The sequence below is a fragment of the Rhododendron vialii genome, chromosome 9a (genome assembly GCF_030253575.1).
Source record: "Rhododendron vialii isolate Sample 1 chromosome 9a, ASM3025357v1".
In the NCBI taxonomy this organism is placed as follows: Eukaryota; Viridiplantae; Streptophyta; class Magnoliopsida; order Ericales; family Ericaceae; genus Rhododendron; species Rhododendron vialii.
In genome coordinates, this window is record NC_080565.1 from 13,068,226 (window position 1) to 13,212,404 (window position 144,179).

The 144,179-nt window shown below is 38.5% G+C and overlaps 7 protein-coding genes and 1 long non-coding RNA gene across 14 annotated transcripts in view; 3 read left to right on the forward strand and 5 right to left on the reverse strand.

The window, feature by feature from the left end:
* LOC131300574 (dihydroorotate dehydrogenase (quinone), mitochondrial) overlaps positions 1 to 5,947 on the reverse strand; it is a 23,984-nt gene extending 18,037 nt beyond the window's left edge. The window contains exons 1-7 of the mRNA XM_058326480.1: positions 5,634 to 5,947; positions 4,590 to 4,672; positions 3,574 to 3,897; positions 3,140 to 3,395; positions 1,789 to 1,869; positions 1,596 to 1,703; positions 1,485 to 1,514 (exon numbers count right to left, since the gene is read on the reverse strand). Coding sequence (XP_058182463.1) covers positions 1,485 to 1,514; positions 1,596 to 1,703; positions 1,789 to 1,869; positions 3,140 to 3,395; positions 3,574 to 3,897; positions 4,590 to 4,672; positions 5,634 to 5,795 — 1,044 coding nt within the window. The 5' untranslated portion in view covers positions 5,796 to 5,947. The remainder of the gene's footprint in view (positions 1 to 1,484; positions 1,515 to 1,595; positions 1,704 to 1,788; positions 1,870 to 3,139; positions 3,396 to 3,573; positions 3,898 to 4,589; positions 4,673 to 5,633) is intronic.
* Positions 5,948 to 8,928: 2,981 nt separating this feature from the next.
* Positions 8,929 to 44,518, reverse strand: LOC131300572 (guanine nucleotide exchange factor SPIKE 1). 4 transcript variants are annotated; one of them, XM_058326477.1, is made up of 33 exons: positions 44,381 to 44,518; positions 44,097 to 44,197; positions 43,895 to 44,000; positions 42,997 to 43,083; positions 39,255 to 39,417; positions 39,018 to 39,145; positions 38,706 to 38,818; positions 38,514 to 38,569; positions 38,311 to 38,408; positions 38,037 to 38,174; positions 37,091 to 37,402; positions 35,961 to 36,248; positions 35,362 to 35,529; positions 35,077 to 35,268; positions 34,931 to 34,974; positions 34,405 to 34,474; positions 33,792 to 33,953; positions 33,282 to 33,389; positions 32,616 to 32,653; positions 28,022 to 28,166; positions 26,465 to 26,591; positions 24,876 to 25,069; positions 24,117 to 24,247; positions 22,648 to 22,723; positions 22,185 to 22,295; positions 14,884 to 15,066; positions 14,102 to 14,251; positions 13,703 to 13,876; positions 13,117 to 13,464; positions 12,657 to 12,989; positions 12,130 to 12,315; positions 10,124 to 11,098; positions 8,929 to 9,419 (listed from the first exon to the last, which is right to left on the reverse strand). In XM_058326477.1, the coding sequence occupies exons 3-33, from the start codon at positions 43,898 to 43,900 to the stop codon at positions 9,165 to 9,167; spliced, it is 5,559 nt and encodes a 1,852-aa protein (XP_058182460.1). In that variant the 5' UTR covers positions 43,901 to 44,000; positions 44,097 to 44,197; positions 44,381 to 44,518; the 3' UTR covers positions 8,929 to 9,164. The 4 variants fall into 4 exon arrangements, with proteins under 4 accessions (XP_058182460.1, XP_058182462.1, XP_058182459.1 ...); XM_058326479.1 differs by having other exon boundaries at positions 43,903 to 44,000; positions 44,360 to 44,506; XM_058326476.1 differs by having other exon boundaries at positions 44,360 to 44,506.
* Positions 44,519 to 64,960: 20,442 nt separating this feature from the next.
* On the forward strand, positions 64,961 to 66,015 carry LOC131299630 (uncharacterized). Its single transcript, XM_058325214.1, has 3 exons — positions 64,961 to 65,026; positions 65,274 to 65,372; positions 65,452 to 66,015. Exons 1-3 carry the CDS (start codon positions 64,961 to 64,963, stop codon positions 66,013 to 66,015), a joined length of 729 nt encoding a protein of 242 aa, XP_058181197.1.
* A 2,264-nt stretch (positions 66,016 to 68,279) lies between these two features.
* Positions 68,280 to 73,492, reverse strand: LOC131300575 (uncharacterized). 3 transcript variants are annotated; one of them, XM_058326483.1, is made up of 4 exons: positions 72,607 to 73,444; positions 71,605 to 72,046; positions 69,353 to 69,392; positions 68,280 to 68,355 (listed from the first exon to the last, which is right to left on the reverse strand). In XM_058326483.1, the coding sequence occupies exons 1-3, from the start codon at positions 73,337 to 73,339 to the stop codon at positions 69,377 to 69,379; spliced, it is 1,191 nt and encodes a 396-aa protein (XP_058182466.1). In that variant the 5' UTR covers positions 73,340 to 73,444; the 3' UTR covers positions 68,280 to 68,355; positions 69,353 to 69,376. The 3 variants fall into 3 exon arrangements, with proteins under 3 accessions (XP_058182466.1, XP_058182465.1, XP_058182467.1); XM_058326482.1 differs by lacking the exon at positions 68,280 to 68,355 and having other exon boundaries at positions 69,104 to 69,392; positions 72,607 to 73,448; XM_058326484.1 differs by lacking the exons at positions 68,280 to 68,355; positions 69,353 to 69,392 and adding an exon at positions 70,314 to 70,353 and having other exon boundaries at positions 72,607 to 73,492.
* Positions 73,493 to 76,488: 2,996 nt separating this feature from the next.
* Positions 76,489 to 94,617, forward strand: LOC131300576 (prefoldin subunit 5). Of its 2 annotated transcripts, none has more exons than XM_058326486.1 (5): positions 76,489 to 76,534; positions 86,975 to 87,196; positions 87,283 to 87,386; positions 89,705 to 89,782; positions 94,213 to 94,617. In XM_058326486.1, exons 2-5 carry the CDS (start codon positions 86,995 to 86,997, stop codon positions 94,294 to 94,296), a joined length of 468 nt encoding a protein of 155 aa, XP_058182469.1. In that variant the 5' UTR covers positions 76,489 to 76,534; positions 86,975 to 86,994; the 3' UTR covers positions 94,297 to 94,617. The 2 variants fall into 2 exon arrangements, with proteins under 2 accessions (XP_058182469.1, XP_058182468.1); XM_058326485.1 differs by lacking the exon at positions 76,489 to 76,534 and adding an exon at positions 85,937 to 85,966 and having other exon boundaries at positions 86,943 to 87,196.
* On the reverse strand, positions 78,746 to 79,252 carry LOC131299631 (uncharacterized). Its single transcript, XM_058325215.1, has one exon. It carries the CDS (start codon positions 79,250 to 79,252, stop codon positions 78,746 to 78,748), a length of 507 nt encoding a protein of 168 aa, XP_058181198.1.
* Positions 94,618 to 98,313: 3,696 nt separating the features above from the next.
* LOC131300577 (uncharacterized) lies at positions 98,314 to 99,409 on the reverse strand. The gene is made up of 3 exons (XM_058326487.1): positions 99,268 to 99,409; positions 98,887 to 99,174; positions 98,314 to 98,813 (listed from the first exon to the last, which is right to left on the reverse strand). Exons 2-3 carry the CDS (start codon positions 99,145 to 99,147, stop codon positions 98,367 to 98,369), a joined length of 708 nt encoding a protein of 235 aa, XP_058182470.1. The 5' UTR covers positions 99,148 to 99,174; positions 99,268 to 99,409; the 3' UTR covers positions 98,314 to 98,366.
* Positions 99,410 to 120,265: 20,856 nt separating this feature from the next.
* LOC131300578 (uncharacterized) lies at positions 120,266 to 123,739 on the forward strand. Its single transcript, XR_009191000.1, has 5 exons — positions 120,266 to 120,560; positions 120,639 to 120,761; positions 121,074 to 121,193; positions 123,201 to 123,366; positions 123,459 to 123,739. It is a non-coding gene; the product is annotated as an uncharacterized LOC131300578 (long non-coding RNA).
* The last annotated feature ends 20,440 nt before the right edge of the window (positions 123,740 to 144,179 follow it).

A 144,179-nucleotide genomic window follows, 5' to 3' on the forward strand; every position in this document is an offset into this window, starting at 1 on the left:
TGTAGCAGGCGGATGTAGGCCGCCGTTACGTCGTCCGTGGCCGGAGATAGCCCGAAACTGGCAGGGATTTAGATGGACATGTGCCTCTCGGGGAACGGTGGAAGGATCGTGTTTCCACTGGTGTCTTTGGCCCCTGAAACAGTAACATCTGGTAGATCTCCGCCCATGATGATTGAATTTATGATTGTGTTTGAAAGAGGAAGTTGGTTTTGAAGAGGGTTTGAATAAGAAGTTCTGAGGTTTCACGTCAGGTTCACCAATTGTGTGGCCCGTGATCCTTGATCCGATTTCCTCCTCCGTTGGTTCGTTGATCTCCTAGCCTTCTCGTTCTAGCTTGCACAATGAACGCATGTCTAAGACCTGGCTGGGGGTTGCCCGGCAAGGCCCTCCGGCAAGAGGATGAGAATGTGCAAAGAGCAAAGCAAAAGACTAGGGTCTAGGTATTTAGTGGTTTGTACCTCTTAGGGTTGTCGTCCTTTAGTATTTATAGAGTCCCTTTGCCTTGATCTCCAAGTACGAGCACGTGCCTTGCACGAGCTAAGTGGTGTCATCGTGACGTCACCGAATAGATCTGGTAACCGTTTTGGTGTGAGCTGGCACATTCCATGTGCGCTCATGATTATCCTTTGGCGTAACCGTTTCTACACGTGGAGAAGCACGCGTTACTATAGTTGGCCGAGCCCATTAAGCGACTTGTGAGGAGAACACGCCGACGGGACTTCCTCCCTGAAGGTGGCCAAACCTGAGTTACCTTGTCGCCGAGCTCAGGCTGAATACAATGTTGACGGATGGTCCTCGGCTTAGAGCCGAGCCCAGGTTCAAGCACGGCCACAGATAGATTTGGTCTTTGTTATTCAAGACAGATGCGGACAATCATGTTCAGCCTGCTACACAAATAACCAAGTCAAATATGCCAGACTTAGGCTCACCGATAGGACCAGGATATCCTGGGGCATGAGGGGCTTGGAGCCTGGACAATACACGTGGCCAGACAGAGGATGGGCCACCTTTTGCTACACGCTAAGTTGCACTCTAACTAGCTTGATGTGACGTCTCTACAAAACCTTATTACTTGGTATTTAGGCAAGGACCATGAAAAATTCCTCTCTAGCCTGTAGTGCCACACAAAGATTTCGGTTACCTCAGCAACCCAACCTTTACTCCAGTTCAAATCTTATACAGAAACAAGTCTAATGGTTTAATAACTTTTTGCAGATGGGATGTAGAAGGCTAATTTCGTGGTTTGTAGTGTTTGCCAAAATGTCAAATTTCCACAGGACAATCTTCAATCTTTTTCCATCAATCTTATATGGTAATCATATCAATGCAACACCAGATGCCAAGATCCCAGGATATGCCTGAAAGAGGGCTTTTAAAATATTAAACCATTCAGGTGCAGTAATGACATAAAACAAGAATGCACACACTAAACACTAAGAAAGCCTAAATTTCTGAGTGAAAGAAATTATGATGGAAATAGTTACCAATCCATCCACACGGAGAGCAAGAGCAACCTACAAACCCAATAAATGAACCATAAGAACGCCAGATGTGAGCGTAGGATTGGGAAAAAAAAAAAGAGCACTTTTTAATACCGCTGCTATATCTTCAAGGTCCTGCTTAGACAGGTCTGGAGCAATTTTGACAAGTAATGGAGGTGGGCCTTCGTCACCCCACTGCATTTCATCACGAGCAGCTTGAACCTTAACAAATGAACCAGTTAGGACTGCTTCTATTTCCCTTTGCACTGGTCAATGACAAAATAAAGGTTATGCTAGATCTCCAAACCTTCTTAACAATGTCCTTTAATTGTTTCCTTCCCTGAAGCTGGCGCAGCCCAGGGGTATTAGGTGATGAAACGTTGATTACCTACAAAGATCCAAAATGTATGCCTACTAAGATTGGAATAACAGTTTCTTCAACTTGAAGAACTACATATGATAACTGCAACATATACGGTGCAGGATATGCATATCCATGGAAAAATGTACCATTAAACAGAAAGTTAAACTCCTGGAAAAATCATATTCCGCAAAAAGACAATCCCATCCTGTGGGAACTGTGTTAGTTCATTCCGCAAATAATGTATATCAAACCTTTAACCCTTTATTTCATGCAGCTTCTAGAATGCCAAAAGTGGACGGATAGGCAAAAATAGGCAAGACAAATCTGATGAAATACTTGAATCAAAGACCTCCTAGAATTAAGTGTCAAACAAGAGCTAGAAATGTTGGGAAATAAATCAATACTTATTTTTGAAGAGGGGATAAATCAATTAACATATGCATATGAGTTTTTAAAGTCACATTACTCCATGAAACGTGTTTATTAACTAAGGGGGTAAATCAATTACTCCATGAAACGTGTTTTCAAAGTCACATTTCTCCATAAAACGTGTTAATTAACTCTACTGGTTTGCAGTCAGAAATTTGAATCTCAATACCATCCCCAGGGGCTATTTTCCAACATCTTAGATCCACGGAAGAGGAAGGAACTTTAATCTCCAATTTCACAAGTATTTAATATTCGTAGAAAATTAGACTAATTAGTTTTTTTCCAAATATCAACCAGGAAAAAAATCAGAAGGGTTTCCCTGATATTTCATACTTATTTAATCAACCAAAACATCAATCATCATAGAAACTTTGATCATGTTGATAAAGTAAGGGAACTATAGAAATTGTGAAGAATGAGGGATCTTCAATGCACATAGGAAGAACACAGTTGACAAAAGAAAACAGGCCAGAATAAAGTAACAATGCAACAAGCATATACCCCAGCCTATATTACTCAATTTATCCCTAATGAGTTGCCTTGCTAAAGCTCACCTAACATGATAAGAACAGTGGGATTCAAAACTAGCACAACCTCCCATCAGGGAAAAAGAAATAAGCAAAGAAGCGGCACCACCCCATACAAGTCACCTCTACCATACAGAATGTATTCTTTATGCATTCAATGATGATCTTCTAACAAGACAATTCAACAACTATCCCCAAGTACAGTACATATGGATTCAAGTGTCAAAATCATTGTAGCAACCACCGGATCCAAGTACGAATGTATTAATGACTCTCAAAACAGAATAAACAGAATAAACAATTAAAACTTTGAAGCAGAAGCAGAAGCAGCACTATACCAAATAATCAGCATATTGGGATAATGTATGAACTCCTTGTACATAATCTGCAGCTGCATCTTCACTTGTCTTATTCTTTCCAAGGTTCACCCCGAGAATTCCAGGACCAGCTTTCCCTCCGTGTTTGACTTCTTCATTGGAAGCAGATGACGTGCTTGAAGTTTCATCCAACTTCCTCTTCCCGTGCTGGGCACCCAAACGCTTTGCAACCACAACAATTCCTTCACTATTGAAACCATACCTATTGATTATAGCACTGCAAATAAAACAAAAAACAAAGATAAGAGAGCTCTTACAAATCAGAAACATCTTGACAACTGCAGTGGACCTATTTTAAAGAGAAAATTGCATCAGACTCTCCCATTTCGTTAGTTGCGTGAGACTCAGTTGTGCAGAAAACTAGATAAAATAAGAGGCAACATACATTTTCTTACCCTTCCTGCCGCAATCGGAAGATACGGGGCTTTGGATTACCCTCCTGTGGAATAGGAGTAACAGAGCCAGCTTCCACAAAGCCAAAACCTAACCCAAGCAAGCCTTCAACAGCCTCGGCATTTTTATCAAAACCAGCAGCAAGACCTATAGGGTTTGAGAACCTCCTTCCCCAAACTTCAAGCCCTAAAATTGATGGATCTGGCCTCTTCTCCTTAGGAACCCATCCACGAGCAGCAGCAGAAACAGCTAGTTGGTGAGCAACCTCAGGATCTAAAAGGGCAAAAAGTGGATTCACAAGTTTTGTTGCCGAGAATAGCCAACCACTGCAGTCGATTTAACACAGCATATGTTAGTCACAAAGGTTTACAGCACGTCATATTTATGGTCCGAAATTTCAATTCAAGTCAAACTTCAATGACTTCTAACCTCGTGCAGAAAATAAGTTCAATGACAGTAAATGCACACATGTAACTAGGTCTATACTTACATTCAACCGAAACAATAATGTCAACCCAGCCTTCTTCAATTGCACCCTGTCAGACTACATAAGCCCTATGATGCAGTATCCAGCTTTATGTGGGGGTATGGGGGCAGTGCCCTCGGCCTACCAGCCTCAGCACTTCGCCTTCATAAAAGGCTCATACAGTAACTCTAACTCCAAAGTGTGCATTAAAAAAAAAGAAAGATACCCTACATGTGAAACATTAGATGACAAGACCAACAAAAAAGAAAGGGAACGTGAGGCAATCGTCTTGTTTGAGTCTTTGACACGTTGAGAGGACTCCAGAAAACACGATGTGCTAATCACTGTTCCCTAATGGAAACTGGTTGCAAAAGGTGTCACCACCACATTTGAGTGCACGTCTGAGCATCTATTGATGTTTTCTTGTGATTTTTGGGCCTTGAAATGGTGTTATGAAACACAAAATGAAACAGAAGCCAACACCAAGAAACCAAAAACATGCAAGTAAAGATGGAAAAATGACAATAGCCTTCAGCAGTCCAAATGAAATACCAGAAAGTTGCTTCATCCACAGTACTTGCATAAGCTCCTCCAGCAATGACCAGGCCTATTGTGGCGGCTGTGAAGAATCTCCCCTGCAGTCCACAATTACCGGAGACTCTTTAACATCAGATAAGCATTACACAAGTTTCAGTTAAAGATCATAGATCAAATCAGCACGAGTACAAGAAAAGAAAACAGAAAGGAAAAACCAGAATATTTCAATTTGCATTACAACTAATGTGAACTTAAGACTGGTACCCACATTAACAGCTCAAAATGCAGACCTTAAATTTTTGTAAAGTACCGCTTCTTGAACACTTGTCAGTCTAAATGTAATAACTCCTAATAAACAAAAACTTATTCTAAGGCACTGGCATTGCAACCTAATATTTAACTTCACCCCCATATCCCAAAAAAAACTCATACAGATGCGCATGTAAAACCATAACAGGACTGTTTTTCTCTGCATCTAAGCATGCGGAATTCAAGAAAATGCCAATAGAATTCAGATTTCTCTTCCTGTTGGCCGGCACATCTTAAAAACTTAACTTGAGTCTCACCTCTCCTTAATATGACGACCATTTTTTGTCAGATATATTTCTTTTATCATCAGAAATTCCATTCAAGATCATCAGAAATTCCATTCAAGCGGCCCTAACAAGAGTCGTCACAAACGTCCCCTTTTTTTGCTGTCTCACCTTTGACTGACACTAACTGCATTTGCTTACGGCCTGCCTAGTGCGTTGATAAAGCATGAGGCTCACGTACCCACAAATAAGAACACACACACACTCTTACGAATACAGAATATGAAGTGGGAGCAAAATTGACTCAATTTAAATAAAAAGAGTATAAAAATTTCCTTCTGTACATAATAATGCCCATCTTTTCACTCCTCACTTCCCATGAATCTTTCTCTAAAAATCCCCAACCCCCTTCCCATGTACTCCCTTAGAAGGCTCAACACATTTCTAAATCTATCTTGAAGTATAATATACTACAATCATATATCTGAGTAAGAGAGAGAGAGAGAGAGAGAGAGAGAGAGAGTACTTTCTTCGACGATTGGGGAACTCCGGGTGCGGCAGAGGAAGAAGAAGAAGACGACGACGGCGTAGAGTAATGTCTCGGAGCTCCAACACGGAGAGCACCAGAAGGTTTCAGCTTCCGATGCAAGCAATCCCTCATGAATTTGAGTGTAACCCTTGTACTCATTTCGCTATTTTTCTCCAACCCTTTTCAGCTATGATGAACCCCAAAAGAAATTATTCCACCGACTTAAATACTCAACTCAATAGTTGCACGAACTAATCCTGAGACCTAGAGAAAACAGTCCGACACACCGCGTCTGGATTTGGAGAGAGAGTGTTTTTACGTAGCTTTTTTCTGAGAGAAAAGAACTCCCGCCGTAACCTGGCCCGAATCAGGGAATCATCCAATCCAGCCCGGTTCAAGATCCGGGTCCGATTCTTTTTCCTAGGTCGGTATGTTTCTTTTTTTTAATAAGTACTACTTTTTTGTAATTTTCAAATTTAAAAATAATGGACTTATTGAAGTCTAAAAAAATTCAATATGGATCTTGTTTGATACTGTAGATCTCGATGAGATCTTTTAAACGGTACAAAAAGAATAAAAAAATTATTTTTGTAAATACATTTATTTTTAAGTTTAAAAATTAAAAATAAGTACTTATTTTTTAAGTAGGATTAGTGGAATGGGGCCTACCATATTGGTATTGTTTCGGATTTATCACTAATTAGTGGGGTACTATTATTTTTTCACATCAACAAAACCCCATAAAAATATACATTTATCAAAATAAGTATTGCCTACGTCCGATAACTTAAAATTAGTACTTCATTCGTCTCTTTCTTAAGTGTCCAATTTTTTATGGAGACATCATTATTACACTTTAAGGGTCTGTTTGGTTCATGGAATAGAATTGACAATGGAATGGAATTGAGATTGGAATATCATTTCCTTTCCTAAGTTTGGTTGTACTTTGGAATAGTCATTCTCATCTACAATGGAATGGTGTGGCAATAGCAATTTTTTTGAGTGGCAATATTAATTTTCGGTGTGGCAAAGAAATGGAATGACAATTCCTTCGTTTTTTTAATGGAATGACAACTCATTTACTAAGGTGAATTGTGATTTCATTTGAAATGATCATTATATCATTTAATAGTGAACTAAACATGGGAATAAGTAATCCATGGAATGACCATTTCATCCCAACGCTGATTCCATCGAACCAAACATACCCTAAAAGTTATAAATTTTTGCAATTACTAGACATTATTATTACACTTTTACGAACTAACTTTTCCAATATAATCTTCTTTTAAAAATAAAATGAAAAATGTTCTTACTTTTGTCCACTAGTTTTACAAAATAGACATTTATTAGAGAATATCTCAAAATGGAATATTGAACTCTTAAAAAAGAACGAAGGGAATACAACTATTTATTGTCAAATTTTAAAAATATATATATTAACAACTTATCAGATATCAATGAGTTCTTTTAATTTATAAAAAAATTAAAATATTTTCTTGAAAAGAATGTGTTATTTTTAAGTTCTCATTTTGTGGAGATAAACATTATGGGACAAAGGTAGAAGCAAATTCAAATATAACCAAATATTATCAAGCATCGGCCTATACCGATACATTAGCGGAAATGAATTGCAATGGTATAGTATTGGATTTCCAAATAAACAAACCAGACATTACACTACACCAGTTAAAATTTCTCTGATGGTAGTAGGACTGATAAATGAACCAAACAATTTGAGCTCGGCTCAACTTTTGGCTCATTCAAACTCGTTCGAACAAAGTATATGCTAAGCTCAGTCACTTTTTTATTGTTTGTTTATAAAATTCAAGCAAAACATGAGCATATGGATGTTTTGCTTGACGTGCTTGTGAACAGGGGATCATTATGTAAATATTGCAGAGATCACAGTTATTAATAAATATCTCAAATATATGATATCTTCCCTTCCAATTACATATTTCCACTAATCACCAATACATTTCTAATACTTCTGCATCTACGTTAGAAGCTTCCTAGGTGAGATGTAAAAATTTAAGGCTTCATCGAACCCTGTAAAAATGTTCCATGGAACAATTCATGGCAGTGCATTACGACAATTGTTGACTCAAGTTCTTTTCACTTCTCATAGTGTACATGAAAAGTATAATGCATTAAGTGTGTGGAAAACTAAAATTGTTTTTTTTAGTGTTGAGAAGTATAGTGAACGGCTGAACAATCTATACATTTATGCAGGGGCTTAGCTTGTTTCCCCAACGTTTGTCATTTTGGAGTGTCGCGAGTTAAAGCTTGGGCATGGTAGCTCAAAATTTCATGAGCTTAAAACTCGAGAATCTATGAGCCAAGCCAAGCTTAACACGATCACCAAACATCAAATGTAAACCAAATTTGAACAATTAGTCTTCAAAAATTCTCAAGCTCGAGCCAAACTTGAACAATGTAACAAGAAGTTGAGCTAAACCTGAGCAATACTGTCTTTGACTCGGTTGGCTTGATTAGCACCCCCAGATGTTAGCTTGATAAAAATGGAAAAGTTACTCTTTGTCCCAATTGTCTGAAGGAACCTATCAACCTATAACCACTTGGTTGCGCAATGATTTTGTTAATAACTTACTATTAGCCTGGTTCAAAAAAAACTTACTATTGGCCTATTAGGTAAGAAATAGTGAGAATTTCTATTAAAAAATGGTAAGTAATATTGCGGCTAGGGTTTGTGTACCTCGAAGAACAGTGAAGGTTTATCAATACCTATGCTCTAAAGTGATGAATTATCCAAAAATTCTCAGAAAGATAGCTCAAGGAAAAAGAAGTGGAGTAATAAAAATTGCTCATATAGACTTACAGAGATGTCGGATTGAGTCGTGGGAGAAAACTTACTTATTTTGAACACATATTATTCTTGATGGGTCTGTAAGATGAACAAATTAGATTATCATTGTAGATCCGGATGAGCCAACAAAAAAAGTGAGATTTGGAGTAGCCAAAACATGCAAAATGCAAGTTCTGAGAACAAATGTCTCAGCAAGAAAGTACAGTTATTACAGAACATAATCTCATGCCTATATCAATCAATCGAATGTCCAAGACTAAAAATAAAAAAACCTAACAATTCTGCACACCAAACTAGAAAATAGTCTCACCTTGAGACGGCAAATATGATCCAAACTTGTCAAACAACAGCCAAAAGCCAGTTTCCCCCCACAATAATGGCAAATATACAGCCAAATGCAACAGATACCACCCTTTTTCCTTTTCTTTTCTTTTTTTTTTTTTTTGAAGGGGGGGGCGGGGGGGGGGGGGTTGTTTGTGGGGGAGGAATCGAAAGATATTGGGAAGAACAGTGGGAACTAAAACACAGAATGAGGGACCAAACATAACAACTAAGTATTTAACGAACATATGAACACACCCACCGTTTGTGCAACACCCACCTTCAAGTTCTCCCCAACAATAAAAGGAGATATCAAAATAACAAAAGCATAATACAAAATAGACATTGGAAGAACAATATAAAGGCTTTTGACCATGTCAGAGCTCGGAGAGAATGGCAGGAATGTAGTGAGATAGCTCTGCGGTGAGTGATTGAAACCCGTTGACAAGCTGGGTGTGGAATTCCTGGTCTTCTTCCCCAATAAGCCTAAAGTGCACCCTTATGGCACGTTTGCACACTGCCATAAATTCAAGAAGTGCGGCTATGAGTTGCTGCAGCTCCTGAGAACGCAACCTTGTCGCCGGCTCACCGGACAGGAAAGCTGTGCACACACTCAAGACTCCACTGTTGACCTACAAATGTGATCATGTGGAATATCCAAAACATGTGAAACACATCTAAAACAGAAATACAACAGAAACAATTCATATAGAAAGGATCTTCTGATGAGGCAACAATTAGATCAGCTATGCGTTTAACAAAACTTGCCAACGTATTTTTTGCAGCTTCTGGTCTTGGCTTATGCCTAAAAAGGACTTAAACTGATTACCCAGCAAGGATGCATTGAGGTCCCACTCATAACAAATTTAGCTTCACCAAATATCAATTTTCGTTTCAATTTGTTGTTGCGGTCAGCTAAGAAAAGGAAACATTGGAAAGGATAGCATAACGTCGCTGGAACTTAATAGAACATGCCACCACAAGAATGAGGGAATGTATGACTATGTGTTTGTTGATATTATAATAGGCGCTGAAAGAACTCAATGTTTCAGCCTGTTCGCTAGAAGTTTGACACGTTGCGATCCGTTTTGATTTGCATCGATGGAGATAATAGAATTTCAGGATTCCGGATTTTTGCTAGTGTCTCCAAGGAAACAAAAATGTACTGGAAGTTTCGACAGAATGAAACGAAATTTTGTTCCTTGAGCTTCACATAAGCTAACACCAAACAGGGTTTTAAATTGTAATCACTCTGAAATCTGAATATATGAGACAATAGAAGAGATGGTGAATAGAGAAACTGATCAAAGAGATTAAAGTCAATACTACTACTCACTTGAACTGCAACAGAGCCTTGAAGTATTCTCTGAAGACTCTGGAGACGTGGGAGTTGGTCACCTTCTGAGCTACGAGGCTCTTCAAGCTCATTTCGTAATGCAGCCGTCCGAGTTTCAATCATTCCAATAGCATTTTCCACCGGAGAAAACTCAAGAGATTCAGATTTAGTTACAAATAGTCGATTCACTAAGGCAGGGAAAGACCCCTCAGTCTGCAAAACTGTTCGCCGCTTCCATTGATCTTCCAACCCACCTTGGGTCTTTCCATTTTTGGTAAATGGAGTATCAAACAAGAAACGGTCAAAGACACGTGCACGGACGCTTCCAGTGGAGAGGGAAAATATTCTCTCCCTTCTGCTTCCTAAATCTTCATCTTCCATGACTGGATCAACAGCAGTTATTTGGAGGTAGCAAACTCCGGGTTGCAATTCATCTGCTTTGACTTGTCTAGAATCTGGAATTATATGCAAAGTGTGATTTGCGTCCATCCTTGACTCATATATATGACTAAGTTTCTCCATTATGTCCCCTAACCTTACATCCCGTGGCTCTCGATATACATATTCCTTTCTATCTAGTTTTCCAAACCTTTCACCGTAGAATCCCACCCTATAATACGTGGCATCTGTGAATGGTATGGGGCTTGATTCCTGTTCAAGTATTGATTCATATATATTGGTTAGCATTGTGTGCGATTTTGCTAGCTGCCCGTATGCCCTCCTGCTCTTGTAAACTGGAATAACAAGTTCGAGAATACTCGCACAAAAATGGTAAAGTTCCGCTTGAGAGAAAAGCTTATTTGCAAGCTGCAAGTATTTTACAGCAGAGTCGACTGTGAGTTTTGAAGCACCATATCCTTCTACCTCGGCAGCCGAGGCTTCAGACGTAATTTCACTGTTTACCATAGGGCATATTTTACGTAAAGCAGATACATGATCACTGCTCCAGACACCATCATTTCTGCTTACAAGGGCCTACATAGAGTACAGATATAACATAAGAAACACGCCATGAAAGTGCCAATGTGGAGTATATGTAGTCTTCTTGCTACCATACAAATTAATAATGGTTTTCGAAAAAAGAGAAAAAAAGAAACACTGAGGCTATGATTGGATCAAGGATTTGGGCAGGGTAATGGAAAAGGGCAAAGTTGCAGGATCTTTGGCTGCGAGCTATCACATTTAATAACTTTTTCTATTTCCTTTTCCTGCTACTCATCCAATCCCTGATCCAAATACAGCCAGAACAAATTTGAAGGAATCAATATCATTCTTTTGTTAATTCCCCAACATCGTGGTATCTATTTAACAAGTATTAAAGACAACTAAAAGATGACAAAATGCCCACACATAAGGATTGAAATAACAATTAATTTAATTAGCTTATTAACATGTTGAGGCAGTGAGATTTTGGAATGTATTAACTGACATGATCTTAACAATTATGAGCTCAGCTTAACTGGCATAGGTTAATCACGCTATTTAAAAAAACAGAGTTCAACCTAACTGTCATTTATGGTAGTATATTTTCATAATATCAACGTCATCCACTAAAAGTTTGAATCAACAACATTCAAGTGAGAGCCAGGGAAAACATGGTCTAGACAGAGATCTACTTGCCAAGTTTGGACAGAAACGGACTTTAAGTGTCTGGCAGCACTCTATAAATAAATTAACAAAGAGTAGTTCCACAAAAGCAAATATGATGAAAGAAAGAATGAAAGAAGGAAAAAATGAAAAGACTGAACAGTTGGACTTAGTTCTCAAAGTAAGACCAAGCTGAGAACGAGAAGAAATCGAAGCTATATCTTCCTCGTTTGCTCGTTTCATATGGTATTCTGTTTTACCTAAAATTAATGCATATAAGTGAGGCAGGATTGTAAAATGGAATCCTTCCATCTTTTGCAAGAAAGAGCATCTGCGATTTCTTTGGAATGCAACAACCGTCAACATTTGGAACATTCTTTTTAAGACATTCAAATCAAGTGCATATAACCACAAGCTACCTGCATCACGACACCGGCAACAGCAACGGCACATTGTGCAGCTTCAGCCCAAGATTGCATCTCCTGATGGGCATCACATAGATGCAAAAGCCACATTATGTGAAGATCTGGGACTGGAGCAAATGCCATTGCCAGTTTATAGAAGCTCTCTGCAGCTGCATATCTATCCATGTTCATCACAGGTGTCTGAAAGAAAATGCATACATCACAATCTACGTGAAACGTATTTACCTTTAGCGCCCGTTTGTTTGATTGGACTAATGGTGAAAAAATATATAGCCCTGTCGGATTTGTAATCTTATCGGGATAATAGTAGTTAACTTATAGAACAACATCGCCCAACCTATTGTATACACTATGTTGGTGGGAATCAAACCTTGCAAGCATATTTAACGCTAGCGCAAGCACTCCAACCAAATGTAGGATATGTGATCTCTTGGATTAATAATTTAATCTGATGCCTTAATCCGGACAAACAAACGGGCCTATTGTATGACATTGCTATGTTGAAGCATGTAGTAATTTACCACAAGGGCGTGTTCCAGGCTCGCGTCCAGAGCCATAAGGAGATTGCCAGAGAGATATTTCACCTCTGACCATGACCACTGGTCCTCTGCTGACCTTTCTGATTTTGCAACAAGTGCATTTTCAGGAAGTCCACACTCCCTTAACAGCATATGGATCTTAGATTCATCTGCCATTTCCTCCAAAGACTTACGGAGACGCCGAGCTTCACCACTTTCTTCAAGTGTCCCATCAGACTTCATCTGAGTCACTTGCACATCAGACAACAACTCTGACAATGTAATAGTCAGCATCACTCTTAACCTTGCTGTCTGCATAAAGTGAGAGAACGAGCTCTGCAAAAGAGAAAAGAGATGGAAGGAAGCAACTATTGTCAACAACCCAAAAATTGGACAAGATGGTTGGATTTAGAGTGTTTCATTTGAAATAGATGGGGCCAATTGAATATTAATAAGTTTTTACCCGGACAAGTATCTGTAGTCCAATAACAGCCCTTTTTCTAATGTTATCGTTTCTGAAAACTGCAAGCCGGAGAAGATGGAAAGCAATTTGTTTTAAGAAACGATCATTTTCCCTTGCCATTAGTGTTGCTCCATGAAGATTGAATACGCTGTTGAACACGGGAAACAAAGCTTTCAAAAACTCCAAGGGCTGACTTCGTGAGAAGAAGCTCGTAAATATGGATGTGATGCAATCAAGTTTTCCATAATCAGTAGCAATGCTATGAGATGCTGCTGTTGTCGAAAACTTCTCGGTTATTTCCAAAACCTGAAGACTGACAGCAGCACTCAAGTTTTCTTCCCAGAGTTCCTGCAGATCATGTAAACGTTATCAGACGCCCGTTACTAGCTAGAAAACACTCTACAGAATAAACCTAGACGAAGGGATGTTTTACATTTTCTACTTTTTCCCCTCTCTTATTACTCTTCTTTCCTCAAAGGGAGAGAATCGTTTTGATAATTATACAAAGAATGGTGAAAAAGCCATTGCGGTATCCCATCACTAGCTCTGGTATTCATTCAATAGCAAAATCCAGAGAACATTATACCAGTTTTTGCCTCAATATAGGGTGCAATGATTCTCTTAGTGCTTGGGAAGAAGCTCCAATCCTTGACGATTGTGCTTGGGCAAGAGCTTCTCTTAAGGAATATGGCTGGCTAGGAGAGCTGAGCTGGGAATTGACTCTCTGCCACAAGTAACCATTCTCAGGGGTTCCTGAAGGCTGCATTGAAATTTAAAAACACTCATTCAAGTCCATAAAGATTCCGGCTACTGTGGATGCATAAGAGGAAATGACTTCCTATGAATTAACAGAATATATTGGAATCAGAATCGGTCAATTGAATAAGAAATATAAGAAGGATGAGCTTCCCCTCAACTGGTGGATACCAATAACAAATCGCCACAAGCTAATACCTTAAAACTTAAACAATAAACAGAGACTTACTCTGACTTCTTGCCGTGAAGCCTCGGTCAGATAGTGGTTAATTGCAGGAGAAAGTCTATCAGAGTACTTAGGGGACGTGGGTCCAGTTCCATCCCCAACTGGGCTGCGGGAACTACTTCCCACAGCCATGCTATCAGCTTGTTTTCTGTGCTGCATAATATGTGATATGAAACGTTAGTGATATAAAAAAAATTGACCAACCGCGACGATGACATAGAATGCAAGGCTCTCAAAACAATGTTTACATGGACAGAATATATAGAAGCATACATCATGGAATATCTTTTCATAGCAAAGGAATCTAGTGAAATGTATATGGCATGGAATAGCATAGCATGTGTATTTGTAAAAAAATGGAGACCATACATCATACCACAGGCAATATATGTAATACCAATGCGGTCATCAGTTGTGAGTTTATTTTTATCATTTTATTGTCAGGACAGCAGCTTGATCTCGTAGGTGTTACCCTCTCAACAATTTACTAAAAAATTAGGTTCTTCCTGAAAATGATATGAAGACATGCTCTTCCAACAAAATAAAAGTTAGTTACCATTATCTGGCGTAGGGGATTCTGCCACAATAAACCCCCACATGATATGGTTGAAAACAAAAAATTAATAGTCACATGAACAGGGTCACAGACTCAGAGCAAATCATACGGTACTTCCAAAAGATTTCCCTAGATATTAAGGGACAGATGCAATAGCCAATGTCTGAATCACAGTCAACGAACCCAGTCAAGTCGTCAAATGTAAATAAAAATCCAAGTACATGAGAACCTCAAATAGAATAAGGCACTCCTCCAAGAGCTTGAAAAACAATCTGGTTCGAGCAATGCTTTGCTGCCAAGCCTTCACAAGCGATGTGTCATCCAGATTGCGGACAATTTGCAAAACAACTATTAAGACTTCACGCTTTTCAATGGCATTCAGGTTATAGAAGACGGGCATTTCATCTAGAATCTGCAAAGAAAGAAAGATGAAGTCATTACAATAGGAGGAGCAAGTAATACACACACCAAAGAACCAATTACTTGTCATTAAGATTATAACTAAAGCCACGGAAACTAACTTTGACAGAGGCCTGCATTTTTCAGCTAGGACTAACTGTGATGTTCGTGTCCATCTAGTTATTGGCATTTTTCAATTCCCAGGTTCTGAAACAAAGCACTTCGTCTGTGGGCATTATATGTGCAAATACTACGGGCACAGAAGCAAGTTTTCTCGTTCTGGAAGGTTATGCCTTGCAATCTCAAACTGGAGCACTTCAAAGGGCAGCCTTGATGATCTCAACGTCATACAAGAAGAGTCGAAGACCATATCTTACTAACATCACTTGTAATCTAAATTTCTATGCTATACACGGAATCAGGTATGCATGTCAGATGCAAGTATGTGTCTAAGTGTCAGCGTCATTTAATTTCCCTCTTAGGGACACGGGTTATGCCAAAATGTTGTGTTTCCTCTATGTTCTGGGACAAATGATGCTAACAAGGCGTCTGCATTTCATGCATAATATAGGAGTTCTGGCATTGTTCAAGTGTGTTCATCTTTCTTTGGCATACTTAGTGATGTTTAAAATTTACAGGTAAACTGTGTTATTTTTCTTATTGGGCTTGGTCTCTCATCCCCTGGGAATCCCGTTGATTTTGATTTGAAGAGATTGGAGGGCGACAAGTGGACACAGGAGTTTTTTGGGTTTGCCTCTTTCCTTCGGTTGACTCCTTGTCCCCATTCTCATGCTTCCTTTTATTTTTTATTATTTGTTGGTGATCCGAAAAAAGAAAAACAGATCGCATCCATTAATCAAACAAACACAACCATAAAATTCCATCAGTTGATACAGTGTTGAAGACTATTTGGTCAAGAAACTAAAGCACCTGAGGGATAGAGACCTTTTACGGTAATCAGCAGTGATATTATCACCTAAAGCTATTGGGAAAAGCAATCTACACTTCTACCCCCACAAAAAGGGTCATGCTTAGTGTCATGTTGTTCATGATACAGTAGGTTTGAGGGTGTTGTTGTCATTTTAGTGTCCTTAATATTTGCAGGGTTCTTTTAAGTCTATAGATTGGTGTCTTGAGTCCTCATTAGTCAGTTTTTGATGTATTGATTCAAGAATATTGAGAATTTTTGCTCCTTGTATCTCTCTTATGAAATCTATCCTTGTTTTGGTTTGCATCATTTGGTATCAAAGCTTCTAACTAGATCCTAACCCTTCATCACACCGGAAATCTCGCTGGAAACCTAAACATCGCCAGAAAAACTAGTCGGATCCCTAAAACGGTGCCGGAAAACCTCGCCGGAGCCGCAATCCATTTCGAAATCAAAAGATCTACCCAACCCAAAACCCAAAACCTCAATTTCGACCCATAAAATTCATAAATCAACCACTTTCGGAGCTGATTTCCCCATTTCGAACCCCAAAACCCTCAACATACACTATTCTATGCTTGTGTTTACATTTGGAGCCTGACCCATCCCTTTTCAAACCATCATTGAACATTTCGAGGCCAGATCCCTGTTTCGGACCTGAAACAGGGGATTTCGATGACACCCACCACGTTTTGGACCATTTTACACTCGATTCAGCCATTTCGGAGCTTGATTCAGCCATTTCGCACCTCAGAACAGTGACCCATATCTGTGAACTACCCCTACGGTTTTCAAATCACTCGAATAAGGCTCGAACAGCTTTTGGTTGAACTCGAAATAGCTGATTGGTCCTCTTTCGGCACTCGAAACTGCAGTAAGGGTCTCCAATCTACTCTTTTGGCACTCGAATCTGAGTTTTAGGTTTGATTTCAGTCAGGGTTTGTCTCGTTTGTTGCGATTTGCTGCAACTAGTGTTGATTTCTGTTGTTTTCTCGCGATTTGAGGCTGTTTGGGTACTGAGTTAACTGGGTTCAATCGATTTTGGTTGAGTTGGCTGAGTTTGGCTATAAAATCATTGAGTTGACTGAGTTGATTGGGTGTTGCTTATTTGGGGTTGATTTGCTTGTTTGGAGTTGATTGTTGGTATTGTAATGGCTTATAGCGATAGGGAAAGAAGAGGAGGCAGAGGTAGAGGATTTGAGGCGAACAATGGTGATGGCTTTGAGTATGAAAATGCAAAACAAATCGGAATGAGATTAAAGAGTTGAGTGAACAAATTGCTACCTTCTATGACAAGGTGTGGCATTTGCAACATCCGACCGAAAGTATGGATTCTATTCCATCGGAGAATTGTTTTGATGCTCCACATTGGCGTGGAGCAAATTTGGTTAGATTTGAATACACAGATGAATGAGGTTGATAATAAACTTCCCAAGTATTGTGGAAGCTCACAAGAGTTCGCTGATTGGTTGAACACCATTGAGAGTGTTTCCAAGTACAATTATGCTACCGAAGAAAAGAAGGTGAAATTGACAACTACTTGCTTTAAGGGAAGAGCTTCGGATTGGTGGACACAACTCAATGTTAGTCAACAAAAGACAGGCAAAGGAAAGATTAGAGATTGGAATAAAATGAAGCAGCTTAAGGAGTAATTCTAGCCTTACCAGAATCATCCAAATACCGATTCCTTGACTAGTTTTGGTAAGAGTAAGTCTTTTGGGGCTGAACCAATTAAAAAGCAGCCTTTCATTGGCACCTTCAAGGCTCGAAATCTATCACCTAGAGGCATATTTGAATGCTCCAAGTCTGGAGAACCATATCTCGACTTGGAAGTTGGCAAAAAGACTTGTGAGCATGTTCTTGATGCTTTCTTTGTTAAGGAGGTGGAAGAACCATGTTATGATGATGATTATGAGTATAATACCATTCCTATTTTTTATAAATACCCACGTGAAGAACTTGAAGGTGTTCTTGATGGCAATCGTGTCATTAAGATTAAAGATGATTTTGAAGATTTGTCTATCTTTGATGAGTCTTCAAAAGAAGACTTTGGAGGTGGCATTGAACACGCTCTCATGTTTGACGAGTATCCAAATGAGGATATTGATAGTGACAATGAAGTAAGAATTAGAGGACATTGGTGGGAGTACTGAAGAACTAGAAATGCCTATTCTTGTGAGCAATGAGCCTTCCTTTTTACAATGGGAAGATAGAGAACAAGTACAAGAAGAAGGACATGGAGTTGATGTTGCATTGTGTGTGCTACCAAAGACGAGTGAGATTGCTTTTGATGTCGTGCCGCTTTTAGAGAACTTTATAAAGCCAAAATTTGATGATTGTCCTTGGTTCAAGATGTTCACGTTTGTGGTGTTGTGGTGCCTAAACAAGTTTCTAAGGGGTTTTTTGGCTAAATAAGCCAATTGGCTTCTTCTTTTTTTTATCCTTATTCAATTTTTTTTTGCATTTGTTAGCTTTTCGTCGATTTCTTGTGGATTATTGTGTCATCATGACGAGAGGAATATAAAAAGTTAAAAAATACGATCAAAACCCCAATTTTTGAATAAAGACAAAAATAAGCCAATTTAATCTTCTTTATTCAAAAAAATTTAAGTTTAGACCATAATTTTTTACTTTTCCGATTTCTCTCGTTGAGTCAAACCAATAATCCAAAAAAAATTAACACGAAACTAACAAATGCGGAATTTTTTTGAATAAGGACAAAAAAAAATAAGCCAATTAGCTTATTTAGCCAAAAAGCCCCTAAGTGGCCAAAAGAGGGTGAAGACTACTTGAGGTGGCTTGAAGATACTTTGGGTATGGTTTTTACTAACGCAAGCCTTAGATATGAAGTGAAGTTGGAGTTTTTGCATTACATGTTTGATGATTCGTGGTGTGGTTGGGTACAAGTGTCATGGGCTATTTTTATGACGTGATTCTGCACAAGAGACATGATAAGTGGGCGGTCAATTTGCACATAAGGATAGACTCGGTAGATGTACACGAACGAAAGCTCATACTAAAGATGGGTTATTGCATGAGTGTGACGTGGATATAGGAAATGTAGCCACATGCCTATTTCAGAGTTGCATAATAAATACTTCTATAGTTCTATGTTTTCTTCATTTAGTTGTCTTCTGTCCAGTTGTCGACTGGAGGACAAGAGGACAAGTTTGACGCAAACCAAGTCAAGGGAAAGATTCATGAAAGAGATAAATCCCAAAATGCGATACAAGGAGCAAAAGTTCTCTATATTCTTTTATCAATACATCAAAAAAACTAACTAATGAGGGCACAAGACACCTATTTATAGACTCACAACCCTACACACACTAAAGCTACTAAAATGACGACAATACCCCTAAATCCTACTGCATCATACACCCCCTCTAAAGAAAACAACTTGTCCTCAAGTTGGACAACATGACTCAAGACAACTAAATCAAGAAAAACATAGAACTTTAAAAGTATTTATTATGCAGCTTCAGATTCGGCATGCGGCTGCATCTCCATGAACATCACCCTCGTGCAATAACCCATCTTCAATACAAGTTTTTGTTTGTGTACATCCACCGCGTCCATACTTATGTGCCAAGAAACCACCCATTTGTCTTGCCTATTATGGAGTAACACGTCAAAGTAATAGGCCATGACTCTTGTTCCCAACGCACACCAAGAATCAGAATCATCTAACACGAAGTGCCAAAAGTCCATCTTCAATTCATACCCAAGGCTTGCTCGAGTGAAAACCATGCCCAAAGAATCTTCAAGCACCAAGTAGTTTACACCCTCTTTTGGCAACTTTGGAACTTGTTTGGGCACCACCACAACACAAACTTGTGCATCTTGCATCTCTTGCTCCATCAATAACTTGGAAGACAGGTGTTGGAAGTAATCATCAATCTCAAGGTCATACCTTCCATCTACATCATGGCTTGCCTCCAAAACTTGCCCACTATCTTCCAAAGGTGTCAAGAAAGGCTCATTGATCGGTAGAATAAGTCCTTTCTCTTTATCCTCACCCACAATATCCTCAAGTCTTTCTTCATCATCATGAATATCCTCACTTGGATACTCATCATAGATGGGAGCGTCTTCCACGTCAATATCCCCCTTTGAAGACTCGTCAAACATGAGAACTCTTTCAAATTCACCTCCAATGGCTTCATTTGGAGACTCATCAAAGATGGAGAAATCTCCAAACTCATCTTCAATTTCAAAGATGCAATCATCTTTAAGAACACCTTCAAGGTCTTCACTAGGATATTGATCAAAAATAGAAAAATCATCGAAATAACCGAGTTCTGTCCCCCCTTCAAACTCATCAGGATTGAGGGTCACATCCTCCTCAAACTCGTTTGGATTAAACTTTCCATAAGATTCAACAAGGCCAACATCAATGTTGCACTCTTCCTTGTAGTTAAAACTGGACTTAAATTGACAATGAGAATTATCAATACCTCCACGAGGTAGTAAACGATGCACCTTTGTAATCAAGGTAGCAACTTGTCTTTTCAACATCAACAATTGCACCTTATCATTCAAGGTAGCAATTTGTGTACTCAACTCTTTAATCTCATTCCTACAACGATTTTGGTTGCCAAAGTTATCAATTCCATCACCATTATTCACCATGAATGCTCTACTTCCACCCTCCTTGCTTACTCTACCTCCATGACCCATTTTCAACAGTCAAACACAATCAAACTCAATGAAATTCAGCCACAAACAGACCCAGTTAACTCAGTACCCAGTCAACTCAGCAAACACACCCAAACTTGAGCAAAATCAACCCAATCACAAAATCAAACAGAACCTACCCCCTTCTATAACAAATCTGAGTCCAATATCAAAGAAAAATCAAGTAGCAACAACCAAAATGAGCAAAATCACCTGATTTACGGTCTGAAATCAGTTGAATCGGGTCAAATCGGGTCTCAAAACGAGCTATTAGGTCCCGAATCAGATCAAATCAAGTCGAAACACGCAGATCTGGTTGCGAAAGGGCTCGAATTAGTCTGAACAGACTTCACAATAGCTCAAAATGGTTGGAAACACAGATTTGAAGTCTAGATCTAGGATCTTGTACTCGAATCCTGCAGGTTATGGCTTGAATCTCTGATAAGGGTTTCGAAATAGGGTTTTGCAGGCGATGAGGTTTGAAATGGGTCGAATAAGTAAGATTAGGGTTCAAAATGGGTCGATTCAGTAGAAACAGGGTTCGTACTGGTTCGATTGAGGGTTCTTTGGTCAAATGGTGTTCGATCTGAGTGATTCAAGGGTCGAAAACAGCTGGGTTTTGCATACCCAGGTTTGAAAACAGCTGGATTTTGGTTTTAGGGGTGATTTCAAGTTCAGTTGGTCTATTTCAGGGTTTAAATGGTTTCAAAATAGGCAGATCTGACGTTTAGGATTAGGTTAGGGTTCCAGCGAGTTTCCGGCTAGATCTCCGGCGACTCTTGGGTTTCCGGCAAGAGCTCCGGTAAGACGAAGGGCTAGGATTGAGCTAGAAGCTCTGATACCAAATGATGCAAACCAAATCAAGGGAAAGATTCATGAAAGAGATAAATCTCAAAATGGGATACAAGGAGCAAAAGCTCTCTATACTCTTTTTATCAATACATCAAAAAAACTAACTAATGAGGGCACAAGACAACTATTTATAGACTCAAAACCCTACACACACTAAAGATACTAAAATGACGACAATACCCCTAAATCCTACTGCATCACTTTGAGTCTATAAATAGGTGTCTAGAGTCCTCATTAGTTAGTTTTTATGTATTGATTAATGAATATTGAGTGTTTTTTATCCTTGTATCCCTTTTAGGGATTTCTCTCTCTTATGAAATCTATCCTTGTGTTGGTTTGCATCAGTTCAGAACCTAGTCCCTACTAGTCTAGCAAAGCGAAGGTTTTGCGGATGCAGATGGCCTCACAAACCTATAGTAACACCATTATCCTAATATATGGAGAAAGAAGGTACGATCCATTGAGCTTAAGTACTTAGGACTTGGAAGTAAAATTTGTTGAGTATTCTATTACCTATCCTATAGTATCCATTATATCAGTTAAAACTGTTGAATCTGGTACAGGAATTAGAGACATAAAAATTAAAATGATACAAAAATCTTTACAAGGACAGGTTCAATGAGAACAGAATATAATCATAGATCAGAACTGCTAAATTTGGAGAACATTTGCACCTGGCCAACTAGTGGGAAATATAGCTGAGCTATATACAGTTTATCTTCCGGTTTTTGGTATCGAGCATCAAACTCGTGCTTGCACAGAAGAAAGACCAAGATTCTAGCTGCCTATGAGTAACAAAACAAAAGCAATATGAGAAAATAATATCCAAAAAGCCAAAGTTGAGACAAACCACGATCCCTCTGTTCCCTTTTGTTAGCCAAAAGTTTATTTTTGTGAACATATTTTCAAATTCTTTTACACTGATTAAAAATATCTTTTAAACGGTGCAAAAAAAAAAATTTAAATTAGCCATGATAGTACACTTTTTTTCCGACAAAATGCACGTTTTTCTTAAGGGGACCAACAAAAGGGAACAGCAGGTGTACGATCCATGCTGTAAAAAAGTGATGATATCCCACCAACTATACTAATAAAGCGAACATTTGGAGTGAAGATATGCTCAAGTACTGCACTCACTTTCGCGCGCTGAGACAAGTCATCATGATCCCAAGTAAGGAAAAGCTCTTGTATTAAGACAGATGAAAGGTAGTTCCTGGAATGTGTAAACAAATTAGATATGAAAGATTCATGCATCACTTGAAGTCAATCATAGATAAGGAAGATCACATTTTTTAAGATCACACTGCTAGTCACACCAAACGAAAAAGTGAAAAACAAAAGCAGAAACCATATTATGGGAAATTGGGAATAAGGGTGGTCAATTAACAACTGATGTGGCATGATCAAATAGCAACACGAATTAATGAGGATACTACCTCGACTTAACCTTGCTGAGGCTCTTACTAGGCAAGAAGAAATCCATGGTTGATCCCTCTTCCCCTTTCAACTAATTTGAAAACCAATATCAGACTCATTCACAAACAAAACAAACTCTTTCCAACCTTGCTGGACAATCTTCCCACGATACCCACTCATTGCCTTGAGTGGGGGGCAGAAGCAGAAGAAAGAACCCAAAATATGGTTAAAACATTTCATGCACCTGATAACAAAGCATCCAAAACACTTTTTCCACCAGGAATCTCAAGATAAATTACAGCACACAAAAACTGTCTACTTGGTCCATGTCCTAACCAAATTCTGTGTCAGTTGATCGAGTTACTTCCATGTTCCAATGATATATGAGCTATGATGCACCGACACGGACACGGACACCGAAACCGACACCGGGACACGGGAATTCTAAAAAAATGGGGACATGGACACGGCGGGGGGACACGCCACGTGTATATTTATTTATTTATTTATATATAAATAAATAAATAATTATAGTTTAGCACCCAGAAATTTAAAAAAAAATAATTTGGCCCCAAATTTTTTTTAAAAAAAATTACAGTTTGACCCCCAATTTTTTTTAAAATTACAGTTTGGCCCCCAAATTTTTAAAAAAAATTGCAGTTTGGCCCCTACTGTGTCCCCATTGGTGTCCCCGCCGTGTTCCCAGCCGTGTCCCCCTCAAAATTTAATATTAAAATATGGGACACGCCACGTGGCGTGTCCCGTACGTATCTCCAAGGTGTCCCGCGGTGTCCCCGTGTCCCCGTGTCCTGACACTGCGATTCTTCGACTTCTAGAGGTGTCGGTGCTTCATAGTATATGAGACTCAGTTGTACTGTTATCCTCCAAAAGATAGTACACTACATGATGAACAAACTTCTTCTAGAATGCAGGGATTTGAAGTTATCGAACTGGCATGTAGACGGGGTCTGGAGTGGTTTGCATGACAACTATAAACTCCAATCAAGATAGGAGTAGTTCTCAGATAACCATGACAAATTCTTAATACCTTATACTCGAAATGTCTGTGGTCTTGCAAGGCCAAAGGTTCTATCTTGTAGTCATATACTCTTTGGCACATGGGACCAACAGTTCAAATAGAGCAAGGAAAAGGTGGGAAGCTCCAGGTTTGAAAGAGAGCAGTAAAATACCTATCTGATGGATCTCGTCCAGGCATTTCCACAAACAGATCATGATCGCATAAGATCTGGAGAAATGTTAGCTTGCAGTCGTGCAGAACAGGTTGACATACCCCTGAGAACTTATCTAAGTACAAAGATACCTGCAGGAGGAAATTATTATACTCAAGCCCATGCCAACAAAAACAAAATCATGAAAAACCTTGAAAGACTTGACTCCAAAATAAAACCACAAAGGGAAAAACAAAACAAGCTCAACAAATCATACGGGCATCACTGAATTTCAAGGTGCAAGAATTGGATATAAAAGAAATAGGTAGATGTGTGTTTAGAACAGTATTGATAAGAATGATAAGGGTAACCATAGAGTAAGGTGGTTCAATCACATACGATGAAGACATGGTAAGGAAGAGTGATAGTATGGCAACAATAGGAGGAAATTACACTGTTAAAGGCATCCAACTCAAAACCAATTGGCAATTAGTAGAGAGGACACCCAGGGTCATATACTAGTTTTGGAGGAGATAATTAACCGACATGGGACAAGCTCCAACAATCCCCCGCACGTGCGACCCCCGACTCGCATGTGGAGAAGCAAACAAACGATCCATAACACTTGGATCGCAACAAAATTTGTTAATTTAGCTTAACATGTCCCTTGACAGAGCAGAATGGTGAATAATGATTTGTGTAACCTATCCCAATTGTTGTAGACACAAGGCTTGGTTTGATATGTGTAACGGTGTAAATGACAGCAAAGAAAAAGCCTACCAATTCAAAAACTTGGCGAGGCTCGATAACAGACAAAAGATCGTAGCAAAAGAATGCCAAGCTGCTATTCAAACGCTTAGCCAAGCTCAATCCCTTCTTGCAACGCTCATGTACTTCTGTTAGAAGGCAATCATACAATTGCATTATGCATCTGAAAACACCTTCTTTCAACTGCATTGGTGGAACATCTTCACCTGTTGCAGAAAATGATAAAAACTTTTAAAAATAGTGTCCCTAGCGCCAATAGGACAGACACATACAAGTGAAACTAAAGCTATTCACAGATTATGAAAGGAAAAGAGCATAAGTACTTTAATGATCAAGTTACCATATAAACACTAAAACTGTAGCCACAAATTTTGAGATCTTGATCCCCCAAAAAGGTTGATATGTTTAATTCCAAACACCAAACATAGCATACCAAACCAAGCTAATCATCTTTCTGACTCAATATATTACCTAGCATATTTCCCAACAGAAAAACTCAAATTTTGTGATGTAAATTCTAGAAAGGGTGAAGTTTATATGTACCTTAACATATTCTGGTCCCGAAGGGAACCACCCAACACTGTAGGTCAAATTATTGGTATAAATAAACTTAAATACAAGTCTCATTAACTTACTCAAAAAGTAAAAGCACGTCAACGGCTTCTAATATTTGGAACTGACAAGGCTACAGCCATGCTATTAGGTTATTCGGCCCGAGCATGAGGTGTATACAATGCTTCCTGGAATGTGAATCAATCAGGTATGTGGAATGGAAGTGGGAACATGACATGCCAAGTGCTCTAAAATGCGGTGCGAAAGGTTTACATGTGTGAGGATTACGGTATTTAAAGTTGAGATACATCTGAAACAAAGTGGTAAGATTTTGATACATATGAAGTCACCCTTCTTTGTATGTTGCAGTATGGTGCTTCCAGAATCAAACTATCTTTGGTGCTCAATAATACCCAAGAGAAAAGAGTTACCGGTACAGAAAGTGTTGTTAACCTTCCATAGTCAAGAAGTTGGAATGTGAGGAGGGAAGCCCCATAATTGCAATTAAACCTTCTTCAATATTCTTACTAACTTGTGAAATAAACTCAAGGATCAAATCTCCAAATAGCTAAATGGGCGGTTTGTGAAACAATATTTCTTCTTAAAGTGGTAGAATCACTCCATATACAGAAAATCAACATTTTTTCTTAAAGTGGTAGAATCAATTCATATACAGAAAATCATAGAACATTCCACATCCCACTTCAAAAGGCTGAAGGAATGGCAAAGAGAAATAAGATGTTTTACTCTCGATGATAAGATGTATAATCCTGGTTTCTTTATATTTGAGTAGTATAAACTATAAAGATCTTCGCCTTGGTTTGAATTCTTTGTGATCCATTGATCAAATTTCCCGGATATATCCCACTTTCATTGTTTAACCAAATAAACCTCAACCATATATTATGGACTTCAATAGTTCCTGAATTTGTCAAATATTTCCTGTAAGTATTCCAAATTAAGTCACAGAATGTCTTCCAGTGAAAAACAGAAAGAGAATGTTTCTGTTCAATTCAAGTCATCGGACCTTTTTCAAAACTAACACTTACCAAGAGGAATGTTGTGATAGAACAGCCGAATTTGCTCCAAAGCCATTGATTTCACAACTAATTCGAGGAAAAACCAAGCCATTGCCAAGACATCATCGTATACAGGCCCTACCCGATAACCTTTGGCCTACAAGATAAAGTCCTATCATTAATACAATTATCTCTATTGAAAGAAAACACCAATGTGATTAACAGAGCAGCTAGTTTCAACAAATCAAAGGTGCACGACACCCAAATACATTGTATATTACACCAAACACAACCCAAATACAAACGAATTATCTTAATCTTATTAATATCATATCATAACTGGTAAAAAAAATGACTCCAGTTGTTGGATTGAAGTCAAAACACTTATACTGGATGTTGATTCTGATTGTGATACTGAGAACAAGAGTCAATATACAAGTTGCTATGCTAGTACTTCTACTGAAACAACGTGTTTCAGCCTGATTTTTTTTTTTGATCCAGGCTAGGAACCAAGCATAGTCAACTAAATATTCTGAAGGAGAGTATAATCTATGATATTTCAGCTATTTTCATTAGTTGTCATGGGTTAGTTTGGTAATTTCAGAACTTTTTGAAAATATGATGCAGCATTTTGGGGTCACACAATGGTTGTTACGTGGGTCAGATTAAGCTTGGGGTTTTATAGTCTGATCTGGTGTTGTACACGTTCTAGAAGTCAAAAAGTTTAGCATTTTTCACACAAGAATCCCTTGGGAAACAGAATTCCTAGGATCACTCAAAATTCAAGTAAAGAAATATACAAATTTCTTTGACTGAACCTAGAATCCCCAAGGCAATATTCCCAACAGGGGAAACACCAGGCTCCACCACCACTGCACTTGCACTGGTATAACCAACCGCTACAAAGACAGACCACATAATTCCACCTACCCGTAAACAGTACCAATTGCCCGTCAGTGAATGCAAGTCCCGCAGGCTGCGAGTGGAAAAAACAAGCCATCCTCACCATTACTACCACTCAGAGACATAATGTTTACCACTGTTCTCAGATTCCGTGATTTTGAGAGCCACTCACCAGGGCTCACCACTGATGTTTCCTAAACAGTAAACAGATTTTCAAGTGGCAAAAGGACTTAATTTTAGCTTATTCTGTGGACTGGCCAAATGCTATCCATGCCAAAAAGGAGTTGCAATGTTCAAGTCCAGGCTGGAACACGAGTGGCTGTGTCTATGTATGAAACCAAAAAGATTAATAAATTATAGAGTGATGCCTTTTTACAGAAAAATGAACCAAATTCTAACAAAAGGAATATGCAACCAAAGAATGGTTTTATATGTTTCAGGATGGCTCCTTAACATTGTCATAATGTCATGGTATGGCAAAGAAAAACAACCAGTATAGCATTATGATGCAATGAATCGATGTCCTTGTGATTGATGGCACTAGCAACCGAATAAAAACATCAGCATCACCACTTGAACCAAAAGCAGAAAGAAACACCATTGATAAGTCAAAGGAAGCCCACAGAAAATCCTACTTAGAGGATAACAAAGACATTAGCTTAAAGAAAACACAATAAGTCATACCTTACTGCGAGCCAAACTGCCCCACACAGTGGATAAACCAGGATAAACTGGTGGTTGACGACCTCCAAAATCATCAAAAGCATAATCAACATAGTTCACGAGAAAACGATTCCTTTCAGCTTCATCAACCGACTCCTGCTGCACCCTGCCGATTAGATCTCCACATATATCAGTCAGTAGATGCTGAAGAAATCAACAACAAAAAGCCATGGAGCTCAATATATGATATCACTGTCTAAATATAAAAGACACTCATTGGCTAAGTAAATATTGAGCTCCCGTCCAGAACTAATCTCTCCAAACCTCTAGATAACGGCTTCCAATGAGTCAGGCGTACACATTTGTGTGTTGTTAAAGCATCCATCGCAAAGCCAATAATCAATGGTTGGAGAATCTGCTCAGGCAGCCAAGCTTATATACAAATTTTGAAGATCATAATTAACCGATGGGATAAGCTCCGACAATCCCTACCTATGATGCACTGACACTCCTAGAGGTCGCCGTATCGGCGTGTCTGGACACGGGGACACGGCTAGAAACATTTCTGATAGGTGCTGAAAAACACCCATTTACTCCCTCTAATTTAAGCCTTGTTTATCCGTTTACCTTGTTACTTGACGCGTTTTAGTGTTTTATGGTGTTTGCAGGCCTCAAAGACTGATGGGTACGAAAACGTGCAAATTGGGTTGAGTAATAAGAAGATTAAAAGAAGCTTGGGGTCATAATGCAGATTGTCTAAAAGTTGCATGATTAATCTATTATTATCCAAAGTCCACAGGGCCTTAATGTAATTCATGGCTTAAAACCCTACATTACAAAGTATGATACTACTGACATGAGGCGGCAGTTCTTGGACGTGGGGCTCTCGACTGGATCAGTGGATTTTCTAGCATTCCGACCATGACTTCATCAATCCATACCTCTACGGTTCCCATTCCCATGGCCGGCTAAACTCCTTGTCTAGGGGGAAGATGAAACTTCGCGCCAAGTAACCTCTTTTATGCATGGGTTTTGGTTTGTTTTTTGGATTGATTGTAAAACTCAGAGTCCTTTTCGTTTCGATTGAATGAATTGATTTTAATTCTTTCTATCGATTGAGTATTTGTATTTTAGATTTCAAATACCTAGTTTTGCAATGGTTTTCACTGATTGTGGTTGGAGTTCTGAGATAGATTATGCTCGTAAGACGGATCGTGCCGTTTAGTGGCCAGATCGTGCTACTGAGAGACGGTCCGTACTATGGGATAGTCTATGCCTTTTAACAACCCGATTATTTTCTTGACAATTATCGTTAGGATTTGCAAGCCCTAGCGATAATCCCTTTTGATTCGAATAAATAAACCTAACCTATGCATATTGTTGTTACGCGGTCAGAGTGGATTCCAAACCCTAGATATTTTCCTCCATCGTTTTCAAACTTTTTAATTCATAGTTTTAATTTAATTAGGTTATTCCAAACAAACCAAATCAATCAACTCTTTTCTTTCCGAACTAATCTGCAAACTAATCGAATTTGTCGTAACTTAGCCATTCAGTCCCCATTGGAACGATACTCGGTCTTAACCATTATTCTACGGAGTAGTAGTTAATTCTTGATTTTTATAAATTTATTTTTGACGCGGAACGACGCGGTCGACATGCCACATGGCGGTCCAATAATTTAATTTAATTTTGGGAAATTTTTAAAAATGGTCCCTCTAGTTTGCACGAGTTCTCATTTTCGTCCCTCTACTATTAATTGTATCAATTTTAACCCTATAGTTTTCATTCCATCTCAATTTCGTCCTTCTCCCTGACGCCGTCCATGAAACAAACGGAATTGAAGGGCAAAATTGTCATTTTCTCTCACAGAGGGACCAAATTGAAATTTTATGCAAACCAGAGGGATTATTTTTAAAATTTTACATTTTACTTTCGTTTTTTGCAAATAAAATAAAAAAGACCATAAGTAATGTATTTGACAATTGAATTATTTTTTATTGGGTAATCAAACTATATTGAAAATTTTATATTTCATTACACATTACAAAAATATTAGAAAATGCATAAATCAACCCCTTAGCTTATGTCTTTGTATCATGTTCTTATAATCTTCTTATTTTTTCACCCAATAAAAAAAATGTTTAAAATTCGTGTTTATTTGTTATATGAGTGATCTTATGAGTAAGTCCCAAAATAAATACACTTATACCCATATTTTAATGTATTTGATCTCTTAATATTTAATAGTGTTTCATTGCTTAATTAAACACAATTACAAGATTTCTAAATACTACTGAACAACTTTTTCTTTTTAATCATGTGACAAAAAAAATAACGATAGTGAAAATTCAATTGAAAAAAAAAATACAAGACCAAGACAATTAACATAAGGGTTGTTTTTCGAATTTTCTCATATTTTTTGTGATGTATATAATAAAAACTTTACAAAATTTCAACATATTTTTTATTATTCAATATAAAATGAGATGAGAAATATATTATATATGATGTATTTTAAATTTATTTACAAAAACAAAAGTAAAAAACAAAATTATAGAAATAGTCCCTCTAGTTTGCATGAAATCTCAATTTAGTCCCTCTGTGAGGAGAAATGACAATTTTGTCCTCCAATTCCGTTTGTTTCATTAACACCGTAAGTGAGAGGGACGAAATTGAGACAGAATGCAAATTATAGGACTAAAAGTAACACAATTGATACTGGAGGGACGAAAATGAAAATTCATGCAAACTAGAGGGACCATTTATAAAAATTTCCCTTTAATTTTTGGAGTGGGACACGACTGGGGACACGGGGTGACACAGGTGAGACACCGATGGGGACACGGCGGGCGTGCATCAACAATTTTTTTAAAACTTTTTTGGGGGTAAATATGTTATTGCTTAATCTTTTGGGTTAAAACGTATTTAAAACTATTTTAAAACATATATCAACAATTAAAATTTCAAAACCCTAAATCGATAGCTCCTCTCCTCTCTTTTAACGATTGACAACCCTCTCTCCTCTCTCACGATTGACAGCGCCCCCCCCCCCCCCCCCCCCCCCGCCCCCCCCTTCCCTTATATGTATATATGTGTGTGTATTTGATGTATGCATAGACACGGATATAGATGTCTCGTTTTGTTTGAATGGTATTGGAACTATGGATGTTTCGTTTTGTCCACATTTTGTAATTTAAAATTAGAAAAAACATATACATAAATATACAACATGTAAATAAATAAATATACACGTGGCGTGACCCCCGTCAGGTCCGTATCCCCATTTTTTTAGAATCTCCGTGTCCCCGTGTCCGTGTCTATGCATCATAGCTCCTTACACGTGTGACGACTGACTCGCACGTTGAGGGGTAAACAATAGATCCATAACTTATGGATCACAACAGGAAAAAGTGCAGGTATGACACAAACAACAAGAAAATTGTAAGAGAGTCTTGCTCAAAAGCCTCTAAAAGTCTAGCTCTAGTACCATGGTAAAGAATCCACCCCATAACCAATTGGCAACGAATGGAGAGGCCGTCCAAGCTCATATACTAGTTTCGGAGGTTATGAATGACAGATTTGGATTAGCTCGAACGTGCATGAACCAGCAAAGTCCCTATTTACCACCGTTTCCTCATCCCATGTTTTCTCAACTAGTCAAGCTCCATGGGCCATGGCCATGGGAACTGCCATGATATATTTCTCCATGGCCATACAAAACTAGCAAGAGACTGTAAATCTTCCTCCTACAACTTCAAATCAAACCCCAAAAAATCCATTCGATATTAACCGATTAAAAACTCAAAAGGGAGGGAGGAAAGGATCTTGTGAAGTGGCAAGGAGAGATAGCTTAAAACCTTTGACAGTAGCGGAAGGGAAGAAACATTGGAAGAATGGTGAACTTGGTTTAAGACTAACAAAGAAGAGACCAAACCAAAGCTAGAGAGAGAATGTAGCAAATCTATCTTGTTCTGGTATATCCGTTTCATATATGGCTTGGGCGGGTCAAAAAAAAAATCCCTCTTCTAGAGCCATAGAGGAGAACCCACTCCATCTTTCTGTGGCAAAACTTCATCTCTACTATCTCCACTTTGATCGCTGATTCAGAATACGAATGTAACACCCCCAGGCACTTGCCACACAGGCAACCATACCCATGTAACACTGGCAGTGTCCTAGTCAATTCATTCCTTGGTGTGGGCATCAGATCTAACAGGTATGACACCACACAAGCAATGGGAAAACGCCACACAAGCAACTTTCCCAAGACAACGCACCTGTAAGTTCAACTAGCTCATATACCTATATCTCTTTTAGTTAACTATACCATGGGATAAAGCATAATTGCAATGAGTAAGAACACATTAAAACCATCTACTAAACAGACATTAAAATAACCTATCAATCACCCCACATCTCAAAATATAAGCAGCACCACAACTGAAATATGGATCATATTGGATTGAAAGAGACGATATTCCCAGCTGCAAGATTATTCCATTCCGCATAAGATGCCTCATTTTGTACAGACAAACACTAGAACTTCTGTCTATGGCTTGATTACATATAGCACCTAAAAGTCGAAATCATAACCATAACAATAGAAGCATACCTTGTCAAAATGTTAACCATGGCTCTAAACGCAGCTACCTAAAAGAGAAAAGGAAGAGAAATTAAACAGCACTGCTTTGGAAGAAACGCATGCTTTCTGAATTCAAAATAAAGCATTAACTTGTAAACATCTACAATTAAATGCTAAACATCACGGCGCCAGGATTTCGAACAGGTGGGTGGGGGGGGGGGGGGCGCGGGGTTGATGTGGTGGGGGGATGAAGAGATAATTTTTCATTCAAAAGAATACACTCCTTATATTAATATATTTCTTTGTGTTCTAGTATTATACACTATCATCTTTAGACAGCCCACGGCAATAGTAAAATGTGAATTTATTAGACATTTTTCTTCAATAATGAAACAAACATGTACATACTTCTTGTCCACATAAGTAATTCAGAAAATTTCGTAAGGTGATGTAATATGACTTAAATCTTAACCTAGATTAAACCATAAATTCAAAAGTACTAAAATTCAAATTTATACCAAATAATTTAGACATATACCGAATTTTAAATTTTGAAAAATGGGTTGGGCCGGGGCCCCTGCCGGCCCCACTACAGCTCCACCGCTGCGCCTGAGTCATTTCAACTGAAGCACACATGACCAAATTTGAACAATAACACAAACCGCATGTCAAAATGATGCAAAATTGTTAGAGAACCTGAAGAGTTTCTCCACCATTGCCTATAAGATGGAGAAGCATATTCAAGATTGGCTGAAGAAACTGAAGCAGAGCAGTGGAATCAACATTCTTCAAACTGTTGATTGCCTGCAAGAAAAAAGTTCAAACTGTAGATTGGAGGAAAGCAAACAAAACCTGGAGGATATCCTTAACAAGTTGGTACTTATTTTTTCAAATTAGTACTTATTTTTTGAATTAGAGGTGATGTATTGTGCAAGAATGACCTATATCTCGTAAAGCGGGAAATAAGAATCTTAGCGGAACGGGGCCGAAGTGGGTATTGGTATTTCAGACCTTGCCAACTTTTCAAAGAGCATCATTTTAAATAAAGTTACAAATGCTAGTACAGCATCTCAGGCATATTCAGAAAATACAACCACAGATATGAAAAAAGACATGAGAAGCAAAACGCATTACCTAAAGATACATAGAATAATATTGACAAAAGAGAGGAAAGGAAAAAGTGGAGAAGCTAGAAAATAAAAGCACCTCTAAAAGTTCAGACCCCCAGGGAGGACTTGTGCGAAGAGTGTGCCTGTCGTACTCAAGAAAAAAATCTCTAATGCGCTCACTAATGGGATATAATGAAGAGCACAGTCGTAACCGCAATCTGAAGACATTCTGTCCATCCTCCAAGTAATCCAGCCTCTCCTGCACAATAAGTCAGAAGCCACGATGGCCGAGTCAGCCCAGGGAGAAAAATATAGGCAACTGTCAAACTAATGCGGACAGTACTATAACACATTTAGCTCTATGTGCTTGAAAACAATTCAATGTCTAAAACATTTTTCATGCCTAGCAATTAACCCGGGAAATATGGAGAGGGAAATGTTTGCTTTTGAATTATTGAGACAGTTGAAAATTGGAGATAGAAGGAATCCATCCATGAACTTGGTGTAAACTAACTTATGTGCTTCTTTTCCATAGATATGGTGCATCAACCCACCAGACATGACGTCAAGATTTTGTGAGACATCTACCGGAACTTCCAAACATTGAATCATACAAGATGTGAAATTCACTCAAAATGAAGACATAATTCCAGAAAATTGAGATTGGAAACTACCATATAAACTACAATGAACAAATGCTGTCAATATACCTTGCCAGTTTCCTGAAGATAATGTGGAACCAGCTCTTTCATAATTGGTAAAGAAATTTCAGATCTCAATCTGTACAAATCACAAGAATTGCGAGTTATTAGTTCACGATGCTAATACAAACCATAACAAAAATTGCCACTAACGCCCTTATGAGAAAAATAAAAGGGGGAACAGATTGATATGAAAGAAGTTTAAGTCTGATTGGCCCTTTGTGACTTCCCACCTAGTTCGCCCCTATTACGTGGTATACAAGCGATGTATTAGCCTATTCGGAGGAAAATGGAGGAAACATCAGCTCAGGTCCAGGTTATTCAGGCTGGGACCTCCATATCAGACGAAGCAAACCCGAGCTGAGAGATATGTCAGTACCTTAGGTGATGGTCAAAACGTGGTCAAGAAGGAAGTTAGCTCAAACAAGGGAACTAATTCCTATTAATTGCGGGTTAAGGAACTAGGTGAACAATGCATAATTGAATCTGTAGAGGGCAGGAGTGTTAATGCCTAATTGGGGGTGCAAAAACATACTGGGCATGCGTGGACAATGGCAGCGCTGCATAACCAATTACCACCTGCAAGAGTGAACACGATTGCCATTTAAAAAGATAACAATATGAGTAGAACTTTAACGCACACGAGAACACACAAAAAGGAAAAAACACAATAGGACTTGCTGGCTTTGGAGCTTCCAGTTTTGTTTGAAGGTCAACATGATAGAAAGTGAATAAAAGGTGATGCAACGGTGTCCAAATAGCAGGGAGGGAGACTTTAATTTCATCATGGTAGCAAGCAACCCTAGCCCCAACAGCAACTTGTGTCTGAGCCCATTTTTGAAGCAACACACCTGGTTCCCTTGGATGCATTGCCTAGTCAATAATGTATCATAAATCAAATTTCAGATTGAGAGAAGAGAAAACAATAATACAATGAAAAAGAACTAAAAAGAACCACCAATCTACCTCCAAAGGCTGCCTGCGAACATCTGCATCATCCTTTCTGTGTTCAATCCGTATGAACAAATTCCTTTTCCTACTCAAAGTAACTGTCAATGGATACACATAAAGGCAATGAAAAAGCTGCAAGAAAGGCTCATTTCTTGACATCGTCCGGAAGTCGAAAGCCTGGAACTGCATATGTACAACAATAAAACATTTTAGTTAAAGTGGGCAACATACCAATAACAAAGCCACCACTCCCTTGGTGCGATAAAGCATCCAGATTAAGAATTATGGACACAGTCCTATCTCAAATTAACAACAGTTCAGGGTACATTTTTAACTTAGAAGCACATGCTTGATCATTTTACCTCAGGTAGTTGCACTTTCAAATAAAAATTTAGAACATATCATTGGACAGTTATGATTCTTTCCTTATTTTTGTTGTTCTTCCTCCACGATATGGGCCGAAATTTCCAGACCAATAGAAGCTTCAATTGCTAAGTTAAAAAAGGCTTATGAAAGAAGGGGAAACAAGCAAATCATATGCTACACGAATGTCAGTTTTCTCACACCAGATGTGCTGCAAGTAGAACAAATTATGAGAAATGTGCACAACTTACATCATCAGCGCTGATATCTGGATTCGATTGAGCATTCAATCCATTTCGATGGATTTCCTTTCCGTCAAATGAGTTCCACTTGGAATCACCTGTACGAGACCCATCAGAACCATTACTAGGGCATTTTGTAAAGGGGCCATCAGCTGTTCGGTCACCAGTGTCAACAGAATCATTGGTAACACTGCCACTTTCTGAAATATTTTCAAAGTCAACAGGTCCAGCTTGGAGCTTTTCAATTTCCAATCGTAAGACTCCTTTCACTGGTTTATGCACCTTGCGTTTGGGATCCTAAACATTAGGGGGAAAATCAGGGAGGAAATCTAGTGTTAGGTAGAATGAAAAACCTGGAAAGTCATTCACAGCTGCAACTAATTACTATGCACAGCAGTGTAGCATCTTCTATCTCAAAGAAAAAAGGTGCTCCACATGCTGTATGCAATCCTCCAACCAAAATTCACTATCAGCAAAAGAATACTTAATTTATTCAGTTCCCTTGTTTTTGAGTATATCTTCCAGTTTGAAGAACCAGACCATGAACCTTTCACTTCTGTTTTCTGTATTTCTCTACTTTTTTTTCTCTCTCTTTTTTCCTTTTTGGTGGTTGTTGCAGCCATGTGCAGATTGCAAGACAAGTCAACTTGATTAATGCTCTAGTTCCACAAAAAGTAGCACTCAGAAAGAACTAAAGAACGAAGGACCAATATTGTAAGGCCATTTAAATAACAAAACCAGTACACCATGCATCTTCCATTGATAGACAAAAAGGGGATCTTATCCTACAAATGAGAACTTTTCGATCGGCATTTAATGCTTCTTCTTCCTGGATGTACCAGATATAAAATGTTTAAGGTCTCTTTTTCATTCACAAAATTAGCACTTAAAAGGAAGCAAACAACTAATCAGCTTAATATGCATTAAAAACTGATGGAGGATTGCAACTATCAAATGAGACCAAGAATGTCATCCCCAAGTTGATAAAAACTTAGTAAACAATCAGGCAAACAACAGTAGATTTGTAGTTAACCAACAAAGAAAAAGAGTAAACAAAGGAAAACTTATGTCAAATGGTTGCATCTACAGCTCTAAACTAATATGGACCCCAACATACAAGACTGGATATTTAGCCACACCTGGAGTGAGTCCTCTGTATAGCCTTCTTTAACTTTGTTCAAGTTTGATATTTCAACAACAACAGAGCTTCCACTTGAGTAACCTGCCTTCCCGTCCAAGGTGATCTTCGCACTTGATTTAGAGACACCTTCTTGGGAAGTTGACCCAGAGATGCTAGGAGCCAGAGGACTACTGGGAGAAGCTGACCCACCAGAAGCCACAGCAATGTTGTTGTCAAACAGTGGAACAATTGCCCAGGCAAAAGACTCTCTATAAGGCATGATTCGAGACCACACTTGAAGTTTCTGCTTTTCTCTCTCGGTTAAGTGAACCTGTTGAGTTAAACAGAATTCAGTCATCAACCGAAAGAAATAAGAGAGAACTTATATCAAGGAAAAAGACACAGCCCAACAAAATGCAACTCAGAGGAATATGTTTCACACAACTTTGGACACAACATGTACGGCAATCTTCATTTTAGTTATTGATACACTTCATTATTAAGAGATACAATCAAAGCCGCAGCAACTGACAAGGATCCAAAGTTAACAAAAAGAGAATGACACCTTACCTAAATTGAAAACTGGTAATGGAAGCATTTTTTTTGTCCAACTTATGAGGTTTATTTACCCAAATACTAGCTTCTTATGGGGGCTTCAAGGGCACAGCAGGTCCCTTTTGGTTGTAAACTGACGCAAATTTCGGTCTTCATCTTATGCACACAGATAACTGGTGAAAAGTATGCTAAAATTGGTCATCATCATTTTCACCTGTGGACAGTATTCTCATCTCATTCAATGATGAGGCCAACAGGAGCAGTTCAAAAGTTTATTTAGGATGAAAAACAGGAATATCAACAAACAGCTAAGATCGAAATTGGAAGCACATAAGCGCCTAACCTCAAAGATGACATAAAATTTAGAGCAAACAATCATAACTTATATTTGAAGATGTTTTGGGACTTACTGGCTCTTTACGTGAATAGACTGAGGGAGCAACTCCACCTTCTTCAGAGGCAGGCTTCTCCAACTGAATCAGCAGAGAAACTGATGCTGATGGAGCATCCAAATAGAAAATACCACGTGACTCACCGGAACTATTGGCCTGGCATGGTGACAACAGAACCAGTAAAGTGCTTATTTTTCTGTTTCGCCTTAAGATAGAGAACCCAGCATATCACAAAAAGCATTTAGAGAGAAAATGTGTGAAGATTGTGCATCACCGAAAAGCTATAGCTTACATCCTGCATTTCAGATGGTAATATTCGGAAGATGAAATCCTCTGATAATTTCTCTCTTCTCTCCCGATTGTATAAACAAATTGTCCCATAAAACGGCTCTACAAAAAAAAATAAGTATGTCAGAGATTGAAACAAATAGGAAATGAATTTAGGGAATGAGGAGCTAATCAATAGCACACCACTACCCAATGGTTAAAGCTTACCAACTAGTCCTGCTTGAAAAGATAAGGATAAGACTTTCACGGAGATCTTCAATCCACTGAGACAAAAACATAAAAAAAATGCAAGCATAGGCATATGAGAGAGAGAGAGAGAGAGAGAGTAAATACGAATTAAAAAAATAAAAACAGCGCAATAATTTTACAAATTTCATAATCTACGATAACTGGCCAAACCTGCCATACTGAGCAATATGAGCTTCTGGAATTCTTTGCCCAAATATCATTGACCTTTCATTTTCCCAATCAAAAACAGGTTCATAAGCAGGGAGAGGAGATTCACCCAGATGCTGTAAAATACAACTATTTAGCTCTTCTTTACTAGAAAAGAGCCACATAAAAACCAAATGAAATATGAATTCACAACATACAAAATAGACTGGTACCACATGCTTTAGGTTCGATCAAATTGGTGAAGTAAGACAAACCACAATTAAAGAGAAAGAACTTATGATGCATACATATCCTAGAAACATGATCCCAGTATACCTTTGAAACTTTTGAATGCAGTGATTCAGAGATGGTAGCATCTGTAAACTGCCTCCCTGAGGTGCTGGGGATGTCATCATCAGTAGCATCATCAATCTTAGTCTGCCTGGCACTGGCAAGATGAATTTCTACAGATAGACCAGAAAAGTATCTGAATGAGCATATATAATATTTTTATTAATAGGTACATATCTGGTGGAAAATTATTTTCTTTACCAGCATTTGTTTCTTTCCTACCTGTTTCAATATCAGTATCAGGCCCCTCAAATATCTGATTCTGAAATGAAATGGGGCTAATGCTATCATAGCGTCCATATTTGTTTTCATCCTTTACCCAGTCAGTCCTGTAGCATTGAACAAGTTCGTTCAGATGTGGCCACTGCTCCAAATTTTCATCAAGCTGCAGAAAAATCCATAAAGAATATAGTTGGGCAAAAAGTTAATGAAAACATTATTGAGTTTATTTACTACTGCGTAATGAAGTGTACAATCATGACGAAATCATTTAGTAAATAAGGAGTTCAGATAATGCAAAGGGAAGCAACTGCAAAGAATAACACAAGTAGGAGCTTCTAAGTTACTTTCTCTCCGTGCTGCAAGCTCTACAATACATGAGTGTTTGTAGGTGAATTCAAAGGGGACCACAATAAATCAGGCGGGAATATTAACTTTCCGTAATCTGCTTCAAATTGTCTATGTTAGGGCTGGAGACAAAATTTCGTCTCCGTCTGAACGATGTAAAATTGTGTACCAAAAGACCGACTTGCTTTTTGTCTTCAATTTTCTTTACTGGCAACAAAAAGTGTTTTTTGTTGTTTCCGTCCAAAGATTATTAAATTTTCGAAGTTTCCAAAAAATAACCAAAAAGTATGCAAAATTGGATTTTCTCGTTTTGCAAAAACATGTTACGGTAACGGAATAACATGCAAGTGGATGGTAGCAAACTTAAGTTGCTCAGATCATGGTTCCACTCCTCTTTATAACAAAAAGTTACTCTTTTGTCACTCAAAAGAGGCTACATTACGTCACTCCAAAGACTCCAAACAAAGCTCTGCATCTTATCTTTCCAAGACCAACATTATCAGATCCTATCTCTCCAAAACGGCAAAACCATAGTCTCTATTGCATCTTTTTCGTTTTTCCTACCTTGTCTAAGACTGCCCCATGCCATCTAACTCCCCTCTCCCAAGACCCCATGCAACTCAAATAAACCAAACAAAATATCAAACCCCATGCCAAATCATTGATTACTAGATTGGCCTTCTATTTTTGTTGATGGGTTGTTTCTAGTATCAAACCCATGCCATACTAAATTATAAACAGGGAGGGTAAGGAAATATGAGCGAGAGAGAGAGAGATTTTGCAGGTTGTGTAATGTGGTTAGCTTTGTAGGTGCGTGAGAAACTTCACCCAATAAGTTTTTATGTGGGAATAACTAGAAACAAAAGGTATATTATTCAGTCACTAAACATGGTTCCAAATTGTGTTTTCCCAATTTTTTGTCAAACTATTTGCCTATACCATGCATTAACGGAAAACATAAACACAAAAATCATCAGAACTATATCTTTGTTTCCTGTAAACAGAAAATTTACTCTATCACCAAAGGATACCAAACACTTTTAAGTTTAATAGTGTCCTTGTAAATATGTCGACTTTGTTCAGTAGGATGGTAGCACAAACAATCATTTATTTCTTCTACAAGAAAAATACGCAAGAGAAGAAGATAGAAAATAGACAAAAAAAAAAAAAGTGCCACCAGAGCACCAACCAAGTACAAATAGACAAGAAAAAGAAGAAAAAGATGGAAAATGACAGAAAGAATGAATAATAGAAAATAAAGAGAAAAGAGTATCCCAAGCCACAAAAACAAGCTTTCCTCTTCCTCCCACCACATATATTGCGATTTTTACAATTTCAGTGTTTTTTATCAACCTCAAAAAAGTGTCTTCCTCAGTTAATGGAAACCATACAATGTTCTCTAAACCATCAAACTTCTCCCTAATCCACTCTGAAATTTCTTCTTGTGCTCCCTTTACAAGAAAAACAACGGCTATTCCGTTTTCAATCGCTACTCATGCGTCCTCGCCACAACTCTGGTTGTTGCTTCTTACCTGACCTCTTATTAGCCCTTTGCTTCAAGCCCCTAGTTATCTTTGTAAGATCCGGTCCCTCCTCAACCTACTTCCTCTGCTCTGAACATCTTTCCACACCAAAGCAACCTCTTCTCACTATGTGAACTTCTACAACCTGCCCCTTTCAACCCTCAAGCTACAACAACACTAAAATACTTACAGTTCTTACCAAATTTTGATCCACAGTAACAACAAATTTTTTGGTTTATATTTTTTCCTGTATGCAAATAATCCATTTATGATTTATCCATTATATCAGTGTGTTTAATTAATAACTGATAAGCCTTTTCCACAATTCTTCAATTATTTTGTGTGTTCCAGAGTTTTACTGAACGTGTCCAAAAAGTTTCTTCATTCAATATTAGCCTACAAAATAAACTACGACATGGAGATCCCTTATCCGTATTCTAGTCCATGTTAACCGTTGATGTCATGAGTAGGAAAGTCGATCCTTGATAGGGTCCGTAGGGTTACCTGGATCGCAGATCGGTGCGTTGCGCGGAACAGTTGTGGCACGGTATAGTGGGGGTAGGCTTCTTCAGATCACTTGTTCGGGACGAAATTAGTTCGTTCCGAAAGCTTGGCAAATTTTTTGGATTGACTTAGTACTAGTAGCATCTATGATCTATATATGATATTGTACTTATCAAATCAGCAATGGGATTACTTTTTTTTGAACAGCAAGCAATGGGATTACTTTATGAGGTCTTTTTTGCTACAAGACAATGTACTTATCATTTGTGTACCATTTTTATAGTTGGATCGTCAGAATCTCTGTAACAGATTGCCACAGATTGCCACCAATCCCCGATTAGGATCGTTCAATTAGGATCGTTCAATCTGGATCGCAGTTCGTAACCGGTAAAGCAAATTGTGGTAACCCTCGTAGTGAAAAGGAGGTAGGTCGGTGCACGACTGCACGGTTTTCAAATGAAACCCAATTTCTTCTTATTGAAAGTGCTCGAGTTGGTTTTGGTGATTCTAAAGTTTAGGATTCCAATGTGTGTGTAAACAATATTGATGATGATGGAGGAGGGTTTTTTGTGGGAGGTTAGTGAGGAAGGCAGAAAAAACCATTTGGTTAGCAGGGATAGCATAGGAGGGGAAGGATGCGATGCAATTCTTCGTGTGTAGTTGATAGAGGAGTTATCAATCCCCATAAAAATCCATCTATCACATCCTAGGGCATTTTCCTAGTAAGTCCCTCATATTGTGTTGAAGCATGAGTGGCATTCAATTTTGTGAGCATGTATGAACGGGTAAGGCGTCATTTGCTTATTTGATTCCTTGACTATAATGTTTGCCATGTGCTCCAAATGATTTTCTCGCAAGTGTGATTTCCCCAATGTCGACTTTCTCTTCTTGAAATATCTGCTTCTTCGGAAATCTTAATGGTTGTAAAGTTATTGAACTTTTGTTATTTATTCCTGATGTTGTTTCTTTGAGTGAGGAGGTTGTTTACAAAAGTTTGTCTTTCGTTGTTTCTTCTTGATTTTTTTCTTTTGAGTCCTTCAAATTAAAATCAATGGTCATACACAGAAATGAGTTGTCAACAATTACCGTTGGGGCCCATAAACCAGATATAGTAAAACAACAAACTTCTGAGAAAGTATCAAAACTGCCAATTTACAAAAAAGTTAGTAAAATTTATTGTTGTATACAAAGACTTTGGGAAATAATCACTGACAACTATGCATAAGAAATTCAGATGACAAATGCATTACCAAGCTTGACTCAACCCAAAAATGCAGAACATATAACCTAATCATTCTTTATACAGAAGAGAATAAGAAAAAACAAAGACGTGATATGGACCAATACTGATAAATTGAAACTTAACTCACCAATGGGTTCAAGTTCAGATTAGCAGCAAACGAGCGATGAGGTATTTTCTGAAAACGATTCCCATTGGGGGATGAATTTTCCATGGCCTGAAACCAAGGTTCAAGATCAAGAAAAATCTCTATACCGCAAATGCAAATCAGAAACAATCATCCCATTTGTTCACAAAGGCTATGAACTCACACACCCTCAGAAGTCAAACCACATTAGCATACTCACTCATCACATAAATTCCAGAATAGCAAACAAATGATGGGTCAATATGTGTTGAATAGCTTGATATACATTGTTAGGCTCATTTCCTAACAGCTTAAGCTTTTGGGACAATTGCTAACTTAACATGGTATCAGAACTCCAGTTGCGATAGGTCTTAGCGTCAAGTCTCTATGTTTGCATTTGGATTCTCGTTTGCATTATGTTTATCCCCTTTTGCATTCTTTCCCAGTATGTATAGATGTTTGCACCTCCACGTGCATGACATGGTTGCACGCTTGCACGTGAGAGTGTTGAATAGCTTCATATACATTGTTCAGCCCATTTCCTAACAGCTTAAGCTTTTAGAACAATTGGTATCTTAAAGAGTCTCCTTTTATGGTTCTTCGGTAGTATCTCGGCATGTACAGGGACAATCATTTCCGCAGCTATAAATCGTGGAGGGACTCGTGATGAGTAACTTAAAATCCGCTTAAAAAGAATTTAACCATATCAAAGTCACTGAATACCGGTTACTACAACAAGAAAAAACAAGCTACAAGTTAAAAAAAATTGCAAAATGATCACTATATAAAGGTAGCATTCTCTATGAAATTGCCTACATAATGTTTTACTAAAACACATTGCAAAAATCTGAAATGGAAACAAACAAGAAGAAGATAAGAGGAAATGTGAATACATACATACATACATACCAACTGAGCAAGAAAATGATATAATGGGAATGCGGCTTCACCTGCTCCACTATGAGCTCTTAAATCATCGGATCTGCAAATCCTCAATCTCTTTCTAGCTGCAGGCCCTCCAGTGAACGATTAAAAAATACCCAATTGAGCACTACTTATACGTACACGCATACGTATATACGCAGAGAGAGAGAGAGAGAGACCAGTGTCTGAAATTAGGAAAACCCAACTGGGATCTGGGTTGACTGAGAGTGCGGGGTTTTCTCCGTACCGAAATTTCGCAAAAAAGACTCAATGTATGCGCCTGTCAGTCGAGATGGACACACAAGTGAACTCCATATATGTATATACACACATACAGAGATAAAAAGCATGTAATTATATAATGTGTATAGGGGTGAGTGGAGTACAGATGAACACACTGCCAATGAAAAGAACAGAAAAGGGAGAGAAAATGTAACCCTACTTCAAAGTCAAGTAAGCTTACCCGTGCTGAGCAATCAAATTGGAGGCGAAAAATAGGAGAGAGAGAGAGAGATGCAAGTATGCGTATGGATTTGAGTATGCGTAGATTTGGAAAAAAGGTTGCGACCCCTAGATGCGTGGGTGGGGGTGGGGGTGGGGGTGGGGGGTGTTCGGTTTGGTGAGGCTGTCGCGACACTGTGCACAATTTTAGGGATCAATGGGAAGTGCTTGATGACTAAATTTGACTTCTGTCTATTCGAGGGGAACTCCTAAATGCACGCCAAAAGGGTCTTATAGCAGCGGTCAATTTGGGTGAGTTCAACTACTCTCTAAACGGTATTTTGGTATTTTAGCCCAAAGATACTTACTAGGGCTGTTACGAACCCGATCGGACCGAAAAAAATTGACCGATCGGTTTGGTTTTCAGTCGGTCCAGGGGCATTTTTTTGGTGGTTCAAGGTGGACCGAACGGAACCTAGGTCGGTTCGGTCTCGGTTTTCTAAAAATCTATACAGACCGAACCGACTGAACTGATGTAGGACCGAACCGACCGAATAATATATATATATATATATATATAGACACACATAAATCATTTTAATCTTTTGGCTCTTACTGTTTTGAATTGTTAACTTCAAACAAAATTTTGAATTACACCGGCAATAATTACAAAATCAAACAATATTTTGAATTGTTAACTTCTGGCTTTTACTGTTTTTTTTTTTTTGAATTTCATTGCTTGATTTATTTACTTTTTTGCACGATTTTTCAATCGATTGCTCTCTCTGTTGTAAATTACTTTAACTCCTCCAAGTTGTATACACTAGTGTAGAAGATATTTCCAATCGATTGCGGAAAAAAAAATAGGTGGAAGAATACTTGTAAAAGTTGTAATTGTTTGAGCATACTTGTTGTATTTTTTGTTTCAATTGGTGTTTGAAAAAAAAAAAAAGGTACAATGGCCCAAATATGGGTGAAAAAATGGCCCAAACATGGGTGAAAAAATGGCCCAAACATGGGTGATTGACTTAAGGTTGAAAATTGTCCAAATATAGGTGAGAAACATGTGAAAATGGCCCAAATATGGGTGAAAAAATGGCCCAAACATGGCTCGTAGTCTATTGTTAGTTTTTAAAAATGGCCCAACTAAGGCCCATTTCGGGTGGACCAAACTCCCTAAAATCCCCGACCGAACCGAACTCACCTCGAACCGAACTGAACCAAAATTAATATCGATTGGGATCGGTCCCCGAATTATATACCCCAAACCCGATCGAGGTGCGGCAAATCCACCCCGAACCGACCGAATGACACCCCTAATACTTTCTATTCAGAACAACTAAACCCATTTTTTCTTACTTTTTATTGTCTAAATGATATTTTTGATAATTTTTTTATGGAAACAAGTGGTATTTTGATATCTATAAGAAGACAAAAAAGCATAGCGTAACTCACCTTTCTTCGGTGGCACTGTAATGGTTAAATTCCAAAATTTGAGGTACACGAAGCTAGCCCACCGTTTAAAATTTGAAGGTTTGACACGGACAAAGCTACCTGTCAAATGAGACGACCAATCTCATTTGAACTCATAATTTTAGGGGTTGCTATTCCCGGCCCACAATTTTCTCCATAGAGCCCACTTTCTTCACATAACTCACCTCCCATATTTTAAAATATAATTTTCTCCACCCAACCCATTAAATTCACCAAATCTTCCCATTGTACTCCTCCCTTCTCAAAACACTCCATAGCCACCACGACCACAGCTACGAACACCGCCGCACCATCGCCACTCCCTCCCCTCCTCTCTTTAAGGTTATTCGCTCTCTCTCTCTCTCTCTCTCTCTCTCTCTCTCTCTCTCTCACTGTACAGTTCAAAATCGAAAACCGAAACCCAAAAAAGTTCGAAACCTTCACAAAAAAGTTGGAAAATCGAAACCCAAAAATTGAAAACAAAATCCACCTAATCAATTCAAAATCGAAAATCAAAACCCAAAAAAGTCCAACAATTGGAAAGAAGAACTCAGACAACGATGACCAACTTTTAGTATCTAAATGTTGATAATATGGCCATAAATTGACATTTCTATACTGAACAAGTATACGTATTCGGTGTTTAGATGTCGAATTCAATACAAAGAGCTTGATAAAGATTTACGGCAAGTAATTGTTGAAATTTCTTATGTTTTTTGGTAACCAAAAACCAAATTACTTGCATATTTTCGGTATGAAAATGTCGAAATTATGAGAAAATTCAATGAGAGCTTGAAGAAGAATTACGGCAAGTAATTGTCGAAATTTGTTAAGAATTTTCGATAAGCAAAAACCGAATTAGTTGCATGTTTTCGGTATGCAAATGTCAAAAAAAAATACAGTTTGTCGGACCTGGAAATTTGAAATTCTGGATTGAAAATTTTGTGTTCAATCGGGGAAACTTACCTATTAATGTGAGTTCGGCTCCCAAGGTACAATGTTTGTCATAACACCTTTCTCCTCAACCATTGTACTATTGCCGATAGGATTTGATACCATTTCCATTTCAAAATCAAAACCTATAAATGGGTCAATTTATTTTCATTTTCAATGGAAGGAGAAGAACCTTCCATTGATACAACAACGAATCCTTACTTCTCCATTGAGATGAACAAATGAGAAGCTTGAGAGATGAAGAGTGAGAGGGAGGAGCCGAGAGATATGACAATGAAAGAGCCGACTGGTTCGGTTGTTTTTGAATGTAATGAGGGGGAAGTGACGAAGAAGATGATGATGGATTGTGTGTAAAAAGTTAGAAGGTCAATTAGATTCTTTTGCATTGGGGGTCATGCTGTAATTAGTTGAGAAATTTTAGCGGGCTGCATGGAGAAAATTGTGGCTACGAATAGCGGCTCCTAATTTTAATATCCTGATTCGTTTAAAGACTCTATAGGAGCTATCAAATTCTTTATAGGGAAAATTTAAAAAAATCCCTTGAATTTTTAGAATTTAACAAAAAAATACATAAACTTTAACTAATGACAAAAAGACCCATGAACTTCCTATTCCGCTAACAATTAAGCTCTCATCGTCCAATTTCGTCAATATATAACAGATGGACCTAATAGAATGCGTTAACCTTCCCTTTTTTTTACTTTCAAAAATTACTTTTAACTCACTTTTTTAAAATAATAAATAAATATGCAATAAAGTTTTTCCTCTTACTATTTATCAAAAATTAATTTAATCCCATTTTTGACTATTTACAAAAATAAATTTTAATTACCCACACACAACCCCCCCCCCAAACCTTTCTTTTTTGTTCGCTTTTTACTTTCTTTTTTGTTCACTTTTTACTTTTAAAAATTACTTTTAACTCTTTCTTTTTTTAGTAGTAAAATAATGCAATAAAGTTCTTTTTTTACTATTTATCAAAAATTACTTTTACCCCACTTTTTACTATTTACAAAAATAACTTTAGCCTCTATTTCACTCTCTCTCTCTCTCTCTCTCTCTCTCTCTCTCTCTCTCTCTCTCTCTCTCTCTCTTTCTCTCTCTCTCTCTCTCTCTCTCTTTCTCTCTCTCTCTCTCTCTCTCTCTCTCTCTCTCTCTCTCTCTCTCTCCACATGATTTAAGGTTTGGATTTTGAGGCAATCTGAAATTCTCTATCGGTTGGTTGTGGGGTTGATTGGTGGCATGGGGTCGAATTTCTTAAAAAAAAAAAAGAGGAGAAAGAGAGGGAAAGATAAAATTTGAAAGTAAAAAAAAATGGTGTTAAAGTGATTTTCCTAAATAGTTAAAAAAAACTGGGGGTGAAAGTAATTTTTAGAAAATATTAAGAAAAAATATTTTATTGCATATTTATTTGTTACTACTAAAAAAGAAAGAGTTAAAAGTAATTCTTGGAAGTAAAAAGTAAAAAATAAAATGAAGGTTAAAAAAGAGGTTAAAAGTAGTTTCGAAATTCTGAAATTGAGGCTAGGACTTCGCAATTGATTGTAAGGTGGATTGGTGGTGTGGGGTCTAATTTTTTTTTTTTAAAAAGGAGAGAGAGTGGGAAAGGTAAAATTTGAAAGTAAAAAAAAGGGGAGGTTTAAAGTTATTTTTGTAAATAGTTAAAAATGGGGTTGAAGTAATTTTTAATAAATAAAAAAAGAATTTTATTGCATATTTATTTATTTATTTATTAATCAAAGAATAATGAGTTAAAAAAATTTTGAAAGTAAAAAAAAAAGGAGGAAGGTTAAAGTCTTCAGGTTGCTCCATCCATTTATAAATTGACGGAATTGGACAGTGGGGGCCTTATTGTTAATGGAATGGTAAGTTCAGGTGTCTTTTGTCATTAGTTAAAGTCCAGGTATTTTTTTTGTAAAGTTTCTTAAACTTCAGGGATTTTTTTTGAAATTTGCAATTAGGCCCCCACCATTCAATTCCGTAAATTTGTAATGGATGAAGCTAACGAAAAAGGTTAACCTTACTCTTTTTTTTGACTTCCAAAAATTACTTTTAACTCTTTCTTTTTTAAGTAACAAATAAATATGCAATAAAGTTTTTTTTACTATTTATCAAAAAATTATTTTAACCCCATTTTTTACTATTTACAAAAATAACTTTAACCTCCCTTTTTTTTTTTACTTTCAAATTTTACCTTTCCCACTCTCTCTAACTCCCTTTCTTTTTTTTAGAAATTCGACTCCACACCACCAATCAACCGCACAAGCCACAACCAACTGCCAAAGTCCTAGACCTAATTTCGAAATTATTTTTAACCTTTTTTTTAACCTTCATTTTATTTTTTACTTACTTCCAAAAATTATTTTTAACTCTTTCTTTTTTAGTAATAAATATACAATAAAGTTTTTTTCTTACTATTTCCTAAAAATTATTTTCACCCGCATTTTTTTAACTATTTACGAAAATCACTTTAACCCCCTTTTTTTTTACTTTCAAATTTTATCCTTCCCTCTCTTTCTCCCTCTTCTTTTTTTAGAAATTTGAGCGCACACCATCAATCAACCTCACAACCAACCGATAGGAAATTTCGAATTGCCCTCAAATCTAAACCCTAAATCACGTGAGAGAGAGAGAGAGAGAGAGAGAGAGAGAGAGAGAGAGAGAGAGAGAGAGAGAGAGAGAGAGGTATAATTTGAAAGTAAAAAATAGAGGTTAAAGTTATTTTATAAATAGGAAAAACTAGAGTAAAGGTAATTTTTGATAAATATTATAAAAAAAACTTTATTGCGAATATTTTTATTACTAAAAAAGAAATAGTTAAAAGTATTTTTTAAAAAGTAAAAAGTAATAAAAAAAAGGTTAAAAGAAGTAATTTTTGTAAATAATAAAAATGGGGTTAAAGTAAGGGAAATGATTTTGCCACTCCCAAAAATACACTTGCAGGGAGTGGCGTTAACAAAAAAGGGAGTGACAAAATCAGCAGCCTAAAGTAAATGTTGATAAATGGTAAGGAAAAAAACTTTATTGCATATTTATTTATTACTTAAAAATGAAAGAGTTAAAAGTGATTTTTGGAAGTAAAAAAAAAAATGGCTTCTATTAGCTCCATCTGTTACAAATTGACGGAATTGGATGGCGGGGTCTAATTGTTAACAGAATGGTAAGTTTATGTGTCTTTTTGTCATTAGTTAAAGTTTAAGTATTTTTTGTCAAATTCTTGAAAGTTCGGGGACTTTTTTGAAATTTTACCTTTGCCATTATTATTATTATTATTATTATTATTATTTTACAGAAATTTGTACATTTGCCACCTTCCCGGAAATCATTTCTCGACTGCGTAAAAGTTTCTCACCAGTCACCACTACCAAAAGTCGTCCAAAGTCCCCTCTCTCTCTCTCTCTCTCTCTCTCTCTCTCTCACACACACACACAATAGCGATCCTGTAATAAGTAAGTGTTCCTGCTTCAATTATACAACTTTAATCCAATCACTGCTTCATTGCCGTCGAAAAAACAATATTTTATGTGTATTCCTTCCAATCACCAATCTCTTCAATGACGTGTTTCTTTCCCTCTCCTTAATTTTTGAGAACCCTAGTCCCTGGCTGATTTTGTAGAAATTTTGGATCAAGTTCAAATATTTAAATGCTATTAGGTGCATAGATCGCTCATGTATATAAACTAATCACCCACGCATATTATCTAACAAGTACTTCTAGCTCTTCAACGCTGCTTCTATAATATTAACTAGTACATTATACCACATGAATGCATACATTCTATAAATTTGATCGTTTATAGCAAGGAATCTCTATAAAGTTTCTTTATTATCGTAGTTGTCTTCATTCTCATTGTTTGTGTTCGGTTTCTTGATATTTTGCAATGCATTCTACGTGTTGGTGATGATCGAGACGAAGAAACTCGGCATAGAAACTCAACAGTCCTTATTATATGACACTTTTTATAGAAGCTCTACTACGACTGTCACGACCCAAAATCATAGGTTAAAAATCCGTGACTGGCTAGTGATTGATTTAAGAATCACTTCAGGCCTATACTAACTTATACTAACTCATGTCCGTAAAATCCTTTTATGAAATACCAGTTTAATGAATTGATAAATAAGAGCATAAAAATACATACAGAGTTGTCTAACGTGCAATCGAAATGCATAATCACCTAACGATGCTAAATTACAATATTGTGGCCCACAACTACGGCACCACCAAATAACAACTTTTAATTATTACAATGCCGAATAATGTTATTTATTTCAACAACAGCACAACAATCACCAAATATTAACCACACGCGATAACTACATAGCCAGCTTTATCCCTGTGTCTTGAAATAGTTTCATAAACACAAAACAGTTTTAGTATGTGTCACGAAATATATACCAAGGTTTAGGGGTGTTATCGGTTCAGGGTCGGTCGGTTCGGTCCAACGGTGTTAAAGATCGATCGGGTTCGGGGAGAAAAATGCCAAGACCGATCCCAACCGGAATTACGATCGGTTCAATTTAGTTCGGGGTGGATTCGGTCCGGTTGGAAAATTTGGTTTGACCGAATTGGGCCTAATTGGGCCAAAGATAAAAATTTGAAAATGGGCCAATTAAAAAAAAATGATAGCCAAAATAAGCCCATTCCACCCGTTTTTTTGATAAAGGTATTTCTTTGGTAGTGGGCCAATTTCACCTTTTTTTTTTTAATGGCAAAGGAAGATTTTTGGCCTACATGGCCCAATCTACTGAGAAGTCTTCCACAAATACAAAAAATAGTAAATTATAAGACGCCCTTGTTTTTTAGGCTCGATTTGAAACAAACTCTGAAATATTTTTTCGAACCTGGATGGCTCGAGTATATTGCGTAATGGAATTTTCTACCCCAAAAGCCAAATTGAACTGTTCTCCTCTCTCTCTCTCGATCGATCAAGCATTTCTCTCTCGTACCGGAAAAACACCGACATACCAGCACCACCACCACCACCAACAAACGCCGGAATAGCACCACCAACAACCACCACTGACGTGGCTCAACCGCGCCACCTGCTCTTCCTCCTACCAATTCCACCTCAAGTACGATGGTGGTTCCAACGTTCCATCTTAACGACTCCGGTGGTACACCAACGACGAATCGTGGTTGAAAGGCTGCGTTTCAGATAGTCAACAGCCCCTGCGATTCAGACGTGTTCCGCTTCCATCTCATCGTCCGTCCACTTTCCGTTGAATCACCGCGGCCATCTTTGCCGGCATCGGACGCTGAGCCTCTGATACTACTGAAGAAACACAGTTTCCGATGGAAGATTGGGATCAGAGAGGTTATTGACTGAAGGATTAACGAGATGGTACAAGATCAAAAAAAACAAAATGGTACGCGTGTTTTGATTCCAATTTTCTTTTAGAATGGGACAAATTCGCAATGCGGTCAATTCTGAGTCACAAGTGGACAAATTTCATTTGATTTTGATTACTTTATTTGTTTTTATTTAATTTTTGTTTATGAGAGTATTTTTTATGAGAACTGTGTATTTTTACGAAAATTTTGTATTGTTCACGAGAACTGTGTATTTTCTATGAGAATTGTGTATTTTCTATTAGAATTGTGTATTTTTTAGGGTTAAATACCGGAACACCCCTCGAACTATACCTCTTTGTCTCGCTCACCCCCTCTAAGAATTTCGCCTACATACAGACCCTTCAGTAAAGTTTTTTTGTCTCGTACACCCTTTCCGTTAGGATTCTGTCCAAAACTATTAACATTTTCACCTAAATTCTGTTAGAGGTGGTAAAATGTTCCAATATTGCCCCTACTTTACTTTTTGGCCCACTTTGGTGGAGACCACCACCCACGCAACCCTTTCCTCTCACTGCATCTCCTGTATCTCTCTCTCTCTCCACAATTGAAAAACCCATCTTCTGAATCAATTAATCAAACCTCAAACCAAACCCACAAATTGAAACTGGCACAAATTGGAAACCAAGATTCCACAAAATCAATATCTCTGTCCATAGACCACCAATTGAAAATAAGGAACCGGTTGCACAAACCCACAAACCAAAAATTGAAAACTAAAGGTAAAACCCATAAACCCGAAACCATAAATGATTTTTCCACCGTCATTGAGTTGTCTGTTTCCACAAATCGTAGAAGAATAAGAGGAGAGAGAGATGGGGTACCGGTAACCTTTCTTACCGTTGCCGGAACCAAACGACGGCAACTACGCCGACAACACACAGATCTGCTGTTGTAAAGCCGAGGTTGGAGCGAGTCTCCTGGTTCTGCTATTTGGTGGTTCCTCCTCCACCGTCGTCATCTTTGGCCCCACCCCACCCTCTTCATCCTCCAAACCCTCCCCCTTCGTAGCGCCCTAGAACGAGGACCAGTTATAGTGACTAGGGGCGATCAAGGTCGAACCCGAGAGAGAGAGAGAGAGAGAGAGATGGTGGTGGTCGCCGGAATAGGTGCCGGAAATGTTTCTCTGTTAGATGTTATACAGAGAGAGATGAAGTGTTGAAATGAGAATATGTAGGTCTGTGGTGATATATATATGCAAGGGCTATTTGGTCTTTTCATTACTTCTGTCCAATGACGTTACCCCCTCCACATGGAAACTTTGCTCAAGGGATCTGGCCGTAGGAAAAATTCTATTAGGGGGTGAGTGAGACAAACAGGAATAATTCGAGGGGTGTCTTGGTATTTAACCCATTTTTTTATGAGAACTGTCTACGAGAATTATGTATTTTTTTTATAAAAACTGTGTATTGTCCATGAGGCTGTCGGCTGAACACAAAACAATTCTCATTTGAACTTCATAATTTGTTGGTAGATATTGAAGATTCAGATCTGTAAGTTGTAAATCATAGAAGAGAAACAATTCGGTGTTGAACTAGAGAAGGCAAAACCTCGTAAGCAAGACAAAAATAAATAAAAATAAGGTGAAATTACACGGACACCCCCTCATCTATCTGGTTTGGACACGGACACCCCATAACCTTTAAAAAAGTCTATACACTCCCCCTCATCTACTGAAAAGGAAAAAAAAACCTCAACGCTGTTAACGGAATGAATGAAATGTCAAATATACCCTTGGTGAAATTACACGGACACCCTCTCATCTATCTGGTTTGGACACGGACACCCCCTAACCTTTAAAAACGCCCATACACACCCCTTCATCTACTGAAAATGAAAAAAAACCTCAATGCCGTTAACAGAATGAACGAAATGTCAAATATACCCTTTGTTATGAAATGGAGCAACAAGCATACGCTACACTTCACTTGATCAGAAATTTCTCTCCACCCTACTCGATCATGGCGCCTCTGTCTCTCTTCCTCTCCCTCTTCAACTTGCATTGTAGATCATGGCTAACCCTAGATCGTGAAGAAAACCTAAGTTTCGAAGAACATCGGACTGTGTAAACTATAGAAAAGCTATAGATCGTGGCCAACCCTAGATCGTGGCAAACCCTATTTTGGAAGGTATGTTTTATATGTAAAAAAAAATCCTAGATTTTCTTATTAAATGGCGCAAATGTAGATGTATATGTTCATATTATATGATATATGAATACATTAAGGTTTTTGTTTGGGAATAGTAGGGTTTTTTGAAAGATGTTGCACAGTGATGACTTCGATAACCTTTAAAAATTGGGGCTTTTGTTATTTTGCATTGCTTGTCATCCATTTTGCATTTGAAATCCTCAAGGGGGCTTTTTCTCCACAACGGCAGTAGGAATTAACCCAGTTTTGGGTTTGGTTGGAGTTGTTGCTCTAACTGCAGCTATTAAATCTGTTGTTGATGTGGCTATGGTGGCTACTATAGCTATTGTTACCACTTGCCACCTTCCATGGCTGCCGTAGGAGAGAGAGAGAGAGAGAGAGAGAGAGAGAGTGAGAGAGGGAATCTCTGATATAATGTGAGAATGAGGAATGAGGTATGAAAGGCAACTGGGTATATGTTGCCGTTAAAGGGCATTTTTGTCCAAAATTTGGCAAAAGTATTGACATGTGCCTTGCAACAAACGATACTCAAACGGAAGTGTGCTCCTTGGGTAATGGTAGAAGATGAAGGGGTGTGTATGGACGTTTTTAAAGGTTAGGGAGTGTTCGTGTCTAAACCGAATATATTAGGGGGTGTTCGTGTAATTTCACCCAAAAATAATACGTGTAGAATTTTTTATGAGAACTGTGTATTTTTTTATGAGAATTGTGTATTTTTCTATGAGAATTGTGTATTTTCTATGAGAACTGTGTATTTTAGTGTGTGGTGAAACTATGTGAACTGTGTATTTTCTATGAAAACTGTGTCCAATTCTCATAGACATAGTTCTCATAGCCAGTTTACATAGACAATTTTCATAGCCAGTCTCATAGACAATTCTCATAGACAGTTCTCATAAGACAATTCTCATAGAAACAGTTCTCATAGGGATAATTCTCATAGAAACAATTCTCATAGAAAATTCTCATAGCAAAGAGTATTTTTTTAAACTTACATAATTTCACATTCAATATGGATCTTATTCAGTAGATTTCGTCAAGTAAGTTCCAAAAATGTAATTTTTAAAAAAATTGAATATCTGCAACAAAAGATGACTTTTTAAATTTAAACAATGTTTTAATGGTGCACCAATGCTCATAGAGCATTGGATAATTTTCCTATACTAAATGCTCTCTAACTCCGTGCAATGATGCATGTTTTGGCCCGTGAGGGTTATTTTTGTCCACAATGATGTGTCGGGACTATAGCGGGTAAAGAATATTTTGGGCAGGACTAAATTAAGTCCGAACTTAATTTTTGGGGCCGGCCTAAAAATTTCCCAATACAAAAAAGCCTTCATTCCAGTGGCCTATTGGCCCAATCTTTGTGTTTTTTTTTTATCCGCACTCAATCAGCCAATCTCTTTGTTCATAGTCACAATCACACTCAGAATTAAAAAAAAAAACTTCTTGGAACCAACTGCTTAACCCTCACAACACAGTAGCAGTAGCATACTAGCATCAAAAATTCAATATTACACCCAAAATCCCAACTTAAAACCATCTTCTTGAAACCAAATTTCAAAAAACAGTAGCAACCATCACAAAAACACAGAATACCAACAATCCATCAGAAAACAACACCACCATACTTCAAGTTAAAGTCTACCAAGTTCAAAACACTAATGCCAAGAGAACCCTGTGGAATCCCAGTCATTGTCATAACAGAATACTACCAAAGAAAAAGAAACACTCCTAATTAAGACCAGCAACATATGGGACCTCAATCACCAACAGAATATAGAACCAACAGAATGCGGAACCATCACCAACAGAATGCAAAAAAATGCAGAATATAGAATATTAGAACCATCCCAGCTTGAAAATTGCACCACCATACTTCAAAATACTATGCCAACAATCTAGCCCTCCTTTTGAACATAAAAAACAGTAAACACTAAGAAAAATGAAATAGTAAAAAAAATTACAACAAATAGAAATAGATATGTGTATGTGATTAGGATTTATCTCAACCCTGAAAAAATAATTGCACCATGCTACCAACTCCGTAATCCTTATCAGTTGATTCCAAGATAACTACAAACATAAGAAGAAAAAAACAAAGAAAAACAAACAAATATGACATTCAACATAAAAGATATTTAAGAACCATAACATAAAGAAATCAAGAACTAAAAAGAGTAATACCCAAATCTAATTGCTCCAACTCATCAAGTTGTTCTTTTATATTGATTTTAGTTGGTTTCCTTATTTATTGTTGCGTGTAAATAAGAGCTTTCACGGTCTTTGGGGAGAGAGAACTTCGATAGGGATTAATCACACGTCCACTAGTGCTAAAAGCGAATTCGGAGGCGACCGTGGACACAGAGATAGCTAGCACATCTCATGTCATTTGAGAGACAATTGGATACTTAGAGGAGTCTTGTCGAAAAAAAAGGAAATTTTAATTATTAAATTAAAACCATTTGGGAGTGAATAAGAATTGACCTCCAAAACAATCACATGATGTTTGGTTGAAATATGGGTGGACCTCAAATTCACGTTGGTGGGAAACAAAAGAATATACATGGGTTTATAGTTTAATGGTGGACCCATTAAACATGTATTCTTGTTATGGAAATTGTTTGGAAATTTTAAGTGTAAAACTTATTATTTCTAAAGGTAAAGTGATTTTCCCAATGGGTGTAACTTTTCATGGTAATTGCAAGCAATTACCTGATGGGTTGCCGAAGTGGTGTGTCTCTTTTTCACATCCGTTCGCCATTAACCATTGTATCCCAATTGATTGGGTGTCTCCGATCAGTCACCTCCTTTCTATGAAAGGTCACCATATGCACTATAAATGGGGCTGATTTGCATTCTTTTTGGACACCGGAAAAATTACAGAGCACATACATTGAATTCATATTGAGTCTGAGAGAGAGTACTGCACAAGTTTGCGTTCGCCCGTTGAACAGATTGTAGTGCTACTTCCGTTCTTCAAAAATCGGGTAATCCTGGGAGGCAAACGTTCAAGAGACCCAAGAGCACCGGTGTGAGGGACAAATTTGCTTTAAGGATATAGTATTATTCATAAAAATACTAGCCTCGATTGCCAATTTTCGGACGCCTGGAATTGGTCCAGTAAGTTTCTAATCTTGTTTATTTTGGTATGTTGCATATCTCCAGTGATAAACGAATCCCGATTCCAACAAGTCTAACTTCCACCAACGCAATACATCAAATTTGTCAGTATCATCCTCACTAGCTTCCGCAAGATACTTTTCCCATCCCGATTTGCATGCCATGTTGGTTTCCTTTTGCATATGCATCTTAAATTGAGATTTCAAATATTTATGATTACCAATCTCCATTTCAACTCCATCCAAATCTACTTTGTTCAATGATCCCCCAAACTGTTGGCTACGCACATTCAAGCTTCCAAATAAAACGGGTAATTTCATGTGTTATCTTATCTGTCAACTTACCAACCGTTGTCTTATCATAGCCCAAAGTATTTTGAAAGCAATATTCAAAGAACCAAATTTTGAATCGAGGATAAGAACAACCGCAAACATCAACATTTGATTAATCTTATCAAAATCTCCCCAATACTTGTCAAACTTCTCACACATACCAAGTGCCAAATCATGCAAATCACTATCATCGGTTGTACACAACTTCACAATATCTTGTTGAATCAACACCATTTCGTCAAAAAAAAAACATTGCAAGTGACATACAAAGAACTCAAAAATTTCAAAGTTGCAAGGTAAAACACTCGAAGAAACTTTACGTACAATTTGATCTTTTCCCAATCACTTGAAGTTGGAGGCCCAACATTTTCCTTCTGCCATCTCCCTTTCCTTTTCTCTCTTCTCAATTTCAATTCTCCTACCCATACCCTAAAAACCATCAACATCATCAAATTCCTCATCAATCTCCTCCTCTCTTACATTTAATTTGAAGGATGGGTCATTACATAATCGATCAAAAGCCTTTTGATAAGTTAGAGCCCTCTCCAACATAAAATACGTATAGTTCCAACGAGTAGACACATCCAAATAAGGTTTAAGCCTACATGTAATGCCCTCATTTTCAATACATGACCAAAACTCCACCATTCTAGAAGGGGAAGGCCTCACATATCTCACAATATTTCACACTCTTCCAATTGGGACATCAATCTCTTGCAAGCCCTCACGTACAATTAGATTTAAGATATGTGTCGAACATCTCAACATGCAAGAACTCGTGATTTAAAATATTGGTCTTCCTATCTTTGGTCTTTCTCTCCAAGTAAGCAATCAAAAGATTATTCGATGATGCATTATCAATCGTAACAGTTAGAAACTTATCAATCTCCCAATCCAACAAGCATTGTTCAACCATTCTAACTAGAGTATCACCCTTGTGATTAGGAACAACACAAAAATTCAAAATTTTCTTTTGATATTTCTAATTCTCATCTATAAAATGTCCCGTAAGACACGTGTAATTCAAATTTTGGACCAAAGTCCAAGTGTCCGTTGTAAAACACTACCTTGATGCTTAAGTATTTGTTTTCTCCTCCCCATAAACAAGCATGCATTGCTTGGCCATCACAAGCCTACCAAGAGGATTCCACATTGGTTGAACTTCGATAAAATGTTTGAATCCTTCACCCTCAACAAATGACAATGATAACTCATCAATTATTATCATCTTCGCTAGTGCGCTTTTACATGCGTCAGCACTAAAGATCACAGGCACAAGATTTGCACTTGTTTCACTATTGTGTTTCTTTTTTTGAAAACTAAGGACCTTGTTCATTTTGGTTTTTGGATTTTAGATTTTGAGTTGAGAGAGATAGAGAGAGAAATGAGAGTAATAATTGAGAGAAAATTTATTGGAGACCGTGCGCTGAGAGAGAATCCAAAAAGTAAAAACTAAACCTAACAAGGTCAAGGAGGTTTTTCCTAGAACCCGTATATCTCTTGCTCGGGGGATATTTGAAACACTGATACTGTAGATGATGAGTCAGTGATTTTGTACCATTGTTCTACGAATGACATGCAAAATCCTTCCCACACCAATTACATGCGGCCCTAGGTTTCGGATGATCTTCTGGTATAATAAACTGAAAATGCTTCCAGTAAGGAGCCCTCATATTACTAATACTACCAACAACTTTTTTAGACTCAACCTTATTTTCAGGCACTTCATCATTTATTTCAGCATTTTGAGGAAAATCGAACTCAACAACATCATCCATAATGTCATCATCATCAATAACATCCATCTAAAACAAATAAAACTTAAAGTCAACATAATCACCTCATTCTCATGCAAAAAGTAAGGCAGTAAGCTACTAAGCCGTATGTAAATCGTATTCTAACATAATCTAATTTTTAGGCCAGTATATGAACCTAGTAAATCGTATTCTACAAAAATTAGAGTTTAGATTGAATATCTCATGCTCACGGTCAGCCCCACAATCAGACATTTCGTCGGCGTCGTCAATGAGCTTCTAGCTATATCTTCAATATATCAATGTTGAATAGATCTCTTAGTTAGGGGTCAAAGCTTAATATCTCAGAAAATCAACATACCTACATCATATATGAAATTTAGTCGTACAACTTACAGCGAACCAAGTGTGAAATATATCTACAGGTACTGCCCATAAAAAATAAAATAGTAAAACCGAGAGATCGATAGGCGTGATCTGTGCATTTTGTGGTGGGCTATTTACAAAAACAATGAACAATAGAGAGAGAGACCAGTGGACTGGTGGGCGTTTTCCCGTAGTTATGGATCTGGTTTCTTCTTCTTCTTCTTCTATGATCGTCGTTTCTCTTCTCTCTCTCCTCTCTATCATTGAAAGAGTAGGGTAAGAGGGTTTGTGAGTTATGGTTGCAGGAATGAGAGACAGAGAGGGTAATAGGGTTTGAGTTGTGTGGACGGTGTAGATTACACACAAAACAAATCTACAGTAAAGATTACACCCAATTATATAAATATAAGTAATATATAGTCGGTTCGGTTCGAGGTACTTCTGTTCGGGGTGATTCGGTTTGGTCAAAGTGGTTCGGTCCTGTCGGTTCGGTTTAGCCCAGTCGGTCCAAAGTTTTACAAACCGAGACAAAACCGAAATCGGTTCGGTCCACCCCGAACCCAATTTTTTTTTCCCACCACCCCGATCGAAGACCAAACCAAACGGTCAGTTTTTTCGGTCTTTTTTGGTCTGGTCAGGTTTGTAACACCCCTACCAAGGTTACATATTTCACATGGGAATAATCTACTTTTCAAACATGATATTATCTCAACAAAAAATAATCAGTAATTAAATGCAAGTTTTCAGGCTCGAAACTGCAAACTGTAAATATCGAATTAACATCTTTATCGGGTGGAGCACCAACATCTGTTTGGGAGAGTGACTCCGCTTTTTGGGAAATGATATCAAGTCCATAGGATACCTGATTATATCCCTCATCACTTTGGGTGCCAAATCATCACCCAGATTTTACGATACAATAAATCATTTCATTCTCTTTCTTTAAAATCCATCATATGCTCATCTTTGAAATATCATCTTCTCAAATTATGCTCATTATGCATTATGACACTTCTGTACAAGACGTCTATTTTCATATATCCATCCTTTTATATCGATACATTTAATAAACACAATTGTAAAATATTAAATAAAATTTATGTAATCGATATATTTAATAAATACAATTGTAAAACATGATATAAAATTTATGTAACCAAGGTATATTTGTACCCAAGCTACTACTCGTATGAATTTTAATTGTTTACGTCGGAACCTGTTAGATGACTTTTGGGTTTTGTTTTGAGACTGTAAATAAAATTTGGGTCTTGTTTTGAGACTACAAATAATTCTATTTAGTTACTCTTGGTTATTGTATTTTAGGAAGTGCATTTTCAAGAAATGAGTGTTGTTGGCGCTAACATATGAGATAAAATATTGGTCCTACAATCAATTGCTTCAATAGCAGTTTCTCACGAGTTTACTTTTTTGTTACAGGTGTGAGCTCTTTTACTAATTGGGAGGAACAGAAGAATTTAGAGAATGATCTACCAAAGAAAGGTTAATTGAATGGTTTACTTTGTCTTCTTGTAGAGGTTTTTTTTTTTAGCGGTTGATGAATATTGGTTGCCAAGTCCAAAATCTGGATAATTTATTGCAGTCTAATGAACCAACTATGAGCAGTCTAATGTTTGTAGCCCCTAAAGTTGCAAGAGCAAGAATTAAGAAACGATAGGGAATTGCTTGATTTCTATGACTCTACCGATGAAGGTGTAAGAATTGAGGGTCCCAATCTATAACAATACTTTTTAGACTGTAGTAACCATTTTTCTTCCATTTCTACTGAGGATATTAAAAATAGAAATGGAATTACTTTGGAGGGACTTAAAGATGCAGTGGTGTCAGTGAAATTTCAAGTGTACACCATCATGAAACTGATAAAAGAACACTTAACAAGTTTATTCAATAAGAAGCAGAGGCTTTGCCAAGTAGCTGTAACCAATGTGGTTTAGCTTGATATGAGATGATTCTCTAGTTAATAATAACAATTCTTCTACAACCACAAACAACACACACATTCACGTGGGTATTTGTTTGTGTAATGAGTTTGTGGTTGTAGACTTTTTCGTAAAAATTCCATCAATAATGATCATTTCATTGAATATTAGAGAGATGTGCAGTTTTTTGAACAAGAGATTTGTCAGCAACTAGGTGTAGCAGAGGAAACCAGACATCCTAATGATCCAAGAGTCAAAACTGGATCATCTAGAACATTTTCAAGCTCGCAAACTTTGATCTGAAAAATAATTCAGTGGATGATGTCAAGAGAAGTCTAAGATGTTAGAAAACTCAAGGTGGCTAAGATAAAGGATTTTTAGAATCTGTATATGGTTCTTGTTTGCAGACTTTGATCTGATCACTCTTCTATCCTTCTTGGTTTGGGTTGTCTTTTGATTGAGTCTGTTGTGTCTTTGCTTTTCCTTTGATGGTTGTTACCCAAAAAGACAACCTAGAGGGGGGGGGGGGGGGGGGGGGGGGGTGTGAATATGGTTGTAAAAGAAATTACCAATTTAAAAATTATTATCTAACAATATATTCAAGATAATATGAGCAAGTAAAAGAAAGAGTTAGAGAGATAGAACCCGATTATAGTGGTTCAGCTCGGATTTGTCCACGGTCCGGCCTAGTCCACTTCTTCTCAAGCAACTACTTGAAGGTTCCACTAATCTTCAAAAAGATTACAAGTAGTAAGTCTTGCGGGTGCTTACAACAACCTTATCCCCTAGCTTTCCCAAGGAGCTAGTGCAACCGCAAGAGTTTTCTCCGAAAACCTCTCCAAAACAACAACACCCAAATTCAAACCCGAATTTGGTCTTCTAAGCTTTCAAGTGTTTGACTCAAACACTCGCTTAGGAATTACAAGTATGTGAAGAGAGTATGAAAATTATCGCTCACGACTTGTACAAAATTTCTCTCAAGAAAAATATGAAAGTGGAAGAACAAGGAGAATTTAGGCTTTGATCTTTGGATAATTTTCTCTTGGAATGATATGGAATGATATCGCTTGAATTGGTACTCATCAATGAGCTCTTGAAGCCTTATATAGTCATCCAATCTCCTACTAGCCCGTTTGTAGAGTGATAGACCCGTCGGAAGTTGATTTAGGAAAAATATAGCCGTTGAGATTTTACTGATCTGCGGAAATCTGCAGAAATGTACTACCGGTCGTCCGGTCGGTCGACCGGGAGGTCGTCCGCTCTCTCAACCGGTCTGCCATCCAGTGAAGTTCGGTTGACAACCTCTTTTGTTCAGACAGCCAGCTTGTCAGCCAGTTCGTCAACCTGTAGCTCAAAAATTCATCTAAAAAATTCCGTTAAAGCATGTATTGAGCTTACTAAGTCTTTGTAGATCTTAAACTTTGAATTCAAGAGACTTTAAGCAATTTTACAAGGTTGAGAAATTAGTCCGAAATAACTTGGTGATAACTATAAAAACATCATCAAAATAATTAATCTGATTTTTCGACAATCATCAAAATAAATATATAATTGTAATACATATAATTTTCCAACAAATTAATATGCATACATTTTTCCAACAGTTGTCATGGGCAGGTTTGGAGTCTTTGGCTGTTAGTTTAGTGTCTTTTTCTTTGGTTTTTTGTTTTCTGGTGTGTCTATGTCTGTTTTTGGTTTTATGTCTTGGGCAGGTTGGGGTCTTTGTTTCCTGGTGTTAGGGTGGTGTGTGATTGGGTTTGGCTTTGCTCGGTCTAGTGCTTTTTTGGTTTGTCTTATTTGGTGTGTCTATTAGGTATGTTTTCTTGGCTTTTCTGTGGGGAGGGTCTGTTTTGGGAGTAGTTAGTCTTTGTTGGTGCAAGATCTGGTCTTGGGGTCGTGGGGTCTTGTGTGCATTGAGTATAATGCTAGTTCTGTGGTATTATACTGGTTGGGGATATAGATGACGGGTAGTCCTTCTGCCTTGATACAACACCACTCTCAATTACCTTTTAGAATAGCAATGAAGATGTAAAGTTGCAATGTGCAAGTTTTTGTCCTTTCTTCTTCTGATTTTCTACTGCAATGCTTGGTTTTGGGATAACTAATGCTGGAGTGGTGTGTCTAATTAAAATTACCCATGGTATTACTTGTGCTTCATGGATTGGTGCCACTACAGCTTGTTTTGGTATGACCTTAGTTAACTAGTTCAGATGCCACTCTTGTTTCCTGCCATCTGATCACGATCTTGGTAAAGCTTGGTCTTGAGTCTTAATTGCTATATTGCAAATACTGGTGGGCGGTTTGTCAAGAATGTGGTCTAGGAGGATGGTTTTGGAATTTGTAGCTGGGTTGTTGTGGATAGATGGCTCATTCCTCAACCATGGGGGATGATCAAGATGTTTTCTGCTGACTTTGAATGAGATCCTTGTTGGGTTTTTTTTTTTTTTTGTCTTTTTTCAAATGGTAGCTTGCCAGGAAGAGTTGTTTGTGTTCAAGACCTTTTACGAAGACTCATAGCTCTGGTGTCTTTTTTACAGAGAGAGAGAGAGTCGAAAAAGTTTTTACCAAGCGAAAAACTTCGTTGTGATGTAACAAAAATAAGAAACTCAATATTCCAACTAAATAGTTAGAAATTTGGAAAAAGTTAAATCAATATTACGGAGTACATGTTTATGGAAAAAGTAAATACAGCTACGAAAAAGGGCCGCTTCTATTCGGAGCCCAATTCTTGCTACATCCAGCCGATTAAATTTTTTATCATTTATGGACAAAAATGCCCTCGTGCAATTTGACCTTTACACCCCTAGGACCACATGTTATTTGACCATTGTACTCCCTAAAATTATTACATACAACCACAAGGGTTTCCCTCCCCATTTTGTATGCCTCCCTCCTTCTCTCTCTCCATTTTGTACACTTCCTTTCTCCTCCCTCCCCATTTAAACTCCTCCATTTTCATCAACTCCCACCACTACCAGCCACCTTCCACCACCAGCCACCTCCCACCAGTAGGCACCAGAAGCCACCCTGCCGGTCTTTCTCCCCTCCTCTTCCTCCTAAACTGTCAATGGAAACCTCAACTACTTCCTCTCCCTCCATTGATAAACAAAAGATAGTTGACCCATCATTACACTACGATGTGGAGTTGGAAGATCACACAATGGAAGTTGAGAAACAAGTTGCTAGCACAGATGTTGTAGTTAAGGAGCAAAAACCGCAGCAAGAGGTAAACCCGCCCTCCATTTTTAATTTCAGTTCTACCTTGACACATTCGGACACATAGTGTCGAAACTTCACTAATTTTTCGGACTCTAATGTTTGGATTATGTACAACTTTTCGGATACTAATATCTGAATATTGTCAACATTTTCGAAAACTTGTATGCGAATTTGGTGTCAGTTTTCAGATTTTAATATTCAAATGAAACTGCAGAGAATCCTGTGCTTACTTGTTTTGTCTTTGAGTGTTCCAGGGTTACACTTCAACGCTTGGTAGTTATGTAGGGCCATCAACTATACCTACTTCCACTCGTCCTCCATACAATTATACAGAGCATTTCACAACGGAGGAGGTGAGTGTTTTGTGATGGAGCATTTGTCATGTGCAATCTTATATTATGGGTTATGAATATTTTTTTTATGCGTGTGTAGGTTTTTTCATTTGATAAAGCGTTGGTAGATTGGATAAGATGCACTGGTAAACGACGCGGGTTTGTCATTGTGATTAAGGGCTCGGAGAAATGTATTAAGAATCGCACACCTATGATGAGGTTTTCATGTGAAAGAAGCGGTAAGTATAGGCCGTTTGTGAAGAAGGTTGATGGGAAGGAGGTCGTTGTGAAGCAGCGAGTGCGGTCCACGGGCATCAAGAAATGTGAATGCCCATTTGAATTGAAAGCTGTAAAGGGCAATGATGGTTTGACTGCCTCTGTCCACAATGACACTCACAACCATCCTCCAACGGTGTACTTGGAGGGCCATTCGTATGCCAGGAGGTTATCGCCAGAGCTGACTGCCACGGTGGTTGTTTTGTCAGTCTCTTTGGTGAAACCCAGAGAAATCCTAACCCATTTGAAGGTTCAAGATTCTCAGAACGTAACGACAATCAAAACCGTGTACAATGTACGACAAAAGTACCAAGTGATAGAGAAAGCTAGGAGATCTCAAATGCAACATTTGTTGGGTCGGCTAGAAAAATACAAGTACGTTCATTGAACCTGTGCAATATTAGTTGGGTTGGGTCACGATGAAGAGGATTGGATAAATATTAGAAAGATATTGATCATGGAAATGGATTAATATTTTTCCTTTACAAGGGGACGTGCGACAAAAAAGAATTGGCAATAGAGTTGCGCCATAGATTGAACTACTTTGGATGTCCCGCTCCAAAGGATAGGTGGATGATCATGCCAGAAATGGGTCACCTCATAGCATTCGTTTTTCATGTCGTGCTCATCTTCTTATCCAATGATCAATGTCTTACATTCCTCTCTCTACGATATCCGCCCTTCCCCCTGAGAGTTGAAGTTTGATTGCGCTCGGACACATTAAGGGCGACCACTTTTGCACGGTATATTTGCGATTGAATTCCCCCATCCCACCTATTGCAAGGAATTGGTATATAAATCACTACCCATTCACAGATGGATGGGAAACACAGTATTCAAACAAGATCGAAGAGTTTAAAAACATAGTAGGGAACGATGTGGCAAAGACAGAGATAATCGAACTAGCCTAGGTTGGAAGGACTCGTATGTAAAATTTTAGTTCCTAGAATCTTATTGTAATATATGAAATTTATGCAAATATATGCAAACCCATTCGCGGATAGTGTTCTATGGCCATAAAATTTACGTTCTGGTGCCCAACATAGCATTTATATTTTCACGGTATCCAATTATCACAAACATGCTAATAGTCATCCATAATAAAACAAAAGTCATAGTCCACCATGGAAGGTAGTCCATAAACCATGGCCATAAATTGTCCAAAATATATACAACAATACAACTCCATATACATCAGTGCATCAGACTCTCGCTCATTCTTCCGTACATCAGCATGTGCCTCATCCTCCCGTACATCAACATGTGCCTCATCCTCCTCTACCTCCCCATGTGGCTCAACCACCACATCCTCCTCACCCCCAACCTCTTGCCATCCTCTCCCTCGTCCTCGTCCTCTGCCTCGTCCCCCTTCCAAAGTTAAAGTGTGCCCAGCCGTCCTCTTCCTTGCAGAAACGGTAAGAGGAACTAGTGTCATTTCCTTACATTGCAAACAATAAGTTAGAACACATGAATTAAAGGTAGGAGAATCGGATACTAATTTTTGAATAAAGATACATATATCGGATTCTAATAACCGAAATAGAGGGGGAAAATGGACTCTAATGTTCGAATGGGGTAACATATTTCGGATATTAAAATCCAAATGAGGCAAAAAAATTCGGATAATAAATTCCGAATGAGCTAACAAATTCAACTCCTGTAATATTCGAATAGGGACCAATCGGATATTAAAATCCGAATGAGTCAATAAATTTCAGATATTAAAATCCGAATAGGGGGTAAATAATCAAACTTTAATATCCTAAATTGTGAAAAACAATTTGACTCTAACGTTCGATTAAATTCGAAATACACAAAATATATACACGAAATAGCAGTACACCCGTGGGTTTCTTACAAAAAAATCGACGGACACGTTTAGATACAGATTATACAGCCAAAGATTCCCAAATAATAGATTTAGAATCAGATCCACTAAAAGTGACAAAGAAAGAAAGTAATCTGAAATAGATTAAAAATAAGCGGTAACTAGCACTGGCAGAACCCAATCTGGCAAGAGAGGTGCAAGAAGAGCGACGAGAAAAATCTAGCAAATTTCACACAAGATATCATTTTGACAGTGGTTTTACCTGAAAGATCGATGTTGAAACAAGTTCTTTGGAATCAGAGATGTTGAAACTTTTTTAGTGCCAATTAAAGAGTGAGAAGGGGGACTGAAGGTAGCAATCGTTGGTGTGTTGGGAGTGGTGATTGGTGACTGGTGAGAGGGAGTGGGTTAGGTGTGGTGGCGGTAATGGTGGCTGGTGGCAGTAAGGGCGAAGGAGGCTGGTGGCTGTAATGGCAGAGAGAAGAAGAAACGGGGGGAAAGAGATGGTCTGGGGTCGAGAGAGAGGGGGCCAGTGGAGAGAAAAACGGGGGGAGAGAGGAGTTTGGGGATTTGTTGGGTTGTAGGTATAGAAGACAAAATGGGGAGTTCAGGGATATTTTTTGGGTTGTATGTAGCAAATCCTTATAAGGTGGTAGGTTATAGATAGCAATCAGCAGCAAGTAGCAAGAACAGGGCTGCGAATAGCAACGGCTAAATGCAGGTAGAGTTGGCTTGACGAGGAGGAGGAGGAGGAGGAGGAGGAGGAGGAGAGAGAGAGAGAGAGAGAGAGAGAGAGAGAGAGAGAGAGAGAGAGAGAGAGAGAGAGAGAGTGAGTGAGTGAGTTCATACTACCCGCAGTATGCATTTTCTCCACCATAGGCAAAATGCCTTCTACTTGTTATTTAGCTTTGAGTAAACAAGGCTCACAAACCATAATCCCTGAAAAAGGAGGGAAAATAAATGAGAAATAAGAAGTCAAAGATTTCTCTTCAACGAAGCACTAGAGGATTAAATCCATCTTATTTCCCAAAAAGGTTTCGGAATCCATCTCACATTCTTCTTGTTTCGTGAAATTCACAGTTTTACCAGATCCAAGACATCGCCTTTAAGGGTGGAGGAAGCTGTCAAAGTGTTCATCAACATTGTTAGTTGCTAAAGAGTGGACTCATCAATTTGGATAGAGGGGAGACGATATCCATTTTGCTAATCCAAACGTCTTCATAGAAAACCTCTAAAGTTTCATTCAAGTCCATCTTTATGAAAACCTCTAGTGGTTATTTCCAGTACAAAGCACCTCTTTTCCATTCATATGAGAAATCCAATCGTCAATTCTTGAAGGGCTCGAAGCTTTTCTCAAGATTATTTAACCAGTCAGTTCTTACATATTTATACAAATATGGCTGTGTTTGAATTTTGGTTTGCAGGGAAAAAATTCTTAAATATTTATACAAATATGGCCATGTTTGAATTTTGGTTTGCAGGGAAAAAAAAAGACAGATCTAGATTGTGGAGTTACACTAATCCACTGTATTCCTACTGTTGCTGCTGCTGCAACACTGCCAGAGAGAGAGAGAGAGAGAGAGAGTTTCTTTAAGAAAAAGAGTCAGAAAAGTTCTTGCCATGCGAAACTAACTTTGTTGCGATGTAGTAACAAAAATAAGAAACTCAATATTCCAACTGAATTTGGGAAATTTGAAAAAAGTTAAATCAATATTACATGTCCAGAACAAGTAAATACAGCTACAAAAAAAGGTTCCTGCATATAGCTAAATACAGGTAGAGTCGACTTGACAAGAAGAGAGAGAGAGAGAGAGAGAGAGAGAGAGAGAGAGAGAGATGAGTTCATACTACCAGCAGTATACATTTTCTGTCATAAGCAAAATGCCTTCTACTTATCATCCAGGGTTTGAGTAAACAAGGCTCATAAACCATTGTCCCTGAAAAAAGAGGGGAAAATAAATGAGAAATAAGAAGCCAACGATTTCTCTTCAATGAACCACCAGAGGATCAAAACAGTTGTTCCAGTGTTGAACAATTGTGACAAGCATACAACCCACAATCACACATCAGAAATTAACTAAAGCATTCTGGTTATTTAGGAATAATACCATATAGCATAGCGTTTGCATAGACAGAAACCATGCCATTAGATGAACATGAGAGAGAGAGAGAGAGAGAGAGAGAGAGAGAGAGAGAGAGAGAGAGAATTCTCAGCAACTGCATTCATAGAAAGAATGCTTTCCAAATGCAGCTAACCAAACCTCAAAGTAGCCACCTGTGGAAGCCAACAAGAGGCAGAACCAGAAACTGATTGTCAAGAAACCGTCTTCCCCAACCAGTATGCCGAGGAAGTAAATCCAATTCATCTTACTTGGATTCTATTGACCACATACTTGCCATAAGAAGACACGTGTTACAACTGAATCGCAACAGTCTCTGCAGCAAGGTCAGTGTGGCTTCCTGTCACCAAGCACGATGCTCATCTCGCTTAGTAGACCCTTAACCTAGGGAAGCATTATTAATCAGCTTTAACCACAAGGTGATTGTGCCTTCCTGAATTGTTTGCACCAGCTTTAGTACCAGAATGCTAAAAGATCACATGTAGCTAAATACCTCCTACGTAGCAATTGTTTCATGGTCTACGGTCTTTGGTACTTGGGAAAAAGGGCTCATTAGTTATATGCAAGAAAAAAGGTTATCAAAGAAGGACGGGAACTTGATATTCCACACAGGCACACAGCCAATGTAGATAACTTCCAGTTCTCTACAGCTGTTTCTTCTTCCTTTTTCTTCTTTAATCTCATACTCATCGTGATGCCAAACATGTGAGGTACCAAAACATAAGTAGTTACAACAACCTATGCCTTGAAGTCAGGAAGCATGGAAGTTGGTACGAAGCTGCAACCAAAGCAAACAAAAGATGACGATTTGCATATTCAATAAAAGAGGTCCTGGACTCCTGATTAGCGCAAAATTAGAATACTGAGAAAGAAGGGAGAAGAAAAGTATCACAATTTCTACTTGTCCATAACAGAGAGAATAAGAGTAAGGTGATTGATCTAGCTCAATAAAGCAAAGCTATATGAAGCTAAGAGCAAGTAGCTTAATGCTTTCTTCAGCCCATGAGTATCAGCTTTGGTCAAGCTTTTGTCTAGGTTAAAATGGCAAGGGAATCCCGATATTTTAACTGTCCTCCTGTCACCAGAACACACTCTAATGCGGAAAGGCTAAAAGGCATGCATAAAGTACTCCTTATATAAATTACTCTTACACCATCACACTACCCAGCGAAAAGGACAACAAAGTGAAAAACATGATAACAAGCAATTCTTTCTTAGAGTACCTCTACATTTTCCACCTTTCTAATGAAACCTAGTGGTCACTTTCCCTCGAAATTTCAAAGGGCCAGTCTCTTTGCAGGATGAGATAGTTTTCAAGAAAAAGTCAAAGGTCGACGTAGCCTGAAGCAGGCCAGATTAGGACTACACTTATCTCTTTCGTTCACCAAGGTGACCATGGTTTTAAAAGGTTACAGCCCCAAATCCCGACCAGTTCATGGAACTGACAAACACTTCAGTATGGCTGACACCTTATCAAGTGAATGCAAGGAACTCACAAAAACACAAGCACCATATTGTAGCCCACAAATTTGCCAAACTATACATACAATCTCCAGGGTCGCTTGTCTCTCCAGTGCATAATTATCATTCCATCTACTCTAAACAATAACCACATAATTCCAGTACAACTGGTCGCATGTCAGGTTTTCGCAGCCTGATTAATCTTGTTCCAGGGTGATGACTCAGCAAACCTGAACTTTTGTATATGGGTGGCATCCCCTTAATGCCTTTCAGCAAATTTACTATTACTTATCAGGAAAAAAAAAGACTCTGCAACACTTAACATGACTCAACTTAGGCGATTCGTACTAAATCACAACACAGAAAAATGATGCTTCGATGCCCACACATGAAACTGATTGAGTTCAAACCATGATAATAGAAGAATGACGACTGACTACTTTTATTCCTTAACTCATAAGAATCTCAAAATCACAATGCACGCACCAAAAACAAATAACCTGATTACGAACAAATGATGATAACAGACAAGAGGAAAGGAAAGGAAAGGAAAGAGAGAAGCAAATACCATGGGATGAGCGAACCAAATAGGAAATGCTGCATGATAGGGACCTTCCCCAACACCTCAGCCTTATACATCTTAAGCAACCCAGTATTGACCTTGTTCCAATTGGGCACGCCGCTGATATCATTCAACATGGGGGAGTGCTCAGCAAAGGGTCCTTTCTTCACCTTCTTCACGAACGCGACGCACGAGAGATAAAGGTACTCGTTCGAGAAGCTCTCAAGTATATCCTCGTTGTGGATCGACTTCGGCTTCATGTACTTGTGATCAATCAACTGCGACGACCCAAAAACGAAGGGCAGGAAGTGGTAGTCGTCCAAGCCCCAAACCCCGTGGGACCCAGCCGGCTCAAGGCAGTAAACCAACTGCAGTTTCCTCATCAAGTCCAGGTACTTGACAAAAACCTTAGTTACCACCGCCTGGTAGTCTTCCTCCTTGATTAACCCTAACCTGGCAAGCAAAAAGTGCTCCCCATGAGGTCACATGTTCCAGGGCTCTTGAAAAATGAGAAACGTGCATCTCATATTGATGAGAAATGAAGGATTTTGCTGTCCATGAGAAAAACTAAGGAGGGGAAGAATCAACAAAATTGAGTTCTCGACCAGGCAAATGGAAGCAAATGCAACCAGTATTTCCCACCAGGTAAATAAAAATGCAAGGTTAGGTTAATCATCCAGAAAGTTTTGTCCCGAAGGCGGGAATGAACATGTCCCCCGGAGGCCAAACATTTCAAAAACTTGGGGCCGAGGTTTATCTATTTGTTAACTTCAAGGCTCGGAATTCAGTAGAGGTGCGCCCGGCCATCCGGTAATAAAAAACAAACCCTAACTTGGCAAGCAAGTGCTCCTCCACGAGTGACTGTTCCATTACTATGGAGGCCAAACATTCCAAACGCCACTAGAGGTTTGCCCGGTTAACTTCAGGACCCTCAAAAGTAGACAAGGGACGCGCAAGCTGATCCGGACATACACTTATCAACAAAAGAAAAAAGAAAAAAAAATTAACCTAACCTGGCAAGGCAATACAACCAGGCAGCGAAATTGGTCTCGTGGCCGGTACCGTAATCGATACGGCTCTCGTTCCCGAAGCTATCAGTGAAGTAAGGAATGATCTCGGCCGCGGCGGGCCGGTACGCATCCTCATCGTCCTGAAGCGTGATGAAGCGATGCATGAGGGTTTCGGCGTTCTGGACCATCCTGGAGTGCCAGGTACGGTAGGAGAGGTTTCCGTACCGGGAGGACTGGCCGACGGGGGGGATGTCGTCGACGAACTGGATTAGGGTTTGGAGGACGGAGACGAGGGCGGAGACGGTGGGGGAGACGGTGGGGCAGGGATCGGAGACCTTTTGGCCGCAGACGGAATCGGAGAGGGCGACGACAAAGCCGAGAAAGTTAACCGCGGTCAGGGAGTCGTGGAAGCGGCGGAGGTCGTCGGGGGAGTGGATGCGCTTGGCGGGCGGGGTTTGGAAGGAGAAAGGGGGGGAGAGGGCGGGGACTTTTTGGGATTTGGGGATGGGGGCGAGGATGATGGATTGTTGGGGGGTGAGGTGGTTTGGAAGGAGGTTGACGGCGGGGGAGCGGATGGGGCGGTAAGAGGGGGGGGGGGAGATGTCGGAGCGGGATGGTGGTTCGGGTGGGAAAACGGTGGGGCCGCCGCAGTTGATGCAGCAGTGAGTGGCGGTGGGAGGAGTTGGTTGGGACTCCCCCGGTGGCGGTGAGTCTTGTTTGTTTGGTTCCATTGGAAATGATGGGAATGAAAGAATGCAGGAAGGTATTGAAATCACTTCAGTTTTGTCAACAGTAGAGGAAGGTGGAGCGTTCGAAGATTTGGACTGTGATCCAGTCCAGTTTCCCTTTCTTCCAGTCTCGTCCAATTTTAGATTATTTGTGGGCCTGGAAAGAATTCACAATAATAATCGGAGTCATTTGCTTTTTAGAATTTGCCAAAAATATTGATCACGTCAAACACTGCATTGATCAGATACCATCTTATATGATTTTGAAAGGGTCCTGCTACATGCTGCCCAATCGGCATCGTACGGGAAAATTGGATTGACAGCTGTTATAACAAAAAAAACATCCACGTGTAAAGTGTACTCATTCTGCTTGGTTTAACTTAGAGGTGTCAAATGGGCCATGCCGTGCCGGCACGGTCCGTTTAACTTCGTGCTAACCGTGCTTCGTGCCGTGCCGTGCCGTTTGTCAATCGTGTCGTGTCGTGCCGGCCCATTTACTTAAATCGTGTCGTGCCGTACCGTGCCATTTGTCAATCGTGTCGTGTCGTGTCGTGCCGGCCCGTTTCTGAAATCGTGTCGTGTCGTGCCGGCCCATTTTCTTAAATCGTGTCGTGTCGTGCCATTTTCAATCGCGTCATGTCGTGCCGGTCCGTTTTCTTAAATCGTGTCGTGTCGTGCCGGCCCGTGTTCTTAAATCATTTCGTGCCATGCCGTTTTCAATCGGGTCAAGATGTGCCGGCCCATTTACTTAATCGTGTCGTGTTGAATCGGGCCGGGCCGTGCCGGGCCGTTTTAAGTCATGTCGTTTTAGTCTGCCCTAACATTTGGTTTCATATTAAATTACTCTTGCACCATAAATATTTTGATAAGTTTTTTTTTAATTTTACTTGTTATCTTGTATTGTAATGTTAAATTTGCAAACCAAATGTCCAAAGTCTATTTAATTTTACTAACAAAAACAAAACAAATATTTTTACCGAATAAAATTTGATAGTTTTTTAAAAGTAAAAAAATGATTTTTTAAAAACATGATTTTTTAATAAATTGTTTTTAAAAAAAAAATAAATATCTTAGTTGTTTACCTTTTTTTAAAGGTAAACAAATATTTTTAACGGAATAGAAATTGTTTAATTTTTTTAAAAAATTTAAAAAAAAAGCCATTTGGCTTATTTAATTTTTTTTCCCGTGCCTCGTGCTGTGCCCTTTCGTGCCCATGCTCGTGCCTTGCTAGAACCGTGTCATGCCGTGCCGTTCCTGTTCACTTTTCGTGCCCGTGCCCGTGTCGTGCCGTGCCGTGCCGTGCCAGGCCAATTTCCGTGCCGTGCCGCCCACTTTCGTGCCCGTGCCGTGCCCCGGGCCCACTACAATCGTGCCGTGCCAGGCCAATACCGTGCCTGTGACGTGCCGTGCTACCCCGTGCTCGTGTCGTGTCGTGCCGGCACGGCCCATTTGACACCTCTAGTTTAACTTTTTTAGAGTAACTTTTAACTCTCGGCACAGTTTTCAATAAATCTTTATCTCTATCTCTCTCTCTTTATTACCACTCAACTCGCAAAAATAACATTCTAAAATTTAAACCAAACAAAGTGACTGTCTTTCAGTTCTGTTTTTCAAATGCCTGTCGTGTAGTATTGTATCTTCATCAAAATGCCCATTTTGACCTTAAGCTCTAAGCTCTTTTTTTTCCCTCGCAAACACCTCCCACCTACTTGTTTCACCTTAAAATTTTGTAAAACAAATTTCTTGCCAACCAAATGATGCCATGTCATCGTCCTAAAATTGTTGTCCACTAAGAAAAAATTAAATTTTAAATAATCTGTATATTCCCATTTTGAATTTATTCGCATCAATTTAAAAATTAATTAAAATCTTTAAACTGGTATGAAAAAATCCAAATGCACTAATACATATTTTTTTATAACTCAAGTGTGGGTCAGTTTATGTACACCTTGACTAATTATGGGGGCCAATCCCACTGCCTATTTGCTAGGAGTCCAATGAAATCGGAACAAAGCTATGTATGGACTAACTCCAAAGGAGTCAATAGCACTTGGTGAGGTTTCAAACTTAAGACCAAAACTCCTATGTCACAAGTCAACCCCTTGGGATTCACTTATGTATATTTTGTTGGTGGACCATAATTTTGAAATGAAATACCATGTTTTGAGAGTGTTTGGGAACTTGATTTTTGCATTTTGTATTTGTATATTTATATTTGGGTGTTTAGCTGTCAATTTTACAATGTGTCATATGCTAGAATTTATTACCAAAAAAAATAGAGCCAGAATCCCCATGTCAGTTTCTAAAATACCATGTATTTTGAACATTAAAAGACAAATATTAGAATCTGATTAGTATAAAGTGAAGTGTCCAAATCAATTTGGAAAAAATACTCTTGCATCTTTTGGAGTTCATAGTGTGGTTTGGAGTTTGTGAAAAAAAGCGGGAAAGATGGTCTGAAATTAAGTGGAAAAAGAAGGGGAGAATGCTGCCTGTAGTTAGAGTGGGAAAAAAGGCTTAATAAAAAGAAAATATTAAAGTGAAGGGAAAAAAAAGGAGAAAGTACAGGTATTCAGTTGGAGTAATTTGACAAAGAACTGAAGGGTGATATTGTCATTTTAGTATATTTACTTTTGCATCAGTGTAGTGGGACCTGCTAAGGCCCCGTTCCACTTTTGTTTAAAGTTCCTTTTTTTTTTCCTCAAAAAGAAGGCTTGTTCCAGACCTCTGAACCTTTCTATTTTTTTAAAATTCTTCGAGTGAAACGACATTGTTTTGGTCCCTGTTCCCCATAGCCTCCCGAGTGAAATGACAAAACTGTCCTCGCCCCATTTTCATCTCCTAGGGCTTCCACGGTACGGCTCTTGCCCCATTTTCATCTCCTAGGCTGAAAATGGGGTGGAGATGGAGGTAGCGGAGGAGGAGAGGTAGAGCTGGGCGGCGTTGTAGAGCTCGTTGGTGTTGACACCGTGGGAAGAGAAGGAGCTGAAGAGGCGGGCGAAGAGCTTGGGGAATGCGAATCGGAGTTCAGGGGGGAGGAGGGTTTGGCAGAAGGCGTACACGCCCATGAGGGAGTCCAGTGAGGTCCTCAACTCCTTCATTTTCTTGTTCCTTTCCTACTATGGTGAAATGTTTTCTCTTTTCTTGGATATGTATGTCTAGAGAGAGAGAGAGAGAGAGAGAGAGAGAGAGAAGGGGTCTGCTCCAGTCTGTGCGTGGAAGAAGATCGAGGGGAGAAAGCCAGGTGTCTGGGGAAATTGGATAAGTCCAAGGGGCAATATGGTCATTTTGACAATAATCTTTTTGAAAAAGAAGAACTTTGTAAGGAAAAGTGGAATGAACCTTCCTTTTTATTACTGTTCATCACCCAAAAAAGAACTTTGGAAAACAGAAGGCAATCTGGAACGCCACCTAAAGCTGTGTGCAGGCTTTAAAGTACAAAGAAATAAGCGCTTGGGTTCACCGTGGACCGCCCACAAGGCGGTTTGTAGATTTTGCCATCAAATAAAATGGTATTTAAAAAGTAAATGGTTTAGATTATTATTATAGGGCTCACAGGTGGCCCAAAACTGGATCAGAGGAAGGAAATTCGACTGGATCTTGGTCCACCCGATTGTGGTGCTTAGATTCATAGTGTGGGTGTGGTGCACAAGCATGAGAACGTATCTTAAAATCTTTCCAAATAACTAAAATTTGAGAGTACGAGGTTTGAGAGCAGAAGCGAATGTTATTTTAAAGAATTATGTCAAGATTAAGGTTTAGAACTAGAATTAGAGTATAACAGTCAAGCCTTTAGTGTGTATGTGAAATTGACTCGTTTAACAACATTTGAACTAGAGCTCGTTTAGTATTTGGAGAACTGAAACTCTGTTCGAGTACCGAAGAAGCTTCTATAAACAAGCCAAAGATTATGTTCAAGTTTGACACGTCTAAAAATAGATTGAATCGAGCCAAGCCTCAAACTACGTGCGAACAACTCAATTCTTTTGCTGTCTTAATAGAATACTTGTACCCTGAGTTTAGAGTTAGGATTCTCAAATGTGATTTTTTTTAATGTGAAGTGAAATGGGAGTGAACATTATTCCATTTCTTTTAATCATTCAAGCTCTTCATTTGGTAAGCCTCTATTTGAATGTTAAAATCAAATTAATCGAATATCGATAAATATTTTCTTAAATCATTTTTGGTATACGTTAAATTGACAGTCATTATTAAGTAGACCCCTCAAATTTTCAATCTCTCCAGACAAATTAATATGATCTATTGAGATGTCCGTTGATGTTTGATTGACCCAATTATTAAAGATAAACGAATAATTTAAAGAAAAACTTAATTTCTTAAACCCTAAGAATACTAAAGCCATCCACAGTGGTATAATTAAAAGTCAATTGTTGTTAAAGTTAACAATATTAGTGCAAAAGATGACTCACAATGGTATAATCAAACTTAATAGCATTCTTAGAAATAATCAAATTTTGGGCTTTGAATAACCAAAACTAGCAATCTTTTTCAATAATCAAATTTTGTGGACCCCACACCATATAAGTTAATTGGTTCTAAAATTTGTATACATGTGTGTTTCAACTAGTATTTTCTAATTCTTCGCTTGCTCTATATCTTCTTCACTTCACCCATAAATTGTTTATTTCTTTCCCTCCAAAAGTGAAGCTCATATCTCTCGATCATCTACAATTCATCTTATCTTTGCCGGATTAAGGTATTTCACTCTTTTTTTCCATTTTTATTTTATTCCTTTTTCGTTCCTCCCCTGTGATTGAGTACATGAAGAACATTGCATTCTTTTCCAAATTCAAGAACATATCTGATTTTTTTTGGAAGATTAGGGAAAAAAAAGTTTCGGTGTTGTTTTGATAGAGAACACTAGGAAGAACACCATATGTTTGATATATTTTTGCCCAAAAAAACGTAATGGAGGGAAGTGAATGGCAGGAAGAAGAGGGAGAGAGAGAGTGAAATTGTTGTGGACCTCTGATTTTGGTTATGGACTAGAAGTGACAATTGTGGATCTCAACATTGTTAAGCTTAGCAACCTCTTAAATGAATAATCAAAAGCTGATGTGTCAACTTTTGGTTATCCATTTTTGATTATACCACTGTGGATGGCCTAAGCTTCATTTTGAATACTTAATTGGTTGTCACCCTCATTCTTTTAATAATCCTTAAACCAACCTCTCATTTATTACCTTGCTAACAAGAGAGTTGCAATGATTACCTCCACATTTAGGTTGGACTTTAAGACCTAGTTTGTATGGGGGACTCAAATCTTGGGAACGGTCTCAAATATAACTTTTTCTATTTATTTCTCTTCATTTATTACTCTCAAAACCTCCCTCTCTTTTTTTTGGTAGATAGGAGAAAAAATTATTAATCTGAATGGCGAAGAAATGCCTAAACATCAGAAATGATAGAATCCCATGTGGGCAGAGTAGTTGTCCATAACTCGGACGAACCACCAGAAAGGACTTTTCTGGCACTAACATGTGCAGCCTGATTATACTCACATTTAACAAAATAAAAATCACAAGCTAAAAACAAGCCCTTAAAGGCCTGACAATCATGAACTAGAACAGCAATATCCTTGGCTAGAGTCTTCGTCGCCACACAACTTGTGACAATGGCTTCAGCATCGTATTCAACTATAACCTTGAAAAGATTCAACGCAAGACCCATGTACAAACCACCCTGCACGGTGAGAGCCTCTACTATTCGGGAAGAGCTAATACCAACATGAGTTTTGATTGATACACCCAATATAACCCCATCTGCTCCCGTAGCTATGACATCCGTTCCCACCACATTCAGCTCCTTAGAAACAGCAACATCAACATTAATTTTGACCGTACCTTCCTCCAGACGCTTCCAATTACTTGTATCCAAATTGTGCTCCCTGGACATAGTTGAGGAAACCTTTTCATCGCCTTTAAAAACTCATGAAAATCAACTTGAGCTTTCCCATTAACCGCGTCAGTTGCCCATCATTTGTCATTAAAAACAAGATCATTTCTAGCCTGCCAAATCCACCAACAATAAACTAAACCCAGCCCCATTGTCGAAAAAGGGAAACCTGCTTGCTTAATTCGGTCTTGAATACAACTCCACCTGTAACGACCCTAATTTTTGGTAAATAAAAATTTCGTTAAATATTTAAATTTTATTTTAATTACTTGGATTTGCTTTTAAAAATTCCGTTTTTATTTCTAATAATCCGTCATAATTAGATTTGAGATTTATAAAATTATATCTTTTCGTCCCGGACAATTGAGTCCTTTTCTAAAAACAAGTATGCTTGTAGAAGCACTTGTATATTTTCTTAGCAAGATTAATAAAATCCTAAAATTATATTTCTTGGCTAGAAATCCTACATGGCAAGTAGGATTAACTTCCAACCGATTAGTTAGGAAAACCTAACTACCATTTCACTTAGTTACTTTCCCCTAACCTTAGGTGAACCTTATGAACCTTTCCAACCCTACTTGAACCTTTTAGACCTAAGGAGGTAATCATTATACTTCATGTCTAGTCATTTCAACATTACTTATCGTCATTATTCCTTCTACCCATTGGATAATAGTTGCTAGAAATTTTTTATCCCTTGGATAATAAAAACTAGACTTGCCAATATAGATTTGACAAGACAAATCATGGACCATAGGAAGCCATCATTTTGCTTCCAAAAGAAGCAAACTTAGCCTTGCCATGCATACAACCCTAGACTAGGAAATCATTGCACTTTCTTGACTAGTCAATTCTTGACTTCATTCCTCATCATTACATCTTCCAAGTGTATCTTTTCTCTTTACCCATTGAACGATAGTTGTTAGGGAAATTCTTATCCTTTGGGTAATAGGTTTTGTTTCCAACCATTTAGTTAGGCAAATGTTAGTACCAATTGACTTAGTTACTTTTCCCTAGCATTTAAGAACCATTGGACAATAACTAGTCATCAAGCCTTGACTACAATCTTTACTCCTTCCTAGCCTTATAAGTCTACTTGGACCTAACCACCCTTAGTCTTTTCTCACTCTTATATACATATACCTACACATATATAGCATGGTACGAGAGAGAGAGAGAGAGAGAGAGAGAGAGAGAGAGAGAGAGAGAGAGAGAGAGATGTGTGCTTGTGTGTTGTGCACTCCAAGCTACCCCATTAGCCTTAAGTCTATTTATGACTTGACAACCCATTTTTAGTCAATTTCAAGCACACTACCTAGCCTTTAATCATCCTAGAAATTAACTACAACTTAGCCTTGGATTGACTAAACATAGGAAGACTACACATTAGCGTAGCCATCATTTCCTTATTACTTGCAAGGCTTGCCAACTTAGACTATGATCACCTAGATTTACCTAGAAAGCCTAAGATCCTACTTGATTTTATAGCCTTATGCCTAAAGATTGGATTTGACAAGTCATGGCATGCTTGAAAGACTTGATTGGACAACACAATGGAGCAAATCCATGGGAAAGAGAGAGAGAGAGAGAGATTTTCGGCCAAGAGAGAGGGAGAGAGAACTTCATTTTTTCCTATAAATAGGATCCTTGTCCAAGCATTCAACTCACACCTTCACCTTTCAACATCTCTACACCTTCACCTTTCAACTTCTCTCTTTAGAAAAGCTTGTGTTCTTCCTTTGTTCTTGCTTTGTTCTTGAGCTCTTTTTGAGTTCTTCAAGAAACTCATCCTAAACCACCATTTCGATCCATAAAGTTTAGTAGTTTTAGTCACGAACTAATTTCGAGATAAACCTTTCTCTTTCGAAGCTACCGAAAGATCACCGCAGGAAGTCACTCCGTTCGTTAGCCAACGTACTTACTTTTCTGTAGTCGCCCTACTGCTAAGAAGAATGGTAGATTTTTTCATCCTCATTATCTCTAAGTATAATATTCTTAATCGTTTTCTTTAAATATATAAATGTTTGGAACGCACGATAATTAACAAATTTATTTTGCTAATGGAAGTATGAGCATGTTGAATAAACAACTTTTACTTTAATAAACATTTGTTATTTTGAATTTTCCACAAAGGAAGAAAGATAAGACTTTACCATTTGATAGAAGTATTCGTATTTTGATCTTTAGGATGGTTATGAGCATATATACTTGAATTGCTTGTATTACTTGTCTTGTTGTAAAGCATAAGTGATCTTCACTCCAAAGGCGTTCGTACATGTGGCGTTATGCTTTAAGTGGTGATTTGAGCGTGAGTAGTAATATAGAATGGGATGATCTTGCTAGTTTAGTTTCAAGATTACAATGAATGATTTATGATTACGTATGTGAAAAGTCCTACCGCGGAGTCGTTGCACGAAAATGAGACACAAAAATCGAAAAAGTAGAAACATGACACCTAGGATGTGGTTAATGGAATAATGTGATTTGCAAAAGAGAAATGTTTTAGAAACTGCAATGTGGCCGGACTTGGTAGCCCATTGTGAGGAGTGCGTGTGTAAAATATTTTCGAAAAACCAGTGGGAACCCGGATCGGCGGAACCATTGAGAGGATACTCGGGAACCCGGAGCGGCGGAACCGAGGGTTTTGAATTGTGGATTGGTTATCCGTGGAGAGGAGCCAATGCCAAATTCAAAGTTTTGTGTGCCAATGGAAACCCGGTGTGGCGGAACCATTGTAAAGATACTCGGGAGACCGGAATGATGGAACCGAGGTTGGGTGTGTAAATGACGATTTTGAAAATGTTGATTTAGTTAATGAAAGGTAAAACCTGTGACACGGTCTACGAAATGACTCGTAGGAGAAACTCAGAAAATCAATGACACCAACGTTAGTTTGAATAAGTGAATGTGGATGTGTCATTGTTAGCTGTTTGCCAAATATGCATGTATTATGTGGAAATCGTTAGCATTACGGTATACTACTTGTAAGTTAAGGGTTAGTGGGTATGGATTATTCTATTGAGCTTTTGTAGCTCACGGTGTTACTTTTGGTGACCCTGACATATTATATTGGTGGCGACGCTGGTATAATGTGTCAGACCTTATAGATGAACATTGTGAACTTTACACCGTGGAAGCTTTTGGAGCTGAAGAACTGGCTAGAATGGAGGAGCAAGCGGAGCTGTAGTTAGGAACCCTAGTTTTCCTCCCTTTTGTAATGAAAGTACTCTCATGGAGGTTATGATGTAATAATGAGCCATACTCTATTTTGATGTTCCAATAAAATTGTCTATTTAACGTATCCAAAATTCGGGACGTTACACCACCAATCAAACATATACCACCAATCTTGGAGCTCCTCTGGTCTCAATCAAAAGGGGGAGTGAATCCAAATTCTCGTAGCAAAATCACAATGAAAAAGCAAGTGCCAAATAGATTCCTTTGCTCTCCCACATACAGGACACATTGGATCAGTTTGAATTTTCCTTGTGAGTTGTGACAATGGCAGAATTAGTCGCAACAGCCTCGTTGAAGCACTTCCATGCAAAAAATTTAATTTTAGGATGGATAGGCAACCCCCACATCCGTTTCCATATGAAAATGGTTGGACTCATGTTACGTTAGATTGTGCTAGGGCTCATTACCCCCATAATGATTACACGAGGGGATCACATGAGAAAATATATCCTAATTATTTGGCTGGGAACTTGCTGAAAATTTATTTTAAGGTTGAGTAATTGGTGTCGCCATCACGCTGTATCTCTAGAGCAGCATATCCCATTAAGCATACAACAGAGCCGTTGGAACTTTATTCATACTAGCGAATTTCCCACCACCCACTCCAATTGGAATTACCTTTTGAATCTTGGTTTCAGAGGGATTCAGGAGAACAGATGAAAAGGTTTAGGAAGAGATAAAAAAGGCTTAATTAACTTGTTCTCGAGAGAAAAAAAAAATGAATATATGAACATAGAGAGAGAGAATAAAAAAGAGCCTAGTTTGAAATTTGCATTCATTGTGATAAAAACAAAAGTTGCATTCATTAATATTGTGTTTTGGGGAGGGAAAATGATTTTGGCACTCCACTTTGTGTCTTGATCATGTGAGAAAATAAAATTAAAAGTGGAGTGCCAATGATTTTAGTGGAGTGCCAAAATCATATTCCTTTAGGAAGTGGAATTTCCACGTTTAGAAGAGTACGGTAGCAATTGTGTAATATGTTCCTACAACGTAGGCACTTTATTCAAAGGAGGAGAATGAGTGCCATTGGATCAAATGAATTCTAGTCATTGCAACAACTTGTCTTTTCTAATCACGTTTGGATGATCGGAAAAGACAAATTTGGATGATCGGCTTTTTTAGTCATTTTTTGATCACATTTGGATGATCAGCTCCGTTCATTTTGTAGAGTTCGGCGAGAACCTCAACCATACCAAAAATCGTGTTCATTAGACTTTAGTAGATATATGATCGGCACACGTGAAAATTGAATGAAAATCCAAAACTAGATAAAAAAACACACTGAATCAGAATCCAATTTTGTTTTTTTGTTTTTGTTTTTTTTGCAATTTTCACGTGTGCCAATCATGTACCTACTAAAGTTTGATGAACAATGTTTTTCGTATAATTAAAGTTCTCGCCGAACTCTTCAAAATGAACGGAGCCGATCATCAAAGTGTGATCGAAAAATGGCTGAAAAAAGTAAAAACGGACCGGAGGGGATACCACTACCCCTAGTATCCCCAATATACATAAAAGTTTCTCATCATCCCATGTATTATATATAAGAAGAACACAGTACAATAAAAGCAGACATTACTGATCCAAAAATACAGAAAACAATAAATAACAAACAAAAACAACAAACAAACAAATCAAACACAATGAAATCTCATTATTGATACGAAAAGTCTGTGTACATAGATTTTCACCCCATAGATTCTACACGTATCACAATGTGGGGCCCATAAAAATAATTTGAGCCGTTTATTAAATTTGAATTTTTTTTGAGTGTCCTGGTGAAAAATTAGCTCAATTCAATAACTTGAAATGCTCGATCAATCGTGATCCTTTCAAAAAAAAAAAAAAATGCTCGATCTAATCTTCTAACTTTTCATTCAGATGTTAGTCCCTAAAATCTGAATGAAAAATTAAAAGATTGGATCGAACACTTAAAGTTATTAAATTGAACTGATTTTTGCACGCTTATAGCCTATAGACATCCGTATGGAGATAGAGGATAAGGGTAGTTGCAATTTGCTAGTTCGACATTGGTTTGAGCGAGGGTTGGGCCTGTAGAGGCATGAGCAACGACGACCACGAGTCCTATAAATGACTTAAGGGAATTTTTGGAGGAAAACATTTTCGCCTTGTGAGGGAGAATGTTTAACCGGCAAAATAATTTTGACACTTTTTTTAAACCAAACAATCGAAAACGAGTAAAATGTACAGTACATTTTACTACATTCAAACAACCGCAAAGATGGATCTACATTGGGGTATATGGGGGCTACGCCCGCGTTGTTTCTGATCGATTTTTTTTTAAAATTTTAATATTAATATTAGTTTTTTTACGCTTGTTAAGAATACTTAGATATTGTATTTTGTATTAGGTGTTATTTAGACTTTTAAATGATTTAAGAATGTATTCATTTTGAGTTCAAAAATCCAATTTCTCCTATAAGTTTTGACTTAAATCATTAATCTCATTTCTCTTTCTATCTCTCTTTATTCATTACCCAAAAAACCTTCCTCAAAATCTAAAGCAAACAAACTAGATTTCGAAACTTCGAATTTTCAAAATCTAATTTGTTTGGTCTTGATAATTTTTTTTAATGTAATGAGTGGAGAGAAATAAATAGAAAAATTTACTGAGAAATGCGCAGAGAGTAATTTTTTTCTCAAAACTTGTAAGGGAACAAATTCGGCCCCCCTGACAAACGGGCCTTGTTTTGGGCAATTTTTTTTTGAACACTGCTAATGCCACGAAGGTTTTTGTTAGTTCCATGACAATTTGTGTAATGTGACACTATTGGCTTCAATTAGTCTTCACGTGACTCCTGACCTCTGCCTCTATCTCCAGAGACCCATTATGCTTTTGATTTCCTCTGTTCTCTTTTTGGCCTCTCAAGCTAATAGTTCATGGCCGGTGGAAACGACTGGAATTGGAACGTGATGGATTTGAAGTTGATGATGAGTATTTCACACCTCTCGCCATACGTACCCACCCTCTCTGTGCATGATGGGGGCTGATTGTGAAATCGAGGACCACCGCGGCCTCCAGACCATTATCAACATTTTTTTTGCTCTTATCCAAAGGATCTCCAACGTCAGACCAAATCATGAGAAAATAGAAAGGAAATTGCAGAAACTGATTGTGATTTTAAAACTTTCAGTATCTCCACTTTTTTTTTTATACCTAAAATGATTGTAAATTTTTATACTATGCTCGTACCGTGACTTTTTTGTTTGATATCGAAATTAGGATTGTTCCCTGGTAATGGTGGATAGAAATAAATACAAGGAGAAAGAGAAAAGTGGGAGCAAGGAAAAGAGGACAAGTAGATTACACTCTTCGCAGAGGGAAATAGTTGACAAGTAGATTGCACTCTACACACAAAGTGTCGTGGCACTAAAATAAACCTTTGTGATGCGCCCTTTTTTTTTAATCCACCATAGGGAGAGAGAGAGACAAAGAGTGTGTCGCCAGGTTGCACCGGGTTCAGATCCCATCCAGTATTCTACCAACCATTGTGGTCCATTGAATGGCTGGGATTTTCTCTAGAAAATCCAAGCTTCCCCATGATGCCACGTTCGCTCTTAATTTTGCTCTCAAATGTCACTGTAAGCTTGCTGACAGAAAAACGGCATTTAAAAAAAATATTCTTAAATGGGTATGATTTTGTGGGGCCCATTTCGGATCTCACTAAAATGATTCAAATCGTAATTTATTTTTAAAATATTTTTTATGGGTTCTTATAAAAAATTGGAGCAACCTGATATTTGTAAGAGCTTTTTCAGCATTCGTAGGGATTCTACGAATTCTGAAACATCCTATGAATTCTGAAAGAACATTTATCGATATCAAATTGAGTTAATTTTTTTCAAAAATCTATAAAAAATATTTTAAAAATAACTTGCAGCTTGAATCATCTTTGTAAAACTAGTAATGGGCCTGCCAAAAAAAATTACGAAGCAGTTTACTTCCTATTTGGTACCCATTAAATGGCCAATGTATTTTTTTTTTTTGCAGGGCCCATTATGAATCCTACAAATATTCAAATTGTAATTTATTCTTAAAATATTTTTCAATATCGATAAGGGTTTTTTCAGAATTTGTAAGGTGTTTCAAAATTCATAGGATGTCTATGAGTGCTGAAAAGGCTTTTACGGATACCGGGTTGCTCTAATTTTTTACAAAAAGTTATAAAAAAATATTTTAAAAATAATTTATGATTTGAATCATCTTTGTGGGATTCGAAATGTGCCCCACAAAATCATGCCCATTTTAGAATAATTTTTTTTATGTTAAAAGCTGTTTTTCCGTCAGCAAATTTACAGTGGCCTTTGTGAGCAAAATTAAGAGTGAACGTGGCATCATGGGGAAGCTTGGATTTCCTAGAGAAAATCCCAACCATTCAATGGACCGCAATGGATGGTAGAATACTGGATGGGATCTAAACCCGGTTGAACCAATCGTGATTTCAGAGAGAGAGAGAGAACTTTGGTTGGGTTAGCAGCGAATGACGTCGAAAGGAAGCGGCGGCGGCGGCGGTACAGTGGTGGAGATAGATAAGCTGAGCGTCGAACAGCTAAAGTCACTGAAAGAACAAGCCGATCTGGAAGTGAATGTCCTCCAAGACAGCCTCAACAACATCCGCACCGCCACCTCTCGCCTCGAGGCCGCTTCCACCGCCCTCCACGACCTCTCTCTCCGTCCACAAGGTCTCTCTTCCCCCTTCTTCTTCTTCTTCTTCTTCTCTCTCACTCTAGATTTTTCTCGACTGACTGATGATATTGCGCATTTGGAGGTAAGAAATTGCTGGTCCCACTTACGGCTTCCTTATACGTCCCGGGCAAGCTCGATGATGCCGATAAAGTCCTCGTTGATGTCGGCACCGGATATTTCATTGAGGTCTGTGCTTAGTAACTTCGTTAATTTTGCTGTTCAATGTTTTTGTTGCTCTTTTTTACCGTCAGTTTAGGGTTTTCGTCTGATATGCAAGGGTAGCCATGTGTTTAAGAGACTTTTGGTTCTGGTTTTCCTAATTTGAAATCAGCAATTGAAAATTGTGCACAAAAATGCATTACCAGTATTCTTTGAAATCTGCATGAACACCAAACGACTTGGGGTAAACTTGTCTAGAACTCGTATTAAATGGCGAATGGTTGGGATGTGGGTTAAAAGACTTTTGAGGATTTAACCATTGATGAAGAGAATTTGCAGCTGAGTAAAGCGGCATGGTTCAATGAGACAATGGCCAATAGGAGAAGAGACCTTATTAGTCCTGGTAAGATGAAGGGCAAAGAGAAATATACCACATCAGTTGGTGATTGATTGATTTCTCCACCTTGAAACTTTGCATCTAAGGCTTGAACACAAAGCATAAGATGCAGGGATAAGTGGTGCAGGAAGTTTATGGTGTTTAAGCATCGATAGGGTACAAATTCTTCCATTTAGATATTTCATTTGGTAGAGGTAGGGAGAGGGAGCATGACGTGTTGTATTATTCTTCTTAAATGATAGGAGCCGTTGCCATGCTATGTGCATCATGCAAAGTATATGTGACATAAGTTGGAAGTCTGCATAGTGAAACTACCTGTACATTTTGTAGACTGGATTATTGAATGTCGTTCTCATCATCTCCATTGCCTTAATTTACAAGTCTGGAATTTGTGACATAAAATTAGTTACTTATGTTGTGATAACAGAAATGAGAAGCATGTATGAGAAAGTTAAACTAGCAATTGAGTTTGAAAAAAGTCCTTTCAAGTTTATTTTAGATTTCACATTCAACTGTTCAAGTATTTTGTTCTTGCCTCTTTTTAGAAATTGTCATTTTTTAATTTTCAAGAATAGGGAGGTGTTTGGTTGGTATTGCCTTCATTGGTGCCACTTATAACGTTACCCTTTCACTTGTATTTATCGGAGCAAGACCTTGTCAAACAGAAAGGCTTAGCCATACATTTCTATTGAGTATCTACAAAAGCATCAAGTTAGGTCGACCGCCCCCCCCGCCCCGCCCCCCCCCCCCCCCCCCCCCTCTCTATATACACATACATACACACACACACAACCCCCTTCTACTAAGGGCACCCTTAACTTGCTAAGTTAAGGACCTCAAGAGTTTGACATTGTTCCCGATCAATTTTTGATGATCCGAACCGTTCAATACGTGCAAAACGTGATTTCAAGATTACCCACGAGATTTAGCCCTTTTTAATGAGAAATTCTGCAAGTAGTATGTTGTAGAGTGGGAACTTTGAACTTGTGTACTCATTTCACAGTTCACACAGTATAGGAGCTACTATGCTCCCCTTCCCCTTCCCCTTCCCCATGTCAATCTTTTTTCCCTCCCGAACCATAAGAATCATGTCCTTCGTTTTTAAATCTTTCTCGGGTTTCATGGTTTAGTTTTGCAATTGGATGCGACGACAAGTTTATGTACTTAGAGCTGCGGGAGTTAGCCTGTTTGTAATGTACAGAACTGCTTTCAACCATTTAGGGACGAAGAATGTTATGCCATTTTTTCAGTTAGATGTAAATATGGTTTCCCATGAGTCGTGCAAGTGGGAGAAAGTCGGAGTAAATGTCCAATAGCCATCGGCAGTAATGCTCATGAAGCTAACTAAAGTACCAAGTGAGCATAAATAAAAGAAAAAAGCTATTGAAGAAATAAGGCAGGAGCGATCAATCTGAATATTAGATGGTTTTGTAGTCCCTAAGGTGAGAAGGGTTTTCTCATAAACTGTTTGGAATTGTTGGGCTTGAGAAATTTTGAAGTCTAAATTATGGAGGAGGGATGACTAACAACTTCGCATGGGTTTCGTTTCATGATTGGATGTCAAGTTATTTTCTTTAAAGTTGCAATGTGTTTCATTAGTGTGTAAGTGATGAGTCTGATGACATTCACGTCCCCTCATTTTCTGCGGTCCTAAGAACTAGAGAGCAAAAGAACTTCCGCCATGTTTCCGATGACGACTTGACAACTTATTAGTGGTGTTTCACCCTTCTTTTTTGATATGCTGAGCTTGCAAAAAAGTAGAGGAGTGGAAAAGGTGCAGACACGCACCCCCCCCCCCCCCCCCCCCCCCCCCCCCCCCCCCCCACACACACACACACACACACACACACATTTTGGATACCCATGCGAAAGTTCAAGTTGTAATGTTTTTCATGCCTCTATCAATTAATTGAATTCTGACCTCATTTTGTTAACTTGTTTGAATCAGAAAACAATGGCAGAAGGAAAAGACTATTGTGAGCGCAAAATCAACTTGCTGAAATCTAATTATGATCAACTTCTTGAGGTATGATACCTTTAAATCTTGTGCTTTGTTTTTAGATGGTGGAGTATCCTGGCCTCCTGGGGAAATTTTCCTTTGGGCAAGTAGATTTATGAAAGAATTATCCAAAATTTATGAGGTCTCAGTACCCATGCAATGCCTGCGGCTACGTGTACTACCCTGTTTTCAGTATTGTAGAAAAGCTACAAGCTGACATCTTGAATAATCAGTGTTGTAGACATCTTGAATAATCAGTGTTGTATAAGTCGGCCTACGCGGCTGTGCCTAGGCACTAGGTGTTGGTCCGCCACCTTGACTAAGGTCTTAGGCGTTACATTAGGCTGTGGGACGATGAGTCGGCCGCTACGCGGGATTAGTCGGCGATTAGTCAGGGACTAGTCGGGTGGTATGTTTTTCTTTATAATTTTTTTGAATTAGGGTTTTAAATATGTAAAATTAAAAAGTACAGGGTGTCAAGTGTTATTTTCCCAAGAAATATATGTAATGACTTGTGAGTTCTCTCGACAATCAACTTGCCTAAATGGCAGCAATGCAAACCTCTGGTAAAGTAAAAATTATAACTAAAAAGAAGGAAGCGTGGCTCATCTAATGAATGCTCAGTTGCTCACTTTGGCGATATGTTTGATGATGAAGAGTCAAGGACTAAATAATAGTTTATGGGTGCAAAACTAAACAGTAAAACCTTTGGTTTTGATGGATGGATAGATGGATTAATGTTTTATGTTTTCATTTTGGATGTTATTTGATTTTTTGTTCTACTTACTCAAACTTTGGGAAGGGGGAATATTTTTAAAGAATAAAACAAACGACTGATCTCTAACCGCCAACTAATCGGCGACTAGTCGGCCCAGGCGGCAGCGCTAGGCGCCACTCCGCCGCCCAACTAGCACCTAGCGACTTTTAGAACCTTTTGAATAATGGATAGTGTGCCTATTCCACTTGAATGCCCTTTTCCATTCGTGGACTTAGTTTTGATGAATCTGTGCCAATGAATAGAATGTCCTGTTCTCTGACTTTCAGTATTTCTGGTAGATAAAGTATTTGATCTGATGTGGATAGCACAGAAGCTGTACCGTGAATAAACAGTCTAGCATTCAGTTTGGATGTCGTTTGCCATACCCAAAAACATCAACATATCTAGTTGAATATAGACTTGCTGGCATATTTGGTACTTCAGTTCATCAAATTTACTGTATAGTTCTTCATGTAACTCTTCTATGTTACTTCCTTGACATGTTTGCTTCAAGATGACTTAAGCAGCGATATTTTGGAAAGACCGTTTTCACGTATGAAATGAAGAGATTGTTAAGGAATTGAGTATTTATCCATGGCCAAGTGACCTCAGACTTTGTAATTATATGAACCCGTGCTTAAACATATTTCTGCAACCCAACGATTAGAGGATTAGGATATCATTTTGCAGTTTTGCTACATAAACATATAGTCATAGATTTTTTGTGTTGTCAGATTGATTGATTAGAACCTTTGTATGGCTTTTTAAATCACATGATGGTGCTTTTCCCCTCCCTTTTTCTTTGTGGTGGGGTACCTAGAGTTCAATGGCGTTTATGTTGTTTCTAGCGAGCTGATGAAGCATGCTGGATGGGCGTATTGTATACACTAGACAGAATCTAGGGAAAATTCAACCGGGTCCCCCCAAACGCCCTCTTCACATTTGTTTCCCCGCAAAGAACCGCCTTGGGTTATTGGACTTATGTGCAGAGTCAGAATTTCCTTCTAAGTTAATAATTGGAGGTGTTCCCATACACTTGTTTTGAGAGTGGGTACTAGTTGTGGATGTGAGTGGCGGGAAGAGGCCGTTCAAAAAAAAGAGTGGTGGGAAGAGTACCTAAGGTTGCCCTCCTGGTATATGGCGGGCGCTACAACAGTGCTTGGGATCATGGAGGATGAGAGAGCTTGGGCGGCTGTAGAGAGAGAGGGTGGCAGTGGAAAATGGTCAACCAGAGAGTTAGAACTCCGTATCGATATGTATTGTATGCGATATTGTGTGTCTATCTGTGTTGGTGGTGTATCAACCATCCTTATATGGAGACCTCATAGGCTCATAGATGGGCATGCCAGAGGAATGGACTGACGAGGGAATGGAAAGGCCAGAGGGATGGAGAAGCAGGTTATTAATTGCCGGATGTTAGGGATGGTTGCAAGAAGTATAGTTGTGGTTGTGGTTGTAGATATAATGAGGGTGGTTGTGGTAACGATGATGGTGGTTGAGGCAGACGTTGGCTGATGTAGGCAATGCCCCCGCTCTCTATGGTCAGTCAAGGTGGAGCTCGGCTCATGGAGGCGAGCCTTGACAATCCCCTCGCTCTAGCCTCCAAGCCACATACCTCCTTAGGTCCTGAGCGGGAGGCCCTGCACCTGACCTAGGGTATTGTGATGAGTCGCCAGGCTCATTAGAGCCTTATTTATTGTATGGAGAATGGACATGTGGCATGTATTTTGATGCTTCCACAGAGGAGTCCTTATGTGGAGGTCCACGAAGCCTTGTCCTTGCATAGGAGGAGTCACAATTCCGGAGGAGCTCGTATGCCTCACTGCAGAGGTATTGGCTCCGCTGGTAAGTGCCTCGTGACAGATGCTCTTCCGGATACCCACATTAATGTCCCCCTGCGCGCATGTACTCATGTCTTGAAGTGAGTGCTTGCAGGCATATTTATCTGTTCCGCTTTTCTGCGTTGGGAAAACCACTTTTTCTGATTTTCTGTTAGGAGAGTTATTTCTTATCATGCTAATGCGTTCGTCGAGGAGGGCTTCACTATAAGTAGCATGATCGTTGACTCATTCTTTGCTTTCAATTTTTTTTTTTTTTTTTGAGAGCTCTTAGGAAGTGATGAAAGTAGATTCTGTAGTTGGAGGAATAGTTCGTTGCTTGACTTTATACGGCGTCGTGGAGGGGTGGCCAAACAACTTGGAGCTTTGATACATGAGTAAGTCTATTTTATTAGGTTAATTGTAGTTTCTGGAGTAATCAAGTTACTAGAGCTTGTGTGTGGTCCTCAACTCAAAACTGTTCTTTCATTCTGCCCGCTGCCGAAAAATAAAGAATCCAAACTTGGGCATTGGTAGACTCCAGATTTAAGAATTTAAAGTCCTGGCTTAATTCAAAGCCATTTTGTGGCTGGAAATTTTTAAAGTTGTTAACTACTTAATTTCCTTGCCCACATGGAATGTGAAATTGGCCATTAGAGGCAAAATGGTCCGGGGCTGATTTAAATGTGTCCAAACCGGCCTTTGTTGCAGAGTTGAACATTTTTATCTGCACCATTCGACAGCTTTTGTCGCGGAATTTCAGCTTTGCGCCACCCTGTGGCAATGGAATTTTAACTTTGTGCAAAGGAATTTCAACTTTGCAACGGTGTCCCCGACAGCCCTTTTTAGAATTTCAACTTTGCGCCACCCTGTGGCAATGAGATTTATCCCCGATGGCCCTTTTTAGAATTTCGACTTTGTGCCGCCCCACGGCAATGGAATATAAACCTTGGGTGTCCCTGACGGCCCTTTTTAGAATTTCAACTTTGTGCCGTCCCCCGGCAATGAAATTTCTAACTTTTTGCTGCCCCACAGCCATGGAATTTCAACCTTGGGTGTCCCCGATGGCCTTTTCTAGAATTTCAACTTTGCACTGCCCTGCGGCAACTGAATTTTAATGGTGCACTGTCCCTGATGGCTCAACAGTAGTATTTTTCAAGTCCAAAATGTATAGAACCCTGTCCAACAGCATTTGGCGCGGTTGGATTGAATTCTTACACAAAATCGTAACTTCAATGAATTGACACCGAAAGAAGAAATAAGAATTTTATGAGAGAGAGAGATTTGGAACCCACACCTGCAATTGCACAGCCCACACTTGGAATTGTCTGCAATTGCTTTGTGCTTCCCTCTTCTTCAGACTTAATTTGATCTTTCTGTATTTTTGCTTTCTCTGTTTGTCCTCCTCTTTCTTCCTGGACGTTGTCTATAAATAGACAGAGCAACAAATCACAGTTGCATTTGTTTTACCCACTCACCCAATGTGGGTATTTGGACGTGGTTACAAGAACTGTTCCCCACTTTGTCAACGTACCAACGCGGGAATATCCGTCAGTTTTGACGGTTTGTAGGAGTCCACCATGGAACACAAGTTGCGTTTCCATAAGCACCGTTACTGTTTCTAGGATCACATGCATTTTGTTATCCAAATTGATAACAAGGCACCTAGCCTGGCTAAATAGTGTGCACGTGGTCCATATTATAGGCACATAAGGTAGATTGTGTACCTCATTTTATCTATTTTTTTAGCAGGTCATGTGCTGGATTTCATTTCTTGGTAAGTGGCAAACATAAATTAATATTAATAGATTAATGTTCCAATGAGAACACTTACATCACGCCAGGAAAAAATAAATTTACGGCTTAACAAATCTTAAATGCAGGTTGCTACTAAGAAGAAAAGCATAGCAGATGAAGCTGGAGTTATCTTACAAGCTAAATTGAAGCAAATGGCGCCAGCATCATAGAATCCAAGTTTTGCTATGTAAAGTCAGTGCCAAAATTGAATTAAGAAGCCCTATGTTATAATTTGCAAGTTTGTGACTCCATAAATACAAGCACCTAGTTTGCCTTCCCCAGAACTTATATCTCCAATCTGGAACATTTCGATATTGTACCGAGTGATTTCACTTAAAATATTTTTGTTTCTTGTTTCTTTTTTTTTGTTTCGTCTGTGAGGGGGTGCCAAGTTTTGGACTTTTTGTACTACTGAATATCTTTGAAAGCACATTAATCTAACAATAAGGATGGAATTGCAGCACAGCTTCCTGTGCAATCAATTTTGTGAAGGTTCTGCGTATTGCCTGCTACTGATTCCTTAGTTGGATTTTAGGGTTCTTCAGTTGGTAAATGGGGCACATGGGATGAGTCCTATGGATATCTCATTCGGCCCTTGATGCCTTTGGAACATGGTTTACTATTTGCCAACTTTAAAAAGTATGAGATTTTTTTCTCTGGGATGGTGAATGTTCTCATATAGTATCAATAATGCGATTTCGTTGTGTTTGATAAGTTTTAAGGTTTGGGAAAGTTGTCACTTGGTGAAAATATGAATAAAGTTTCAATGGCTCTGTTGTATGCTTGATGGGATATGCTACCGTAGAGATGAGTGTGATGGTCGACCAATTATTCAACCTTAAAACGAATTCTCACTAAGGTCCCATCCAAATAATTAGCATCCTCTAATGTATTTTGTCATATGATTCTCTCATGTGATCATTATGGGGGAATGAGGCCTAGCACAATCCAAAACAATATGATTCAAACCATTTTCTTTTAACTGCCGCTATATCCACTGCAACTTCTTTTAAAAGCATGAAGATGTTTTATACTTTTTGCTTTTCAAAAATGCCCCCACCAGTTCCTATGAATTCCAATCCTTACCCACCCGGCCACCTCTCCCAACTAGTGTGTGTCTTTTACCAAATTAAAACATTACCCCGTTCGTTGGGATTTTGGATTTGGATTTAAAGGTAATGAGTGTAGAGAGAAATAAAGTAATGATTGAATAAAGATAAAGAGAAAAATGAGAGTAATGATTAGAGAGAAATATAATAATGATTAGAATCCAAAATTCAAAATCCTTAAACAATGGCATCTATTCGATAAAAGGAAAAAAAAAAGCTGGCATCTCTCCATATGATATTAAAACAAAAAACGAATGGCCTTAGCAGTTTTGGTTACAACCAATGCATCTTGTAGCCCTTCCGGAAATTGGAATGCATCATGTTTGATAGTAAAGCCTCTTCTCCGGTTAGCATGGTGTTCCTCTCGATTTGACATAGTAAGGATTGAATAACCTGTTAATATTAGGCGCATTCTACTTAGCCACTGTTACATCTTCTACCCTCCTCTGCATTTTTCAGAAACAAGTACCTGTTCAAGCTTGTCACATGGCTAGGCTGGTTGACCGACAAACTTCAACTTCTCCAAAGGAACAAAGATTGTGGGTATTAGTGTCTCTTTATTGGAAGATTTAGTGATAGGTCCACTATAGACATTTCATAAGCCTACAAGTCCACCTAATAATTTTGTAAAGCCACAAATCCACACAACCTAAACCCTAAGGTAGCCTATGAAAGTGTCTAAGCCACTAAAATTCTATAATAGGAAAGTGCACTCTAAAACCCTATAAAAATGCCTAAACCCTAGGATACTCTACACTAGGGTAATCTATCCTACCGTAGGGTACCCTTAATAAAAAAGTGCACCCTAAAATCTTATGAAAATGCCTAAACCATAGGGTACCCTACCCTACTCTAGGATACCCTAAAATGGACTTCAAACCTTATAAAATTAATAGATAGACTTGTGGGCTTATGAAGTTCACGTAATGGACCTAAGGCTAATTTTCTACTCTTTTCTCTTTTATTTCCCTTTGGTTTAATTTTGAATAGATACACATCAGTACATCTTTCTTTTTTTTTCTTTTTTTTTTTTGTAACATGATTAGTTGCTCTCCTTATGATTTAAAATTTATCATTAATTGGTTCATTTCTGAGTAATAAAGTGAGTTTTGTTGTACGTAGGTTGCTCACCAATTACTCGACAAAATATCTAAACAATAAATTAACAAGTGCGTTGTTTTTTTATGAGCATCAACAACAGAAATTTGTTCTTTGGTTTGCGATTCTCGCATGTCATTGATTTTAGAAAAAGTACGATTCTGAAATGAAACGTGAACAGTATTGACTCCAATTGTTGTCATTATAGCAAGAATCAGAGAAGAGGACATTGCATAACCACATGCTCGCTACACTACCTACTTCATTTGACGATAATCAAACATGGCATCGACACTCCTATTTGTTGTTCCAACACCGAATTTCCTGTTCTGTTTCAGTGGCTGAAGTAAGCCAATTTTTTAAAATTGAATTCTCAAGTTCTGTGACCAAGTATGACCCTTCAGTTGCGGGAGTACACCTGCGCACATAGCCATATTATTTATTTGACTTCATGTATTATTGAATTTTGCCATTTGATACCCAAGCACACTGTTCCTACCAGTTGCAATGAGCCCAAGAAATACATCCATCTTAAACTTTCATTGACCCAAAGTGGGATGAAACACTAGAGGTTATGAAAGTGAATGAGTTGAGTGAGCCAAAGTCATTCTTATGACAGTTTCAACGGGATAATGGCCCAAGATGCAATAGAGGTCACATTGTTTCTTAAATGCATTGTAGTCGCCGTATGGGCTAGATGATGGGCAAAGTAGGTCTTCTTTGAGGCTTGCTTTCTGATTTAGATATTAGAAATTTAACGACTATTTATATTTGTTTTTGGATGACCGGATGTTCGGGCCATTTTTCGCTCACCTCGACTAATTCAATTCGCTTTGAAGTTAACAACCTAGCAAACCCTCTAATGACCCCAATGTTTAGTATGTTTGGCCTTCGTGGGATTCGAACACGCGATCTCCTGGAGGACAATCACGTATTTTCTTTTTCAAACCCACTTGACTAAACTCCTTTGCGTTAGAAGTTGGAAGACTATTAGGATTAGCATGCTAACTTTAATGAGCTATATGCATGCCGAACTTATCAATTTTAAAATTGTTGGCTTTCAGTTGCAAAAATTGTAAGATGGTTATACATTCAAGGAATTTGAACAAGCACAGAGAAATATCAAACACAGAGAAAGCTATATTTGTTTACGTTCAGTACTGTTGAATTCACATTAAGCTAAAGGTTGCAAACTATTCACGTGCGAAGCACGCGCATCCTTACTAGTATATTTAAATTAAGGAAAATCAAATATTCATCGTAAAACTAACCCCTACTTATCTTCTAGTGTGAGACCCCATTCCAAGGATCTCACATCGGTGGGAATTGGGAAAATATTCTGAAAGCCTCCACTAGCTATCGTATAACTTGAGGTTAACTTTTTGAGCCACGTGGTTAGACAAATGGTTAGCAGGTTAGCTGGGGCGGGTCGTTACAGTTGGTATCAAAGCACAACCCTGGTTTACATGGTGGGGACCACCTCTAGAATTTGGTACGAGCACATTAATTGTGCTGTACAGAGCTAAGTGCCACACCATGACCACCAAGAGAAGGTTGTTGGGCCCATGCAACGAGGACGTTGCATCATAAGGTGGGGAGATTGTGAGACACCATTCCAAGGATCCCACATTAGTGGGAATTGGGAAAATATTGTGAAATTTAAACAGTCTCGACCAGCTACTGTATATCTTGAGATTATCTTTTTGAGCCACATGGTTAGGCGAATAGTTAGCAGGTTAGCTGGGGCGAGTCGTTACATCTAGTCCATGACATCATCATGGGTTATTTTCATCATATAATTGCTTGAAAGCCCTATTATGCCCTTACTAATTAATTGCATCTCTCCCTCTCTCTCTCGCTCATTAACTATATTTACCATATACGATAAATTTACTATGAAAAGCAAAATACAGGAATTATGATAAATTATTTGTAACAAAAATATGATAGACTCTAAGGAATTAATAAGGGAGTTGTAATTAATTAATGACATCGCAAGGGACATTTTATTAGCTTATATGATAAATTTAAATTTACCATAAACTCACAAAAAAATATAGATTTAGACCTCTGCCTATGTCTTCTTGGTTAGGCATCTGAGGTGCAATACCCATATTAGTGACTTTGTCGACTTGGGATAATAGTGCCAGCAGAGTACTGTTTTGATCAAGGCCTATTGAATTAGGCACTTGATTGCTCTCTGATGCAATTGGCATTTCATGTACCAATTCTAGTAGAACATTGTCTCGTCCAAGGCATGCATTAATAGGCACTTGGTTACTTGGAGTGCAAACAGATTCCTCAATGCTTTGAAGGGAAGGATTAGAAGCAGTTGTATCTCCAAATTCAAAGAGTTCAATTTCCTTATCTGTGGTGTCATCCTTCCCTGTTGACAAGGAGGCCTTCTGAACTTTTGAAGACTTCGAGGTATCTTCTTCTTCTTCTACAAAAGCATCAACAATCTTTGTTCTCTTTGCTTTCTGAAACAGAGAAATATAAATAATGAGAGAATACCATGAAAACATAAAAATGGAGAAACAGCAGCATACATACTTTAGATTGCTTCACGCTAAACAAGTCAGCCAATTTCTCATATTGAGGTTCCTCTATAGGAGCTAAAATCCTGACATATGTAGCCTTACTTTTAGGCCTCTCTGAAATAATGTTCTTGGAAGCATTTTGAACTAAGCCAGTCGAAATGGCTTTCAAAGATCTTTTCCTTACCCTTGGTTCCGCTACCAGGGCCATCTTTCCCTTTTCTCTTTTTCTTTGCTTCAATAGGAACTGAGGATAAAGGAGTGGCATCTTTTGCATGAGGGATTATAGATTTATAAGGGTCATCTGGTAGTCGAATAGAATCATCTGAGCAAGAAAACCATATTAGAAATAATAAGTTTAATGACATATTCAGGTATTACTACAACTTGAAGTTACTTGCTTTGTCTTGAAGGGATTTATACTCTGGGTCGAGTCTGTACAGACAATCATGAACAAAGGAGCCAAAATAAATGGCTTTCATAATAGACCACCAGTTATCAAAAGTAGCAGAAGTCCCAATGTTGGTTTTAAACTCCTGAAGTTTAAAGTCTTTCACACGATGATGGAAATTGTTGACCATTGATAAGCACCCAATAATGCATATTCTTGGTGCTTAAGTCCTCTAGTATGTTGTGTTTGTACATATATGTTGTCGTTTTTATGCGATATTGCACGTAAGGTTTGTTTGAGGATGTTTCAGGTAAAACGTGCTAATAAGGCGTGTTTGAGCGCCAAGGGATGTATCGGGGTGCAGCCAAGTGTCCAAGTGCCTGTCGGTACCCATTTCTCTGCTAGCGGAACCTAAAGGTACCTCAAGAAGCCCCGGAGGCCACTCGGTGGTCAAGAATGGCGAGGGGCGTGCCAAAGCTTAGCAAGCAATGCAAATGCATCGAGGATGGCCCTCGAGGGTATCCAAGAGACCAAGGCCACATGGCACACCTCCGTCAAGTCCCGTTGATTGAGTCTCGAAGTATCAGATGGCCGTCGGGACATCACAAGAGCTCAAAGGCCAAGCTGCCATGTTTTGCAGTTTTGTAGACAATGGTACCGGTACCTCAAAAATAAGGTACCGGTACCATTGTGCTGATATGGAGAACAGTTGAGTTGGTACCAATACCTCATTTTTGAGGTACCGGACCAATGCCCTTCGACCAACACTTTTTTGCTGAATTTTTCAACCTTCTATAGATGGAAAGTTTCTACTTCTAGTATGTTTTTGGGATATTTTGGGGGCCTTTTTGTCCATTGTAAGGATGATTTTTTAAGCCCTATAAATAGGCTTGTATGCCATTTATGGAAAGGATGGCCATTAGTTAATTTTTAGGCCTAAGTTTCTTTCTTGCTTTCCTAGGAACTCCATTGTTGTTCTTAAGCTTTTCAAGTTATTTCCTTCAAGAACTCAAGTAAGTTTAAGTGTTTTGATGTTTTCTCATGTATTAATGTTGTAGCTACTTATTAGATCTTCTCATAAATCTAGTTTATTTTCGTTTTCATCGGTGAATCATGTTTTCCATGCTTAACTCTTTTTCTAGTCTTTTTGCTATGTGTGAGTAGGATATAGGTTTGGTCATGGGGTGAGGTTCACTCTATGATTTAGTTGTTCAAATGGTTTCTCTTAACCTTTAGCTTAATTTCAAGGTTTTTGAATGAATTAAACCCATGATGTCTAGTTTTGATCATGGGGTTGGTGGCTTCTTTGATCAATGAAGTTTATCGTCTTGTGCTACGAGCTTGATAATCCTATGCGTGCGAACGATTCTTTTTCGTCTCTCACTTGTGTTAAATGAGTTCAATTTGAATGAGAGCCTTGAGTTAAGTTATAAGTAGTCTTCAGCTTTTAATTCTTCTAGTGGAATTCGGACGGTTTCGGTCCACTCTTGAGTTAGATGAAGAAACCGTTTGATGGCTAAGTTGTGGGTAAATCAATCTCTTTGACTTGACCATCTCTAATCTAGTTTAATTCAAAGTTTAAATTTCATCATTCAAATCGAATACCAAAGTTGGCCGCTTGAACGCCACAACTCTCTACGCAACATCGAATCCGAATTCGCTTAAGAAGATTTCTCTGTGGGAACGATTCTGGTCTTACCGGTTATTATGCTTTCAACGACCTAGCCCTACGCTTGGGGTGTAAACCTTTCTAAGAGGTTAGGTTGCGGCGAAGCAACCATAAAAGTAATCATTCTTGCATCCTTCAATTTCATTGACAGCCTATCTGAGGCCATCTCAACAATTTCTGGATGAACAAAAGGCATAGGAATACCTTGAATTAATCCAGATTGTCTGGCAAACTGACATGGGGAATATCTTTCAAAGCTGCAATTACCAAAAGGAGTATTGTTCAGGGCAAAGCCATCAGGAATGTGCCTGGGAATGAGGACACTAGCCCAAAACAATTGTTTCTCCTCTAAAGCTTTTGCCACATTATTGGAAGAAGAAGAGGGAGTATCCTTGAAATATTGCCTTACCCCTTGAGAAGCATATTCAAATCTATTAAAGGGATAAAATGTAGGCCAATTGTCCTTATCTTCATAGAGAAATTTGAAATATCTCTGGAAAGATGTTTCTTCCCTATGGGTTATGAAACCTAAAAGGTACTCAGCGTAACTACGGCAAACAGTTCGATCTTCGTCTGGTCTAAGAGGCTTTGCTGATTTAGGTTTAATCTGAGGAAAATAGGCGTATAACCATGCCTAAAAAATCCAAAAGGGGCCACCACAAGAGTCCACTATTATCTTATCAACAAAATTATACAGTCCTTTGTATAAAGCTCCAAGAACGAATGGAGCTAGGGTTAATTTCTTACCTTGGGCCAAGCAGATTGCTGGGTTAAAGTATTCCTTAGTAACCCTAAGACCAGGGACTGCCAAAAGAAATTTGCAAATCCAGAATAGGTAAAATGCTATTTTCTCATGAAAAGAAGGTGCAAATGATTTTTTTCAAACAATGTAGCTTTAACCACTGTGAAAAACTCACTCCTTTGACTGGAATAATAAATGGAAGGTCATAAGGATCAGGAGTACATAAAGCATTCACTTCAAGGCCTAATGTAGGGAGGCCTCTAGGCAAAATTAACAATATCCAAAATGGTGGGAGATATTAGTCCACTAGGCAAAATTAAAGCATTAGAGGATTTTGACCAAAAGCAAGCTGCAACTGCTAGTAGATAAGGGTTAATTTCCAAAGGAAACTGAGAATACTTGATAGTTTCACAAATTCCCATTTGTTTCCAGTCCTCATAGATGTATTTAGTTGTCATATCCATTCTTTCCAATTTGGTTCAACGGAAGAAGACCAAGAACAAACGTATGAATTCTTATCTCATCCTAACCATTCAAGAAATGGTCGTTGAAGGAGAAGGGGATCACGTTCTGCTACAGGATAAGTGGTCAGGACTTCATCCGGAATAGCTGAATCAAAAATAGGCCCTAGAGTATAATTTGAACTAACATTCTTGTTATGAACAAAAACCTAGGAATTCCGACTCGCCGATTCACGAAAAGATTCTGGGAAGCGCGGAACGTCAGCCGTCTCTGGCGTAGTATGTGAAGTATCAACGAGAACTTTAAGAACTTTCGACTTTGCTTTGGGAGCCATAGTTAAGCAATCGAAGCTTGGCGTTGGAATTTTGTGCCCTAGTTTTTAAAGTGCTCCGCTTTATATAGGCGGTGAATACTAAGAGATATATTTACCAAAGTTAATTCTTAACTCAGGTAAATAGGGGGCATTGTTTACACCATAATTTAGCAAATTGGCCACTGTTAATTGATTGGGTCGAATAGCGACTCGTGGTAACAACGAGTTGACTAGTTTAGCTATATTTTAGCATGGCAGAGAACTAAATGGACTAATCGACTGGTCGAGAATGTATATTTTAGTTGGGGACACATGGTGAGTGACCAAGGAATAAGTGAAGCATATCTAGGTCATGGCTGAGGCGGTTGAAGAAGGCAGTTGAAGATGGAGTTCACGTTTGATAACAGTGATAGATGGATGGGATTCGTAAGGAGATAGGATTAGGATTGGGATTGGTAATGAGAAGGGATTGTTAATGAGAAGGGATTGATAATGAGTATGTTTTTTTGGGATGGGATTAGATGATGGGATTATTATTATCATGTTTGTTTGAGATGAGATTAGATGATGGGATTAGTAATGAGAATGGATTAGTAATGAGAATGGGTTGGGATGAGACTACGAATACCAAGTTCCACGGGGTATTGCTAATACCTCCTAAAGGCCAGATTGGACATCCCAACGGACTAATAGTCCAGACCTTTTTTTGTTACCAAACAGAGTATTAATAGTCCCATGGGATTAATACTCCAATCCCAGCCCCCAAACCCGTTATCAAACGGGGCCTAAGAGACATTACGTCAGATCAACTACCTCACTCAAAACGTGGAAAAAGATGAGGAAGAGCAAGAGAAATAACAGATTGATTCAAATTAAGGAGGAAACTACTACAAGTTTGAATTTCAAGTCAAGGTGACAGCCTATAAATACAAGAATCGAAGACGTTTAGAACCCCCACTCAATCGCTCGCCCAAAGGCTTCTACTTTTAATCTATACTTTACTTTTCTTGCACTAGGAGCAGCTTGTAATCGCCCATTCGACTGTGTCTTCACTGTCGATAGACTTCTATCTTGAAATTTAATAAAGTCCATTTATTCTATCTTCCATTCACTTCACTAAGTTTGCTTCTAGAGAAGTCCTGAAATACGACAAGGAACCAAACTCCACCACCAAAAACATCCACATTCCAGCACTCAAAAGATTTCTCTGTCGATCATTGACATCAAGTGAAACAAACGGTAAACAGTACTGTACTTTATTTTCGTATTAATATAACTGGGATGATCTAGCTTGTCAAAAATATATTAATATCGCACAAAAGTTCTAATGTAGCCATTAAGTTAAAAAATTAAATTATCCAAAAAGTTGAAAACTTAGCGTTATATGTGAAATATCAACAACCAAAAACTAGATATTACTAGACAAATAATTTAGGTATAAATCATTAGAGTTCCATTTACCATATGAGATTTTGCAAAACCAAAGAAACTATTTTTTCGTAATGTTGAGAAATTGTTAGCTCGATCAAGACTGAACGAACCAAACAGCTCGAGCTCGGCTCAACTTTTGGTTTGTTCAAACTCGTTTATAAAAAAAATATAAGCCAAGCTTAATCACGTTTTTTCGTTTGTTTATGAATTCAAGCCAAGTTTGAGCATATGAGTGTTTAGCTCAATAGACCTGTGAACAAAGAGGTCATTCCGTAAATAGTAAAAATATAGGGGTAGATTAATAATTATCCCAAAATATGAGAGATGAAAATTTAGGACTACATTAAATCCTTTATAAATCTTCCATGGAGCAATTCAAAGAGTTTACTGAGAAAATTTGAAGCTGCTATCACGTTTTTCTAGCTAGGGTTTTATTGTTTTGAATTAGCCCATTTCATCTTGTAACTTAATGAGTTTAAGCTCAAGTTTGAAAACTCGAAACTTCACAAGCTAAACTCATGCTTGGAAGCTCGAGATTGACTTGCATATTTCACGAGCCAAACCAAGCTTATCATGAACACAAAACATCAAGCTCAAGCCAAGTTTGAACAATTAGTCTCAAAAAGTTCTCAAACTTGAGCCAAAACTTAAACACATGTAACATGGAGTCAAGCCAAGCCTAAACAATACTGTGCTTGGCTTGTTTGGCTCGATTAACACCCCTAGGCATAATCAAAATTGAAAAACCAAAACTTGCCATATCACTTTTTCAAACTACAAAAAATTAAATATTGTGAACATAGAAAATAGTTTGTCTAAAAATAGATAATAAAAACTACTCCCTCCGTCCCTTATTTTGTGTCCAGTATTTCATTTTGGGCTGTCCCTTAATAAGTGTCCATTTTGTAAAGTTAGGGGGGTAAAAGTTGGTGCATTGTCTATTTTGTCCCTAAAAGTAGATTTCATTTTAAAAAGTTAGTGAGTAAAAGTGTAATGATGATGGGTAAGTAGAGAAAGTGGAGGAAAAAGTTGATGTGAAATGTGTAATGATAATGTCTTTTTAATAAGTTGAAGTTACGAAACAGGACACTTAAAAAGAGACGGAGGGAGTATTTATTAGAAATAAAAAATAGTTTTTTGAAATATTTAAAAAACACTGTTTTTTTTATAACTACAGTTTTTGTAAAAAAAAAATTTATATAAGAAAAGGTTTTGAAAAAAAAACTGTTTTTGAAAACAAAACTGTTTTTTGTATAAAAACTATTTTTGAAAAATAATTAAAAAAGATTTTTTGGGGAGTAAAATATATTTTTGAGAGAGAGAGAGAACGTTTTTGTGTAATGATGGATGTATTTGATAGAGAAATTGTGAGGTCAACTAAATTTGGGTGTTGGCAAAAAGATTGCTAGTTTTGATTATCCAAAATTCAAAATTTGATTATTTCTAAAGGGGTTGCTAAATTTGATTATATTATTGTGAGCCATATTTGCACCAACATTGTTAAATTTAGAAACCTATTACTTTTAATTATGCCATTGTGGATGCCCTTATAGGATAGAAAGGAAAGGAAAAACCCTAAAGGAAAGAACACCTACATGCAGGTGAAGAGATTCGAACTCTTGATCTCCTAGTGAGATACAAGAGTCCTGATTAACTGAACTAGTCTCAGCAGTTGGATAAACGTAGCCAAAAGTTGAGTGTAAAAACTGAGAAAAATCACCAATTGACCTTTGAAAAATACCTGTTTAAACTTAGCATTAATTTATGTGGATGAAGTCAAGTTTTAATAGTGGAAAATGCTAGAAACACATCAATGTGTCACACTTCAACCACACTTTTCTTACATGCATTAGTGAGAATTACACAATAAATGTTAGGGACCCGTTAGGGACCCACATGTATATGAAAGGGTTGTAATTGAGGTGTGACAAATTGATGTGCCCCTAGCATTTTCGTTCAATAATCTGAATAAGTTGTTGATCGAAATTAAAAGTAGAAAAAATTATGAATGTTTTATGAAATTGACGTCATCTCGTCCCACTCAGGAGCATAAACTAGCCATAACTCATGGTATGAATTCCTCATGGGGGTTGCAAAAAAGAAAATGAAACGATTAAGCATTTACCGATATCTGAATGAGTTGATTTCTTACGGAAATCCTTAAAAACACGTTTTAAACAACTTGAATGACTCGGATTATTTGTGTGGAACATCTAAAATGGGTCCTACAAAAAACTTGTGTTAAAACTTGTGTCAAATTTTGTGTGATGGGAACCGGTCCTTTATTCTTCAACTATGTATAGAACGGGGAAGGGTCCTATCCATTTCATACTATCCAGTCCTGTCCAATTTCGATTTTGTTGGTCCCGCCTTGGACCCGCAACAATTAGTGGATCCGTTTATTTTCTATAGCTCGTCAAGACCTTCTACTATGCAAAAAATCATATTCGTCGGTTGCCAATTCACATCTCATCTAAACATATTTATCTTTAAACAAATGGGTTTGATCCAAAGTGATAAGTGCACGTATTCAAAAAAAAAAGTGTAACGCCCCGAATTTTGGGAACGTTAAATAGGACAATTTTATTGAATATTAAAAGGAGTCTGGCTCAATATTACAACATAAATTTCAAAAGAGTACTTCTAATCAACAAAGAAGGCGTAGCTAGGGTTCCTATCTGCTGTTCCGCTTCCTCTTCCATTCGGGCCGGCTCTTCGGCACCAAATGCTTCCAAGGTATAAAGTTCACCATGTTCATCTATGAGATTTGACACATTATACCGGCATTACCACCAATATAATATGTTAGGGTCACCAAAGGTAACACCGTGAGCTACGAAGGTTCAATAGAATAACACATACTCACTAACCCTTAACTTACAAACAATTGATCAAAAGTTAACGATTTCGACAGGTACATGATTAACACCACAATTAACAATGATACACGGCATTCACTATTCAACTAACGTAGGTGTCTATGAGTTTTGAGTTTCTCCTACGCGACTTCTCGTAGACCGTGTCATCATTTTTCCACATTTCATTAACCTTATCATTTCCAAAAAAATCCGTTTAACACACCCAACCTTGGTTCTGCCGTTTCGGGTTCCCGAGTATCCTCACAATAGTTCTGCCGCACCGGGTTCCCATTGGCACACTTTGCATTGGCTCCTCTCCGTGGATAACCAAGCCACACACCTAACCTCGGTTCCGCCGTTCCGGGTTCCCGAGTATTCTCATAATGGTTCCGCCGCACCGGGTTCCCATTGGCACACAAAACACACACCACACAATGGGCTACCATGTCCTGGCCACATTGCGGTTTTCAAAACATTTCACCTTTTCAAAACACGCCTCTTCATCAAACCACACCCTAGGTGTCATGTTTCTACTTTCTCGATTTCCGTGTCTCATTTTCATGCATAGACTCCGCGGTAGGACTTTTCACAAACATAAATCATTCATTGTAATCTTGAAACTAAACTAGCAAGATCATCCAACTCTATATTAGTAATCATGCTCATAACCATCCTAAAGATTAAAATACGAATACTTCTATCAACGATAAAGTCTTATCTTTCGAAAACCGTTCTTTCTTCCTTTATGAGAAATTCAAAACAACACATGTTTATTAGAGTAAAAGTAGCTCATTCTTCCATTATTAAGATACACTTGTTGACTACCATGCATGGCGATAATAAACGATAGATAACCTTATCTACTTGAAAACTAAACAATAGATAACCTTATCTACTTAAGGGAAACGATGAGGATATCGATATTTTGAATTAAGAACATTCTACCTTCTAACGTACGATTCTATGCTATACGTAGAGTTATTGGACTAGGGGTTCTACCTTTCTTCTTGGTGGTAGCTGATGACTACGGAAAGTTGGTTGGTGTTTGAGCGGAGTAACTTCTTACGGTTGGCTTCCGGTAGCTTCGAAAGAGAAAGGTTTCTCTCGAAACTACTTTGTGACTAAAACTACTTGAACTTTTTGGATTGAAAAGGTGTTTTGGGATGAGTTTGTTGAAGAATTTAAGAAGAGCTTCAAGAACAACAAGAACAAGGCAAGAATGCTAGAATTTCTTAGAGAGAGAAGTTGCTAGGTGAAGGTGTGAGTTGAATGGCATGAGGGTGATGCTTTTTATTGCAAAATTTTGGACTCCCTCTCCCTCCCTCTAGCCGGCCTCCCTCTCTCTCTTTTTCTCTCTTTTTTTTTGCTCCATGGACTTGTCTTTTCAAGTCCTTAATCAAATCCCTAGCCTTCCCTCACTTGTCATTTCTACCTTAAGCCATAACTTGGGTCATTATGAAGGTTTCATTGACTTGTCTTGTCCTAGTATGGGCTAACTTGCAAGAAAGAACAAGATTCTAGGCTAAGATTATACTTAAAGTGGTCTAGTCATGGGTTGTCATGAGATAAATAGGCTTATGGCTACAATGGTAGCTTGTGGGAGTGACCAAAGTCACAGGCACACACCACACTCCCTCCCTCTCCCTCTCTCCTTCGGCCTCTCTCTCTCTCTCTCTCTCTCTCTCTCTCTCTCTCTCTCTCTCTCTCTCTCTCTCTCTTGTACAATGGACAAACATATATATACATCAAGGAAGGTGAAGCCTAAAATGATTAGGCTTAAGGCTATAACCTAGGTGTGCATGCATGACATGGCTATGCTTGCTTCTTTTGGAAGCAAAAAGATGACTATGACTTGTCTAGTCAAGTTATACACACTTTGGCAAGTCAAAAGTTTATTATCCAAGGAATAATAATTCCCCTAACATTTATTGTCCAATGGACAAGGGAATATTGGTGATAATTAGGGTTTGAAATGACTTGTCATGGGAGTAAAATGATTACTCCTATGGTCTAATGGTTCAATAGGGTTCGGAAGGGTTCATAAGGCTCAAAGATGGTCAAAAAGGTCCAATTAGGGTTAGGGTAATGTAACTAGGTGGATTGGTAACTCGGTTCCTCCAACTAATCGGTTGGAAATTAACTTTACTAGCCACGTAGGGCTTTTAATCAAGAAATGAAATTTAAAGGGCTAAAATCTAATTATGACGGATTATTAAAATTTTAAAAGGAATGTTAAAAGTAATATTAAGTAATTAAAAGAAATTCCGATAAATAAATGAAATTTTTATTCATTAAAAATTCCGAGCCGTTACAAAAAGTGTTCCGATCAGGCATTGATTGGTAACCGACGAAAATAATTCTTCATGTGACGGAAGGTCTCGATGAGCTCTGCAAAATGATCGGTTCTGACCATTGTTGTGGTCCCGGGACGGGACTCACAAAATCGAAATTGGTCGGGACAGGACAATTAGGATACTGGACACGACCCTTTCCCGTATGAAACATGAACGATTATCAGTTGTTCTTTAGAACAATATAAACATGATTCGAACGAATTAGTACTTATTAATGAAAAAGAGCTTACCGAAGATTACCTTCTAAAGGTTCTTTTTGACCCATTAACCAAGTTGTGCTAGTTGCACAGACAATGGAGTACATACTCTATGCACAGATCGTTTTGGGATCCGTTTCGGGTCCCACAAGCATGATCGGAACCGCTCATTTTATTTAAAATATTTTGTTTAGGGTCCTTATAAAAAATAAGTTCTACCAGATACCAGTAGGAGCCTTTGCAAAACATCCAACTTTATCCCAGAATTTGGCTTGAATTCTGGGACAAAGTTGGATGTTTTGTAATGGCCCCTACCGGTATCCGGTTGAAATGATTTTTTACAGGGACCCTAAACAAAATAATTTTGAACAAAATGAGCGACTCCAATAATGTTTGTTGGACCTGAAACATGTCCTAAAACATCTGTGCATGGAGTATGTACTCCATTATCTGTATAGTTAGCATTAGTGTTAACGACAACATTCAATAGCGGCCGAATAGTTTTCACGGTGCTCAAGTTGAATATTGAAGTACGGCTTGGGAGTGTTTTGTTAAGGGTTTACATCTTCAATTCTGCGTTAACGAATTTCGGGTGTTTGGCCCCCACTTTGGAAATGTTTTTTACCAAAAAATCTAAACGGAATAATGGTGAATTCAAAAATCCGCTGTTGAGGAGCTTTTTCGATTTTGATTATTCTTTTACTCAAAAAACTCTTATGCAAAATTTATTATGCACGTTACATTCAAACACTTTTATAGATTCACATTTTAATCTATAATCTACAATTTACAATCCAAAATCTAAAAATACTTGCCGCGCAAATGTCTCTTTATTCAGTTATTGAATCTTCGTGACTTTTGACTGGAAGAAATTTATAGATAATTTGTTTCGAGCCTATGATAATAGTACAAGGGCCTATTTGATCACTCCAATTTTCAATTTTTTTTAAAACCTATTTGGAACTTATTATGGAATGCATTCAGTCAAGATGACTTATTCAAATATGAACTGCAAAATGTAGATTCCAAAAATCAAGGGCTCATTTGGGAGCCTAATTATTTTTGCATTGAAGTAGCATTTTGATTTGTGAATTGTAGATTTTTATTAGATTGTGATCAAAATAGATTATGAATTAGTAGAGTCTTAGGCAAATATGTGCAAATTAATAGATTTTGCAATAGAGTAGTGTTTGAGAGGATAATGATAAAAAAGATATTACGAATTGATTTTTTACCATGTTGCCATTGGTTAGTTATTGTAGTCAAAATATGTTACGATAAAAAGGTAGAGAAAATTAAGTCTTTATGTCCCTATGAGCAAGTCCAATGGGGATGTAAAATGGCTATAATAATTTGCTCATTTTAGCGCCAAAAAGTGGTAAGGTGCAAAATTTTGTCACCCTCGGGACAAGGGGGAATCCAGTCGGACGTAGTTCGGGCCGTAGTCTATGTAAATATGTTTGGAATGTTTTTAAGGGTAGTTTTGGAAGAAAATGAGAAAGAGTTGCAAAATGTTTCGATTGAGCCTGTGGGGATCAGCTTACGTGTTCCCAGGACGAGGGAAATCAGGTCAGACGTAGTTCGGATGGTAGTCCAGGTTTTTAGAAAAAGTTTAAGGAAGCTCGAATCTTATTATTATTGGGTTTTGTGACTCTGCCTGGATGACAAACAGCTGAGCCGGAGTCTATGACAGATCAACATTTGAAAAATTCCAAGATAAAGGAGGTGTCAAGAGGTCCCACTTAAAAACCCTTATGCTTCAGCATCGAATGCTGTTTTGATATATTTTCTGATGTTTCTGCACGTTGTACCCCAACCCGGCTATCATGGTGTCAGACAACCATCATGTTTATAGTTAGGTAGGTTTTGAGAAGTTTGCCGAATGTTTTAAAGTAACTGTTTAAAATGTCGAGTTTTTACCCTTTGAAATGAAAATAGCTGAGCTGCCATGATGCTAGACTTTATAAGTCGATTATAAAGTTAAAAAAGTTTTTAAAATGACCCCTTGAGCCTTCCGCAAACTTTAAAGTTGCTTGCAAAAATCACACGAGAAAGTAGATGTTTTATTGTTTTTGGGTTTTTTCAACCTGATTCGGTCTAGAAATCGGTTGAGTTGCCATGTCATCGAATTTAATGGTCGTAGTTGATTAGAAGTTCATTTAATATATACGCAAATGACAAGTAAGAAAATGATACTCAAACTACTGACAGATTCCCGATAATAAACCGAGAACTTCAAGGGCGGATAAAATAAATCTGTGAGAAAATCAAGAAAAATTGGGCAGACCTTCCGTTGGACCTTCTAAAAGTTATTTAGGGGAGTGATTTTTGCACTCCCCAAATTGTTAACTGCACTCTCGAGGGGAGTGCAAAAATAAAATCCATATTGATTTTCGCACTCCCCAAAGTTAATAATTTGGTGAGTGCGGTTAACAATTTGGGGAGTGCAAAAATCAATAAACCAAGAACTTCAAGGGCGGAGAAAATAAATCTGTGAGAAAATCAAGAAAAATTGGGCAGAGCTTCCGTTGGACCTTCTAAAAGTTTTTGAGGGGAGTGATTTTCGCAATCCCCAAATTGTTAACTGCACTCTCAAGGGGAGTGCGAAAATAAAATCCATATTGATTTTCGCACTCCCCAAAGTTAATAATTTGGTGAGTGCGGTTAACAATTTGGAGAGTGCAAAAATCACTCCCCCCTTTTTTTTTACCACTTCTTAGGTGCAATAAGCTTATTGTTGTTCTTACCTACCTCCGCATATGGCTAGAAAATCCACCGATATTTATGTGTTATTAGATTTCTTGAGTGAATTACCTAAATATGACAGACTTATATAGTTTGGCAGTTAATAGAAAAGTTTTGAGAAGAATAAAGAGCATTTTTAAAAATTATTGGAGTTATGACTGCCACCACCTCTTTTCTTGGCTCTAGTGGTGAAGTTAGAATTTTGATTTGAGAGGGACCAAAGTTAAAATGGAAAAGAATTTCAGTCTTAAATTAGTGAAAAGCCTTAATAGCAATATTCAAGAATTCCAAAAACACAGTCCTAGGTTTCTAATTTCATATGCAAGCACATGCAACAGTCCTTAAAATTTTTAAAAACCATGCCGATCGAATTTTTTTTATTTAAAAACCACACTTTGTAAGGCAAGGAAAAATGTTAATGGGAGGGTTAGCCGCACCCATTCACAATCACAATGTACCTCCGCCTATGATTGACTCCATCCTTGCTCCATGCACTTATAAATCCATACAATCAAACAAAATCACATACCCAATAATTTTTTTTTATTGAACTCTTGTTGTCATTTTTAAAAAAGTAGACACAAAAATTCCTCATTCAACATTTACGTAAAAGGAGAAAATAAGAAATAGATACTCCAGTAGAAAACAAAAAGATGAGCAGGTGCAGCACATTTGGAATTTTTTGGTGGGAGACACGATATGGCATGTTTGGGTAAGGGATAAGAGTTGTGGAGGAGTTGTAGAGGGACAGAACCAAAAAATTACAGGTGCACATTTGGAATTAAACAAAATAATAGAGAGTGGAAGAGTATAAAAAGGCCTTTGAATTTTATTATTCCGTTTTCTCTCTCTCAAAGCGGCAAAGCCCTTGGAGATGTTCAATTTGAACGCGCGCTCTCTCTCTCTCAATGGCGAGGAAAATAAGGGTCCCAGACTCCCAGAGGTTCTATGGAAGACGTTCAACAGCCGCGCTCGGCGGCGTGCAATTGCGAGGGGCGCGGACGGCGGATGCCTGGGTTGAAGCGGCGACGGAGCGATGTCTTTCCTATTCCGGCCAGAGGACCCGTCCGACTATGGTAAGCCCTCTACTCAGTGCTTCGTTGTTGTATCCGACAATGCCCCTCCTCTGTCTGCGTTTTATCCAGACAGTCGCTGGTCACAACGCAAAAAAGTCAGTTCTCTCTCTCTTTCACTCGCTCGCAATGGCGAGGAAGCGAAGGGTCGCGGAGGTTCTATGGATGTTGTTCAACAACCGTGCTCGAACCCTAGCTGACTCTCTTTGATTCCACAGTCGTGTCGTTGGGTCGGCGAGATTTTGCAAGGGGCGCGTATGCCTGGGTTGTAGCGGAGAGGGAGCAACGTCTTTCCTCTTCCAGCCAGAGGATCCGTCCCCTCAACTTAGTGCTTCGTTGTTGTATCTGACAATGCCCCTCTCCTCTCTCTGCGTTTTATCCAGACCGTCTTTGGTCACAACGTGAGGTCTCTCCTAACCCTTTGATTCATATGCTTTTCCCTCTCTATTTTAGGTTGTACACGATTTGGCATGTTTGGTAATGGGATAAGAGTTGTGGCGTTTAATTTGTCATCCTTTTAGATATTTAATTCCATTGTTGGTTGCACTATTTGACGAGGAGATATCGGGGTAGTATAGATCGCTAAAAGTCACACATGGACAAGACCAAAAAAAAATGAAAAACACATGAAATGTATAGCAATGTCAATACAGTACGGTATAAAATAACATGCATTGTTGTTTATGGTTTCTTTTTGCTATTACTGATAAATTTGTTATCGAGTGGATACATGATCCTCACTTGCTGTCAAATTAAACTTTTCCCCCTCTTAATGTGGATACATGATCCTCGGTTGTTGCGTCCAGTTTTTGTGATCAACTAGTGATTCAACCTTGAGGTTGTTGCATGTTCAAGTTGGCCTTTACATTGCCATTCGATGTAATTTTTGCCTAGTCTATGTACCCGATATCCATTTTTGCTGAATGTTTACTGCATTTTATGGTTTTAGATTGTTAAGAGGACTATTGAGATGATAATAAGCATGCAACCCTCTTCTAATGTCTTATGCAGTAATTATGACAAGGCATGTGACTTCCATGTAATGTAAAATCTATCTTTGAATTACTTTGGTAGACAAGATATTGAAGGAATTTTGTGAATGAAACTAGTTATTGTAAACTGATGTTGTAGACCCAATTATTTACCTGGTGATTTGCATTCATACTAAATTAAAGTGAGACCCTGTGGTTAAGGACCTAAGGTAAATTTTATTCATGAGAATATATCGTATCTAATATGAATCCCCTAAATATTATTGTATGTATTAGGTACAAGATTGGAAAGTAGTATGATTTTTATATGAAAGGGAAAGTGATACTCCTTGTTAAGAATCATCAGATCAAACTTCTATTATTTGAACAAGTGCCCTGTCAACTTTGCATTCGGGAACCCAAATATTAGTGGCGACTCCTAGGTTTTCAGTGCTTTATTGATAAGCCATTACATTTGGAGGTATCATTGGCATGGAATCATGAAAGTAACATATGACAAAACTGTGCAAATGTTTGTTCGATCTTGCATTGGCTGTTATCATCACTGCACCATCATTGTCGTGTGCTATTCTCTCTTTTTCATGGTAATTATGTAATATGGAATGAACTGCCCTTCTATTAGCAAGAAGGGTTACTCTTTGGCACCTGGACCGAAAATGCCATTGATTATGTACTTTCATGTTGAGTTTTCTTTTAATTAAGGCAGAGTAATGTTTTGGTTTGTTAATTAGCATTTTTGTGCTGATAATAACCATATACATCTGGCAGCTTTGCTGTTCGAGCTCTGCCATGAAGCTTTTCACAAGTTCAGCAAGGGGCTTTGTATTGAGAGTTCAGAAGGATCGGTGATTTCAATTTTAAGTTATGTTTCTTTGCTTCAGTGTATTGCGTCATTTGCTTATGTAGTGTATGTCTGTGTGTATTCATCGACAAGCAAGTTGGTATGGAGTGATGGTCTATTTGCTGTAGTATATTTTTTGGCACTTCCTCGTAAGAAACACTATCAGGTGGCAGGTTGTCCTATTAGTGATTTTTGCTTCAAGTCAAAGCAAAAAATTTTCCAGTCTACGATTTTTTTTCCAGTTGAGGAGTTGGGAGTATTGATTCACGTACTGATATTTATTGGTTTCCGCCACGTGGTACTTGTAACTACTCGTATTTTTCATAAAATGTAATATATTATTTGAATTGGGTGTTTAATACTTTAATAGGTAGTGTATTTCAGCTTTTCGGTAAAAAAGGCCTTCTGATTTGTTATTGAATATTGTGTAGTTTTATATGTTGATAAATCTCTATGATAAGGAAGCTCATATTTTTTGAATCCATGTATTTTCAGCCCTTGAATTTTGATTCAACAGCCTTCGTCTAAAGAAGAGCAAGAGATTCTCTCCTCTCTCTGTTAACCGTGGGATTGCTCCATAAAGAGCCCACTTTATTCCAACGGTGAGGACTTCACCGGCCCACCAAAATCAAGTGAGGAGGTAACAGCATGTAACCTTTGGCAAGTGCCAATTTTATGCTCTTAGATTTTTTATGAGGTAAACAACATCTCTCTCCTTTTCGTTTTTTGTGTGGTATGCGACCTGCTCTTTTCTTGGAGAGAGGCGATTTCCAACGGTCGAAAGTGAGAGGCGATTTCCCCAAATGCCCAAACCCTAGCCGTCGTACCATCTTAGTGGCTTTCGCCGTCGTTGCTTCACCGGCCGCGCCTCTCTCCCCTTAGCTCCTCTTTCTTCCCTCACCTCCCCTCCCCTCAGACCCTAATCACCGCCGTCCTTCCCGGCGACCACGCTGGCCATCGCGAGTACTCCCCCTGCTTTCCATAGAGCAGTTCTTCTGGTACATCGAGTGGTCACCCTGTCGATCTCGATTCGAGTCTCCTTAGTCGGTGTCGTCTGTCGCTGCTTGTTAACATCGTCAGAGGTATTCCCTTTCCTCTTCTTTGTTGGTACTGTCTCTGTTTCTACTTCTGTTTGAGGCTGGGGTTTTGTGTGATATATATCTGTGTTTTTGGCGTTTCTGTGGAGGAGTATAGCGTGATTCGAGTATCAAGAGTTGGCTTCTAATACGATAATCACACTTTTTGTGGATAACCTACCTGATGATTTGAGTTTGAGATGGGTTCGACATATTTTGAACAAATTCGGAGTGGTCAAAGATGCTTATATTCCTGTCAAAAGGAGTAAGGCAACAGGGAGAGCTTTTGCTTTTATTAGGTATGATTGCGCCGTCTCGGCGGAGATGGCCATATCCAAGTCTAATGGTCTCTGGATTGATGACCGGAAGCTCTTTGTCAACTTCCTTTGATCAGAACAAAGGGAAGGATCAGTTGAAGTTTAATCTAATCAATAACAATGTGGGAAGCACTCCATATAACAGGCTAGTGGGAGAGACCAGAAACGATTTTTCTGAGCCACTGAAGAATCCCAAATCTGAAGTCGTTGGAAAGGGCTTGAAAGATTGGATGCTTTATCAAGTGGTTATGCAAAATCCTATGCGCAAACTCTCAAAGGTACTCACAATGGAAAGGAAAACGAAATGAGAATGGAAGGAAGGAGTATTCTAATGGAACGAAAGCTGAAGTTAAAACCAGAAGGCAATGGCTGGTTATTCCGCAGTGTGTCGCAAAGCTTCATAAGTTAATCTCAATCAATGAGTTGCAGTCTCAAATGGCGAAAATGGGTCTTGTCAATATTATGATTAGAGCAATGGGAGGAAGATCTGTTATCCTGACGTGTAAAAGCAAAGAGGAGAGGGATGAAATAATCAAGGTAGACTGTTTGCAAAGATGGTTCTCCGAGGTTAAGCCGTGGGAAGGTCAGGCTGCATATATTGAAAGATTCGTTTGGTTGTGTTGTTATGGAGTACCTCTAAATGTTTGGAGCAACAGTTCTTTTAAAGCTATCGGAGAATTGTGGGGCACTTTTATTTCCATGGATGAACCTACTCTTAGACTTACTTCGTTTGCGGAAGCCAAAATTCTGGTGGCAACAAGTGAGTTCAAAGAGATAGATGAATGGATAAATATTGAAATTGAAGGTAAAATGGTACAAAGTTAAGGTAAGGGAGGAGCCTTGTGATCAACCATCAGCTACAGAGAAACTAACTCTCATGGCAATCCCAGATTCCTCTTCTCCTGTGATGGAAGAAGATGAAGGTGATAAGTTGGACGAATAAGCGGTAGATAGTGACGTGGGGAACGAGACAGATGGTGAGGAGAGAAAGGTGGAAATGATGTTGATAATTTAAGGGGAGGCAGGGACCTAAATCTGCATGGGGATCCCTCAAAGCATGACAAGGAGTAGGTGGAGTTTCTCTCTACGAAGAAGGTGGAGGCGAACGGTCAAAATCGGGTGGATTCACCAACTCCAACAAAGGAGGAGTCAATGGATCCTTCGGAATCTTGGGATGGTAAATCAATGGGCAGCAGGAATGATCTTGTTAATGACAAGGAGTATAATGTTTCAGCCCAAAATGGTTTCACGGAGGATAAGTTTGGGCCTACGGGCTCAATGTATATTCAAAGAACGGATTCTCTTCATTCAGCAAGTATAGGGCCTATTAGTCAACAGTTCAGGATAATGGGCTTAATAAGGGCCTTAAGTTTCTTGAAGTCGACAAAGCTCAAGGTCAGAGAGAAGATCTTTGCAACTACCCTAACAGTGGAGCAACGAGGTTTGCTGATTTCTCTGAATCTAATCGCACTTTGGAGGGAAGTAGAATTGTGAACAAAAGGGAAATCCCAACTGATGAAATTCAATCAACAAGATTAAGGAATTGGCAGTCGAATGGAATCAATCTAATGGTGGACCTCAACATTTGTCAAGGAAGGAAAGAGGGATTATGTGAGTCGTTGGAAATAGGTGAGATGGACGTTCAGTCCAAGAATACGCCGGTAAGGGAGGTTGATTTGGACTTGGGGTGTATTTCTCACAGAGATGAGTATGTTATTTCCAATGGGGTAGTAGAAGCAGTTGAAGGGCCTCCTAGGCGAAACTCAAAAGATCAAAGATGGGAGTTACAGTCTCGGCGATAGAGCGTCTTCTGATGCCATCGTTAAGATGAGAAGTAGAGTTAGAAGATCGGAGAGAAAAATTAAGAAAAAAAAGCACCTTGTGGAGATTGAGGTTAAGTTTGATAAATTGAACCATAGAAACAAGAAGGGTCCTTCTTCCTCAATGTTCTTTAAGGAAGCTCGCAAGATGTTGGATTTAGGTCATACTTTGGGTATTGACATTAAAGGAGGGAGGAATTATAATTTGAAGAAATTTGTTGAAATGCAAGAGGAAGAATTGAAAGAAAGGATGCATGCTCTAGATGATTTTGAGGAAGAGGATATCTTGGGGGACGATGTTGATTTCGGGGAGGGTGCTTCTCTCTCTTTGGCTTTTTGATCTTGAGATTGGGCGGGTATGGGGTGTTTGATTATTCTGGTTTTTTCTCGGTGGCCTTTTTGATTTCGGTTTTGGATGGTTCGTTTGGGTGAGAAAATCGATGATAGGAAGAAATAGAGGTGTAAGCTTTTGCTGTGGTTGTAGTGGCTTGGTTTTTTTTTTTTTTTTTGTTTGGATGTGTATGAGGCTTGTTTGGGTTTTTTGGCTAGTTTATGTTGAGTCTATTTGGGTTTTTTGGTGTTTCAGTTGGCAAGCCTTCTTCTAGGTCTTGGGTGGCTTTTTGCCGGTGTGCCCTTGATCCTTTTAATCTTTGTAATTCTTTTATAAAGATTAATAAATTCTTTTTGCTTAGCAAAAAAAAAACTTGCAAGATTTTTGTGAAATATGTTTCTAAAACTTCTTATGAATCCCTTCGAGTGGGTTCAATCCGAATTTGAGTTTTTTTTGATGATTTTGTTCCTATGCTATAATTAGGCCAAAGCCACTACCAAAAAGTGTTTCTGTTTTTTTTCCAATATGCAAATTCTTGACTTGGCTTTGGATGATTTGTCCACTTATTTTGTTTGTCAAGGCATTGTTAGTTTCTTTTGGTGAGTTATGCAACGTGTTTTTTTTCTAGTAACATAGAATTAACCTTCATTTATTTGAGTCCTATGACTTCTTATGAAAATTCTCTGTTCTATGTAGGAAGTTAATGAATTGAATAGGAAAACTCAGTTGTCAGGTTGAAGGGCGAGGATTGGGCGAGTGTTGTTGGCTCATCTCGCCCGTCGTAGAGGCACCTCCTCCCTCGAAGCCACCGTCTCCACTGGCCCATGGCACCACCGTTGAGAGATCATTTGCAGGCTTTCTGCTTGAATTTGTCCACTGCCTCCCCGCCTCCTCCCTTTCTGCAATTGGTGAGTTCTCTAAATGTTGGTCTTTGGTTTTTAAGTAGAATGTTGCTTGAACTTTGAAGATGACCTTTATTCCTTTTTATCATACCTTGTTGTGGGTTCTTCTTTTGATTGAGGCTTGCTAATCTTCTAAGCTTAGTAATGAAGACCACAAGAATGGACTTTGGGAAGATGCTTTGCTTAGAGAATAATGGCATGGTGGAACAACATCAGGATAAGAAATTGATTTTTTTGAACAAAACACATGGTAAGCTTCACGTCAAAACCACAATCAGTGTAAAATCCTTTTCGTGTTTCAGGTTTTGGCATAAAACCCCACCATGTAGCTTAGGCCAAGTATTCCTATCAAGTAAAATTCTACTGCTATTTAAGATAGTAATTTGGTGTGTTTCATAGTATTTGAAATATAGAATTTGCAATTTGTTTGATGTTTGATACTAAAACCCAAATAGATATGAGCTGAATATTTAGTTAGTGGGGATACCATTGTACTATATGGTTTATTCCATAGTTTTCTTTTTTTCTTTTTTCATTTTGACAGTAAAAGAAATACAGTAATCTTGCAAGAATTAGCATGCTGCATTTATGGTAGCAAGAACCTACTTGAATACTTCTTATTTTCAATTCATTTTGTCTCAGTTCAAATAAATGCACTTAAGGTCTCCTTTTTTATTTATTGAGTAACTATCAGTACTTAAGGAGCCAGTTTCTTGGTTATTTTGTTTGTGTTTTCAATTCTTGTTGCTGGAGTTAGTTCTTGCATTTGCATATTAATTTGGCTCTATAATAGTTTAATCTCTCCCACCATCACTGGTAAGTGTACATATGGGTTTCATGTGGATTTTATTTTTTTGTTATCGCTTTCAATTTGTGCAAAAGGTTTTATTTTTTTGGGTTTTTTCCCCTTCCAGGAGTGACTTGATCATGTGGTCTTGAAGGTTTGATTCTCAGCTTCTTTATTCTTAAGACCAAGCACAATTTGTTGAAAAGTTGTTTGGATGGGTTTAGTTATGTCATGGCTTGATCGGTGTTTTACGTGCAAGAACAGAAAATTAGTGAAGGAGAAACAGAACACTCAAGATGTAAGAAAGTCCAAACGATGAATCGCAGGACTAAATGGCAATGGCTGATGCGATGCCTCTATCCTTTTTTTTTTTTGTGCGTCATGAACAGGTTTGTAGTTCACAATTCCTAAGCTCATCCCTGAGTATCACCGCTGGTAATGGACTTCACTGCTATATGCTTTAACAGCGCAACTGTTCTTATTGACTCCTTAGTAAGTGGGAATGGGTTGCATTCACTGAGGAACTTCATGTTCCAAGATTGAGCTTGACGGTACAATTTCTTTAACCATTGAATGTGATGATTATACTGGTAATTCCTCATGCCGTCAGTGTTACTGTTAATTGTCAATATTGCTAGATTTTTGTTTTATAGTTTAGGTAGCAGCTCATGAAGCTTCCGTTCTCTGTCAATTGCTTATCAATCTAGCATTTCTTCCCCTCATTCTATGAAGCTCAGTGTTTGGGTTTTTGTTGGGTGTATGGTGTATTTTGGGATTAAGCTTCTATCCAACCCATAGAAGCTCTAACGGGCCAAGAACATGCAAGGGCGAAGAGCTTTGGTTTTCCTGATTTTATGTTCTTCTATTCCTGCCATTCTCAGTGTGGGTGTTCTCTTTTGTAGATGGTATATTCGGGGATTAAGCTTGTACGGGTCTGAAGCTCTAACGGGCCAACTACACACAATGACGTTGGGACCCTGTTACGTTGGGAGCCTCCAACCTCACCCAGTCTCCACTCCCAGGTATTAGTCAAATAAACCAAAGACGATAAATCCTAGGTTTGATTTGGAAGTTGAGAATAAGGGGATGATGAATCTTAGGTTTGATTTGGAAGTTGAGAATAAGATACGAGACAACTTGGCCTAAAATAACATAATACTTCTGAATCCAGTGCCTTTGTTTGGCCTAAACCTCTTTTTATTTGTCATTAGGCAATTACTGATTAGTATACAAATGATAAATTCTTGCCAAAAGACAACTGAGTTGTTCAAAGAACACTTAAGTGTATTAGCTTTTACGGTGCTATTACCATGTTCACGGTGTCTATCATGATCCTAGGAATAAAATTGTTGGTGAAACTTCATAATGGAAGAGGAAATGGAACAACTTGCAATGTATCACTAGCCTCAATAAAGTGATTTCTCAACATGCTTTTCTGAAAGACGCTTGGGCATTGCCCAAATGTTGGAACGGATAGTTGAATGCAAGATGAGAGCTTTGTTTAAGGAAAGCTTGGCCTAAGAAACAAGACAATATCCCATTGTCATTTTTTGAATGTAATGCGTCCCTTATCCATTTTTTTGGAAGGGTAAACTGAAGAAGATAATGGATTCTTACTTCATTATAGAGATAATCTCAGAATCGAGACTGTACTAATGTGTGTTATCAACTTATCAGCTTCTTTTTTAAGATGGCTTCACTTAGATTAAGTTTTAAAGCTACTTAATCTATTTTTGACATTGATAAGTGTCGACTGATACCAAACTTTTTTCCTTCCAATTCTTGCAGTATTTGAGACTAGGTAAAGAGACATGTTGGTGTTCGTGGTGGTGGTGATTAGCAGGCAGTAAGAATAAACTCAACAAATTTACGTTCATGGTTTGGATGGAATATTTTTTTTTTTTTGGGGGGGGGGGGGGGTAATATAAAGGGGTGTTTTTAACAAAAGGCTTTATAGCCGACAATGATATTTTTGTTCCCCCATAATGGCCAGTTTCAAAGAACCATTCACAAATAAACTTCAGGCAGCCTTATTTGTTGTTTTCTACATTTACATGTTAGGATATTTGTCAGCTTTGAATATTAGATTCGCTTTACTCCAGCTATAGCTAATAGCATTGTTGCTTATTTGGCTGAGATTCAAGTTGTGTTTTTTCATGAGAAGTCTAGTTAAATGAAGAATGTGGTTATGAGGAGAGAAGAGTCTTCATTTATGTACATAATTTAAATAAATGGACCCTGTTTGAAGTTTATTTGAGACAAAGTCTTCTGGGAGATTTCTGCTGTGTTTGCTTCTCTTTTTGAAAAGCATTTTTTAAAAAGATTCCCCCTACTTCCAATCATTTCTCTCTCTATCTCTCTCCACTTATTACCCCTACTATTTTTTCAAAAAGTGTTCCAAACAAAGCATTGTGTTCATTGGTGGGGTGGTCAATTGCAGAAAAATGACAATTCAATTTAGTTGTTTCAAAACATGTTTCGCCGTGACTGAAATTTAGTTGTTTCAAAACATGTTTCACCGTGCCTTCAATTCCTAATAATACTATGAACTACGTTATTGTATATGCATGCATGGATAAGGGTTGTCAGTGGAAGAGTTAGAGAAGCAAGTGTCGACAACTACTTTGGAGCTACTTTTGACCTTCTATAATTCAATGCTATTCAATCCTCTGTGTATATATATAGGACATTTGTGTGTAGGCTATTTAAATGCTAGTAATATATCAATACCTGCATGAGGATAGAACATGTATTTTAGAGACAGTAGAACTTGGCATTTTGGGCCATCAGTAGATGCAATTTTCGAGGTCAGCCTATTACTAGGAAGAGATTTGGGCAGATCCGATGGTGGGTCGTATAGTGTCCGAATGCGATCGTATTTTAGAAAAGAATAACTAATCTGTTTTTTGGTGCATATCATATTTTGACTTCTGACCAATCTCTAAACTGCAAGACTTATTTGAACTATGTATCGATAACCAAAAGTTACTACTTCTTATTGGGTCTTATTTTGGTTTTCTGGCTGGTAGGTTGGGAACTGATCCAGATGGCTTAGGGATCTATTTGGCATTGAGGATAATGACTCAGCTGGAGACTAATCATGATGACAACAGTGGAATGATCGAACTGCGTAAATTTTTTCAAAGCTTTCCGTCTACTTAATGCTTGTTGATAGCTCCATGAGAAAAGAGGCAAGTCCTTGATTACACTGATTCCCTTTTCCTGTACTGTTTCCAGGAAAGCAAAGGTATGTATTCACTGTTTGAATTCCTACTGCTTGTACGGAGCTATTGCTGTATTGCGAACCTGGGGTTCTTGCGAGGCGTCTAAGACTCGAAATTCTGGCGGCGGTGGTGACATAGATAGGGGAGAGAGAGAGAGAGAGAGAGAGAGAGAGAGAGAGAGAGAGAGAGAGAACGAGCTGTTAGAAGCTAGGTGTTGGCAATTAGAAGAGTTGGGCGTGGTGTTCGAAGGACCTGAAAGATGGATGTTCAAGAAGAGGAGGTCGATTGGGTAGAGGAAGTCGACTGGTAGGTTCTCTATTTCTTCAAAGTTGATAACTAGAGAGTCTAGGGTACCGTTCGACATTCCTTCTTCTTTTTTTAAAAAAAAAAAAACTAGGTTGAAAAATTAGGGCATGTTCTACTGTTCCAATCGATACCACTACCTTGTATCCCTCCCTTCCCTATTTTAAATTGATGTTTATGGAGTATAAATGCCTCGTACTGCACCTGTTGTTGCAGATTGGAGGGGTTCAACGATTCAACAAATTCGTCAGAGGGGTGAATTTGTGTTGGGCGATTGCAATAGAGGAGGTGAGTTCCTTGTTTCATTCTGGTATATATGCTTGGTATGCTTTTTTTTTTTATATAGGCGACAAAGTTTTATTAAGAACTCGACAAGGGGTACATCGAGGAGAGACCAAATACGGACCACGGAGTATGAGGTACCATATGGGTCTTCAGAAAGAAAAGAAAGAAAAAGAACATACATTCAATGGAAATTGAATGAGACTGAATACATTTTAACATTCAAGCCAAACTCATCAGGAGCAATCCATTAGATCATATCCTCCACCACAAAGTATTCTTCATCAGACGTTTCAGCAAGGGTTCAGTTCATCATTCAAATCAAATCCATTAGCAACACAAGCAGCAGCAGATGGAGAATGAATAGGCAAGCTCAGATCACAATATCCAACACTGAAGCTTACTACAATCAGGTTTCATAGCTATAATGTTGGCTCTACAGCCAGTAGTCCTTAGTCCTCTTAGCCCTCCCCGGAATTAGGAGTTGAAAAGAGGAATACTTCACACCTGAAACTATTAAGCATGCATTGAGTAATTGAGGTATCCACACATTGCAGCTCCACATTGAAACATCTTCACTTTACACCAGCAGCAGAGTTTGACAGCTTAGCCTCAAAACAGAGAAAGCCAATACTGATCTAATACTCTTAGCCCTCCAGAAACTGTGGAGTTGAAAGAGTAGTAAAAAATTTCAGACCCCATCTTCATGACTTCTTGTCCAATAGCTTCAAATCCCAATGACCTCTTAGCCCTCCGTGTGTCTTAGGAGTTGAGAAGAGGATGTATTATATCAGGGGTGAGGAGAGAAATCACTTAACTGTCCAAACATGGGAATTGATAAGAGACCTATTAGAACATTAGCATCATGACGTTAATTCCACTGCCCTCACCCTTAAAATGTAGCTTAGCCCTCTGAGAAACAGGAGTTGGAAGAGTGCTAAGCCAAGAGAATGCTCTTAGCCTCTAATACATGGAGAAAGAAAGGAAGTAGATAAGAAAACACTACAAACCAGCAGATCTCTTAGCCCTCCCCAGAATTAGGAGTTGAAAAGAGGAAAAGTTCACACCTCCATATTGAATCTTCTTCACTTTACATCAGTAGCAGAATTTGACATCTTAGCCTCAAAGCAAAGAAGGCCAAGACAGATCTTACCCTCTTAGCCCTTCAAAAACTGGGGAGTTCAGACTTGAGAGAGTAAAAAAAAAATTTCAGACCAAGCCACCAGACCCACAAGATGAAGACTCTGACACAATATAGGGGACAAACATCACCCAAACCATAAACCCAACTAGAAACAATACATCCCAACAAGAAAACATAATACCCAAACACCAATCTCCTAGACACCAAGAAAAGAAAAGACCTAACCACCCCGACCCTACAAATCACCCCTGACAATACAAAAGAGAAGAGAAAGAAAGACCAAAACCAAAACCAGACCCAAAATCCAAAAAACAGCCCAAGCCAAACCCACTCAACCCACCACAGAGAGACCCAAGGGACCCTTAAATCCTCACTTTCCTGATACCATCAAGATTCCACTAGAAATCTTCCACAGAGTAATCATGTAAATTGAATCTGCCCTTTATCCATAATGGCATTCTAGTTTTTACCAAATCCAAAATATCATCCACCTCCCAAGTTTTGTTATTAAAAACTGTCATTCCTACACAACCATAAGGTCCATAAAACAAGTACTCCCTCCGTCCGGATTTAATTGTCCCTAGTTCTATTCTAACCGGCTAAAAAACAGGTTATATCTTTGAATCCGTAATAAATTTCATATTGAATATGGATCTTGTTTTATAGATCCCGATTAGTTCAATAATACAATGTTTTCGAAATCACGTAAATCATTATAAATTAGAAGATATAATCGATTGCAAAATGGCATGAACTCCAAAAAAGGACTATTAAATCCAGACGGAGGGAGTATATATATTTTTACTTTGAGTATTGCAGATTGTGATGTCCCTTTGTTCTTGGGCAGGGTTTGGATTCGAAGTCATCTCGTCGTGGATTTAGTGATTCAAGTACTTGAATTCTTGGAGGTGGTTCTTGGAGGCTTCAAGGATAGCAACCATTGGCGTAGGAGGTATACTTTCTTGTGCTTGTCATTGAGGGTGCAGGTGAGATGATCGGAGCCTTCCCCCTTCGAAAGAAAAAAAACATGCTTTTTAAATTGCCAAATTTATTTTTTTTCAATTTGCAATGGGGGCAAGTGGAAGGTTCTGGCTCCCCTCCTCCTCGCCAAGGGGGCAAATGAGAATCTTAATAACCCAAGATTCTCTTCCTTGAGTGTTTAATTAGCTGTGCCTATTTTTTTTCTTACTGTCATGGAATATTGTTGTGGTTGGCTGCTGTGGTAGTGATTGTTGTTGGTTGGATATATGGCTTGGCGGATAGCAAAACCATTGGCGTAGAAGGTATACTTTTTTGTGCTTGTCATGGAGGGTAGTGAGATGATCGGAACCTTCCCCCATTTGGAAGACAAAAAAACATACTCCCTCCGTCCCTTTTTAAGTGTCCTGCTTCGTAACTCCAACTTATTAAAAAGACATCATCATTACACTTTTCACATCAACTTTTTCCTCTTCTTTCCCTACTTACCCATCATCATTACACTTTTACTCACTAACTTTTCAAAATAAAATCTACTTTTAGGGACAAAATAGACAATACACCAACTTTTACCCCCCTAACTTTACGAAATGGACACTTATTAAGGGACGGCCCAAAATGGAATACTGGACACAAAAAAGGGGACGGAGGGAGTACTTTTTAAATCGCCAAATTTATTTTTTTCAATTTGCTATGGGTGCACGTGGAAGGTTCTGGCTCTCCTTTTCCTCACAAGGGGGCAAGAGGGAATCTTGATAACCCAAGGTTCTCTTCCTTGAGCTTTTAATATGCTGTAACTATTTTTTTCTTACTGTCATATAAAATTGTTGTGGTTGGCTGCTTTGGTGGTGATGGTTGTTGGTTGCACATGTGGCTTGGCGGATGGCAAACCATTGGCGTAGAAGGTGTACTTTCTTGTCCTTGTCATGGAGGGTGCAAGTGAAATGATCAGAGCCTTTCCCCATTTGGATGAAAAATAAACATGCTTTTTAATTCGACCAATTTATTTTTTCAATTTGCTTTGGGTGCAAGTCGAAGGTTCTGACTCTTCTCCTCCTTGCCAAGGGGGGCAAGTGGGAATCTTGATAACCCAAGATTCTCTTCTTTGAGCGTTTAATTTGCTGTACCTATTTTTTTTTTTTTACAGTCATGGAATATTGTTGTGGTTGTCTGTTGTGGTGGTGGTTGTTGTTGGTTGGACAATGGTTTGGCAGATAACAAACTATTGGCGTTGGATGTATACTATCTTGTGCTTTTCATGGAGGGTGCAAGTGAGATGATCTGAACATTCCACCTTTGAAAGAAATAAAAAACATGCTTTTTAAATCGCCAAATTTATTTTTTTCAATTTGCTATAGGTGCAAGTGGAAGGTTCTGGCTCTCCTCCTCCTCGCCAAGGGGGCAAGTGGGAATCTTGGTAATTCAAGATTCTCTTGTGCGTTTAATTAGCTATACCTATTTTTTTTTTCTCACTGTCATAGAATATTGTTGTGGTTGACTGCTGTGGTGGAGGTGGTTGTTCGTTGGACATGTGACTTAGCGGATAGCAAACCATTCGCGTGGAAGGTATAATTTCTTGTGTTTGTCATGGAGAATGCAAATGAGATGATCGAAACCTCGTCCCCTTCGGAAGAAAGGTGGAAGGTTCTTGCTCTCGTCCTTCTCGCCAAGGGGGCAAGTGGGAATCTTGGTATGCCAAGGTTCTCTTCTTTAATCGTTTAATTTGTTGTTCCTATTTTTTTTTTATTGTCATGTAATATTGTCATGGTTGGCAGGTTTGGTAGTGGTTGTTGCTGGTTGAAAATGTGTCTTGACGGATAGCAAAACATTGGCATTGAAGGTATACTTTCTTATGCTCGTCATGAAGGGTGCAAGTGAGATGATCGGAAGATTCACCCCTTCGAAAGGAGAAAAACATGCTTTTTAAATCGCCAAATTTATTTTCTTAAATTTCCTATTGGTGCAACTAGAAGGTTCTGGCTGTCCTCCTCCTCGCCAATGGGCTAAATATGAATCTTTGTAACCCAAGATTCTCTTCCTTGAGCTTTTAATTTGTTTTACGTATATTTTTGTTACTGTCATAGAATATAGGGTCTTGCTTGGCTGCTGTGGTGGTGGTGGTTGTTGATTGGACATGTGGCTTAGCGGATAACAAACCATTGGAGTAGAAGGTATAATTTCTTATGTTTGCCATGGAGGGTGCAAGTGAGATGATCGGAACCTTCCCCTCTTCGGAAGAAAAAAAACATGCTTTTTAAATCGCTAAATTTATTTTTTTCAATTTTCTATGGGTGCAAATGGAAGGTTCTGGCTTTCTTCCTCCTCATAAAGGGGGTAAGTGGGAATCTTGGTAACTTAGGATTCTCTTCCTTGAGCGTTTAAATCGCTAAATTTATTTTTTTCAATTTGCTATGGGTGCAAATGGAAGGTTCTGGTTCTCCTCCTCCTCATCAAGGGGTTAAGTGGGAATTTTGGTAACTTAGGATTCTCTTCCTTTAGCGTTTAATTTACTGTACCTATTTTTTATTCTTACTGTTATGGAATATTGTTGTGGTTGGCTGTTGTGGTGGTGGTGGTTGTTATTGGGTTGACTTGTGGCTTGGCGGATGACAAACTATTGGCGTTGGAGGTATACCATCCTGTGCTTGTCATGGAGTGTGCAGGTGCGATGATCGGTACCTTCCCTCCTTTGCAAGAAAAAAAAACATACTTTTTAAATCGCCAAATTTATTTTTTTTAAAATTTGCTATGGGTGTAAGTGGAAGGTTTTGGCTCTATTTGTCCTCGCTAAAGGGGCAAGTGAGAATCTTGGTAACCCAAGGTTTTCTTCCTTGAGCGTTTAATTTTCTGTACCTATTTTTTTTTCTTACTCTCATAAAATATTGTTGTGGTTGGCAGCTGTGGTAGTGGTTTTTGTTGGTTGAACATGTGGCTTGGCGGATAGTAAACCATTGGCGTTTGAAGGTATAATATTTTGTTCTTGTCATGGAGGGTGTAAGTGAGATGATCGGAACCTTCCCCCCTTCGGAAGGAAAAAAAAAAGCTTTTTCAATTGCCGAATTTATTTTTTTTAGTTTGCTAATGGTGCAAGTTGAAGGTTCTAGCTCTCCTCCTCGCCATGGGGGCAAATGGGAATCTTTGTAATTCGAGGTTCTTTTCCTTGTGTGTTTAATTATCTCTACCTATTATTTTTTCTTACTATCAGAAGATTATTGTTGTGGTTCGGTGTTGTGGTGGAGGTGGTTGTTCGTTGGACATGTGACTTAGTGGATGGCAAACCATTCGCGTGGAAGGTATAATTTCTTGTGTTTGTCATGGAGGGTGCAAGTGCGATGATCGAAACCTTTCCCCCTTCGTAAGAAAAAATAATAATTTTTAAATCGCCAAATTTATTTTTTTCAATTTGCTATGGGTGTAAGTGGAAGGTTTTGGCTCTCCTCCTCCTTGCTAAGGGGGCAAGTGGGAATCTTGGTATGCCAATGTTCTCTTCTTTGAGCGTTTAATTTGCTCTACGTATTTTTTTCTTACTGTCATGTAATATTGTTGTGGTTGGCAGGTTTGGTAGTGGTTGTTGCTGGTTGAACATGTGGCTTGACGGATAGCAAACCATTGGCATTGAAGGTATATTATATATTGCTTGTTATGAAGGGTGCAAGTGAGATTCACCCCTTCGAAAGAAAAAAAAAACATACTTTTTAAATCGCCAAATTTATTTTTTACAATTTGCTATGGGTGCTAGCAGATGGTTCTGGCTCTCCTCCTCCTCACTATGGGGCAAGTGAGAATCTTGGTAGGGCGAGGTTCTCTTCCTTGAGCGTTTAATTTGCTGTAACTATGTTTTTCTTACTGTCATGTAATATTGTCGTGGTTGACAAGTTTGGTAGTGGTTGTTGCTGGTTAAACAAGTGGCTTGATGGGTAGCAAACCATTGGCGTTGAAGGTATACTATCTTATGCTCGTCATGGAGGGTGCAAGTGAGATGATTGGAACTTTCACCCCTTCGAATTAAAAAAAAACATGCTTTTTAAATTGCCAAATTTATTTTTTTAATTTGCTTTGGTGGCAAGTGGAAGGTTTTGGCTCTCCTCCTCCTTGCTAAGGGGGCAAATGGGAATCTTGGTAACCCAAGATTCTCTTCGTTGTGCGTTTAATTTGCTGTACATATTTTTTTGTTACTGTCATAGTATATAGTGTCTTGCTTAGTGGGAATCTTGGTATGCCAAAGTTCTCTTCTTTGATTGCTTAATTTGCTGTACCCATTTTTTTCTTATTGTCATGTAATATTGTCGTGGTTGTCAGGCTTTGTAGTGGTTGTTGTTGGTTGGACATATGGCTTTGACGGATTGCAAACCATTGGCGTTGAAGGTATACAATCTATTGCTTATCATGGAGGGTGCAAGTGAGATGGTTGAAAGCTGCACCCCTTCAAAAGAAAAAAATAACATGCTCTTTTAATCACCAAATTTATTTTTTTTCAATTTGCTATGGGTGCAAGTGGAAGGTTCTTGCTCTCCTCCTCATCGCCAAGGGGGCTAGTGAGAATCTTGGTAAGCCAATGTTTGCTTCCTTGATTATTTAATTTGCTGTACCTATTTTTTTCTTACTGTCACGGAATATTGTTGTGGATGGCAGGTTTGGTAGTGGTTGTTGCTAGTTGAACAAGTGGCTTGATGGATCGCAAACCATTGTCGTTGAAGTTACACTATCTTATGCTCGTCATGTAGGGTGCAAGTGAGATGATCAGAACCTTTTTACCCCTTCGAAAGGAAAAAAACATGCTTTTTAAATCGCCAAATTTATTTTTTTTCATTTGCTATGGGTGCAAGTGGTATGTTCTTGCTCTCCTCCTCCTCGGCAAGGTGGCAAATGGGAATCTTGGTAATCCAAGATTCACTTCCTTGAGCGATTAATTTGCTGTACCTATTTTTTTTGCTATTGTCATAAAATATAGTGTCTTGCTTGGCTACTGTGGTGGTGGTGGTTATTTGTTGGACATGTGGCTTAGCGGATAACAAACCATTGGCGTAAAAGGTATAATTTCTTATGTTTGTCATGGAGGGTGCAAGTGAGATTATTTGAACCTTCCCCCTTTCGGAAGAAAAAAACATGCTTTTTAAATCGCCGAATTTATTTTTTTCAATTTGCTATGGGTGCAAGTGGAATGATCTTGCTCTCCTCCTCCTCACCAAGGGGGCACGTGGGAATCTTGGTAACTTAAGATTCTCTTACTTGAGCGTTTAATTTCCTGTACCTATTTTTTATTCTTACTGTCATGGAATATTGTTGTGGTTGGCTGCTATGCCGGTAGTTGTTGTTGGGTTGACATGTGGCTTGGCGGATAACAAACTATTTGCGTTAGAGGGATACCATTTTGTGCATTTCATGGAGGGTGAAAGTGTGATGATCAGAACTTTCCCCCCTTCGAAAGAAAAAAAACATATTTTTTAAATAGCAAAAATTTTTTTTTTTCAATTTGCTATGGGTGTAAGTGGATGGTTCTGGATCTCCTCCTCCTCGCTAAGGGGGCAAGTGAGAATCTTTGTAACCTAAGGTTTTTTTCCTTAAGCGATTAATTTTCTGTACCTATTTTTTTTTCTTACTTTTTAAAAATATTTTTGTGGCTGGCAGCTGTGGTAGTGGTTTTTGCTAGTTGAACATGTGGAATGGCGGATAGCAAACCATTGGCGTTTGAAGGTATAATATCTTGTTCTTTGTCCTGGAAGGTGCAAGTGAGATGATCAGAACCTTCCCCTCTTTGGAAGAAAAAAAACAAGCTTTTTCAATTGCCAAATTTATTTATTTTAGTTTGCTATGGGTTCAAGTGGAAGCCTCTAGCTCTCCTCCTCACCAAGGGGGCAAGTGGGAATCTTGGTAATTCAAGGTTCTCTTGCTTGTGCGTTTAATTAGCTATACCTATAATATTTTTCTTACTGTCAGAATATTGTTGTGGTTGGCTGCTGTGCTGGTGGTGGTTGTTCATTCGGCATGTGACTAAGCGGATAGCAAACCATTAGCGTGGAAGGTATAGGCTTTGTTCGGTTATCCTTTTAGTTTTAGTTTAGTTTCAATCATTACCCTATTTTTCCAATTATTACTTTTCTCATCTCTCTATCTCTCTCCAATCTTTACCTCTATCTTCAATCATTACTCTATTTCTCTCTCCACTCACTACCAAAACTAAACTAAACTAAACTAAATTTCCTACCACGTTTGAAGGTATAATATCTTGTTCTTGTCATGGAGGGTGCAAGTGAGATGATCGGAAACGTTCCCCCTTTCGGAAGAAATAAAAATAAGGATTCTCAATTGCCAATTTTTTTTTTTTTGTATGCTATGGGAGCAAGTGGAAGGTTCTGGCTCTCCTCCTCCTCGCCAAGGGGGCAAGTGGAATCTTGGTAATTAAATGTTCTCCTCTTTGTGCGTTTAATTAGCTATACCTATTTTTTTCCTTATTGTCATAGAATATTGTTGTGGTTGGCCTATTGTGGTGGAGGTGGTTGTTCGTTGGACATGTGATTTAGCGCATAGCAAACCATTCCCGTGTAAGGTAGAATTTTTTGTGTTTGTCATGGAGGGTGCAAGTGAGATGATCAAAACCTTCCCCCCATCGGAAGAAAAAATGCTATTTAAATTGTCAAATTTATTTTTTTCAATTTGCTATGGGTGTAAATGGAAGGTTTTGGCTCTCCTCCTTCTCGTCAAAGGGGCAAGTGGGAAACTATGCATGCCAAGGTTCTCTTCCTTGATCGTTTATTTTTGCTGTACCTATTTTTTTCTTACTATCATATTGTCGTGGTTGGCTGGTTTGGTAGTGGATGTTGCTTGTTGAACATATGGCTTGACGGATTGCAAACCATTGGCGTTGAAGGTATACTATCTTGTGCTTGTCATGGAGGGTGCAAGTGAGATGGTCAAAAGCTTCATCCCTTTGAAAGAAAAAAAACAAATGCTTTTAAAATCGCCAAATTTATTTTTTTCAATTTGATATGGGTGCAAGTGGATAGTTTTGGCTCTCTTCCTCCTCGCCAAGGGGGCAAGTGAGAATCTTGGTAATCCAAGGTTCTCTTCCTTGAGCGTTTAAATTCCCGTTCCTATTTTTTTCTTACTGTCATGTAATATTGTCGTGGTTGGCAGGTTTGGTAATGGTTGTTGCTGGTTGAATCTGTGGCTTGACGGATAGCAAACTATTGGTGGGAAAGGTATACTATCTTTTGCTCATCATGGAGGGTGCAAGTGAGATGATCGGAACTTTCACCCTTTCAAAAGGAAAAAAGCATGCTTTTTAAAGAATCAAATTTTTTTTTCAATTTGCTATGGGTGCGAGTGGAAGGTTCTGGCTCTCCTCCTCCTCGCCAAGGGGGCAAATGGGAATCTTCGTAACCCAAAATTCTCTTCCTTGAGCGTTTAATTTGCTATACCTATTTTTTTGTTATTGTCATAGAATATAGTGTCTTGCTTTGCTGTTGTGGTTGTGGTGGTTGTTGGTTTGACATGTGGCTTAGTGGATAACAAACCATTTGCGTAGAAGGTTTAATTTCTTATGTTTGTCATGGAGGGTGCAAGTGAGATGATCAGAACCTTCCCCTATTTGGAAGAAAAAAAACATGCTTTTTAAATCGTCAAATTTTGTTTTTTCAATTTGCTATGGGTGCAAGTAGAATGTTTTGGCTCTCCTCCTCCTCGCCATGGGGGCAAGTGGGAATCTTGGTAACTTAAGATTCTTATCCTTGACAGTTTAATTTGCCGTACCTATTTTTTATTCTTACTGTTAAATGATCGATCTATTTGTATCTAGTGTAATTATGTGTCTTATCATGTAATTAATTTAAGTATTTAGGACCGTAGTGCAATTAGTATATAGCTTGGATATATATATTTTACGTTGAATGAAATTAACTCTAATAGGTTTTCTCCCTATTACGATTACCCTAAAACTGAACATGGTATCAGAGCGATAGAACCTGGCGACCTACGGAGTTTTTCTCGTTGTTGCGTGAACAGTACTTCGCTGAACAGTACCTCGCGTGAACAGTGTTTTGTGAACTGTACTCGCGTGAACAGTGTTTCGTGAACTGTACTCGTGAACAGTGATACGTGAACGATGCTGCTGCTGCTGCTGTTGCTATTTTTTTCCTCGCCGATCAGATCTATTTTTTTCTTCTCTCACGAAATTTCAACATTGTTTTAGTCAAATCCGAAGGTATTCAGTTGATTTTTTTTGAGGTTCTAAGGCTTTTGGAACCTTTATTTCTTGTTTTTGGAGTTCTAAAGTTGCTGGGAACATTGTTTATTGTTTATTTGGCATTATCGTTCTGCTTTAAAGATGTCAGAAGAGAAAAAACAGGCTTCCGTTAGTGGCAAGGATGAGTTGAGTCGTGTAGGGACTCTGGATAACTCTTCACTAGATATTTGTCCATCAAACTGGATGACACAAATTATTTACTTTGGTCTCGTACTTTTACATTAGCTATTGAAGTTAAAGGGATGTCTGAATTCATTGAAGGTCCTGTTACTGAGCCTACTACTGATGTTGAACTCAAGACGTTTAAGTCTCGTCGATCTTTAGCCTTGACCTGGTTGTTTAATTCTATGAAGGCTGATATTCGTAGTCCTCTTAACACGCCATATCAGATTTGGACTATTGCTAAACAGACTTATTCTTAGTAGGGCAATGATGCTTAGTGTTTTGAGTTGCGAAAGCGACTTCGTATTATGGATCAACATAATTGATCTGTTGCTGTTTACTTTGCTGATCTCAGTGGGGTTTGGCAAGAATTTGATTATTATCAAGGTTTCAGGCAGTCTGTTCCATTGATGCTGGTGCTTGGTTAAAAAGAATAGAGAAGGAGTGTGTGTATGACTTTCTTGCTAGTCTTGATGTAGAGTATGATACAATTAGAGTGCAGGTGTTGGGTCGTGTTCCATTTCCATCTTTGGGAAAGGCCTATGCCATTGTTCAACAGGAGGAGAGCAGAAGGAGTGCTATGTTACAAGCTCCTACTTCTGATCGTTCTGCATTGGTTGCTATTCCGCAGGGACCGTTTAGGTCTGGCAGTGGAAAGTCTCAGGTACTATTAGTGGGACCATAGACCGTATGTCACTCCAGTGTTATTATTGCCACAACACTGGACATATTAAAGATTTCTGTTGGAAGTTACATGGTTGTCCTCCTCGTGGGCGAGGCAGTAGATGTGGAGGTCAAGGTCGTGGTCCCGGGTGTTCTTAGGCTCAGGCACATGTTTCAGAGTTTGCTACCTTGTCTGATTCTGGGTTCAGTACAGGAGTTCAGTCACCTTCTGATTCTGTTGGCGGTTTTTCTCAGGGGAGATGCAAGCTTTCAGGCGTCTTATGGCTCGGGCTGATTCTTCCTCTACTATAGCTCTTACTTCCACTGCATCTTATTTTGCTCATTCAGGTATTCCAGCTAGTGCATTTACTGCCTCCTCCGGTATTCCTTGGATTATCAATTTTGGTGCTTCAAACCATATGATAGGTTGTTTCTCTGTTTTTTATTCCTATTCTACTTGTTCTGGTAAGGATAAGGTTCGAATTGCCGATGGGTCGTTCTCTGCTATTTCAAGGAAAGGTTTTGTTCGCTATTTTCCTTCTATCTCTCTTTCTTCAGTCCTTCACATTTCAAACTTTGCCACTAACCTTTTTTCAGTTAGTAGTTTTACCCATTTTGCAAATTGTTCTATGACATTTTTTCCTACTCACTGTATCTTTCAGGAACTGGAAACGGGGAAGGTGATTGGCAGTGGTAAAGCACATGGTGGTATCTATTATCTGGAGCATGCACCTCGTCCATCTCAGCCATCTTTATCATGTGGACAAGCTCTACGGGCAGATATGAGTTCTACTCTTTCTTTGTTACATCGGTGGCACCGTTGATTGGGTAATCCCTCTTTTGGGATATTAGAGAAACTCTTTCCTACTTTAGTTAAACATTGTCCTAGGGATCAATTTTTTTGTGAAGCCTATGAGTTTGGGAAATATAAACGCTTTTTTTATGCACTTATTAATAAACGAAGTAATTCCCCATTTATGGTTATCCATTTTGATGTTTGGGGTTCTTTTCTTATTACTTCTTTAAAGGGCTATCGATGGTTTGTTACTTTTATTGATTGTTATATTCGTGCCACATGGGTGTACTTACTCTAGTCAAAAAATGAAGTATTTTCTTGTTTCAAATCTTTTCATAAGATGGTGTGCACTCAGTTTGATACAAATATTAAAACTCTTCGAAGTGATAATGGGACTTAGTATATTGATAAGATTTTTCAGACATATCTAGATGATAATGGTATTACTTTTCAGACGACTTGCGTTGACACTCCACAACAAAATGGAGTCACTGAGCGTAAAAATCGTCATCTTGCTGAGGTTGCTTGGTCTCTTTTGTTGACGATGAATGTTCCCAAATACTTATGGGGAAAAGCTATTTTAACTGCATATATCTTATTAATCGTATGCCATCCAGTGTCCTTAATTTTAAAACACCCATTGAGTGCCTGCCAAGCAGTTGTCGAGTTACGACTGTTCCACCTAGGGTGTTTGGTTATGTGTGTTTTGTTCATGCCCCAAAACCTTCTGGGGGCAAGCTAGGACATAAAGCACATAAGTGTATTTTTGTTGGGTACTCTCCTACCCAGAAAGACTATAAGTGTTACGATCCTTATTCGAGGAAGATATTTGTCTCTATGGATGTTACCTTTTGGGAAATAGAAGTTTTTTATTCTCCCTCCAAACCATCTCTTCAGGGGGAGCATCAGCAGGAGGAAGAGATGTTTACCTTTTATAATCATAGTGAGGGGGATAAATTTGTCTATGATTATAGTGGGGAGGAGAAAGAAATCACTGGAGAGGAACTAGTATCTATTGAAAGGGAAACACATGATATTGGTGGTGACATTGAGGAATAATTACCTGCACGATGACGACTGCAGGGAGCTGGCTTACAGAGGTATGCTAGACGAAAAAATGGAAAGTCTACATGTACGTTACCACATTGTCAATCACAATCACCCACTCTAGTTCCAGATTCCTCAGCTGACTCTTGTGGTAATGATTCTTCTCTTATTGAACCTCCTCTTATGGATCTTGACAATCTTCCTATTGCTATTCGAAAAGGTGTTAGATCTTGTATTCAACATCCTATCTCACAGTTTGTTTCTTATGACCGTTTGTCTCTTTCGTACCATGCCTTTTTCTCTTCTCTTTCCTCTGTATCTATTCCACAGAATAGGAAGGATGCATTCAAGATACCTAAGTGGAAAGGAGCTATGGTAGAAGAGATGACAGCTTTGAAAAAGAATGGCACCTGGGATCTAGTGTCACTTCCAAGAGGGAAGAAACCAGTGGGCTGCAAGTGGGTGTTCAATATTAAGCAAAAAGCTGATGGTACAGTTGAGAGATACAAGGCAAGGCTTGTTGCCAAAGGTTTTACTCAAACTTATGGTATTGACTATGAGGAGACGTTTGCTCCGGTAGCGAAGATGAATTCTACGCGAGCTCTCCTCTCATGTGCTGCCCACTTGAATTGGCCTCTTCAACAGTTTGATGTGAAAAATGCATTCCTCCATGGTGATTTAGAGGAGGAAGTTTATATGGATATTCCACCAGGTTTCTCTTTTCCTGCAAGTGAAGAAAAAATGTGTAGATTGAAGAAGGCACTTTATGGGCTGAAGCAGCCACCTAGAGCCTGGTTTGGCAGATTTTCTAAGGCTATGTTGAGTTTTGGTTACAAGCAGAGCCATGCAGATCATACGATGTTCATCCGGCGAAGTAATGGTAAAATTGTTGTCTTTATTGTTTATGTTGATGACATAATAATGACAGGCAATGATGTGAGTGAGATTCATAACCTTAAGTCTCGTCTAGCTCAAGAGTTCAAGATTAAGGACTTGGGATCATTGAGATACTTCCTTGGAATGGAAAAAGCGAGGTCTGATAAAGGTATTTTTATTTCCCAACGCAAGTATATACTTGATTTTTTTGGAAGAAACAGGTATGTTGGGCTGTAGACCTGTAGATTCTCCTATTGAGGCGAATCATCATCTTAGTGGAGATGTGGGGGAGCGTACTGATAAGGAGAGGTATCAGCGACTTGTGGGTCGACTAATATACTTGGCCCACACTCGACCAAATATTACTTATGCAGTAAGTGTTGTTAGTCAGTTTATGCATGATCCTCGTACTTCACATCTAGATGCAGTTTATCGTATTTTGAGGTATCTGAAATCAGCTCCAGGAAAAGGGATTTTGTTCTCTAATCATGGCCATTTGTGATTGGAAGCATTCACTGATGTTGACTGGGCTGGTTCTGTGGATGATAGGCGCTTTTCGTCTGGCTATTGCACTTTCCTTGGGGGTAAACTGATTACCTGGCGAAGTAAGAAGCAATCGGTAGTCGCCAGGTCTAGCGCAGAAGCTAAATATAGAGCTATGGCTCATGGTGTTTGCGAGCTCTTGTGGCTCCAAACTTTGTTACTTGATTTGGGGTTTGCTGACAGTGTTCCGATGAAACTCTACTGCGACAATAAAGCTGCCATTAGCATTGCTCATAATCCCATTCAGCATGACAGAACGAAGTACATAGAGATTGATCCACACTTCATCAAGGAAAAGTTGAATGAGGATTTGATATGTATGCCGTTTGTGAGATTTAGGGATCAGTTAACTGATATATTTACAAAATGGCTGGGTAGCAAGAGTTTTCATCCTATTGTGTTCAAGTTGGGCTTGATTGATATTTTCGCACCAACTTGAGGGGGAGTGTTAGATGATGGACCTATTTGTATCTAGTGTAATTATGTGTCTTATCATGTAATTAGTTTAAGTATCTAAGACCGTAGTGCAATTAGTATACAGCTTGTATATATATATATTTTACGTTGAATGAAATTAACTCTAATAAGTTTTCTCCCTATTACGATTACCCTAAAACTGAACACTTACTATCATGGAATATTGTTTTGTTTGGCTACTGCGGTGGTGGTTGTTGGGTTGACATGTGGCTTGGCGGATAACAAACTATTGGCGTTGGAAGTATACCATCCTATACTTTTCAAGAATGGTGCAAGTGAGATGATCGGAACCTTCCCTTCGAAAGAAAAAAAACATTCTTTTTAAAGAGCCGAATTTTTTTTTTCAATTTGCTTTGGGTGTTAGTGAAGGTTTTGGCTCACCTCCTCCTCGCTACGGGAGCAAGTACCAAGATTCTCTTCCTTGAGCGTTTAATTTTCTGTACCTATATTTTTTTTTCTTACTATGATATCTTGTTCTTGTCATGAAGGGTGCAAGTGCGATGATCGGAACCATCCCCCTTTGGAAGAAAAAAAAAACAAGTTTATTTAATTGCCAAATTTATTTATTTTAGTTTGCTATGGGTGCAAGTGGAAGGATCTGGCTCTTCTCCTGTTGGCCGAAGGGGCAAGTGGGAATCTTGGTAACCTAAGATTCTCTTCCTTGAGCGTTTAATTTGCTGTACCTATTTTTTATTCTTACTGTCATGGAATATTTTTGTGGTTGGCTGCTATGGTGGTTGTTGTTGGCTTGACGGATAACAAACTATTGGCGTTGGAAGTATACCATCCTGTGCTTGTCATGGAGGGTGCAAGTGAGATGATCGGAACCTTCCCCCTCTCAAAAGAAAAAAAAATATGCTTTTTAAATTGCCAATATTTTTTTTTTCAATTTGCTTTGGGTGTGAATGAAAGGTTCTAGCTCTACTCCTCCTCGCTAAGGGGGCAAGTGAAAATCTTTGTAACACAAGGTTCTCTTCCTTGAGCGTTTAATTTTCTGCAAGTATTTTTTTTATTACTGTCATAAAATATTGTTGTGGTTGGCAGTTGTGGTAGTGGTTTTTGTTGGTTGAACATGTGGCTTGGTGGATAGCAAACCATTGGCGTTTAATGGTATAAAATCTTGTTCTTGTCATGGAGGGTGCAGGTGAGATGATAGGAACCTTCTCCACTTCTGAAGAAAAAAAAAAGCTTTTCAATTTGCCAAATTTATTTATTTTTAGATTGCTATGGGTGCAAGTCAAAGGTTTTGGCTCTCCTCCTCCTCGCCAAGGTGGCAAGTGGGAATCTTGGTAATTGAAGGTTCTTTTCCTTGTGCGTTTAAGTATTGTTCAGTTTTAGGGTAATCATAATAGGGAGAAAACTCATTAGGTTTAATTTCATTCAACGTAAAATATATATATACAAGCTGTATAATAATTGCACTACGGTCCTAGATACTTAAACTAATTACATGATAAGACACATAATTACACTAGATACAAATAGATTCATCATCTAACACTCCCCCTCAAGTTGGTGCGAAGATATCAATCAAGCTCAACTTGAACACAATAGGATGAAAACTCTTGCTACCCAGCCCTTTTGTGAATATATCAGCTAACTGATCTCCAGATCTCACAAACGGCATACATATCAAACCCTCGTTCAACTTTTCCTTGATGAAGTGTTGATCAATCTCTATGTGCTTCGTTTTGTCATGCTGAACGGGATTATGAGCAATGTTAATGGCAGCTTTATTGTCGCAGTAAAGTTTCATCAGAACACTATCAGCAAACCCCAAATCAAGGAACAAAGTTTGGAGCCACAAGAGCTCACAAACACCATTAGCCATAGCTCTATATTCAGCTTCTGCGCTAGACCTGGCGACTACCGATTGCTTCTTACTTTGCCAGGTAATCAGATTACCCCCAAGGAAAGTGCAATAGCCAGAAGTAGAGCGCCTATCATCCACAGAACCAGCCCAGTCAGCATCAGTGAATGCCTCCAATCGCAAATGGCCATGATTAGAGAACAAAATTCCTTTTCCTGGAGTTGATTTTAGATACCTCTCTTTATCAGTACACTCCCCCACATCTCCACTAAGATGATGATTTGCCTCAATAGGAGAATCTGCAGGTCTACAGCCTAACATGCCTGTTTCTTCCAAAAAATCAAGTATATACTTGCGTTGGGAAATAAAGATACCTCTATCAGACCTCGCTACTTCCATTCCAAGGAAGTATCTCAATGATCCCAAGTCCTTAATCTCGAACTCTTGAGCTAGACGAGACTTAAGGTTATGAATCTCACTCACATCATTGTCTGTCATTATTATGTCATAAACATAAACAATAAGGACAGCAATCTTACCATTATTTCGCCGGATAAACATTGTATGATTTGCATGGCTCTGCTTGTAACCAAAACTCAGCATAGCCTTAGAAAACCTGCCAAACCAGGCTCTAGGTGACTGCTTCAGCCCATAAAGTGCCTTTTTTAATCTACACACCTTTCCTTCACTTGTAGGAGAAGAGAAACCTGGTGGAATATTCATATAAACTTCCTCCTCTAAATCACCATGGAGAAATGCATTTTTCACATCAAACTGTTGAAGAGGCCAATTCAAGTGGGTAGCACACGAGAGGAGAGCTCGCACAGAATTCATCTTCGCTACCGGAGCAAACGTCTCCACATAGTCAATACCATAAATTTGAGTAAAACCTCTGGCAACAAGCCTTGCCTTGTATCTCTCAACTGTACCATCAGCCTTTTGCTTAATAGTGAACACCCACTTGCAGCCCACTGGTTTCTTCCCTCCTGGAAGTGACACTAGATCCCAGGTGCCATTCTTTTTCAAAGCTGTCATCTCTTCTACCATAGCTCCTTTCCACTTAGGTATCTTGAATGCATCCTACCAATTCTGTGGAATAAATAAAGAGGAAAGAGAAGAGACAAATGCATGGTACGAAGGAGACAAACGGTCATAGAAACAAACTGTGAAATAGGATGTTGAGTACAAGATCTAACACCTTTTCGAATAGCAATAGGAAGATTGTCAGGATCAATAGGAGGAGGTTCAATAAGAGAAGAATCATTACCAGAAGAGTCAGTTGAGGAATCTGGAACTGGATTGGGTGATTGTGATTGACAAGGTGGTAACGTACATGAAGACTTTCCATTTTTCCGTCTAGCATACCTCTGTAAGCCAGCTCCCTGCAGTCGTTGTCGTGCAGGTAGTTGTTCCTCAATGTCACCACCAATATCATGTGTTTCCCTTTCAACAAATACCGGTTCCTCTTCAGTGTTTTCCTTCTCCCCTTCACTATGATCATAGAAAAATTTATCCCGCTCATTATGATTATAAAAGGTAAACCTTCTGGGGGTAAGCTAGGTAAACATCGTAACACTTATAGCATTTTTGGGTAGGAGAGTACCCAACAAAAATACACTTATGGGCTTTATGTCCTAACTTGCCCTCAGAAGGTTTTAGGGCATGAACAAAACACACACAACCAAACACCCTAGGTGGAAGAGTCGTAACTTGACAACTGCTTGGCAGGCACTCAATGGGTGTTTTAAAATTAAGGACACTGGATGGCATACGGTTGATAAGATATGTAGCAGTTAAAATAGCTTTTCCCCATAAGTATTTGGGAACATTCATAGTGAACAAAAGAGATCAAGCGACCTCAGCAAGATGACGATTTTTACGCTCAGCGACTCCATTTTGTTGTGGAGTGTCAACGCAAGTCGTCTGAAAAATAATACCATTATCATCTAGATATGTCCGAAAAATCTTATCAATATACTCAGTCCCATTATCACTCCAAAGAATTTTAATATGTGTATCAAATTGAGTGCACACCATCTTATGAAAAGATTTGAAACAGGAAAATACTTCATTTTTTGACTGGAGTAAGTACACCCATGTGGCACGAGAATAACAATCAATAAAAATAACAAACCATCGATAGCCCTTTAAAGAAGTAATAGGAGAAAGACTCCAAACATCAGACTGGATAACCATAAATGGAGAATCACTTTGTTTATTAATAGGTACATAAAAAGAGCGTTTATGTTTTCCAAACTCACAGGCTTCACAAAAAAACTGATCCCTAGGACAATGTTTAACTAAAGTAGGAAAGAATTTCTCTAATATCCCAAAAGAGGGATGACCCAATCTACGGTGCCACCGATGTAACAAAGAAAGAGTGGAACTCATATCTGCCCGTAGAGCTTGTCCACATGATAAAGATGGATGAGGTGCATGCTCCAGATAATAGATACCACCATGTGCTTTACCACTGCTAATCACCTTCCCCGTTTTCAGTTCCTTAAAGATACAGTGAGTAGGAAAAAATGTCACAGAACAGTTTGCAAAATGGGTAAAACTACTAACTGAAAGAAGGTTAGTGGCAAAGTTTGGAATATGGAGGACTGAAGAGAGAGATATAGAGGGAGAATAGCGAACGGAACCTTTCCCTGAAATAGTAGAGAACGATCCATCGGCAATTCGAACCTTATCCTTACCAGAACAAGTGGAATAAGAATCAAAAACAGAGAAACAACCTGTCATATGATCTGAAGCACCAGAATCGATAATCCAAGGAATACCAGAGGAGGCAGTAAATGCACTAGCGGGAATACTTGAATGAGCAAAATAGGATGCAGTAGGAGCTATAGTAGAGGAAGAATCAGCCTGAGCCATAAGACGCCTGAAAGCTTGCATCTCCCCTTGAGAGAAACCGCCAACAGAATCAGAAGGTGACTGAACTCCTGTACTGAACCCAGAATCAGACAAGGTAGCAAACTCTGAAACATGTGCCTGAGCCTGAGAACGCCTGGGACCACAACCTCCACGTCCACTGCCTCGCCCACGAGAAGGACGACCATGTAACTTCCAACAGAAATCCTTGGTATGTCCAGTGTTGTGGCAATAATCACACTGGAGTGACATACGGTCTATGGTCCCACTGGTAGTACCAAACTGAGACTTTCCACTGCCAGACCCAAACTGTCCCTGCGGAATAGCAACCAATGCAGAACGATCAGAAGTAGGAGCTTGTAACATAGCACCCTTTCTGCTCTCCTCCTGTTGAGGCCTCTCCCAAAGATGGAAACGGAACACGACCCAACACCTGCACTCTAATTGGATCAAACTCCACATCAAGACCAGCAAGAAAGTCATACACATGCTCTTTCTCTATTCTTTTTAACCAAGCACCAGCATCAACGGAACAGACTGCTTGAAACCCCTGATAATAATCAAATTCTTGCCAGGCCCCACTGAGA

Excerpts from the sequence above, each read along its gene's own strand:
- LOC131300572 (XM_058326477.1), bottom strand. Across the intron at positions 36,249-37,090 it reads ATACAGAGGACTCACTCCAG|GATCCCAAACGCAAGGTGCA; the intron begins GTGTGGCTAAAT and ends CCTAATGTTTAG. Across the intron at positions 14,252-14,883 it reads AGTGCCTTATTCTATTTGAG|CACAGAAAACAAGCTGATAG; the intron begins GTTCTCATGTAC and ends CATATTATGCAG.
- LOC131299630 (XM_058325214.1), top strand. The coding sequence starts at position 64,961 with ATGGAAGTTGAGAAACAAGTTGCTAGCACAGATGTTGTAGTTAAGGAG. Across the intron at positions 65,027-65,273 it reads AGCAAAAACCGCAGCAAGAG|GGTTACACTTCAACGCTTGG; the intron begins GTAAACCCGCCC and ends TGAGTGTTCCAG. Across the intron at positions 65,373-65,451 it reads AGCATTTCACAACGGAGGAG|GTTTTTTCATTTGATAAAGC; the intron begins GTGAGTGTTTTG and ends ATGCGTGTGTAG.
- LOC131300575 (XM_058326484.1), bottom strand. The coding sequence starts at position 73,339 with ATGGAACCAAACAAACAAGACTCACCGCCACCGGGGGAGTCCCAACCA. Across the intron at positions 72,047-72,606 it reads GTATTGCCTTGCCAGGTTAG|GGTTAATCAAGGAGGAAGAC; the intron begins GTTAATTTTTTT and ends TTGCCAGGTTAG. Across the intron at positions 70,354-71,604 it reads TTTGGTTCGCTCATCCCATG|CTTCGTACCAACTTCCATGC; the intron begins GTATTTGCTTCT and ends CTTTGGTTGCAG.
- LOC131299631 (XM_058325215.1), bottom strand. The coding sequence starts at position 79,252 with ATGTCCAGGGAGCACAATTTGGATACAAGTAATTGGAAGCGTCTGGAG.
- LOC131300576 (XM_058326486.1), top strand. The coding sequence starts at position 86,995 with ATGACGTCGAAAGGAAGCGGCGGCGGCGGCGGTACAGTGGTGGAGATA. Across the intron at positions 87,197-87,282 it reads CCTCTCTCTCCGTCCACAAG|GTAAGAAATTGCTGGTCCCA; the intron begins GTCTCTCTTCCC and ends GCGCATTTGGAG. Across the intron at positions 89,783-94,212 it reads ATTATGATCAACTTCTTGAG|GTTGCTACTAAGAAGAAAAG; the intron begins GTATGATACCTT and ends TCTTAAATGCAG.
- LOC131300577 (XM_058326487.1), bottom strand. The coding sequence starts at position 99,147 with ATGCAAAAGATGCCACTCCTTTATCCTCAGTTCCTATTGAAGCAAAGA. Across the intron at positions 98,814-98,886 it reads TTAGCGTGAAGCAATCTAAA|AAAGCAAAGAGAACAAAGAT; the intron begins GTATGTATGCTG and ends TCTCTGTTTCAG.